The sequence below is a fragment of the Talpa occidentalis genome, unplaced genomic scaffold, assembly GCF_014898055.3.
Source record: "Talpa occidentalis isolate TD23 unplaced genomic scaffold, MPIMG_talOcc4v2.1 talOcc4.13, whole genome shotgun sequence".
In the NCBI taxonomy this organism is placed as follows: Eukaryota; Metazoa; Chordata; class Mammalia; order Eulipotyphla; family Talpidae; genus Talpa; species Talpa occidentalis.
Window position 1 is genome coordinate 14,821,671 of NW_023601322.1, and position 144,179 is coordinate 14,965,849.

The 144,179-nt window shown below is 37.5% G+C and overlaps 3 protein-coding genes across 10 annotated transcripts; 1 reads left to right on the forward strand and 2 right to left on the reverse strand.

The window, feature by feature from the left end:
• Positions 1-41,607: 41,607 nt before the first annotated feature.
• On the reverse strand, positions 41,608-72,972 carry CUNH18orf54 (chromosome unknown C18orf54 homolog). Of its 5 annotated transcripts, none has more exons than XM_037508486.2 (9): positions 72,841-72,972; positions 71,790-71,882; positions 69,970-70,295; positions 68,178-68,960; positions 67,715-67,865; positions 66,123-66,225; positions 62,537-62,668; positions 60,623-60,693; positions 41,608-41,688 (listed from the first exon to the last, which is right to left on the reverse strand). In XM_037508486.2, the coding sequence occupies exons 3-9, from the start codon at positions 70,250-70,252 to the stop codon at positions 41,646-41,648; spliced, it is 1,566 nt and encodes a 521-aa protein (XP_037364383.1). In that variant the 5' UTR covers positions 70,253-70,295; positions 71,790-71,882; positions 72,841-72,972; the 3' UTR covers positions 41,608-41,645. The 5 variants fall into 5 exon arrangements, with proteins under 5 accessions (XP_037364383.1, XP_054550012.1, XP_054550013.1 ...); XM_054694037.1 differs by lacking the exon at positions 41,608-41,688 and adding an exon at positions 51,816-56,638; XM_054694038.1 differs by lacking the exons at positions 41,608-41,688; positions 72,841-72,972 and adding exons at positions 51,816-56,638; positions 72,405-72,542.
• A 46-nt stretch (positions 72,973-73,018) lies between these two features.
• STARD6 (StAR related lipid transfer domain containing 6) lies at positions 73,019-90,362 on the forward strand. Of its 3 annotated transcripts, none has more exons than XM_037508489.2 (9): positions 73,019-73,041; positions 73,601-73,761; positions 74,485-74,564; positions 75,868-75,961; positions 76,158-76,207; positions 78,956-79,082; positions 84,360-84,477; positions 85,387-85,480; positions 89,843-90,362. In XM_037508489.2, exons 4-9 carry the CDS (start codon positions 75,872-75,874, stop codon positions 90,039-90,041), a joined length of 678 nt encoding a protein of 225 aa, XP_037364386.1. In that variant the 5' UTR covers positions 73,019-73,041; positions 73,601-73,761; positions 74,485-74,564; positions 75,868-75,871; the 3' UTR covers positions 90,042-90,362. The 3 variants fall into 3 exon arrangements, with proteins under 3 accessions (XP_037364386.1, XP_037364385.1, XP_037364387.1); XM_037508488.2 differs by lacking the exon at positions 73,019-73,041 and adding an exon at positions 73,107-73,360; XM_037508490.2 differs by lacking the exon at positions 73,019-73,041 and adding an exon at positions 73,107-73,360 and having other exon boundaries at positions 76,164-76,207.
• An 8,607-nt stretch (positions 90,363-98,969) lies between these two features.
• POLI (DNA polymerase iota) lies at positions 98,970-120,723 on the reverse strand. 2 transcript variants are annotated; one of them, XM_037508492.1, is made up of 10 exons: positions 120,681-120,723; positions 119,096-119,221; positions 116,688-116,852; positions 114,243-114,395; positions 111,921-112,157; positions 110,225-110,403; positions 109,214-109,305; positions 104,586-104,716; positions 102,643-102,848; positions 98,970-100,067 (listed from the first exon to the last, which is right to left on the reverse strand). In XM_037508492.1, the coding sequence occupies exons 2-10, from the start codon at positions 119,130-119,132 to the stop codon at positions 99,246-99,248; spliced, it is 2,022 nt and encodes a 673-aa protein (XP_037364389.1). In that variant the 5' UTR covers positions 119,133-119,221; positions 120,681-120,723; the 3' UTR covers positions 98,970-99,245. The 2 variants fall into 2 exon arrangements, with proteins under 2 accessions (XP_037364389.1, XP_037364388.1); XM_037508491.1 differs by lacking the exon at positions 120,681-120,723 and adding an exon at positions 120,202-120,243.
• Positions 120,724-144,179: the final 23,456 nt, after the last annotated feature.

A 144,179-nucleotide genomic window follows, 5' to 3' on the forward strand; every position in this document is an offset into this window, starting at 1 on the left:
GTCTTCACTCTATCTGGGCTCTCTGGCGTTCTTTCTGCTGCTTTTCCGCTTCGGCTTCTACTGCTGCTACTGCTGCTGCTGCTGGCTGGGGCTGCTCCTGGCGTCCCCGTGACGCCGCCCTTAAAAGCACAGTCTTAGCTCAGCTGAATCCCATCTACCTATGCCCACACCCTACTCCAGGTGCCCGCCATCAGGCATGCATTCAGGACAAGGATCCATCATCTATCCTGATGACGGAAGGGCAGAAAAGCCTGATATTTTCTTTACCCTACAAGGTATTAAAAGTGTGTGCTGGCTTGTACAAAAGAGGTTGGTTAAGTTATTGGGGTCAGACAGAACTAGTCCAAAACTCAGTCCCCCCCCTCAATGAGACATGACAAGAGTGATGGGCTCTCCCTTTCTCGATTCAGTGTTTTGTCCTGCAAAGTGGGTAGAACAGTGTCCACAGCATGGGATGGCTCTGGGGATCAATTACAGAAAATTCTCCCCAGGTGTAGCTTACTGCTAGCCATGGTGTCATTGCTTTCTCTTTGTCAGTGGCAAACAATATGACTTCAAGGTCACTTCCGTAGCCAAACAGACGTTTCCCCCGCTCCATCTCGCTCTTTCTGCATGCTCATGCCCCTCCTCACCAGGAATATAGTGCACACTCAATAAATATGTGCTAAATAGAGAGAGGAAGAGACCAAGGAAAAAAGGAAGGAAGGAGAAAGATGATAAAATTGGGGTTTTTACCTATTTAGGTAACTACTACAGACTAGGAATTTTTACATCCAAACTTCTCAAATTCTGTGAAAGTCTGTCTTGTTTTTAAAGGAGCCATAATTTCTCTGCCTAAAGTTGTGACCTAGTATTGTAAATTTTTTTTCAGTATCACAAATAGGTGTGTTGGTGATTTAATATAATTACCATTAGGTGTTCCCTGATTTCTTCCTCGTTCTTCCTTGCTCTAAATGTTTGAAGGTGTGTAAGCTTAATGAACAGATAAAAACACCCAACCATCACAACTGTAAAATTTTACTACTGTTACTCATGTAATAGCTTTACTGCAGTTCTCTTTATTTTTCTAAAATGATTTATAGTTATGTGTTAATTTGTTTTAAAAAATAGGAATAAGTTAAGAACACAACCCTCTACCCAGGGACCTAACATTTTTTATTCAACATATTTGTTAACACACAAATTATTTATTTTTAAGCACAGAGGTATTTTGCCTGAAATATAATATCTGGACATGCAAATACCTAAGTTAAAACTTTAAAATTGGAAGGATGTTTTAGTGAAAAAAAAATTATCTGAAATTTAAATGTCTCGGTAAAAACTATTCACAATATGCACCAAATTCAAGTGAGTTGTGTAAAATAAATCTGACATATGTTGTTTTTCTACTCTGTCTTTTCAACACTCATTTTGTTGTTTCTTTTTTCTTTTCTTTTTTTTTTTCTTCTTCTAACTGTCACTTATATGTGAGTGTGACTAAAGATTCCAAACTATCACTCTGGAGAATCTTTAGCAAAAAGAAAGTACTAGTCTTCCTAGGATATTGTCTTCATGACTGCTCCAACAATGAACAGACTACCATAGATATTCTCACTTTAAATGAAATAAAACAATGCTTCTCCAAAATGTCAGTGAAAGTCTGGATATTTTGCACTGTACAGTTACAAATTTCATTGCTAGCAAAGGTTAAGTAATCACCTTTTGGCAGCAACATGGAATCCCAGTGAAGGACAAGGCTCTGCATTCAGGCTCCGAGGTTGAGGGTTGGCTCAAAGATTGTACTTAATTTCTCTGTGCCTCAATTTCCTCTATAAAACAGGAATACTGGAGATAATAATGGCACCAACCTCACAAGACTATTATGAGGAAAAAACAGGTTAACATTTGTAAAGCATGGGGACACTGAACACTTACTATCATTTCTTCTTAAAACACGTATTATGTAGACAAGCCACTCCCAAGCAACGAAAAGGTAAGGGAGGACATGTACTAATCTGGGATTATTTGTAGGCATGGGGGTTCTTCCCAAGAGAAGTTTTTCTGTATTCTTTGATTAGGATGAGAATTGTTTGCTGCAATGTATATAAAATTCCAGAGAAAAAATGAAAGATACATCTAGGGTCTTTTTGTTAGACAGTTAAAGACAATGGATAGGGCCTCCCTGGTGGCGCAGCGGTTGAGCACTGGGCTGTGAAGCTGCGCGCAGCCTCTGCAGCACCGGTTCGATCCCCGGCTGCTCCCCGGCCACCAGAGGAGGGTCCCACATGGCGCACAGACCTCTCCTGCCGCCCGCTGCTCCCCTCAGCAGTGTACTTCGGTCCTTCTGCCTGCTCTGCTCCCGGCTCTGGCTCTGGTGAATTCTCTCACCCTCCCGCGCTTCTGACTGTACCCAGTGCTTGTATAAATAAATAAATAAATCTTACAGAAGAAAATAAATAAATAAAGACAATGGATAGTAGGTTTTTATTCAATTTAATGTCATAAATTTTAAATAATATGCCCAGCTCTTTACATTCTGCCCTAATAAGCATTTCCTTAAAAGTTTTCTTTTGCAAGTGTCCTCTATTTCAAATTTGTTAGTTTTGTCTTCGTCTATACTAAAATCTGGACTTCGTGACCTCAGATCAAGTTGACTCTTTCCTTCAGACCCAAGCACCATATTTCAGGCTATTGAAAATCTTTGTTGACTGATAGCTAATAAGCTCTTCAACTTGTATAGTACTTTACAATTTACAAAGCATTCTATCTATATCATTGCATTTTGTTTTCATACACACACTCAAAAATTTATCAACATTTTCCAATTTAGGAAACTGGGGTTGAGAAAATTTAAGTAATTCTCCAAAAGTCATAAAAGCCTGTATTTTTTTAAAAAATTTTAAGATTTATTTGTTTATGCATACAAGAGCTGGGGTGCAGACCAGATATGTGGGGGAGTGAGAGGATTCATCAGAGACAGAGTGGTGAACAGAACAGGCAGACTGACTGAAATACACTGCTGAGGGGAGCAGCGGGCGAGTCAGGAGAGGTCTGCTGCGCTATGCGGGTAGCTCCCTGGCCAGGGATTGAACTCAGCGGCTACAGATACCTTCATAGTGCTGTGCCTTAACCCCTTGCACCACCAGAGAGACCCAAAGCCAGTGAGTATTAAAAGCCAAACTTTTAGAGTGTCTGTCCTCAATGCAAGTCCCTTGTTCTTCATACTGCACATTCCCTACAACTGGTTCCCCACTCTTAACTCTAGCTCTCAGCTATGTCAAACCACTTGGTTTATGCATCAGAAGTAAAACAATTTACCAAGGCACAGATTCAAAATCCAGGTTCCTGACTCCTAGTCCAGTGCTCTTTCCACAGATAACAAAGTGCGTTAGTGGGATATGGAAGGGAAAGAACAACTGGGAAGTCAAGTCAGTAATGACCCCTCTTCACTTACTCCCAAAATGTTGCCCCAAATTATTTATAACCCCCCTCCAAATTCATAAACTGTGTAAAAGAAAGTCTGACTAGGGTTTTTGAAACTTGAGGTTTTATAGAAAAACAAACCCTATATATTTCCTTATACTTTTTCCTCCTCTTCTCTCTCTCTCTCTCTCTTTTTTAAAAGATTTATTTATATTTTTTTACAAGAGCTGGGGTATAGGCCAGGGGCATGGGAGGGTGAGAGGATTCACCAGAGACAGAGTGGGGAGCAGAACAGGCAGAGACTGAAAGCGCTGCTGAGGGGAGCAGTGGGCAAGACAGGAGAGGTCTGCCGCATCATGTGGGAATCTCCCTGGCTGGCTGGGAATTGAACCTGTGCTGCAGAGGCTGTGGACAGCTTCACAGTGCTGCACTCAACCTGCTGTACCACAGGGGAGGCCCTCCTCTTCTCTCTTAATACAAGAAGTTTACAGAAGTTTCTGCTTTTATTGAGGCCTGCTCAAACATTTGCATTTGGTGTGAAGGATCAATATTTTCCCCTCAAATCAATTAGCCATGAACTAATTCTAGTGTTGCAGATAGGAATTTCAGTTCCCAAGCTCAGGTGTTCAAGACATCTTGCTGCTTCACTGCTTTTTAATCAACATAATATGGCACCAAGCCTGCATTTTCATCCCAATCATTATAAGCACCCCTTCCATTCCCAGCTTGTATCAGAATGAATGGGGATCACATGCAGTGTAGAAAAGGCAGGAAAAGCCTTCAGTGAGCATCTTCACCAAGTCCAGAAGTCCTGGCCTTCTTGCCGTGAATGGGCACTGGGGATCATCTCCTGGACTGGAAATCCTCAAGTCCAAAGTGTCTTCTCTAATTGCCATTTTTTTGTGGGGTCTACCACACCTCAGTCATTACCCAGAAGCAATATTATTATCCTTACTCCCAGGAGACTTCAATCCTCTTTCTCCTTTGGGGGAATCTGACTCCTTGCTTTCTCCAGACTCTCAAAGGTCTTATCTATTTCCCTTTCCTTGATCGGACATCCCATTAGTTCTTAAACCATTAAATCTTTTCTAAGGAAGGAAAGAAATAAGATAGGAAGGAAAGGAAGTACTGCTTCTCCTTTCCATCCAAAAATTGGAACATCAACCAAATAATAAGCTATATTCTTGAGAAGGAAGAAAAGTAACAGGAGAAAACAATGCAATGGTATTTCAGAAATATATCCCACCACACCACTTTAGCTCCTGGGTATTTGACATAATTAGAGCATTGACACTAAACTATTTTACACAAAACAAGATTTAACAAGACTGAATCCTTGAAAGTACAGAGGTGAGCACAGTTGAAAGCACGCATGAAGAAGCATTACGCAAATACAAAGGGCTCCCCTTCCATCAGGCCCTTTAGACATGAAGCAACACTACTGGATAAATTTAATCTCCCTTCTGGGAGTGAAGCAGGTGAGACGTGATGAAGGCTAGGGCCTTGCTTAACAAGACTAGAAATCCCTGACACACCCACTCCCTTCTTTCTCCCAGAGCCCCTCCTAATCCCTTTCACACCTTCAAGCCTATCCACCTTTTCCTGAGCTCGCCAAAAGGAAAATAGAAACAATATTTGGAGAATAAGTAATATATCTTTCCCTTTTTCAAAAATAGTTGTCCTTTAGTTAAAGGAATATTTGATGAACACCCATAAAATAATATTCTGGGTGGGGGTGGAAGGGTAGGGTTTAAGATCTAAAAAAAGACAAAGAATGACATTATCAAAGTCTACACTCCACACTCCTAGACATCAGCCTAACAGAGCTAACTGCTCCAGCCTCATTTTTCTAAGTGAAAGGAAAAAAATAAAAGAACTCTAAGGTATCGGCCAAAATACTGTATCACAGGATTACAAGCTTAAGAAACACTTAAAATAAAAGTGAAGAAACTTCAAGGCCCTTTTCAAAGACACAAAATCATCAGATTGTTTTAAGCTCTTTGAAGTAAAAAATGCCTCTCTCCAATATCCCCAACCTCTCCTATGTTAACTCATTATCGTTAGGATTCAAGACTTCTTTAGAATATCCTGGCTATTTTATAAATTAACATTTTTAACACTAAACACTTAATTTTCACCTGACATATGGGCTGGACTTTGGATTTATCTACAATTCTTCTACACGGGAGATTTGCTTAGTTGCCTTACATTTATTTATTAATCAATCCTGTATTTTTGTCAGTATTAAAATTATTTTCATACCTTAAGTTTTAACTCAAAATTATTTATTTTGTTGTTGCCTCAAGTGTTCCATCATTGTAAACAGGAGGTTATAAAAGACAGATATTAATAATTTTTCAAACAGCAATAAATAAAAACCTACAAAACAGAGACTGTTATCAACAACATTTACAAAACAAAAACTGAGGTTCAGTGGTCTTAAGTAATTGCTCACAGAGAATGGTTTGAACCCTTAACTACAGGGCTCCACAGCCCCTCTAGGGACCAACAGAAAAAAAAAAAACAAAAAAACTAGAGAACGACCAAACTCAATGTTTGTGTTACACTTAAGTGAAAAGGGAATGGTCCATTAAAACAGATTCTTTTTTTTTTTTTAAAGAGATTTATTTTTATTTATTTATACAAGCACTGGGTACAGTCAGAAGCGTGGGAGAGCGAGAGCATTCACCAGAGCCAGAGCGGGGAGCAGAGCAGGCAGAAGGACCGAAGTACACTGCTGAGGGCAGCAGCGGGCGGCAGGAGAGGTCTGTGCGCCATGTGGGACCCTCCTCTGGTGGCCGGGGAGCAGCCAGGGATCGAACTGACACTGCAGACGCTGCGGGCAGCTTCGCAACCCAGCGCTCAACCGCTGCGCCACCGGGGAGGCCCTAAAACAGATTCTTATATGGCAGAAATGTACTATGAGCCAAACACAGTCATTTAATATTATTCTATCTGAACATTCATCATATCTTACCTATTATTGAAGAGCAAGTAGTTGTAGAAAAACATAAAAACGCAAAAATATTTTTGGTGTGATAAGTGAATCAATTCTTCTTTGTCTCCTGCATCTTACTCATTTCCTGCCTGGCCCAATCACCTTTCATCCATCCCACAATGCAATTATGTCTAGTTTCATTGTGGATCCTGATGACTTGGAATCTCAACTTTATCTCTAATTCTACCCAATCCTCAATGCTGCTCACCGCTTGGTTTATCAGTCAAGCACAATCATTTTTAAATAAGTCATCTCTATGAAAAGAGTAGATTTCTAATAGGGGCTGCACTTGAAAATCATCTATTAAATCCTGAGAACCTAGCCATGTAAAAGAGCAATTAACTTAGAAGCTCTGAGAGTGAGACTCAGTCACTGGCACTTTTAAACATTCACCCACCAGGGCCTCCCCGGTGGCGCAGCGGTTGAGCGCTGGGTTGCGAAGCTGCCCGCAGCCTCTGCAGCGCCGGTTCGATTCCCGGCTGCTCCCCGGCCACCAGAGGAGGGTCCCACATGGCGCGCAGACCTCTCCTGCCGCCCGCTGCTCCCCTCAGCAGTGTGCTTCGCTCCTTCTGCCTGCTCTGCTCCCCGCTCTGGCCCTGGTGAATTCTCTCACCCTCCTGCGCTTCTGACTGTACCTAGTGCATGTATAAACAAAAACAAACGAACAAATAAATAAATAAATAAATAAAACATGCCTCTATAAAAAAAAAAAAAATTCACCCACCAATTTTGGTTTTTTTTTTTTTTTTTTTTTTTTTTTTTTCACAAGTTTGAGAACCGTCCTGTGGAGACTCAGAACCTGCTGCCAGGGTCTGGGCAAGGTTAGCAGTCCCTTCTATATTGCTTCTGAAAAGAATATAGCCTGTATATAAGGCAAAAAAATCACTTTGAGTATAATTGTAACATCTTCCATTATGTCGGCTCAACTTGTAATTTTAATAACATAAAAAATCTTTTAGACCCAAATTATCCATAAGTTCTGAACATTTTGTTATAGTTAAATGTCTCATTTGCAAAGGAAGATGCAAGAGAGAAGAGGAAGGAAAGAGAAACAAAGCTATTCACCTTACTGGCTGTCACTTAGTGCTATATACTATTTGTCTTAGATATTCATGTTCTGCTTCTGGGGGGGGGGGCTTGGAGGAAAAGAGCTTTTGGAAAAGAACTAAGTTAAGTTTTTACCTAAAAGTAGCTAACAAAAAGGATGTGAAGCTCCTTAGTTACAGCAGAGCTGAGGCTCAAAAGCAGCAAAGCCAGAAAGAAGCAAGTTCAAGATCTCATCAACGAAAACTACTCATCAAAGAAAAGCAGATAAACTATCATCACAGGAGGATGCACAAGCTCAGAGAATTCCCATATTATGAAACATTTAACCTATATATAAAATGTTATATGTATATATAACATACAACCGATACATACATATAGAAACACAACTCTACCACACCCACACAAACCCTAGGGTTTACTGAGAAAAGAAGCAAATACATATCATATTTGTTTTCTTATGATCTTCATAGATCAGTCTGAAGAAACAGAATACACTTTGGGTAAAACATTTATCTAATGCAAAGGGAGAAAGGAGTTATCTCAAACCATCTTCGAGTCGCTGAAAAGCAGTCTTAAAGGCAGACGGTCCTGATGTCTGACAAGAGCAACGAGTCTCCCATGAGCAAAGGCTGAAGCTGCTCTGTGTGGTCTTCTCAGTGCTGTGGGCTGGGTGCCTTTGTAGATGTGGCTCTTTATTTTTTTTTAAGATTTATTTATCTTTATACAAGAGCTGGAGTATAGGCCAGAGGCATGGCAGGCTGAGAGGATTCACCAGCGACAGAATGGGGAGCAGAACAGGCAGACCGACGAAATGCACTGCTGAGGGGAGCAGCGGGCGTCACAGGAGAGGTCTGCTGCACCATGTGGGATTCTCGCCAGCTGGCCAGGATCGAACCCACACGCAGAGGCTGCGGACAGCTTCACAGCCCAGCGATCAACCATTGAGCCACCGGGGAAGCCCAGATGTGGCTCTTTAAAAGATTTTCTCTTCATTAATTTGGGTGTAGACTGCATCCTATCTAAGAATAAATTTTGTCCCCATAAATAGAAAATGATTGTGTGTCTATAAGAGTGCATACAAGTATTAGTTACCCAAATGGTCTGCCAAATAATGAAGAAACATAACTTCACCTCAACAACTTCACCTATGGTTTTCTGTTCATGTCCTAGTGGGTGGCACTAGATAGAACAAATCTGAACTATCCAAAGCTACAGCTGCAGGTCATTGTGTCTAAGGATAGTGCTAGAGGTGAGATCCCAAAAGTGGGAACTACTTCTGTGGAGGCAGAGCACAGCTCCCCTTAAAAGGATTCAGATAAAGCCATATGTATCAACTAGTTTCAAAGTTTTCTCCTTTTTGTAATGCTCTCTGCTAATGATCCCTCAATAGTCATTCCCCTACTTCATAGTTACAGAACCTTGAGTGTAAGATAGCTACTTGGCCACCCAGAATATAGATGCCATTCCCCAGTCTCCCTTACTGCTAGGAAGGGCCATGTGAGTATGTTTTGCACAAAAGGAAAATTGTGAGAGTGATGTGTGCAACTTCTAGGCCATCCCTAGAAAAGGTTCCACGGGGATACGGGTGTGTGGTCTACCACCTGAGACCATTCAGTTGCCTCACATGGCAAAACAACAAAACAGATCTGAGCCCCTGACCCTGTCATGAAAGAGAGCCACCAGAACTTGGACTTTTGTGTGTCAGAGAAACAAACTACCTTTGTAGTTAAACCATTATTAATGTTGGCTCTCTGTTTCCACAAGTAAAGCTTCATCCAAACTAACACAACCTCTAGTTTATACTTAGGTCACGTTTCATGTTGATAATATAGTAACAAATTAAGTAACAACAGTAAGGTGTACTGTGGCCTTTACCTCACCATTCTGCTGAAGCCAGAAATAAGGTGGCAGCATCATATGGTGGATGGATGATATGATGGATGATATGATGTAACTGCTGTTACAGTAGCCAGTGTGACCATCCATGGAATAAGCAAATGAGTTAAGTGAAGATAAAAAGGCAGAAATGTGCCAGAGAAGTAGTTCAGAGGAATGTGATATATAAACCCGCCTTTCCTTAAATATATTAAAGTAAAGAAAGTCTTGAAAAGATTGACACTTGGGCTATATCTAGATTTGCACAAACTGGGATGAGAGCAAATGGATGAGCACATAAGCTTTCATGACAGGGAGACGCGAGCTCAAGTATTCTGAGTAGCGGGAGGACCTTAGACAAGTGATTTGACCTCCCTTAGTCTGAGTTTCTTCATCTGGATATGCAGTTAGTAATTGCTACTTCACAGAGCTATATTGTACGGCTTAAATTAAATGATGGCTTTTATACTTGGCACACAATAAGTCTCAAGAAATAAGCTTAAAAATGAAAAGCAAAACCTCCTCAGTACAGCCCGGAAAAATCATTACCTTTCCTCAAGAAAAAGACTTATTCATTTCTGCTTTGGATCACAACATAGTTCTGCTGCTAACGGGCCCTTCCGTGAAAGTCTAAACAAAATCCTGCTCCCTTGTAAGAGCTTAGGTGACCATCTCTTCCATCCCTGAACTCTATATATTCACTGTCTCATTGCCACTTAATCCCACACTGGTTTTTATTGTAAGTTAAGACTTTCATGTATATTTGATCTGTCTTCCATTAGGCTCTAAATTTCAGAGTCTATTCTATTCCTTCAGTTCACACATCTTATTTAGCCCAACATGGTATGCTCCTAAAATACTCATTAAAGGGATAAATGATACCCTTCAAACAAATGTGCATGTTTAGTTTACAGAGAGCCAAGTAGAATAAATGTCATTCTATTCATATACTGAGTAACCAAATGGCAGAATACCTTAAACTTTAAAAATCAAATTAATGGAATTTTGACATTTGCAATCATGCACGAAGCCAATACCATGTACTTTAAATTTTTCCCTGACAGGAACAGTTCGCTTCCTAACAGCAGGTAAGTTCTAGCTGCAAACTCAGCTCCCTGCACAGCTGTTTCCCCTGCCATTTCAAAGCCTGTACTGATGCGATATTTTGAACTCTAATCAAGTAATATTCATTAATTTATTTCTCAAACATTTATGTGCTCAGTAACATTTGGGGCATCAAAAGTAAATAATTCAAGAGATTTCCAATCTCGTAGTTTCTTACTTACCTACTTCTTGATGAGCTTTAATATCTGTGCTTTATATCCAAATTCAGAGAAGGACAAGACACATCTGAATCCTCTGTAGGTCTAACTCCATGAGAAACTGTTCTCTGCACAGGAAATGCCTGGAATTAGTGTTTACAGGGCATAAGTCAACCTGTGTAAATCACTTAGAATAGCCCCTAGCAACACAGTAAATACCTGACAAGTGTTAGCTGGCAGTAGTCATATTATTAGCAGCATTTAGAATTTAAATCACAATACTCAGTGTAATATCCAAAATAATCCAACCCCAACTATGAGTACAGATAACAACTGGAGCCTAGAAAGGAGAGGTGGTAAACAGCACAACGGGAGGAGTTTGCAGCAGCTGTCCACTGGAAACTTTTTAGGTACCCTTTCAAAACCCAGAATTAATTAGAAATACAAAAATTAAAGTGTAATGAATTTTCTATATATATTTGTGATATTATCTATCCATCACTTTTTTTTTTACTTTTATTGAAAAAGAGCCAAAAAGGGAGGCTAGAATGTTCCCAAATGATATTTTTAAAGAAAGATATATGGAGCCCTATACATTTATGAAGCATTAGAAGTGTAAAAACAAAAAATATATATTTAGGTTCTATAGCTCAAAAGCTTGGAGATTTTTAAAGGATACACAAATGGTGAAGATGGAAAAGTGCACGTTTAGTGTATTTTATGACAAAAAAATTTAAGATAAACAAGACAATGCAAATTATTTGCAAAAATTACAACAAGCATGCCAATACCTATATATTTTTGAAAATTCAATGTAAATGAAAGTATCAGTAGTCAATTATAGGAAGAACTGATTTTTTTAGGCAAAATGGGATTAGGAAAATTGTCTTGTTTATAAGCTTGAAAGGAAAAAAAATTACGGGTACAAACACATTCAAGATTTCCTTGGCTTTCAAAAGAACCCCTACCCTAGCTATACAGCTAACTGGAAGCTTCTGTTTGAGGAAAAGATGTGTATATGAGGAACTGAGTAGAGCTGAGTATGAAGAGATATAAAATATGAAGTAATAAGACAAAAATATCAACTATCCAAAGAAGCATCTATTTAATAGTGAGACGAGTGGTGTAGATATTAACTTGACATTAGGAGGATCAATGTTAGTGGTAAGGGCCTGGGAAGATCTGAAAGACATAGGCTGTGAGCTATGTCCTTTAGGAGCATAAACAGGCAGGAATAAATGATGGTTTTGAATCTCAGGGAAAGGAGATCGAAGATGCAAGATTCTGCAGGACAATGAGCAAGCAGAGAATTAATGAATAAAATCTCATATTGACGTGGCTGAATTTACCTATGCATTTTCCCCTTGAGGTTCTTTCTAGGAGTTGTAATATGTCCATGTGGTTCCTGGAGAGACTGAGATTTCCATTTTGACTCAGACCCCACAACCAACCCAAAGAACAAAAGTCAAGAGAGAAAAGCAAGATCATAAAGGGAGAACCTTTACGTATGGTAAATTTACTTCCATTCACCGCTTCAATCATTAGTGTATTCATTTATGTAACTTTAAACATAATTAAAAATTACATTACTACAATAACTTCAGCAGCATGATACATTTAAACAACAAAGTAAAGTTGGTGATAAAGAAAAGAGGTGCTTTCTCCTGTTTAGATAATTTGTGACTAAGCTGTGGCTCCAGTATCATTGTCTCCTGTCTGATGAAGCCTTCCCAGTTCATCCAGGTAGCAAGTTTCCAGAGTCCTCCTTGGTCAACCCTCTATAAAAACCTATTGGACTCTTGTTCATCTCTTTACTTTCTGTACCCCAATCTAAGCTATGAGCTCCTCAAGGGCTGTGATGTTTTAAAGCTCAGGGTCTAGAGTCAGATTACTCAAGTAAGAATCCTATCACTACTATTCACTAGCAGTGTGACCTCAGGCAAATTACCGAACCTCTCTGGACCTCAATTTCTGATATCTCAATGGAGGTTGGGAGCCTATGTATTAACACATAAAAAGCACTTGGAATAGTCAGGGTCTGCCCACAACATTTAAAATGTTTGCTATTTGTCTGGCATTTTGTGTGTGCACAAGAAGTACTCGTAGAATGATGGACAAAATGAGTAAATGAATTCTTTGGAAGGAAAAACTTGTGATCTTTGCTTCTCTCCCAGAATCTAGCACAGTGATGTGATTAACAGATTTGTATTTAAAGAAAGGCTGCAAGGCAAAGAGTCTACATAAAAGGAGGAAACCAAGTCATTGCATAGCAATCCAAATACCCAGGAAAGGCCTTTTTGTCAAGAGATTTTATCTTCAAATCGTTCTATTTAGGCATTTCTTTAGTTATCTACTTAATCCACCAAACATAAGACACTTGTGAGACCTCTCTTAACATTACCCCCTACAAAAACAAGGTGGACATGGAAGGGAATATGAAGGAATTCATCTCCCACTCCTTAAATACTGATTTCCTACAACATGTGCAATGCTGTCACATAGTATCCTAAAGCTTTAGAATTATTTAATAACAGCTCACAGATGCATTAGAAGTTTGGAGCTAATAATCACTGCCTTGTGCAACACACCCAAGATTCAGCAATTATCAGGTGTAAACCTGTCCAGAATTTTATAGGTACAGTATAGGTGGTGTGGTTAATTCCACTAGGATTAACTCCAGTGTTACCTAAAAATAACTATTTCTTATAAGAGTGCATTGGTTTTCTTTCAGAAAAGCTGCATCTCACCTAAACATAATAACGTACTGAAAATAAGTTCCATAAGCAAAGATTTCACAGACTGAAATTCTGAAACTAATTTTACTAGAGTAAAAGTTGAAATAAGTGAAAAAAGTAAAGTAAAAGTTGAAAAACTTTTACTAGAGTAAAAGTTGAAAAAAATCAGGATTTTTAGTCTCACTCCCTTGCAAGTCATAAAACCAGGGACAGTCACTTAGTATGCCTAAAATAGAAAAATACTGCCTTCCTTGCCCACACTGGGAGATCACTGTCACCATTTATTCATTCAACAAGCATTTACTGGTTACCTAGTATGCCCAGGCTGAAAGTAAAGACTGGGGTAAAAAGATACATTTCATGCAGTCCCCCAAAGAAATATGCTAATAAAAACTGCAAAAAGATTATAAAATGGATGGCATTACTACAGATGTAAACATTTCTAATTTAAGAATAATAAAAATAAAAAGGTCTTTCAGCAGTTGTTCATGGGTTATTTCATAGCTAACTCTATAGAGAGATGTTCAGCTTCATCTCAGTTTCTTCTGTATTTTGATTTAACTTTTCCAAAAAGGCCTGCCCTGGTCATCCTAAATAAGATAACCTTCCCCTCAGTATATTTGTTAAAATTTATTTTATTTATTTATGCATACAAGACCTGGGGTGTAGGCCAAAGGTGCTAGGATTCACCAGAGAGAGGTGAGAGGAGTCACCAGACAGAGTGGAGAACAGAACAGGTGGATTGACTGAAATATGTTACTGAGGGAGAAGCAGGCGATACAGGAGAGGTCTGCTGTGCCATGTGAGTATTCCTGGCCGGGGATCAAACTCGTGCTGCAGTGGCTGCAGATAGCTTCATAGTGCTGAGACTTAACCCCTTGCACCACCAGGGAGGCCCCCCTCAGTATATTTTTAACCATGGTTATTTGTTTCCTTCATAGTAAATATTTGTAATTACAAATTGTTTGTTTACTTGTATATTGTTAACTTATGCCTCCAAATATACATTCCACAAAGTCAGAATTTGGTTCTTTTTCTCACCAGTACCTAATACAGTGCCTGAAGCATATATTAGGTGCTTAGTAAATACTTGTTACATAAAAATGAATGGGAAAAAAACATGTCATAAAAAGCTAGCTCAACTGAAAAGAATCAGTTATGATAACTTAAAAGTAATGAGACTGAAAATGAGTCAATGCATTTAATGCAATTTCCCAAAGAAATATGTTAATATAAATTGCAAAAAAGGTTATAAAATAAAGATGAATCCAGTACAGAAAGCCAGCTACAAAGCAACTCAGCCAGAAGCTCAATAAATTAAAACTCAATGGAAAAGCAGGTCTGCATCCACATGAAGGGACAGGAAACGCTCTTTTCTGAGAAAGGAGGCCTTAACAGAAGTCCTTATTCATCTACCAAAACAGATGTCATTAGAAACCCTGACAGTGGAGAATGGTGGACTCCCCATGAAACTTCCCTGGTACAGGACAAGGAGATGAAGGTAAAGCAAATAGCAGCAATTCTTTGACACCTTATCATATAAATGGCAATTTTACTATTCCCAGCAATGAAATACCTTCCCTGTTCACTGTCTAGGACAAGAAATGTCCTGGTCTGAAGAGGAAGGTATTTCTTTGGAGACTCCATTTGGCTCCAGAAGATCATGTCTGGGCACCTTCAGGTCCCAGGCAGGGCCCCTAGAAGAACCCCCTTATATCCTTATGGAGGTTGGGGTAAGAGCTTCTCTCCAGCCCAGACCAGGGCATCCCTGAGCTTGTCCTTGCTCACCAGAGCATAGAGGGAAACACCAAGAAATAGTCCATGGAGTCCCCAAACAATGTAAGTGTAAGAAGTACCCCAAGACCTTTAGGTATTTCTCTCAGTTAAAAGCTCTTCTGACGTGGTAAATAGGGAACCTTCTTACACTGCTGGTGGGAATGCAAATTGGTCCAGCCACTATGGAAATCTGTGTGGAGATTCCTCAAAATACTAAAAATGGAACTCCTATATGACCCAGCAAGTCCACTCCTAGAAACCTACCCGAAGGACATGAAAACACTAATCCAAAAGGAAACCTACACTCCAATGTTTACTGCAGCACTATTTACAATAGCTAAGATATGGAAACAACCCAAAAGCCTCAAAACATATGAATGAATCAAGATGATGTGGTGTGTTTGCAATGAAATACTATTCAACAATCAAAAAAGATAAACTAGTGCCATTTGAAGTAACATGGATGGGGCTGGAAGGGATTATGCAAAGCAAAATAAGTCAGGAGAAAAAAAATAAATGTCAGATGGTTTTACTTATATGTGGAATATACAGAAGCCAAACAAAGTGTCAGGAATAAAAAAAAAAGACAAACGGCAAGCTGACCATAGACCTGAGGCATACAGCGGGCATGGGGAGGGCAAGGGGCCAAGAAAGGGAAGAGCACAAGGGATTGTGGTGATGGATCATGGATGCCAACATAGTGAGAACTACAGAGAGGACACCAGAGGGGAGAAATCAAATACTATCCAAAAATGAGCAAAGATGTAAGAAAATAAAAAAAAATTTTAAATAAATAAAAGCCTGTCTAAGAAGACACAATAATGGCAGGACATTTATATGTGCTGAGCATCACAACAGCTTCTTCAGGGATCACAGGTACACTTTCATTAGAAGATTCACAAAGAGAAGCATTTTGTGTGCAGGTCACTTAAAAAGTGTTTCAGCCACAAAGTAACTTGCAGGCTCACGAGAAAATCCATAGATGCCCCATGAGCATTGGTCTGCTAGGGACACTCCTGCCAGTCATCCACCTAGCACCACCCCTGAGGACGCACCAGAAAGTCACCTACTAAAGTGTTCCTTCCATGCAGAGCTTTGTGGTTACAGCCCCAAGTGCATGTATATTAATAAGCATGTGAGTATGGATAGTTCCATGGTAGTTCTATGTAGAAAACATATTTTATCATTTCCTAGTTATAGTTCTCATTTACTATATTACTCCACTAAAATAAAAGTTTAGGGAGGGGAAAATTCTCAGCTTCCCCAATTCTCTAATGTGATTTAGGTGCCAAGAAAAATGACTAACAAATTTCAAAAGACCAAAAAATAGTTACTGAATAAATGAAAAAAATTAATTATAAAATGGATGGCATAGTTCCATTAATTATAGATGAATCAATGAAGATATTAGATTCAAAACTTTGGTTCGTGCTGGTCTGCATTCACTGCTTACTGCTTATTTAGAGATATAAGAAAACATACATTAATATTAGTATTTTGTTCAGTTCTTATAAAAAGGGTTTCACATCATTAATTTTCATGCATCATTAATTTTGTTTTACAAGTATGTAAAACTGAGGCTCAAAGCAGACACCAGTTCAGGTGGTGATAGATCTTATTTTCAACTTTTTACCACTTCATCCCTACAGACTGATGATGAAGAGCTCAGGAGTAACTGAAGAGAGAACACAGGAGAAGAGAAATAAAGTACAATAAAGACTTTTTTACTTTCTCTGCTCTTTTCCTTGGTTTGTCTCTGTATTTAAAAGGCACAAAGACCAAACTAAAAAAGATAGTGACACTTCATTCACAGAAATAGGTACTGGGCTTCAATACAGCTTCACAATCAGGTTTTCATGCATGTATATTAAACCCTCCTTTGGAGAACAGGGTTTTGACCCAGAAGTCTTCAGGAAATGAATTTGTTGCAGAATTTCTAGTAGAGCCACAGCTATTCCCTTTGGTAAAACAGAAACTTCCCACAGGCAGTTTACAAAAACTTCTCCGGTGGTGTATGAGCGCCATCTGACGTCCAGAGACAGGGTGGCTTCAGTCTCAGACCACTGCTTTTTAGGCTCTACAGCCGAACCACAAAATGTCATCAAAATACAGTCACCCACTCACATTTCATGGATTTCCTAGTAATAATGCAAAGTCAATAATATTCATTATAAATGCTAAAAACCTCCACATAAATTTGATGTTTGGTATTTTCTTTATACCAAATTCATTTTATACCTGGGGTCTGAAACTCTCAAGGCATAGCTTTTATATATACATATTTATTATACATATATGTGTGTAAGAATTCGGAACTGGGATACGATTACATAAATGACTGCAGAGAAAGAATTATATAAAACTCAACATGATAAAAAGCCTCAAAAAACAGGGGATAGATGGAATATTCATCAAAATAAAAGGCCATATATGACAAATCCATAGTCAACATCATACTAAATGGCAAAAAAAAAAAAAAAACAAACCTGAAAGCTATTCCTCTAAGATCTGATACAAATAACGATGTCCACTTTCACACACTACTACTCAACATAGTATTGGAAGTCCTAGTCAGAGAAATCAGGCAAAAGAAAGATATAAAAGGAATACAAATTAGGAGAGAAGAAGTAAAACTATCACTCTTCACAGGTGATATGATAATATATATGGAAAACTCTAAGACTACACTAAAAAAATAATTGAAATAATAAATCAACTCAATAAAGTGGCAGGGTACAAAATCAACCTGTAAAAATCAATTGTATTTCCATGTGCAAACAGTCAGAAGAGAATCAAGAAAATTCCATTCATGATTGCAACAAACAGAATTAAATATTTAGGGGAAAATTTTACTTGCTTTGGTAAAAGACTTATACAAGGAAAACTAATGCATTGTTTAAAAAGAAGAAACCAAAAAAATAAAGACATTCTCTGCTCATGGTTTGGAAGAACAAGCACTGCTAAAATGGCCACCCAACCCAAAACAATAGAGATTCAATGCAATCCACATCAAGGCTGCAATGGCATTCTTCAAAGCTCTCACCCTTCCAGGGGAGCTGCTCCAGGTAGGTAGCAGTGACCTTCTGAATGTACTCTGTGGCACTTGTTCTCTTAATAATGCTCTCATCCTTGAGCTGCCTCCATCGTGGTAGCTTTCCATCTTCATTTTAGCTTCATATATACTTCCCCTCCCATCCAAACTGCTCCCCCCACCCCAGGAAAAACCCTTTTTATAGCAGCAAGGGAGAGTCTCAGGGTCTTTAAACAAAAGGAACTGAGTAGCATATTCATACATTTAAATGTCTCCAAATTTCAAATCTGTATATTCAACTGACCAACAATTTCATTTAGAGATCCACACACTTTGAACTCAGCATGTCCTATATTTTCTAAGTACTCTTCCTATCTACACTATATCCATTTATAATACCCACATTACCCAATCTTCCCAATAATCTCATGAGAGTATTACTATTAACATCAATATTTTAGGACAATAAAACTGAATTTAGAGGGGCTATGAATGCTCCAAAGTACCACAACTGGTAAAACACAAAGCCAGGGTTTAGCCCTGGTTCTATCCAACTCCAATGGTCATACAATATGACTCCCCTGAACTTAGGGAATCTTATCTTAATCTCTGCACACCATGGAACAGTATCTGACAAAAGAAGATCTACGATAACTGTTTGATCCTTAGATTACTTAACATCAAGACTAAAAACATACATGGACCCTACTCTCAAAGAGTTACTGTCTTATTTACAGAAAATAATACTAGCAAAATTCAGAAAAGGCTAACTCTGTCACCACTATTTTTTAACATTATTCTGAAAGTGCTAAGCAAAGAAATACTATGCAATAACAAAATACAGGGAGAAGATATTGTAAAGGAGTAAAATTAACACGATTTGCAAAGATATGCTTTGTATAGCTATAAAACTCAACTTTAAACATTTTTCAGAGTTAAGCAATGGAGTCAGTTATAAAATTAATATATCAAAGCCAGTACGTTTTCTTAAATATAAAAAATAATCACTTACAAAATATAATGAAAAATCCCATTTTGGGATAAAATACGCAAGCATCAATTTACCAAGCAATGGAAGAAAGCTACATGAGAAAAACTATAAAATGCTTCTGAAAAATATAAAATATGACTTTAAAAATGATTCAAGACATTGTTTCTAGATCATACAGGGCATAGTTTTTAAATGTCAAGTTTTTAAAATGTAGATTTAATACTATCCCAAACAAAAACCCAACATTTATTTTTAAAATATGGAAAAAATAGTACCAAGTTATCTAGAAGAATAAAAATACAAGAATAGCTAAGAACTATAAGGAAAAAAGAGTAATAAATTGAGATCTGTCCTTCCTGATACATATATCTGAGCAAGTCTTCTACACAAAGGACAGACAATTTTAAAGAACATAATGAGAACCCAGAGTCAGAACCAAGACAATTTGGAATAAAAGTGACATTTCCAATCTGAGAAAAAATGAACTATTCAGAAATGCAAACTTTTGGATAAATAAAATGAGATTCTCTACTTCATATATCAGTTTACTTTTTGCTACATAACAAGGCAAGCTCCTAACTTTTGGGATTCAAAAAAACCCATCACTATGTACTTTTTTTAAGAACTAGCAATTTGGGCTGGATTTAGCAGAGTAGCTTTTCTGGTCTTGGCTGGGTTTATGGTGGCCTAGCAGGGTTCCAAGAGAGAGAGCAAGCAGAAGCACGAAGAGTCCCTTGAAGTCTAGTCGTGAAATGGCACATTGTCACAACCTCTCCATTCTACTGGTCAAAGGAAGCGGAAAGGCCATTCAGACTCAGCAGCACTATCACATCAGCAAGAAGGTCCCATAACAGGAAGGGTGGAAAATCCTTGCCAGGAGCAACCTCTGAGTCAGTAGGTGGTACTAACAGCCAATTCAATGACACAGGATGGAGCTTTCCAGATGCAATCTCCTGGAGGGGAGGGGAGGAGATAATGGTGGAGCTGGGGCTTTGACAGTTAAACCACTGGGGCTTTAGGCAGATAAAAAGCCTAAGGTCTGATGTTGTTGGGGCTTTTGAGAGTTAGACAGGTGGTGAGGAAGGCTCTACATTAAGAAGATGCCATGGGCCTCCCTGGTGGTGCAATGGGTTAAGCACCGCACTATGAAGCAATCCGCAGCCTCTGCAGCACGAGTTCAAGCCCCAGCCAGCCAGGGAGCTACCCACATGGCACAGCAGACCTCTCCTGTCTTGCCAGCTGCTCCCCTCAGCAGTGTACTTCGGTCCATCTGCCTATTCTGCTCCCCACTGTCTCTGGTGAATCCTCTCACCCCCTGCACCTCTGGCCTATACCCCCAGCTCCTGTGTGCATGAATGAATAAATCTTTAAAAAAATTTTTTTTTAAATGTTTCAACTTGAAACCTGGCTATTCCTTTTCTTTCTTTGCTTTTTAACAAATGAGGCAATTTAGTAAACAAGCATCATTTGGTCCAATGCTTCTCGTTGGCAACCACTACCTGTCCTGGGTGTCCAGTCAGGCCCGTTCTGTCCACGATGTGAGTCTGCGGTCGCCATCCGGGTCCTCGCCGCCATCTTTGTCCCCCCAGGGCTTCCAACACCCCTCAGGCCGCCTGTGGGAGCCTGGGCTGAAGTGGTGGGCTTGACGCCCTTGTCAGACGCGCCCACAGACCGTGATGATGGAGCAGCCCCAGCAACACCCTCTCGGGAGACACAGGCCCGCGGAGGCAGCAGCTCCTGTGTGGAGCCAGTTCTGACAGGGAGTGGCGCCTCGGGCCTGGCCGGCCAGACCACGTCCACCCCTCAGGGAATGTCTGCGTGGCGGGCTTTGCCGCAGGCTGCCCGGGGCTGCTGGACCTCCCGGGCTCCCGCCTCCTCAGTCGGTGCCGGTGGGTCTCCCGAGAGCTCCCCAGCTCCGCCGTCTCTGCAGTCCTGCGCCTGGTCACGGACAAGAGCAGGAGCGCGCGTGGGGTGGCAGGAGTTTTTCCATCTTCGATGGACGATTCTTAAGGGACGTTTGCTGTATTTTCAGCACCTCGAGTAAAGCCTAACATTGAATGGGCTCTGGAAAACTATGGATGAATTCACGAATGGATTCAAAAGGGTCTTCAGGGACCTCCCTGGTGGCAGAAGGGGTTAAGCACCGCACTAGGAAGCAATCCGCAGCCTCTGCAGCGCGAGTTCGATCCCCGACCAGGGAGATACCCACATGGAGCGGCAGACTCTATTGTCTCTCCTGCTGCTCCTCCTCTCAGCAGTGTGTTTCAGTCAGTCTGCCTGTTCTGTTCCCTTCTCTGTCTCTGGTGAATCTTCCCCTGCATTTCTGGCCTGTACCTCGGCTTTTGTATGCATAAATAAATAAATCTCAAAAAAAGGGGGGGCCTTCAGTGAGTGATGGCATTTTGAGTGAAAAAAAGCAGCAGCCAGACAATTTCAGTACTATTGATAACTTCCATGAACAAGTGCTGTCATTGGGGTGCTTTGGAACACAGAAGAGAATTTAGCCCCCCATGGGTGGGGGCTGTGAGGGTTGAAATATGGAATAGGCCAAGGCCAGTGGACCCAAAAAAATTTTTAAAAGTTGATTACAGAAGACGTCATCTGTACCCCTCTGGGTATGTCTGGGTTCTCAGGCTGGAGGAGTAATCAGAACAGCATCGACTGGGTTAGCAAGGGAAAAACAAACAATTTAATAACATGCATGTGGAAAAACAAACAATTTAATAACATACAATTTAATAACATAATGGAGCAGACCAGAAATATTTATCCCGCATTTTGGGACCTGGATATCAAGGACAGAGATGGAGTGATTTGACATGACTGACCAGGAGAGAGTGAATTCATCCTTTTTCTGAGAATAAAGATGGGATTCTTAGAACGTATTTACTGACCAACCTTGAACAGGATGCAACCCCCAAACTACCTTCTTCCAGGTCATAAAGGGAGATCAGTGCTTGCTTCTTGGATTAGGAAAAAGGCAGAAGTTTAGCATGTGATGATGATCTCTCCTTTGATTCAGGAAGGGAGAAGAATTTAGGCAAGGACAGAAACTTCTAGCCTTCAGGGCCATTCACTGCTCTCAATCCAAAACAATCTGCATCCTTTAAGTAATGGTGATGGATCCTCCTGGGCTCCCAGTCCTTAACTCCTTTTCTCCAAACAGGCCCAACTTAAGTACAATGAAGACAGAGATTTCCCATCTTCAGATGTTGATGTTCTTTTATGGACTCTGCAGGGTCTTCCTATATGTTACAAAGGAACAGTACTCCAGAATCAACACTCCAGTTTCTTAAAGCTATGGTTAGTGCAGAGTATAGAGGAGACACCACTTGTAACTCCTAAGTATAGCACAAAATTGCTGTGGGTTTGGGGTTTTTTTGTTTTTCTTTCTTTCCTTTTTAGACTTTAAAAGCAACAATACTATACTGCTGAATAATTTTCAGCCATTGATAAATTACTGTCTTTGGGAATCAAGTTATATAGTAACAGTAACTATTTTCCTTTTCTAAGACAGTTGGGTAATAAAAAGCAGCCTGATTACTCTTCAATAGGAAAGGATTAGAATGTGAACAAAGAAGGTTTTTATAACCACCTTCCACTATTTAGAGGCAATAAGGAATATTCAGTGGTTATTTACCTAACCTGCAGTTCTTCTATTCAAACTAATTCATTCCATTCAGTTATTCAAAGCTGCTGTTAAAAGGAAAGTTCTTTTAAAAGAGTTTTTGACATTTAAGAACATTTTATGTACAATTCATACCATTTCAAATGAATCAAATGTGCCTGTATTATGGATTTTGTGTATAAAATTGTTTTTAAGGAGGTGAATCTGTTTTAAAGGAGGTGTTTTTCAGTCAAATGTCTGGGTTTTACCTGAATGATGCCAAGTAATCAGTCTGATTGCGCAATTCACTCTTAAACCTATTGATTTGGTAATAAATAGGGTAAATATACCCAGAAGACTAAAAGCACTTGAGTGCTAATGGACAAAGTTACCCTAGAGAGTCAAATGGTATGAAAACTAGAAATCAGCACCCCAAGGAGAGAAAAAGGGCTGAGTTAGCACACGCAAGTAAAGGTTAAGAAGATAATCCCATCATAAAATAATACCAACAATACATCCATTGACATGTCTTCATTAGATTATTTTTAAGATTTTTATTTGTTTAAAATATATCCATAGAAGACAGAATTTGTGTGTGTTCTGACTGCTCCACTATCTGGCTGTTTACCCCTCTCTCCCTCTCCTAGGGCCTCCCTGTTCCCTGAGATACAACAATATTGAAATTAGGTGAATTAATATCCCTACAATGGTGTTTAACTGTTCAAGTGAGAGAAAGACATAGATTTCTCTCAGAATCAAAAGCTAGAAATGATTAAGCTTCATGTGATAGTCATGTCAAAAGCCAAGATAGGCTTAAAGTTAGGCCTCTTGTAACAAAGAATTAGCCAAGTTGTTAATGCAAAAGAAAAGTTCTTGAAGGAAATAAAAAGTATGACTCCAGTTAACACATGTAAGTGAAACACTCATTGCTGATATGAAAAAGTACTAATGGTTTGGAGAGATCAGACCATTCACAACATTCCCTGAAACCTAATGTGCAAGAAGCTACCTCAAATTATCCAGAGACTGTAGCTAGGATCATTGATGAAGGTGGCTACGGTGAACAACAGATTTTTCAGTGTGGACAAAACAGCTTTATATTAGAAGATCCCATCCAGGTCTCTCAGAGCAGAGGGAAGTCAGTACTTGGCTGCCCAGACCACTGATGAAAATGCACAGGAGGGTGAGGATTTCATGCCTGCTAATACAATATCCATTCTGCAGCCCATGGATCAAGGAATAATTTTGACTATCAAATCTTTTATTTAGGAAATATATTTAGTAAGACTATATCTGCCACAGATAACGATTCCTCTGATTAAATCTGGGAAAAATCCTTTGAAAACCTTCTGGAAATGAGTCACCAGTCCATTAAGAATATTCATAATTTATGAGAGGAAGTCAAAAGATCAACATTGACAGAAAGTTGGAAAAAGTTGATTCCAACTCTTATATTTGACTTAAGCATTTCAATGGTTTAGTAGAGGAATTAGCTGCAGATGTGGTGGAAATAGAAGAGAACTAGAACAAGGAACACAGTCTGAAGATGTGACTGAATGCTGCAGCTTCATAAAACTTAACAGCAGAGGAGTGGCTTCTTATGCGTGAGCAAAGAAAGTTTCTTGAGATGCAATCTATTGAAGATGCTATGAGCAAAATGACAGAGGATTTAGTGTTACATAAACTCAGTCACTAAAGCAGCAACAGGGTTTGAGAGTATTGCCTCTAGTTTTTTTTTGTTTTTTGTTTTTTGTTTTAAAGATTTATTTATTTGTTTATACATGCACTGGGAACAGTCAGAAGCGCGGGAGGGTGAGAGAATTCACCAGAGCCAGAGCAGGGAGCAGAGCAGGCAGAAGGACCGAAGTGCACTGCTGAGGGGAGCAGGGGGCGGCAGGAGAGGTCTGCGCGCCATGTGGGACCCTCCTCTGGTGGCCGGGGAGCAGCCGGGGATCGAACTGGTGCTGCAGAGGCTGCGGGCAGCTTCGCAATCCAGCGCTCAACCGCTGCGCCACGGGGAGGCCCCTTGACTCTAGTTTTTAAAGTTCTTCCAACTCTGGATAAAATGTTATCAAACAGCATCACATGCTACAGAGAAATCTTTCATGAAAGGTAGATTCTATCAATGTGGCAAACATTATTTTCTTAATTTAAGAAATTGCCATGGCCACCCCAGGCTTCAGCAGCCACCACCCTCACCAGTCAGCAGCAATCAACATCAAAGCAAGACCCTCCACCAGCAAAAATATTGGGGGATGAGTATGTCCCGAGCGAACTCTACCCACCAATGTTTTATGGATTCCATCCCCACCTCCATGGCAAAGTGATCCCAGGCTCCAAGGATTACAACTCACATCATGGCAGGAATCTACCATGACTTGACTTCCTGAACGGGGGATTGCTGGGATCTAGGAATCTAAGGGTGGAGTTGAGCAGCCAGGTTTGGTATAAAGCTGAAGACATATGGGCCTGGAGGGGGCTTCGTTTTTGCCTTCCTTCAGAGTGTTCTTGGGGTCCCAGCTCTAACAGTGTTACAAGTAGGATACATTCACCAGTTAATTAATTCTCTCTCTCTCCCTCTCTCCCTTTCTCCTTGGGTTGCCCCTCTTTTTATTTCCCTTTGTAAATAAACTGTTTATTAACCTTTCCTATTTCTTAATAAGTTGGGTCTCATTCTAAGTTTCTTTTGAAGTATGCAGGTGAGGACTCAAGGCCAAGCCGATTCCTTCTGGGATTGTCCTGTAACAAAAAGATTATGACTTGTTGAAGGCTCAGATGATGGTTAGCATATTTTAGCAATGAAATATTTTATTTTTTTGCAAGTAAAATGTTTCTTTTATTTTTATCTTTTTCATTTTTATTTTTTTAATATATTTTTTTTTATTTTTATATTCCCCATACAATTGCGACCCCCTTATTTTGACCCCAATCCCTCCCCTCTCCGCTTCCCACCCCCCATAGAGTGTCTCTGCTTCATAGTTGTTTGTTGGTTTTGATTTTCCCTTTCTTATAGTTATTCTTTTTCCTGGTCCCTTATTTAAGTTTTCTAGATTCCTGCTATGAGTGAGACCATCCAGTATTTTTCTTTTTCTTTCTGGCTTATTTCGCTTAGCATGATCCCTTCCAGCGCCATCCATGTTGCTGCAAATTGCATGTGTTTATCTTTTTTGAATGCTGAGTAATATTCCATGGTATATATGTACCACATCTTCTTGATCCAGTCATCTATTTTTGGGCATTTGGGTTGTTTCCAAAGCTTAGCTATTTTAAACAGTGCTGCTATAAACATAGGGGCGCGGGTGCTCTTTGGAATTGCTGTTTCTGTGTCCTTTGGGTAAATACCTAGGAGTGGAATTGCTGGATCATATGGAAGCTCTATGTTTAGTAGGTCCAGAAATCTCCACACAGCTCTCCACAGTGGTTGGACCAGTTTGCACTCCCACCAACAGTGCAGAAGAGTTCCTTTTTCTCCACACCCTCGCCAACATTTGTTGTTGCTAGTTTTTTTAATATGTGCCATTCTCACTGGTGTCAGATGGTATCTCATGGTAGTTTTGATTTGCATTTCCCTGATTACAAGTGATGTTGAGCATTTTTTCATATGCCTGTTGGCCATTTGCATTTCCTCTTCAGAGAAGTTTCTTTTTAGCTCTTCTGCCCATTTTTTGACTGGATTATTTTCTTTGTTTTTGTTGAGTCTCATTAGCTCTTTGTAGATTTTTGTGATTAGTCCTTTATCTAGTAATGAAATATTTTAAATTAAGATACAAACCTTATTCTTAGATATAATGCTATTGCATACTTAAAAAGCTTCAGTACTTTGTGAACAGAACTTTAATATGCACTAGGAAACCTGAATATTCATGTGACTCACTTTATTGTGATTATCACTTTATTGTGGTAGTGTCACTAAGGTGTGCTTGAATCTTTAGGTGATGACATATTATATGTCAAGGATGCATAAAGGGAATACAATAATGTTTCAAATACTTTAAACCATAAAAACAAATTTTAGGGGCCTCCTTGGTGGCGCAAGTGGTTAGGACGCAACCTGTGAAGCTGTCTGTAGCCTCTGCAGTGCGAGTTCAATCCGCAGCCAGCCAGGCAGCAACCTACATGGCTCAGAAGACCTCTCCTGACTCGCCCGCTGCTCCCCTCAGCAGTGTACTTCGGTCAATCTGCCTGCTGTGTTCCCCAGTATGTCTCTGGTGAATCCTCTCATCCCCCACACTTCTGGCCTGTACCCCAGCTCTTGTATGCATAAATAAAAGAATCTCTTAAAAAAACACAAATTTTATTCAAAATTACAATGACAAAGTAATGTAAAAGATGCATAAAATATTAATTAAAAGGCCAGATAGTAATCTGATACAATACTTCCTGATACAAGAAAATGTATTGTGAATTGGTTATTGTATACTTAAAAATCTGTCTACACACATTGTCATTTACCTTTTATGACTGTTTCCCCTCTACATGGACCTCCTTCCATATGCCATTTGCCTTGTGCTGTTCCCTGCATTTTCTCAGACCCATGCCTCCTCCTGGAGATGACCCTTCCCCTATATAAAGCCTCTTCAAAACAATACCACCACTACAGAACTACTGTTCCCACCAGGTCTAATCTTGACTGGTTCTACTGGAAAAGGGCATGAAGGTATACACACAGTTAGGTGGTTCAAAAAGATAACAGGCCTTTTATAATATGATTGCATACCTTAAGTAGGTAAACATGATCCATTCCTGATTCTTATTATGTTCTGTACTTGTAGTCAACAGAGCAAGATAAAGAGCTAGACATAAATATGGGAGGGGTGGGATGAGACAGAGATTGTGGCTCAGAACAAGCATCCTAAGACATCTGAAATTCAATTGAGTATCCAGGAAGCAGTGAAAGGGGGTGGTGGTCAAAGGAATTAAAACCAGCTATATTGACTTAAGAACTGTATGTAGGATAGGCCAGAACTGGTGGTGACAGCCGAGCATGAAGCAGGAGCACCAAATGACTGTTATGAATGAAAATCAAATGAAAATCAAGCACAGATTCTATCTGAACAAATTATTTTCTACTTAAGAACAATGACCTCCACCTTAGAGGCCTCCCTGATTAGCTTCCCACTGATAAAAATATATCCTGGAATCATATACATAGCCAACATTTTCAGTAGAGTAAGCTATGTATTTCTCAAATGCAGGGATGACTACTCTTCATATGCAGAGTTGATGATGTGACCAATGAAATACAAACACATTCAAAGATGGTATTCAAGTCATAATTAGTTTACCATTAACTACTTTCTCAGCTAATATATAAATATAGGAATAACTCACATGAGTCCTTGAAAATTTTGACCTTTAAAAAGTATCTGCATGGCAACAAGAGGGTTGAGAGTCACCAGGGTCTATACTAAATTCCCCAATCAGGGTCAGATGTACCTGGGTTCACTTGCTGATCTCTTTACTCCCCTTCACAGTGATGAACAGCAAAATACACACACGTGGAACTGTTTTACTGATGTGCATGTGAATGAATTTATATTTGGAGTAATACATTTGAAGTAGTGAGGGGCATAAGCAAATATATACACGTACTAAAATTCATACAAAAATAGACTAATTTATCAAAGATAGATCTCCAAAGATCTCCCAATCTACAGAGTATCCTGAAATGTTCCTGTTACAGAGCAACCCCGATATAAAGCAGGTTGCCCTGTGGGTCCTCACCCGCGTGCTTAAAAGGGACTTATTAACACTCAACTGCAGGTACACACAAAAGGTTAATAAAAGGCTTATTTACAAGGGAAGGGGAAATGAGGGAACATACAACTCAGGGAGAAGAGAGGGAGATAAAGTCTTAAATGCGTCCTACCCGTTCCGACCTGGTATCCCAATGGCACGCTGAGAGCTGGTGGAGAGCCAAGAGCCAGAGCCGGGAAGCCAAGAGAGAGTGACCCAAGGCCCAGGTGTCTGATTTTATACCAAACCTGGCAGCTTAACTCCACCCTCAGGTCCCAGCAACCCTCCTTTTGGTGGTGATGGGATTTGTAGTTCCCGGTGTCTTGATGGCTTTGGTCTGGAGTCGGGGTGGAGTCCACAAATCCTGTATGGAATTAGCTCAGGACATCCCTTCCCCCTAACATTCCCTTAACAAGAGTTCATGCCTATAATTATTATCCGTTAGAAGAGCCCACTCTTTGGGGCTTTGCACCTGCTTTTCCTTCTCACCCTATAAAGAGTTCCAGGTTCACTAGCCAAGCAGTCCTTCTTTAAAGACAACATCAAAAGGAGAAGGAAAATAGATGTGAACTCATTGGCAGTTCTAAGGCAGGTTGATTGCCTGGTCCTCCTCGAATTTGGGGATCTTCATAAAGTCACTTTGCTTCTTGGAGAAAAGCTGGGCCAGGATGTGGTCTGCTGTAGCCTGGAGATAATCGTCCATGTCAAGGGTTTGCAGCTGACAGTGGAAACCAAAAGAAGATGTGTCAGCACCAAACTACTCAGGTTCCTACAAACACCTCATAGTCACCAAAAACATTTGTGAGACGGCAGCATACGAGGCTGTGTAACTGTGCAACTGTGGATTCCTACAGAGGGCCCCGGTGTGCCAGTATTCTCTTGCCTGAGGGGGTTGGGGGAGAGCTTCCCTTTACAACTCTGAGAATCAGGTAAGTACGACTGAAGACTAGAGGTGCTGGGGTATCTGAAGCTTTTTTTAGAGGGACCTCCATCCTTCTAGATGGTTGTTCTCTTTAAGGAGGGAACAGGACCCCCATGAATTGGGACTAGTAAGAAAGAGCTTCTAAGAGCACCGTGTCTGGAGGGACATGACAGGCAACACTCACTGCCACTGACCTTGAGCTCCACAGCCAGACACTGGCCTCTCTCTCTGGGTGAGTAATCTCTGCCTCTCTGGCCTCCCTGTCCAGTCAGCTGGTTCAACTCTGCCTTGTCCCCTATCTCTGTCTTGTTTCTTTTCACTTTAAAAAAGCTATTTCTACTCTCTTGCTAAAATACTTATGGTCTTTAATTTTTTGCTCATTTTTAATAGTTTTCAAATGTCATTTTTATCCTTTCATATTTTAACTTATTGGCCCTCTGTGTCACATTAAATCTTCTTTTTTTTATCTCCCATGTTTATTTTAACTCTTAACTTTTTACCTTTGGAATATTTTCACATTTACATGAAATTATTGTTTTCTATCCTTATTCTCAACTTTTCAAACTCTAACTTGCTACATATAACAAGTCTCTTTGTCTTTCTATTTTACTTTAATTTGTTATTATAACAGTTATGAAAAAAGTCACCAAGGAGGGAGCAGTAGCAGTAAGACCCACACCAAAAGTGGGGGACACTGGATCCCCCCCTTCCCCACAACTAACTTTCAACTCCACTTCTTCCTCACAGCATCCTCCACAAGCCTCATCTCCAGAAACGTTTGGAGACCAAGGAATCAGATGCTGGTAATTTTCCCATCTCCTCTTAAAAGATGTGTCATCATGGGGCATGCTAGCACCCCTGGCAGGAAGCCTGTGGGTTCTGCCAAGTTCCAACTTTGTTCTTGCCTGGAGATTTTGCTGGGTCTCCTTGTTGGAAGAACGAAGAGCAGAGAAATGTCTGCATGTTCCTGGACTTCCCTCCCACAAGGGTGCACAGTCAGAGTGTTTGTAATACCTACCTAGTCTCAGAAGGGAACCTAGTCCTCAGGATTTAAAAATATATATAAATCCTAATAGTTCTGCTGTTCTTCAAACCCAATTATTCCTTCTGATTAAGGAATCCTGGAGTGTGTTTTTAGAGCAAATAATTCTTCTTAATATATGTTTTATAATGTAGATCATCATATATTAGATTTGTTTAGATGAAAAATGAAGGAATACTATTCACTACCCCTACAGTTTCTTTCCATTTACAGATCCTAGCCCCCATCTGTGCCAAGTCAACTCAGGAAGAATAGACTGGGCATGCTCACTTCAGCAGGTGAAGCTTCAGAGAGCATATTCTGTTTCTTTTCACCATAAAGTGTACAAAGACCTGCCTCAACATGGGGGACCTATCTAATTCTGGAGATAGAGATTGGGATACCCTCCTCTGCATAGACATTAGTCACATCCTTTAGTATCTGCTTTATTAGTAATAAAAATGATTTAATGGATCTCTATGTACTCTTCTTTGGTCTTTTCTCTTGGTTCAAAACTTGGGGAAGGGTCTCCCTGGTGGCTCAAGGGGTTGTCTCAGCACTGTGAAGCTGCAGCCACTACAGCATGAGGGTTCCATCCCCACACAGCCAGGGAGCTACCCACATGGTGCAGCAGACCTCTCCTGTCTCACCCCTCAGCAGTGTATTTCAGTCTGCCTGTTCTGCTCCCCGCTCTGTCTCTGGTGAATCCTCTCACCCTCCCCGCACCTCTGGCCTGTACCTCAGTTCTTGTATGTATAAATAAATAAATCTTTTTTTAAAAGGAAAGAAAGAACTTGGGGAATTAAAAGGGAATGTGATAAATTAGTTTCCTTTATAAGCAAATGAAAAGATTATTTATTCTCCCCCTCACACATTGACATAGTTCATTCATTTATTCATTCAACAAACATTTACTGGGTCCCCTATGGTGCAGACATAATGCTCGGCTGAGTATCCTGCGCATGACTGGCACTCTACAATCTCTGGTAAGCTGGCTTATTCTCACCTGACTTCCAGTGCTGAAAGCAAGAACGAAAAGCAAATCCTCATCACACGTGCTCTTGATATAATGCTGGGTTCCAGTGGGGAAGAATACTACATCGCCAATGTGAATGTTAAACTCTATAGTACCCTGAGTAGTGGTGATGCCCACCTAAGGAAAGGAAAGAAGAAAAAAAAAAAAAAACACTGTGTTGTAGTTGGCCGGATGAAAGCAGATCTTCATTTAAGGGTAATTATCAATTGTGAAGAACAGATGAGTAAGAGCACACAGTTATGTGTGCAGGGACTTAGAACAGCTAATGAAAGACGGAGGCCATTTTTCATATAAAATCTCCTTAGTCTGAGACATAGCCCTTCCAGAATCAAAAGCGATCCTCTTTAAGCAAATGTTCCATAAAATTCATGAGCTTAATACTGCAGAACATCATGCAAAAAAAGTCTCAATCACCTACTGAAGATTGTAAATTACATTCCTTAATTAGGCAGAAGATGAACAGTTCAGTCTTTTACTACCCTCATGCCCCGCTTTCCACTTGGCTGGGAAAATTCTGCCTGGGAGCAGTCTCCGAACAGTGTTCCTTAGGAGAGTAAGAGATGAAATGTGCACACAAATGCACAGAAAAACTCCAAAAATAAAATCTGATCCTTGAAATATAACTTGTGAAAGATTACTATGCCCTTTACTAATTTATTAAAGCCTCCTAAAAACATAAAACTCTAAAAACATAAAACTTTTGCTACAAAGCCACTTAAGAAATGAATTTCAGTTTGTTTTGATTCTTTCTGTCAAGACTGGAACAGGCAGAGAATAGAGAAGCCCATTTTACCTGTGTACCCCATCATAGATTTTCCCCAGGAAACCCTACAAAAGTCCAGAAGAACTACAGCCAAATCACTATGTCAGCAAGATATTCAGTTTGCTTTCCCTATGGTAACCATATAAATGATCATCTAAGATTCTCTAAGGCATCTAAGAGGTACTGGTAACAATTTCACCAAGAGGGCGAGTATACCTAAAGATGATCCTGGATAAATGGGGACATGTGGTCCCTTGTCCAGCCAGTCACTGAGCTACACTGTTGAGTGCTTTCACATTCTCCAAAGGACAGCACATTAAACCTTTGCATTATCTGCTAATACAAAATTCTGAAACTTAAGCAGGTGTTCTAGACCCTCCACTATAAATGATAACCTCTTTATCGCTTATGAAATGCTCTTAGCCCTTCCCCAGGCTAGGCTCAAACTTGGCTGCTATCCGGTAGGGCCTGCATGATATCCTCTGTGGAAACTGTGCCCCAGAAAGCCGTTAGCACCATGTCTTTTTATAGTACTAACACCTGAACCAAAACAAAGAAATAGCCCTCATTTGCTTCTTTTCTACATTAAAAAAAAGTTCAAGAATCGTTATTCATAAAGAAATTACCTTTCCACATCCGCTTATGACATATCCCATTTCATTTGCATTAAAATGAAAATGTGGCTGTCGGAATCCATTGTTATAAATTCTGAGTGTACTCAAAGTGAGAGCATTTGGATGCTTGAAAAAGAAAAAGGAAAAGGAAATAAAAATTTTTAGCTAAATCCTACTCAGTGATCTATGTAGTAATAATTATAACTAATATTTATGCAGCCCTCTCTGAGAACATGCAATCTTTTATGTCCTTTACATTTATCATTTCACTAGTTCCTTATAACACTCTTATAAGGTTGGTGATATTCTCCCCATTTTACAGGTGATGAAAATAAAATCTAGGTTGGTTGAGTAGTTTACCTCAAGTTACATGGCTAAAAAGTAGCAGAATTGAGATTTGAATCAGGGAATTTAATGCCATTTATGTGATCTTAGACATTATGCAATACAGGCAGTGAGCATTTAAACGTGTCTAAAATCTCAAAAACATTGGTCTTTTCCTTAATGTAACCATCCCTATCAAGGAGTCGCCAAATCCACATTCAGGCCTTCATTAACATTGATCATATTGACCAATAATTGACTGGGTTTTTAAGTTTCCTTTTGTTTAAAAACTGAACACAATCTAAATTTCTTTTTTCATCTTAGTGATTTTCTAAACATTTTCTCAAACAAAAGTTTAAAAAAAAAAGCTGAAAACAACCAAAAAAAGAAAAAAGAAAAAAAGAGAGAATAAATTTTTCTTTTTCACTTACCTGACTCAGGAATTCACTAAAAATTTTTTCAGTGCTATTTAGTTCACTTTCATTTTTCCAATATTGTGCCTGTTGTATTATTCCTCCTGGAAATCGATATTCTTTTGAACCTGAATCAGACAAAGTTTTAAAAATAAATAAGATATAATATTTCAAAATGGCACTACAAAGAAGAGCCAAATGTAGTGCCAGTATAATACACGGCACTTCTAGAGTCACAGAAAATGTCTATGGTGAGAACTGAATACAGATCCCATATTCCCCTCAAGATATTGACAGGATATAGTCATGTACCATCCTACCTTCCAAATTCTTCTATGATTTCTCACACAGTTAGAAGAATAAGACTCCTTTACACAGACTTCAACTCAGAAGACCTGACCAGAAAACTTGAGAGTCATCCTCAACACCCCTCAGGTCAGTCAACAATCAAGTCCTAATGACTCCAAAGGCAGTCCTACTTCTTTAAATTCTCTCTGCTCTGTGACACTTCCTTCCTCTCACAATCATCAGAGTGTAGACACTCATCCCCTACTTGAGGGTCTGCAAGACCTCCCTCACTTGTCTCCCTGTCTGTCTCGGACCCATTCCTATCCGTTCTCCACAATTCAGCCAAACCGGTCATTGCTTTAAATAACAAAACACGTTGTGTCCCTCCTCTATTCAAAACCCCTTAAGTGCTGCTCCTTTCCATCAGGATATATACAGACTTGTGAGTATGGCTTCTAAACCCTGCATGATTGGGCCCCCTCCTTTTTCATCAGCCTCTTTTCCCACAGTACACCCGCACCTTCCCAACACGTACCCCTCATACTTGGAAATCTTTTGCTGCATTCTCTTTTGCCTCTAGGCATTTTCTCACATTTCTTACTTGTGTTGAGAAATATGTTTTTTCAAACTTCTCTTTACTGTGATGTTGTATTAAAAAACCATGTTACATCTCAATCTAATATATCTATAAATTTATATATATATTCACTTAACTAATAAGGTTTCACAAAATAACATAACCATACCTTTAAGGTCAAAAAAGTATTTCCAGACAAGGTTGTCTGGTGACTGTACATAACTAGCATTCATAACTAGTTCTGCCAAGTTGGGAGGAAGGCTGATATCCTGTTCTTCTTCTTGCTTCCGGAAACTTCTAATGAAATTAATTCCACCCTCAGGCTGAAACACATAAGAAACCACCTATAATATCTGTGAAACATTCTCCAAGGTTTTAGTATCTGCAATAGTTTGGTAACATAAAGGTGGGTAGCTGAGGATAGAGTAGCATTGGTACCAGTGTGGTTTTCGGTGGGCTGTCAAAAGAGCTGACTTTATTAGTCTAAGACTTATAACAATTTTTTTAAATCCCTATATTTTGATTTTAAATATTCTGACATTTTATGGCCAATAGAAATGGCTACAAAATAGACACTGATCCCCAGATTTACCAGTACTTTCCCTAATGACTCATTGCTTCTACTTCTCCTTCTAGCATTAATTAGACGAGATATGCTACACACACAAAAAAATCTCAAAATCTTAATTAGGCTGATTTATAAACTTATTATGGAATCCCTTCCAGTTTCCAATCCTGGGTCATTACCAAGTCTTCTGACCACTCATGTGCATTGTCATTGTCTATCTCTGACCCTCTACACCCAGCATCATCAGCAATCCCTCTGGTGATCATAAAAATTCTCGAGAGTTCAAAAGCAGCTACTCTTGAGGAAAATTGTAGGGCCCTCTGCTTTTGATTAAGAAAACACAACTACATTATCTGTAGCAAACTTTTCCCTATGAATTTGTTAGTTCAGAGATGTAAATAATAGAAATTTTTATTAACTACATCATAATCTTTCTGCCAATTCATTATGCTTTTCCTTAGTAGTCCTTCATAAAGGAAAATAAGGAGCAGTTCAATTTCAACCAATTTCAAGCATTTGCATTTCATGTCTTTGGTAGGAACACAGGGTATGTTCTTGAGTTCATTATACATGAACTCAACATAATATAGGAACATGTTACCATTTTGACTGTTGCCCTAGTAATATGAATACTCAGGATCCCTTTGGGCCTACATAAGACATACTCTTACAGGGGATCTGCTTTCAGCAGTGTTTACAGACCTTAAGTGACCTGGAAGCAATGTCCTCAGGTGTAGAAAAAAATACATCATCAACATCTAGCGTCTGAAGTTCATCATGTGTGGAAAAGAAGAGCAGGAAAAAGCAGTCTTCATTCCCCACATTCTTTATCCAGTGCAATGTATTTCTAGGGAAGAAGATCACTTGTCCAGCTGTAACATTGTATGTGGTAGCTACACCATCTTCGTCAATCACTCCCACCCATGCTGTCCCCTGAAACATAAACAGAAAAGCACACCCATGTCACTGTAGAGCAGTGTCTCCAACATTTCCATTATCTCCCCACCCTATGAAATGTTGATACTGGAGATGTACTCTCCATACTCTATGTACGTACTGCTCATGTACTATACACATATCTACGCTTGAATCATAAAGAGTAAAATTTGTAGACCCCGCAAGAACCATTTTTTGCCTTTGGAGGCAAAATTACTCCTATTACCTCCACTGGTAATATAGAGTTCTGCATTTTTGTCTTATAATTGAAAAGCAGGCACATATGTGTGTTCATAAGTGGCCACACAGACACAGGTGACTATGCACGCAATGTCTATGTGTGTATATATACAGATGTGTATGTATTTTCCAGATAAGAAATGGTTTGCATACGATTTTAATAATAATGTTAATATGCCTAGTGCTTTTACCCTGTGCTCAGATATTCTTCTAAGCATTTTATGATTTAGCTCAATTATTCCTCACAATAAACTTCTGAAGCAAGTACTGTTCTTTTCATCAAATTATAGGTGAGAAAACTGAATGCTCATTAATGGCAAATGGAGGATCTGGACTTGAGCAGCCCAACTCCAAAGTCTACCCCTTTTTTTAAATGAGGGTCAGATCCCTATGGTGAGATCTATCCTCTGAACAAATTTTTAAGAGTACAGTACAGTATGTTGTTGAGTATAGGCACACTATGGTATAGCTGACCTCTAAGACTTAATTATCCAGTCAAATTACCTAGTCAAAATTAGTCAAATTATGTAGAAGCAGAGAGAAAGAATGGTTGTTTCCAGGGACTGGGAGGAAGTTCAGTATTTTTAACCCACACTGTAACATATTTGAATCTGTTTATATAGAATTGTATTATTTCTTTCATTCCCTAGTCTGTTCCTCAGTATTACCCTGTGAATAGGTAGAGAAGACACCAATCTTTGTTTTACCAGCAACTTTGAGTTACACAGCAGAGCATCTGCAGGGGGCGGGTGGGGGGGGGTGCAGCAAATGAAGTCTTTGTTGTGTCTACACAGACCCATACAACTTGAATCTAGAAGGATATTAAAGATGCAGGGGAGGGCCTCCCTGGTGGTACAAGGGGTTAAGCACAGCACTATGAAGCTGTCCGCAGCCTCTGCAGCATGAGTTCAATCCCTGGCCATCCAGGGAGCTACCCACATGGCACAGCAGACCTTTCTTGTCTCACCCACTGCTCCCCTCAGCAGTGTATTTCAGTCAGTCTGCCTGTTCTGTTCCCCACTCTATCTCTGGTGAATCCTCTCACACACCACCCCTCACCCCCTGCACCTCTGGCCCATACCCCAGTTCCTGTATGCATAAATAAATAAATCTTTTTAAAAATGATGCAGGGGAAATGCAAACCTCTAAAGAACATTCTTGAAACCCATATGCAGGGAACCACAGAAATGTGTATCTGCTCACATCAGGGTGCCATCTACTCCAGCCACAGAGCAGAGTGGCCAAGGGACACTCACTGAGGGGCCACACATGCAGGTCCCCCTGGCTGCCCTGCTTCTCGAAGAGCCTCTTTGCCCAAGGCCTCCATGAAGATACTGCAAAAGTAATGTCCATGTCCTTCACGTCCGACTGTGACCATGAATGATCCTAAAATGTTCCTGGAATCTAGGGACTGCCCAAGTCTTGATTTAGAAGCTTAGGTTATAAACTCTCTCTGGACTTCTAGAAGAGCTTCCCCAGGTGGAACTGGATGCCAATGCCTGTTATCCAGTGGAACATGCTACAGAATAATTTCCCTCACCTGAAATTCCCTTCCCCACCCCACCCCCCACAGAAGTACCCCTTAAGCAAAGTCCACTTAACTGCCTTTCCTCCTCTTATCACTGCCATTATTTACCCAGGGCCATGAGAACTGATTTTCGAGAGCGTATCCTCTTTTATATATGTTGTATATGCAAAAAAAGAGAAATCAGAAAACATGGACTTTGTGCCAGTGCAGCTGTCCTTTATCTTTAGGAAGATCACTTAATCTTTCTGAGTTTTTTTTCCTTCCTGAGAAATAAAGTTTTGGTCTTATCATAGATGAAACTCTAATCTCCCCTGTTATAAATTCTAAAATTGAAAGAACTGTTCAAGTACTACAAAAGAGTTTTATGAACAGTAATATACAAATGTGACATAAAATTGGCTCATCTATTTGCAAGATCACCAGGTTATGACCAAATTTTGAGGGCCCAGTCACTCCTGCTTGCTCGATGTCTGGAATACAGAAGGCAACTAATAAATTCTTTTCAGAACGAATGAATTATTTGAAATTCAAATAAGTACTCTCATTTCACCTCCATCTCTCTTTCAGTCTCATTTGATTTCCAGAAAGTTCTGATGGGTGTGACCCACAAAGGAGCATCCGATTATCTTAACCTTAGGGACTCAAGCTGAAAATCAACAAACTAGTTGCTGCTTTTTTTTTATCTTAGAGGAAAGCTGCCACCTGTTAGATCATTAGATCAGAGCTACTGGTTTTAGTTTGGCTCAAGGGATGAAACAGTGATCTTATTTTAGCAATAGTGTATGAAAAATGATTTCACACTGAAGAAAGAAGTTCAAAGTGAGGCCAAGAATAATGAAAACAAACAGATTAATGCTTTAAGACACTGCTAGCTGATCTAATTGAATACAAAACCAAAGTCTTGGATGTTCTGTATCACTCAGTACGTTTTGCAATAACTAAAATAACAGCCTAAAGACACACAGTATAAATGTTTAAGTGCAGAATGCAGGCAGACTGGTTATACCTGTGCTAGATAGCCGTGTTCATTAGCATTGAAGTGCCAGTGAGGGGCCCTGAGGCCCTTGCTTTTTATTCTCAGGGTCCCCAGAGTCAATTGTGCTCTCAAACTGTTCAAGCTGGTGCCAAAGGCCTCCTCTTCTGCATTATGATAGTCCTTGACATTGCTCCTGTACCGAGCCCACTGGATTGCACCACCAGGAAACTCAAACACCTGAAAAGCCAAAAAGCAAGCAACCATCAGCATGGAGGTCACCCCCACCGTGGTCCAAAGAGTGAGGAAAGCCAAATGGAAAAGGCCGGCGTGTTGAGTTGAATACTGGAGCCCCCAAAAAGAAAGAGGAAGCAAAGTCTACAAGACTCCAGGTATAACAACAGTGGTAGCTACGGTGCTATCAGTAAAGTGCCCATTAAACATCAAAAATTAAAACAAAAAAACCTGACACCTATCTGGGCAAAAGAACAGAGGGATTTCCTTGTGCCCCTCTGCAATTCTCCCCTCCAGCCAGACATAGAACTATCTACTAATGAAAATTGCTGCCTTAGGCCAAAAGCAACCCAACTTCCCCTGCCTTTCCCTCTCACATCCCTTCCTCCAGATGGGCCACAGCTGCCTCCTTCCAATGCAGAGAGAACAAAGCTTAATAAACATGCAATGGAAACTTTGTTTCACTGAAGTTTAGAATAAATGATTCTTTTTCCTAGTTTGTGTGTCATACCTTGGATTTAGGTAAATGATTAAGAAACTTGAATTTTGGATCCACATCTTTCTGGACCATAGGAGTCTCTGCTTGCAGGGACTGCGCTTCAGGTGGTAAATAGAACCGAGAGTTGCTTATGTAAACCAAGCAGTTCGTCAGGACTCCTATAGCAGTGGTGATGGTACAAGCCAAGAGACACACAAGGAAGATGTTCATCAATGACCATGGCCTCTTCTTTTCCTAAGAGAAACGATGAAGCTATTATTCTCTACTCTTGATGCATTAGAAATATTGCCTCTGGGCCTCCCCGGTGGTGCAGCGGTTGAGCGCTGGGCTGCGAAGCTGCCCACAGCCTCTGCAGCGCCGGTTAGATCCCCGGCTGCCAGCGAGGGTCCCACATGGTGTGACAGACCTCTCCTGCCGCCCGCTGCTCCCCTCAGCAGTGTACTTTGTCAGTCTGCCTGTTCTGTTCCCCGCTCTGGCTCTGGTGAATTCTCTCACCCTCCTGTGCTTCTGACTGTACCCAGTGCTTGTATAAATAAATAAATCTTAAAAATAAATTAATTAATTAAATAAAAGCAACGTTAAAAAAAAAAAGAAATATTGCCTCTTTTCTCAATTTGGTTTATTTTCTCTTTTGCTTAAAAAATGCATTGTGGGATAAATAGACTCGCAGTAAAATAAAACATATTCAAATATAAGTATAAACATCCCCCCCAAGTATCTGCTGACACCCAACTAAACAAGGATAAAAATAAACATATAGGAGCTGGGGTACAGAATAAGTAACCAGAAAATTAAGTAACCAGTAAGGTTTGTACAGAAGATTCATTCCAATTCAAACAATTAGCCCGTATTCACCAGTTTATTCACCTGAAACTTAAGGAGGTTATGAAGAGTAGTTTTTGAGAAACTCTTCGTTACAAAATGTGCACATGCTTTTACAAGTTCAGACACATGCATGGAGTAATGCATCAGTAAGAAGTGGCCTGAGAGGTCTCTCTCTCTCGTTCCCTGCCCTCCTTCATTTCATCAGTTTCATTAAACTCCCCTCCTTCCATGCATTACCCACATGAGCTAATAATCCGTCTTCCAAATCTAAGCACAATATTTCCATATATTTCCATGCTACTATTTTCTGGTTTCATATCACAAATTCTAGGAAAAGCAAAGTGACTCCAGTTTGTGTGGACACCACCTTAAGTCCATGACTGATATTTGTCCTAGTCTGGGAAGAAAATCAAACTCCCCATCATTTTTTGCATCTAGTTTAACCTGCACCTGTGACGCATTCCCAGACTTAATCATCTTAGTAGGACCAAGATGCACATGTCACATCCACTGGACACTTGGCGTCAGTAGTTTTACAAGCTTTTACTCTTTTGTTAAAAAATAAGCCTCCATGGTATATAAGAAAACCGCTGTCTCGGTGGGAGGCGTGCATCACATCTCAATTATACAGCAGCTCTGGCTCCCAGGACCCCTATATGTAAGCTGTGCTTAACCAGCTTTAAGTGTGATTAATAGACAAGCCTGCTTCTTGGATTCAGATTATCTTGTCAATTAGGGGGTACCTATTCATTCCAGCAGGTGCACGCAAATATATGTTAAAAACAACAGCATTATTTCTGTGAGTTACAGTGCACATAACTGAAAGCTGCCAAGAGAATACACACACTGACCTTTGGGAAGACCAGTTTACCCTCATTCCTCTGACTGCTTACAGGTCATTTATAAGCATTGATGTCAAAATCTCCCATCCCACTGTCCTCTGAGTTTTTGGCCCTTCTCTCTGAGCAGGCATATCTCTAATCACTAACAACTCTAATATACACATTTTAGTACTTTAGCATTCTTAAATGGTACATTTTCTATAGCAAAAGCATTTATCAACATTTTCAGTTTACCGATGTAGAGGGATTAGAATAACAATAAATAATGCATTGATCTGAAGAACAACAATTACAGAGAGTTTGCATCAAGGAGTTAAAGGAGGTATGAGTTGAGAGTTCATGAGAAACAAGGCAAATCAGGAAATAGCAAGAGCAGAGGATGCTGCCTTTCTGAAGAGGGTCACTCAAGGCGAGCTGTCTATAGATTTTTTCCCCTAAATTCTGCATAAAGGATTTGTGATGTAATTCCCATCTCAAGGTGCTCAAACTCGAGATGTAAACCCCCATCTTACCGTCCCAGAGGTGGTGTTCATCTTCCCCACAGATGACAAAGCCTTCCCCGTGGCATCTTCATGCATTTCAAATGCTAAGTTGTCCATTGGCAAAAAGGACAAGCAATTTACTAAGAAAGAAAAGGGTAAGAAGAGCTTATGGCTTTACAAAGTGGAGCTCCCTAAGGAGGAGAGAATGATAACTCTGAAGTAAGGCAGCTCTTATATATATAGCTAAAAGTTAAGGAAATGAAGGACCGACGCTATCTCTTGAACCATTATCTTGGTTTACAAAAAAAATCCCTAGGAAGAATTGCCAAAGTAGAGACCAATAAAGCAACAACTCAACTATTTGCTCATTGATGATGCACAAACTGATAAAAACAAGAACAGTTAACATTTCCTTCTTTCACTGTGTCCCAGACTCTGTGCTGTGACGTCAGTGTTGATGAATGTCATTTTGGTGATCAAAGGAAGAAAGGCAAATTAGTCTTCCCAAAGAGTAGGATATATATTCTCTTGTATGACTCAGTTATGTGGATTGTAACTTAGCATACATTTGTATGTGGCTATGGGAACCAATTAAGTTCCCCCAAACTGATAACTATAGAACCTGGTGGATCTTTGTGCTTTATACCTATTAGGTGATTTAATTCTCATCCTATCCATTACCATGTTTACTCTTATTTTGCAAATCTAGACTGCCCCAAATCACACAGCAAGTTTTAGTGTTAGAGCAAAACACACTTTATCAAAATATTCTTCCATGACATTGGTTCAATTGTATGGGGAATATAAACAAAATGAAAATGCATACATTGTACAATGATGAAAAATGATGTAAGAATTATATAAAATAAAATATTAAAAAAAAAGTTTAATTGTGGGTGCTTTCGTTTACTTTGGTCTTTTTTTTTACCCAAATTAGTCCTGCTGCTAATTTTCCTATGTGGCTTATTGAATAATATTGTTACCTAAAAGTTAAATTTTCATTTAAAATTATTTTGCATCATCTTTCTGAGCGATGAGTGGTGGCCTCAGTAATCCAGAAATGACTATTATAACCCACAAAGCAGTCAACAATCCTTCTTCCTTCCTATATTCCTTCACTGTAGATAGATCCTTTGCTATACAGCACTCCAAAGATCAAGAGAGCCAAAGATTAGGAGATCTTTGAGTAGATCATAATCTTGTAGGAGGAACCCAAAAGCAAGCCAATGATAACTAAAAAATATGTGGTTATGGGGTTCCTCGGTGGCGCAGGGGTTGAAGTCTCAGCACATCAAGCTATGGCCAGCCACTTCAGCATGAGTTTGATCCCCAGCCAGGGAGTTGACTCCAGCCAGGGAACTACCCACATGGCACAGCAAACTTCTTCTGTCTTACCTGCTGCTCTACTCAGCAGTGTATTTCATTAGGTCCACCTGTTCTGCTCCCCACTCTGTCTCTGGTGAATCATCTCACCTCTGAACTACACCCCAGTTCTTGTATGCATAAATAAATAAAAATAAATCTTTTTTAAAATATGCAGTTATAACAGAAATACATACAAAATCCTATGAGGATAGAGAGGAGAGTATTTTAGGAAGAAAAGGCAAGGCTTCCCTGAAACCATTATTTTTTTGTTCAGCCTTTGAGTGCTTAACAGACTCAGTGTAGATGCACTTAGTCAGTTACATTCCTTTTTATATTTCTGGGTGTCTGTAAGCAGCTCTGGGCCCTTTCTGGGTCAGACAGCTCAGGCTCTGACAAGGCTGCTGGTTAGATTAAGCTCAGGAGATGGAAAGTAGATTGTGTGGTTTTTCCTAGTAGATGTCATCAAAGCGAAGATGCACATCTATGCATCATACTGATCTAGCCTCCCCCCACAATGGCTGGGAATTTAAGTGTATGACATAAATTTTGAGATGACAAAATATTTTTAAAAAATTATCTGTGGGGACAATACGGAGATTTTCTCATCTAGGGTACCATAAAACATATTCTTCCAGTTTATTTTTCCTTGTGTGTTTGTTGGCTGGAATTAATTCTATGTTTTAGCTAAGCTAGGACTTTAAGAGGTTCTTAAAGAAGGGCTAGGAGCATACTCATAATAAATTTGGCAAGTACCAATAGCTTGTGATTGTAATATCTAGGATCAACTGAAGGATCAACTGAATGTATATATTAAGATATAACTCTTCATTAGGTGAAGTGAGTTTATTTTTCTGGAACACAGCCAATTACAAAAGAATATTGGTTTCCTTAGAAAAATTGAGCTGAAGCATCAACTGAATATATATATATAAAGATATATAACTCTTCATTTAGTGATATGAGTTCATTTTTCTGGAACACAGCCAGTTACAAAAGAATATTGTTTTCCTTAGAAAAACTGCGCTGAAGGATCAGCTAAAGGAAATATATATGTGTATATATATATATGTATATATGTATATATATATATATATATATAAAGATATATAACTCTTCATTAAGTGATGTGAGTTTATTTTTCTGGAACACAGCCAGTTACAAAAGAATATTGTTTTCCTTAGAAAAATTGAGCTAACTAGAGCCTTCCTTTATGCTATGCTGGTATTGGGGGAAAGACATGCTTCCATAAATTCAAGGAAGAAAATTTCCCCAGCATTCCCCTTCTCTAAGTTATATGTCTTCTATAATCATTCAGGAGTAAAAAACTGATAAGACAAAGTTAGCAATTCCTTCTCATTATTTCCTTTGAAACATCTGCCAGTAACGTGATTGTTCAATGCTCTCATTATGCAAATATTTCTTATCTATTACTCAACTTTCAGATGACCGTAAAAAACAGAGATAGGAGAATGACTATATACCAGGCTCTGGAGTGAGTTACCAAAATCATAAAAGACAGAGACCCTTACCTAAAATAGTCTACAGTGTAACAATTCATTCCAACTATGAGCAGATAAACAAAGAAAATTAAACAGGAAAAATATATTTTATGGTACCCTGATAACAAGATGAGGAGAAAAACTGTAACACTATAGGTGTGATGTGGATGAAGGATTCTAAAATAAGTGTCAGAGAACACTGGGAAGGAGCCCAGAACTTGTGAAGTTATGAACATAGTAATGCCCTGGTCGTTCAGCTCTAAATAGTAATATGATCTTGGACTAGTTCTTTAAATTTACTAAGTCATTCTCCTGACATACATAAAATTAAGGTTAGATTAAATAACTTGAAGACCATCTAGTTCTATCCACTTGAATTGGGGATAAAATTATTTGAGAAATGACATTAAACTGCTAGCTTGCCAATACTCCCATTTTTTCAAGATTCCATTAACATAATAATTCAAGATATTCAATAGTCCAGCTATTTGTTGCCTAAAACTAGAGCTTCATGGGTAATTTATATTGCCAAGCCAAACAGCATATTAGAGAAGAGTAACCTCAGGTCCCTGTGTAACCACATAAACAATAAAATTAGCTGAGACCAGAAAACATATTTATTCTACAAATATTGATTGAATGTCTGCTGTGTGCCAGGCACTGTCCTAAGCACTGTGCTCCATAAGGAAACAAAATAGACAAAAATTCCCTGCCTGAGTGCAGTTTAAATTGTAGATTCAGATACACAGACAAATAAAACGTGGTGACTTACAGACCATTCTAGAACATGGTAAGTGTTACAGGAAAAACAAAACAAAGCCAGGGGAGGTAGGAGTGTGTGGTGTGGGAGGGAGCAACCTTATTAGGGTGACTAGGATAGTGCTTCTGTGGAGTTCAGTCAAATTGCCTATTGTGCCAAAAAGGATTAGTTTTCAAGAATGTCAAAACAAAGAGGTTTTCACAGGTTGCCCAAATCAGACTGATAATCTGAGCTTCAAATAAGAGTTTCATTGTGGTAAATTGGAATATACTAAACCCGCGAAAGATTCTATGCTCATAATGATAACCAAAGGATGAAAAGCAATATAAAGTATTGATAAAGGTAGTTGTAACACAAAAGATAAATATTATCAAATATGCTCTACATTTTAACAGAAGAGTATTAATATATAGAAATTTTGTTTATTCTATTAATGATATGTTTGTAAGTGACATGTATTTATATTATACATATTGGAAATATATAAAAGACATCATCATAAAAGCAGGGAAGGAACTAGTAAGTGCAACTAATAGTGGGGAACGCATATAGTGCGCCCCAACCAGGAAGGACTGAGAAGCACCAAAGGTCACATTGGAAGCAATTACAACCTGTGACACATGCAATTACCAAGTCAAAGAAGGGTTCACCTGTGTGTTCCAAAGTGATATGCCGGAGTCCAGCTCCTGTGCACAGGGTTAGAGAGGAATCCGATTGAAGCGTGAAAACAAAGAAATGACAGGCACAATATAGAGTTCGAGAGAAGTGGGGCCCAGGGGACACAAGGCCTCTCATTTGTGCTCAAGCATCCCAAGTGTTGATGCAACTCATTTTTATTGATACAAGTAGCCCCACCACCACCCCCGCCCACCTCAGGTTAGTTACTAGACAATGAAGTATTTTCTTAGCATTTGGCCTTGTCTGGGCACACATTTGCCACCAAGATTTTGTGCCATCAGGTCATTTTGTTGTTGCTGTTGTTGTTTTAATTTAGTTTGTCCCCTAGACATAGCTTCACAGACACCAGAAGGAACACAGGCCTGTCCTCCAACCCGAGCGAATCAGTTTTTTAGCCATGACCTTGATTGTTTTTTGTCTCAGCACTGCATGCCTTAGGGGTCTCCCACAGTGATAGATTAGCGAAATTCTTTAATGAAAGGCTACAATTTAATACCAACACACCAGGTCAATAAAATATGACCATGCTGGTCAACGGAAATGCAAATATTAAATCACTTTTGGGACAAACACCAAATTTCAAAAGTTAAAATCTGTATGAAAGGTAAATATGTAAGTCTCGTGATATAACAGGTAAAACTCCTAACGTAACTGTTAAAGAAAATGGGGGGGGGAGAACTCAAGTTAATGTTCCTTTAATCAGGTCCAATATCTCAACCAATAATTAACTGTACTCAATTATTTCATGTGATAAAATTAAGAAAACCCTGGGCAATAATAAAAATGTTATAATAACCCTAGGAAGCTATCAAAAAACATATATAACAATAACCCTTGGGAAATACAGGCTCTAACATAGAAATAATGAATTAAAGCCATGGTGTTGATGTTTTAGGTTTAGTCATAGTTCTAGAAATTTTTGTCAGTCATTATATTCATGCATATTTTATCTGTTTTTTAATAAGGCCAAGCTAATCCACTAGTTTGAAACTGCAGTTTAAATAACTTCAAGGAATTTTATCAGTTAATTTATAATCATTGTTTAAAAGTTTGGGATAGTTAGGCTTTAAAATTTTATGTTTACTAATTGACCATTCGTTGTTGATGCTGTTTGTTTCCATGTTCAGAAGTCTCTAGGAAAAAGGATCTATCAAATATTTTCTGCCAAGCTCCTGGTAAATATGTGTAAGTTTTAAACATCATGTGTTTCACAAGATTTGCAAATTTGTACGACTCAACTTTTTTTTTTGCATCACTCATTTTTATTAGTAAGTTGTTAACACCTTCTTAGCATATTCCCCTTCATGAACCGATCAATTTTTCTTAGCTTCTTTGATATATTTCTCCTTAAGTTGCAACATGCAGACTCTTCACAGGGGCCAGTTCTTTTATTACTCTAAACTTGGCATAAAAAGCAATATAGTAGTATCAGTAATATCTTTTGGGCTCATCAAGAGTCATGAGAATTCATTGAGATAATTTGCACTGATTTTTAATTGACTTGATATTTCTTCCATATCATCAACTATTCTCTGCAAAAGGCTAACAATCTTAAACTTAAGTTTTTTTCCTATGGACACATTCCTACAGTGCTACAGTTAATCACAAGTTAATTAACCCACTATTTGCAAACAGCTTTTCTTATTTGGCTAATAAATAACCCATTCAAATTTACTGTGGTTTCAGGCTGTTTTATTTTTATGAAGAAATTCTGCTGTGATGATTTACAGTTTCTTTCTAAATTAATTGTGGCTTTTCTGAGTTGGAAATATTGTGATCAGTGCTTAGTGTAACAGTGTTAGATTGCATTCTTTTATTTTTGTCATGAAATATTAGCCATCTTATCAATTGTATTCAATCATCTTTTAAAAGTAAAAATTCTTAGTTTGTGGACTATCCAGAAACCAGCAGCAGGTCAGACTTGACCTGTAGGTCATAGTTTATCACATTTCTCCAGATCATTCTCTCCACCCCCAAACTTACAACCCAAGATCATTCAGGAAAGTGTACATTGAGAATCAGTTAATCACCATTTGTTGTCTTCTCTTCCAGGTAGGGTGGATCCTGCTTTATTAAAAGGATTACTATATTTACTAGACTATTTATAATCTAGTTCCAGCAGAATCAGAGGTTGCTTTTAGTTACGTCAATAATTCTTGAGATACCTCTTAGTCTATATATGCACCTCTTATTTCAACTCCATCAACATTAAGAGCACGCCTATTTTGGCCCCTTATGAGGGCAGAATGTTTGGACAAGATCCTCTTCAAATTAGTAAGCTAAAGCCCTAGTTTGTCCTCCTTGACAAGTGAGGCCTTCCAATAACCACAGAGGCTCATGCTACACAGTTGATGCTGAGAGTTTGAACATTTTCATTTTATGCTGACATGAGATCATAGGGAATGTTACAAAAAAATATGTGCTTATGACATCTAAAAATTTCTAGAACCTATAACTGTACAAAAGGAACTTTAGCTCTGTTTTACAATTCAGGATCCTACAGAGATGACTCAAAAGGGCAACCCTTTTTCTGTCCCCACTGGGCATTAGAGAGCCCCCAATATTGCACTCATCTGGCAGATCCTCCACTCTACTCCTCATCCATTCTCCATTCTTTACCTTTCATGTTTGGGGGCTCTCCTTTGTGGCAACAGCTAAGTAGACATGACACAGTAGCTGGGTTCCTGATATTGACATCCCACTGTATGCATTAAATATGACATGGAGACTTAAATTGTGGGTATTTACCAGCTCCTGTCTTTGTAGGCATGGTCACTAGGAAGAAATCTGAGGGTCCTGCTAATCCATGAAAAAAATCATCTAAAGAGGATGTTAGTTCAAAACACTGATGTCAGTTTGCGTTTCACCTTTTGTTGCTTTTTCTGCCTTTCCTTTTCCCTTGCCTTACATCTTCTCTTTTCTCTGACATAAATAATAAGAGAAGTTGAGGATGTTGTAGCTTTCCAGATAAACTTGTTAGTCTATCGGATAAACTTGCTTTAATCATATATGAAGGAAGGGGCAGCAATGAGTAGTTGTAATGAGGGTACTTCTCTTGAAACTTCTATCTCACCAGGTCAAGACTATGCTTTTCTGAAGACCTCACATACTCTTTCAAGAGCTACACCTTTATAATTGCAAAAGCACGGGCCAAGGCTCAAACTCTCTCAGGGAGGGTGACAAGGAAAAGCCCCAACATGTGCTAGTGCGTTAGAGGTCTCACAGGGACTGTGGGGCTGAAGCGTGCTCAAGGGAGAGAATTAAGGTCTCAAGTACAATGTCTTAAGTCTAAACAGTATATACCTGGTTTACAGAATGGAAAAAAAGATGTTTCTCCAATCTCAAAAGTTATACCTTGATGTGCAAAGGGAGATGAAGAAAAAGGATGAGCATTTCTTAACATATTCCAACAGTCTTCAAGAGCTGTAACTGGAGAATGAATGCCAGGGACTGAGCTCAAAACCAAGATTAAAAGGTGTGGACTAATCCTGCAGTTTCTTAATCTTGTAACTGTCATAACAGACAGTGCCCTCTTGTGGGAAAAATTTTATAAACAGTCCTTACTAACGCTGACTTGTAACTCCACAAAATATTCAGAGGCAGCTAAGTGGCACAAATTATAATCAGTTGAAATTTTGAATACAAGAATTAATGTAGGGCCTCCCTGATGGCGCAAGGGGTTAAGCATCACACTATAAAGCAATCTGCAGCCTCTGTAGCATGAGTTCGATCCCGGCCAGCCAGGGAGCAACCCACATGGTGCAGCAGACCTCTCCTGACTCACCTGCTGCTCTCCTCAGCAGTGTATTTCAGTCAGTCTGCATGTTCTGTTTCCCACTCTGTCTCTGGTGAATCCTCTCACCCTCCCGTGCATCTGGCCTGTACCCTGATTCTTGTATAAATAAATATTTAAATATATATATGTACTGATATAATTGTATTGACCAGTAATATCTAACTCTGGGTACTTATTGTGAGGAACTGTGCTAAATAAATACTTTAACTTACTTAGTCATTACGACTATGTGAGACAGTTATTATTACCTGTTTATAAATGGAAACTTAAAAGATTCAATTTCCCAGAGTACCCCCAACTAACAGGGGAAGATGGTATTTAAATGTTAGACTCTCTTAAGAAACCTGATTTAAAAAACCACACACATAAAGAACAAGAATAGCAAAAATTTGGGAAATATTTCCTACACTTTGCTCTTTTTTAAGACTATTGATTCTGCTTTAACTTTTTTTTTTTTTTAAATTTAATTTATGCACACAAAAGCTGGGATACAGACCAGAGATAGAGACAGAGTAGGGAGCAAAACAGGCAGACTAACTGAAATACACTGCTGAGGGGAGCAGCGGGCGAGACAGGAGAGGTCTGCTTAGCCATGTGGGTTCCTCCTTGGCCGACCAGGATCAAACCCGTGCTGCGAAGGCTAGGACTGCTTCATAGTGCGGTGCTTAACCCCTTGCACCACCAGGGAGGCCCCTCTGCTTTAACTTCTAATAAAATGTTACCACATAGCTGGTTTTAAACTGTTAGGAAGAGGAGCCACTGGAAATTTTGATAAGAGATGCAACATCATCAGTTATGCTTTTAAAAGACAATTCTTGCTAGTGTGGACAGAATGGGGAGGCACAAGGGTAGAAGCCAGCCTAGATCTTATTCTTATGTACTTCTCCCAACCAGATTTATTAACCAAGCATAATTTATCTCATTTAATCATCGAAACAGTACTGCAATGTAGCTGTGGTACAGCTAATAAACCAGTGGTACAGCTAATAAATGTTGGGATCAAAATCCAAATCTGATAGTGAAGCACAGGTTTCTTCTTAGTACAAAAGACAACATACTGAGTCAATAAATTATCAGACTTTTCTACTAGTCTATGCACGTATTACCCTCTGCCCGGCATGCTCTTCCAGCCAATCTCTTTGTTGGCAAACTAAATCAACTCAAGTATTCCCAGTGAACAGCTGCAGTTTTCCAGCACCTTGAAGGGCGGCTCCCTACTTGCCTTAAGTGACTAAGACCAACTCTGGTGTGAGCAAACCAGTAATCATCCCTGATTTTTCCCAGGCCACTTTACTGCTCCGTTTTTTGTCCTTGATAGCGGTTGCTCCATCTTCATTTCCCTGAAAACAATACTTACTGGTTGCAAAGTAACTGTGTCCACTTAGATTATTTCTAATATTCAGTTCCTTATGATAATCATTCCCTCTTATATCTCATCAGCTCTCCCAGCCCTACATGACTCAGTCCTCCACACACCTCCATGCACATCTCACTCAGTAACAGGAGCCAAATAAATGGCAGTTGATGGAATATTTGTAAAAGAATCAAAGGCAGACTGCCGTTGTACTCCAAGTATCTTGGGTGTCTGGACAACATTTTTAAAAAAATGAGGTGATTGATATGTTAACTAGATGGGGGGGAAATCCCTTCACAATGTGCATATATATCAAATCATCATGATGTACACTTGAAATATTTTACAATTTTGCCAATTATATCTCATTAAAAGGGGAAAAAAAGCTACAAGTGGCAGTGAGAAAAAATTAAGTAGATGGATTGTAATCATCTCATTATATATCAAATCATTGTTAATGCATCTAAAATTACTATGTCACTTGTCAATTTTTTTTTTTCTGTTAAGCAGAGTTCTGGATTATTTGTAAAATACAGATATTTAAAGAAACTAGACAACAATCAGAAAAGTGAACAATAATGAAGAAACTCTATCCAAAGAAATCACTTAGAAACTAGAAACAGTCGGAAAGGCAAGAAAGCATTACTTTTGTTAGTTTTAGTATTAGGAAGTTTGACATATACATGTGAATCAAAGGCAACATTTTACGAAAACAATATATGAAAGATAGAAAAAAGCAAATTATGGTTTAACTAAAGTAAAAATATACTACAAAACAGTGTTCTAACTGCAGGGAACTCCTGCAGGTAACATTCAGATATGATGAAAAATAAAGGATGCACTCTATTCTATCTCTGATATTCTGACTGAACCATTCATGTACAATTCTTAAAATAGTACCAGGTTAATAGTTCAGACTATGTTCTGTAGCAAACTTATCAAATTCACTAGATTTTAAAAGATATTGGCACTAGTATTTTTGCTATTTTACTTTATGCCCAGCTTTTAAACAGGTTATAAAATTGCAAAACAGGTAACCAAGTGAGGCATTTTGCATTTCCCTTGTTCTCTTCCAAAGAACCTGATCAGTTTCTGTGCCAGTTAATTTATGGTCTCTCAGTTCCAGATTCATCCAGAAGAGGCTCTCCTGCTGCTGTCTGGCAGCTACACCATTAATGAAAAATGTGGGGAAGAAAACACTCAATGGGGTCCTGCCCCAGTCACAATGCCGGAATGTGTGGTTCTCTGCTGAAAACTCACAAACCTGGCCAAGTTGGTGATCATACTACAACCTTCCGCATGACAACCAGGTATTCAGCCAGCACTGGTGCTTGCCACGCCCTCTGTATGCTGACATACCCAGTGACCAGCTGCAGGTTCCCAGAACCTTATACGTGGCTCCCCGTTTGCCTAGTGACTAAAGACCAAGTCTGGTCTCAGTACACCAGTAAACATCTCTGCTACTCAGTATGCTATACAGTATCCAGTATCCGTCACCCCTACATTTCAGTAAGACCTGAACTATGCCCTCTTCCAAGATTGTTTCTCATTGAGTACTGTCCCCCTCAACTCTTGGGTACCAATTTTTTTCTTATACTGTATTCCTTTTATCATAAACTTTTTACATTAAACTTCCCTTATTTAAAAATCAGTGTTTATTTCTACATTGGACCCATTATTGATACATTTCCCCATCAAGTCAGGCTCAAAGAAGCAACACAATGAAAACCAGCCTAAAAATTGTCCTTGACTTAGTCCCAGATGGATAAAGTATTTCACATATCTGATGAGGTGCAAAAGAGATAAAACAGTTTTGAAGGATCAAAAGATGAGGCTGACAGCTAAGTCATCCAAAATACTTACACAAATGTTGATTTTATTTGATATACAGCAGCAACATCAAAAAATAATTTACTTCAAAGTATTTGGATAAAAATAATCCAATATAATTTACTTCATTAAAAAAATAATTTGCATACCATGTTTTTATCTCTCCTATTTTGAGCTTATAATCTTTATAAAGAATCATTGATCAACACTTTTAAGACCACTGCAAAAGTTAACATATTCCTAACTATACATTATGTAAGAGACACTATGCGTATGGAGATAAGTTATCTAACATTTTTTGCGACACCACCTTCCCTAGGGATACAACATCACAGAGGCACTATCCAAAATGCTCACACAAGAAATCATGGCTACAGAAGTGATGGGGAAAAGAAAGAGAGAAGCCAACCTACCAGAGTTTGGGAAGAATGTTACCATGTTTAGAAACAAAAATACAGGACCCAGAAGTTTTTAAAAAATGTCAAAGTACATTTTAATTAATCAGAATTAAAGAAAACTGTTAAAAAGTTTGAGAAACTATATCCACAAAGTTGAGACTATACATAGAAAGTTTTTAGGAGAATCTAAGTAAAGCTGTTTAGCTACTGCAAATCTGCTGAAATAAATCAGTAAGATTACAACAGTGTCTTGCAGACAGTCCAGTGTAATATTTAAAAGTAAGGAGTAAATATTTTAAGTATTAGGCAAATGGACTGGTCTTGGTTCAGGTATTAAAGAATGGATAGCTATTGTTTCATTTGCTACATTGTAATAAAAGTTGCTACATTGTTACACAGTCACATCTCACCTAGGATAAGCACAATGTGAAAAACTGGGAGGGTAAAAGATTATGGAGTGTTCTTTGTTTTTTTTTTTTTTTTTTTTTTGGTCCAAAAAAGGAAAATAGTCTTAGTGACAGATGAGTGTACAAGAAGAAAGGAAGCAAGGAATTAAGGAATACTTTCAAATATCACAGGAAAAATATCCAACACTGTAACCTGCTGTGTGTGTTCAGGTAAGGTCAAGTTTGCCCCAACATATGAGGCACAACCCAACACAACATACAACCATTCATGAAACTTCCAGTCAATACATGGAACAGAAAGCTACATAAATATCTTTCACATTTAAAGAAACTTAAGTTGTTCAGGAATTAACAATTTTATTGGCCTTTTGCTTCTTACATCTCATTGCACCTTCTGACAAGTTTTCTTCTACCAAGTAAGTTTCCAGACATAATGAAAGGTGAGACAGGAAAAATGAAATGAAATTTCAATTCAAAACATGGGGAGGGGGAAGGTGGAAGGAATCTTTTCATGATTTATATTCAGGTAACATTTTGGTTTAACAATATATAATTGAACAAAATATCATCCCAAATACTAAGGCAAAATACCCCAAAATCCCACATTCATAAATTTCACCCATAATACTAGAGACATATAGTCCAAACAAAACCAAGAAGACAAAATTCTTCAATTTGGTCAGAAATCTCCATGATGCCAAAATACTATCATAGAAAAAACTGAGAGGTCTTGTTGACAATAAAGAAACTATAGTTGTTTTGAATCTTTCACATTCATCAAACTTTTATGCCTTGATTTCAAATAAATTTTGGGATTGGAATTTGTTAAATTTTTCCATGCTCAAACATCTTAAATAATTTTAACATTTTTCAACATAGCTAAACGAGAGAAAAAGGTTGATAGTTTTCTACTCACAATATAATTTTTAAAATTGAATTGTTCTCATCTGCTTTAAATAACTCTGCAATCTCAAAACTGTTGTCTCCCTTTTTCCCTCAAAATAGTGAAATACTAAACATGTTAATTGAATTGATTACTTAGAGAATGTCACATTTAGATTTTTCTTAGCTACTTTTATCTTTAACCTTTAACAAAGTTAGAGATAATCATTTTGATAAAATTAATTTCCTTTTTAATAGAAGACTAGACTCCCATATTTAACACAAAAGAAAACATACCCTTTGGTGAGTATAATCAAATTTCTTGAAATATTAGTACAAAATTTTAGAACAGAGATCTTAGAGTTAGTATTTGAGATATGTTGTTGCAAATGGGAGCACTAACCAAATCGGTGTTATTCAGTCATTATAGCATAATCATTCTAGAGGTGCCTTTCAAGTATATTAAATATCAATGTCTGATACAAACATAATGGACAAGAAGCCTATTAACTGATGCCTTTATCATCTTGACTCATTTAAAATGTATCTAATAATGGATTTCACCAAGCTTGGAACATGGTTGACACAGATCCACCTGTTCATCTACTTAAAAATCTGCCTTTTTAATAGCTAGCCATACTTCAATCATCAAAGCAATGCCTTGTTTGATTATTCGAACTATTTTATATGAAGCAAAAAATTATCAGTGCCAGAAACACATAGAAAAAAACAAACTTATTGGCAAGTATCTCTCAAACTGGGTGAAAAGAACAGTATGGTGACTTTGACTAACTCATCAAGGAATAATACAGGGCTCACACTACAATCTCTGATACGCCAGTTATATAACAGGGTAGTACAGAGATTTAAACAAGGGGGGAGAACAAACTCTATAAGCCAATTAAAACATTCTTGCTTCACAATAAAGTTATATAGCAGAGATGCTATCATTAGGGCAACATGTGATTTTGTAGCATTTGTAACATACCTTGATACTCCCTAATCAAGTTTTTAAAATTATGCTTCACAGTCTTGTTTTATGACTTAATTCTTTTGATGAGAAAATCAATCTTGCTTATTAGAAGTTCATGTGGATAAAGCGGCAAAATTACAGAGCTCTGCTCAGTTTCAGCTACAGACAAACTTTAAAGACTGCAGACTGCTTTAAAGAAAGTTCACCTCTTACAAAATAACTTTTTTAGAGTTGCTTTCCTGATATTTTATATTCCTTTTCTTTAAGTTTAGTTATCAGATTTCATAAATCAATTGGCCACTGACCTCAGTTTTTACTAGCTTGAGTTAACTGCAAAACTAAAAGCTAGGAAATTTTTTAAAGTCTCAAATATCTCCTCTAAAAATATTTTGTAGTATTAAGAATTATCAAAATATCTTACACACAAAGTGTTAAATAAGGTTGTCACAGATTTCACAAAATGAAACTTCCTTTCACCATTGCATCATCCTGCTATTGTTACTTGCAAATACAACATATCCTAAATATGTGATTTATGAAAGCTTAAAAGTAACAAACTTCCATAATATTAATAAGATACACCATAACAGTTTTGATATTCCTTTAAATTTCTTAACAGTATATAACAGTATCCATTTAACTTTAAAAACAGGAAAAAACCAGATAGAATTTATTGATCCAAAACCAGAAAATAAAATGATACTGACGAAGGGTAATGAGTCCATGTAAGGTTCGAGAATAGAAATCAATCACTGAATATTAGACATTTCTGGGCCAAAAGTCCAAAGTCAGACTACAGGACATAGAGTTGATCATTCCTGTTCACATTTTGGTATTTTGGCACAAGACGACAGGTCACAAAATCTATGCACATTTTCAAGTTTGGCTCACATATACATACATATATATATATATATATATACACATACACACGCACACACACATATAGATAAAATACTTGCTCAAATCGTAGACTGCAGAATGTATGGATCATAATTGTCAGTTAAAGCAATAGGAAAAATACATTTTTGTTCTATGTTGACTATTTATTGGTTAGACAGTTTTATTTTCCTCTTCACAGTTTCGGTGACTGTCTCCCACTGGTATCATCAACCAGGTCTCTCAGACGAGATAAATGGTGCAATGCCCTTCATTAAAAAGTATAAAACACATTATAAACCAATATTAAGGATTGAACAGGCAATGCAGACAGTAAGAAATGGAGATTTACATTGTTTATTAACTTCAAAATTAGTATGATAAATGAAACGATACAATAAGTATAACCGAGGGTTAAAATAATTCATCAAAAATGTATAAATGCCTAATTAAAATTCTTTATATATCAATTTTTTTTTTAAATATAAGTAGCCTAGTAAGAAATATCAGTAGGTATAAACTGTACCACATTTTCCATGTAATTTTCACAACAGCTTTATGAAATGACAACCTTTTCTTGGTTACTGTGTATATCATGCAGGAAAGTACATAATTCAATTTTAACATGTGTATTTCAAGATAGCTAAATTTAAAAAAATAGCACTGAAGGATCAATTATAGTTCTGAAGAAAACCCATTTTATTGAGGAAGGGAACAATCAGTAACAATCAGCAACAATTATGTCAAATAATGTAGTATAGTAACAACCTGGTTTTTCTCTAAAATAAAGCGAAGCCTATCAGCCAAGATCAGATCTTGATGAGAAAACTCAATCACCCTTGGAGCAAACCAGGAAAACAGAGGCCTTTAACTTCCCAGTCTTCCTCTAAAATTACTCTTCCAAATTTTCTTCTCCCCTTATCCTTCAAATCCTTAAGGACCACTCAGAAAATGTCAGTTAGTCAACCATATTTCAGATCTCTAATAAGAGAACTAAGAAAAACAATTATAATGTGCAGTTATCTCTATTTGTAAGGGAGCTATATATTGTTATATAATTATATAATACAAATATATTGTTTTACTTTAAACAATGTTAGTAATTTCTATTTGTAAGAGGAGTTGAAAGAGTTCTACAGTCTCTAACATAGGTTTAAGAAATGTTAAATAAATATTGGATAATATTAAATAAAAAATCTCCTATTTTATCCAGAATAAGGGGATGGGAGAAAACTAGTAGTGCTAATTACTACATTTTATCTGTTTCCCTGCACTTTACTTCTTGAACACTTTACTCAAATGTAATAAAAATCTGGATTATGTCACCCTTTAGACAACTTAATTGAATTTTTTAGATTCTCATCTTCAGTAACTAAAGGATAACTCACCCAAAGTTACTGAACAATCAGAGGTAAAATTAACTAGACTCTATCATTTCTACATTCTATTGTAAATCTCTATCTAAAGAATTGTCTTCTTCCTAGAGATACATTTATGAGAAAGAAGATATTCTGTAAATACATTTGGGATTTAATTTTCTTTTTCTCTTCAGGCTTATTTTTAACTACTGTGATTCAAAAGAAAGAAAAAGTTAAATGGCTAGAATCCTAATTATTCACAACTTTGAGGGCCATAGATCCCTTGGAGTCAGAATCTCTAAAATTAGATGGTTAAAAAAAAAAAAAATACACATTTTTGTTTTCACCAAATGGTATCAAAAATTAGCATTTTCTTCCATTAGGAAAATAAGCAACAGACCAAAATTTGTGACCTTATAAGCCAAAAAAACCGGCTTTTCTTAACCACATAATAGTCACTGTAAATATCCCAAAGTATCTTTTATACTCACCACCACTTCAAAATTATGCAGTCACATAATAATCCCAAAATTATGTTATTAAAGTCACTGCTAGAAAAATATGTAATCTAAGTTTTTCTGACTATAGTTTTACAGTCCAAAAGATTGTAAGACATAAATGGCCAACTATTAGACAACTTTAAGCCTAGTTATCCACTGAATAGTTTAGTCTCACTAGTAAGCCAGACATCAATGCTTTTCAATATTCCCTTTCTCCAACTGTTTGTTGATTAAATATGAAAGTAAATAAAAGGTCACACTGAGGTTTAATGCTTTCATTAAAGCTATGCGAAAGGACTTCATATTAACATACTTTTAGAAAATGAATTTTAACCTAACTGCACGTTAAATATATTCTTTTAAACAATAAGCACATATTCCTATTTAGATATTTTACTATTTTTATGGCCATAATTCAATATAACAGATTTCCTTCTACTCCTGTGTAATTTATGCCTTGAGGAAACAATTTCAGGGAGAAAGGCAAGAAAGGTAGATGGGTGAAGTATATGAAAGAATAAAAAGGCTAAGTAGAAATGTGTCATATTCAGTCCCCTTTCCTCAGCTAACAATCACCTGGCAGCTCCTTTCCTTTAACCTTTATTTGCCCTAAGAATAAAACAATCAATCCACTTAGAGGTTTTCAAAAGTAATTACTATTTCATAGATACCTGTAGGGAGACATGGACGATACAATTATATGAAATTATTCTTGATTCTCTTTAAAAAAGTGAGAAAGCATGCTAATAGGGAAAAATTTAAGGGTGATATTACAACAATGAGTAGTCAATCATCTTAGAACTGAAATAAAAGAAACTTTTTTTTAATGATAATGTAGCTATTGATGAACAGTAAGAGTTAATACAAATCAACAAAGCATCAATCTTGCTCTCTGAAAATGGCATTCTATATGTAAACAAGATTACTGATGGTCAGGTCGAAAAATGTTAACAATATTATTAAATAATCCCAGCAAATAGTAAAAGCACCTTCAATCCGTATCAATTATAGTGATCATTTAATTACTTAAGGCACACCACCTATTTTCACTAAGAAAAATTTCTTCCAGGGTATGTACTTTAACTCAGAAAATACATTTAAGTTTGTGACACAAGTTCACTATCAGTGTTTAAGAGACATGGTAAGCTTGATGTCATCCATTTGAAAGTTTAAAGCAGAAAAAGATCTTTATCCTAGGTAACTGAGGCCCTGCATCTAGTCTGCATGGATACTACCCCACTAACATTAATTAGAAGTGTGTTAGATTCAGAGAACCTGTAGAGTCAGATCTCTGGTTTGAACCCCAGGACTACATCTTGCTAGCTATGCAATAACTGTGTAAGTTACTTTATTTGATCTTTATTGCTTGATCTGCATTATTAGGATAATAATAGTATTCATTTAGGGTTATGAAGATCACATGCACTGAGAACAGTAACACTGGGTAAATGCTCAATTACTATTAATGATTATTGTTATTCACTAAATCCTACTAGGTATATATATATTATATATATATATATATATATATATATATATAAAACACTATAACCAAGTACTCTGGTAAGCTAGAGAGAGGCATTATTTTTAAGCTGAAGATTATAAATTAAGTAGAGTTTGGGGGGAAAAAAAATCACACATACATAGTTTCTAAACTATAAAAACAAAAAGATATAATAGCAACCTTAACAAATTCTGGAGGAACTCCCCCTTAAAGCTAAGTGACTCATTGTTATAAGAGTAAAAATTTTTAGTCTTAATACTTCCTAAGTTCAGGATTCCATCTTCTGAAAGCACTTCATGTACACACACAATCTCTTAAATACTCTTCTATCAATGTTGTGACTAAAGGAAAGACTTGTATGCTTCCCACTTTATTTAAGGTAATATAACTAAGAAAAAGGATTAACACCCTTAGGATAGTCAGACCTATTCTTATAATCAGGATTCTATAGTCTGTAGAGATATCAAATAATGATACATTTCTGATTATTATATTTTTTCTAGAGAAAATATATGAAAACACATTTCATGAACATGTTGTTCTTACAGAATATCCACACCAAAAATATCTCTAATTGCTGCTATTACTCAGAAATGAAAAGACAATCTCACTAGACCATTCTCATATATCATACTTTAGTTGTCTCAGGTATTCTTGTAAGAGCCCAAGAACATTTTATTTTTCTTTTTTTTTTTCCCAAGAACATTTTAAATAGGCAATACAATAGGCTCAAAAGAAAGCCTCAGAATTAAATTAATATGCTCAAAGAAGCAGTATATCTGTTCTTAGAACTACTTAATTCTACCCTGTAACATTCTGATTTCAATCAAGGAATGACTAAAATGGATTAGTAACCATAACATATTTATAAATTTAGTGGACAATACTTACTTTTGAAGTGACCTAGTAATAGGAACCATGCTTTCCTTCAATTGTAATTTAGAGAAATCATCTTCTGAAACCTATTATTAAAAACACCAAATGTAACAAAATATTGAAGTTATGTAACTGAAAACTTAAATGCTATTTAATATGTAATTAATAAGAACATTTAAAAATACTGTTTTCATTTCCAAGAAAACAATTTAGCCAATACATTTTAGTAAAGCATTAAATATTTTATTTTTTCTTTATTTTAAATATTTTTCAATCCATCTTTCAATAAGCTTTTAAACTTATGTCCAATAAAAATCAAGTCTGGATTGAAATTACAAATTTACTAAACAGGGTCACACCTCAATGTTGTTTGAAGGGGAGGGAAAAGAAGAGTGGGTCACAATCTATTGTTAACGGTACGATCATTAGAATATAGTAAGAAAAATTATGAAATATAATTTAAATAATTAGGCTGTGAGAGCTCTCAAGAGCTGATCCATTTATTTGAAATGAAAATTAAATTTCATAAAGTTTCACTGCTTCACAAAGCTCCACAAAACAATTACTATTTCCTAGGTACTAAATTTTTGCCAGACACCAAGCACTACATTAAGTACTTCACATGTTATGTCTCAATTTATCTTCTGAACAACCTCATTTTACCGAAGAGGAAACAAACTAAAAAGGTTAAATGATTTACTCGTACAAACACTGCAATTGCTAGTAAGTAGCAGTATTAGAACTGAAAATCAGACTTGGAAGAATATGTGTGTAAACACTACATTATTATGAAAAAAAATTCAACCTCCACAGAATAGCATCCCAAAGTAGAAAAAGATTTTCAGATTCCTAGGAAATATACAAAAATACAACAGTTTTAGAATAAAACTTTAAGGGGTGGTGGAGTTGTAAGGAATAGTATTAAGGATTGACTGGATAATAGCGGATATTAGACCATTAAGTGGTGGAATATATATACTTGTTGAAATGTGAAGCTATACTTCTAAAACTTATACAGTTGTAAACCAATGTTACTTTAGTTAAAAAATAAATAAAAATAAAACTTTACATAACTATATTCAGTAGAGACAATAAATAAAACAACAAAATTAAATTTCAGATGGTAGTTACAGAGAGAAATCTAATGGCAAAAAGGTCTTCCAGGCCTTCCCAAATATAAATGTAGCAAGTTGTGGACGATACAGAATAATTTTGTAGGACATTAAAAAACAACTCTTACCACCCTTTCATACTATAGTTGTACCATCGTATCTCAAGATTTATTTATAACCATAAACAGAACAGTAATACCCATTCAGAGATATACAACTGCAGAAATTTAATGATATTAAATTTGAATAAATTACTTTCTAAAAATAGGCCTCTTCCAGGGATGGTGTCTAGAGGCATTCAGAATGGTTCAGTGGCTGATACACCATCATAGGCTACCCTACAAATACAGTCACTAACACAACTAGTCTTTCCCAAATCCCTGGTAAACAACAGAATTGTTTCCCTTTAACCAAGAAAGTTGGGACAGCAGCAAATCTACGTGTGGAATGCACATGGGATGTGACCAGGCTGGCTTCAAGGAGCTCGTGCTGTTGAGACCTACAGTTTCTAGGAGGCAATCTAAAACGTATCAGCAGGGCTTAAGGTGGTTCCATGTGTGCTAAGTGTGTCCAGCACAGGATCAAGCAGACTTTTCTTATTGAGAAGCAGAAAATTGTTGTGAAAGTGTTAAAGACACAAGCAGAGTCAGAAAGCTAAATAAAAAATGAAACTTTTATGAGTAATAAAATAATAGTACAACTCTACAACATGTGTTATGTGACATCTTACTAACATAAAACTAAAAGCCAATCTGAAAAAATAACTGGGAAGAAATCTTTTCACAGACCTCAATTCATAAATCAAGTTTCTGCTTACTTGCTTAATGTCATCTTTTGGATCTGTGGTTTTATTCTGATTAAAACTTTCTTGTACAGCTTGAAGATTAAATAACATTTGCTTCAAGGCTTCAACAGGACCATGATGTTTCCCACCAGAAAGTGTACAGCTCTAAGATTAAAACAAATGAGTGATTAAACCTGGAGGGGAGTATATTTTGTATACTTTTTCCACAACATAAATTAATACAAAAATCCAAACAATGCATGCCACAGTATTTCAAGAAAAAAAAATTGTAATTTGCGACTTTCCCATATCTAGCCCCCAGATGGAGCTAATCACTAACACTTTGACATATCCTTTCCAGTACCTGCTCTTTTAAAATAAATATTATGCTTACATTTGCAAGGAACCCATTTAGTACATTTAAAATCATAGATTAGAACTGAGAAGTCCTCAGCACGTAAGTAAATATGCTCTTTTCAGGTATATAAATAAAGCTGATTATAGAATTTCAAATATTCTCTGCATACTTTTATTTTTTTTTTCATACCAACCACCTTCTCTGACCATGAAGGCATCAAACTAGAAATAAACCATAAAAAGAAGGCAAGGACACCTCCCACCTCACGGAGATTGAAACCCACACTGCCGGAAGCTCACTGGACTAATGAGGAAATCAAAGAAGAAATTAAAAAAATACTTTGAGTTGTATGACAAGGAGGACACCAATTTCCTAAATGTATGGGATGCAGCAAAAGCAGTAATAGGAGGAAAATACACAGCAAAACAGGCTCATATCAAGAAACAAGAAAGAACTCAAAGAAACAACCTAATCTCACATCTCAAGGAACTAGAAAAAGAACAACAAAAAACTGCATACTTTTAAATGTCACACAGAGAATACCAGTTTTTTAGCTCTTCATGAACACTATGTACTTATTACCACTAATCTAACCTGTGTCAAAAGAAGGAAACGGCACTTGGCCACATAAGGTGGTTAAGATTCTTTTAAGAGAATCAACAAAGAATATTTTAAATTTTCTTTTAAAAGATTTACCAACCGTTATTTTTACATATTTCAAATGAGTTGCTAGTGTCCTGATAAATAGCCACAAAGGAGCAATAATGCCTCTCAAGATGTCTGTAATTTAACAACAGTTCAGCATAGGCAAAATATATGTATTATTTACATTTCAAGTCTAGAGGAAATTGTTGACTAACATTAAAATATTAGAAGCTGACTCACTCGTGAACAGATTCAAAGTTAAGCATAATAGCTAAAGATTTTAAAGACACTCCACAGTTTAGAGAACAAGTTAACAGGAATGTAAAATGGTGTACCTGATGTAAAAATAGCATATTTATTACAAAAAGCCCAAACTGACTTAGATACATATCAATAATACCAATTTATCATGAACCCTCTGACAGATGCAGAGAATCATTTTCATTACATTGTTTTCAAAAAAGCATAACCTCATTCTAATGGGAAAACTTCAGACAAACCCAAATTGGGAAACAATCTACAAATTGACCAGCACTCTTCCAAAGTGTCAAGGTAATGACAAGGAAGAATGAGAAGATGTCAGATTCAAACAGATTAAGGAGCACTGACAATGAAATGCTGGATCCTGGAATAATACAGTAGACAAACTGGTGAAATCAGAAAAAGGTCTGTAATTAATAGAACATGCCATTGTTAACTGCCTGTCTGATCATTATAAAACGATTATGTGAAATATTAACATTAGGGAAGCAAAAAGAAGGGTGACAGGAACAATCTGTATTAATTTTGAAAATTTCTGTATATCTAAAATTATTTTCAGAAAATAAAAACATATGAATGGGCAGAGAAAAGGGTCAAACTGGTTTTTAATATTCACCCATCTCAAATTTTAAGAATTTCTGAGAATTTCTTCCTCTAAGTAACTGGTACCACCCAATCTGGGATTCATTCTCTGCATCCTCTTTAACTACATCTTATCAGATGTACCTTCAAAATGCATCTCAAGTCTAACAATTTCTGATCACCTCCAATATACCCACAATAATCCAAGCCTCCATAATTCCTATCATAAAACATTATAAAAGCCTCCTGAGATTCTTGCTCCTTTTCCAACTCCTCTTAAGTCTATGTTCCATATAGCTGACATTTTATATTTTAAAATGCAGATCTGATCATCTCATTCTTACACTCAAAACCCTCCAGTAACTTCTATCTCACTTAAATAAAACAGATTTTACATGCCATGGTTTATAAGACCCTATATGATCTGGCTCCTGGTTACCTCTCTAATTTTAACTGTTACTATGCCTTCCCAAGTTCATTCTGATTGAGCTACAATGAACAGACATTGATAGTCCCCAACCATGCCAAACCTATTTCTATCTTAGGGTTTCTGCCCTATTACCTCTACATCTAAATTTATTCCCCTATTGGGTACCTGGCTTATTCACTTACTCTAGGTTTCTGCTCAAATACTTCATTAGAAAGTCCCTTCTTGACCACTCTATCAAATTGTACCCTCACTTCTCTATCCCAATTTTTCTTCACTATACATACAGTAACCACATAGTTATCATGTCATATTTTTACTTAGTTTATCTCTCCAACCAGAATAAAAAGTCCAAAGACACAAGGGTTTCCTCTTATAGTAAAAACACAGTTCCTAGAAAAGTTTAGTACTCTGTACTACCTTATATACAGCTATAAGGTCAGACATATTCTGACAGCCTCTACTTTCTCTAATAGAGAAAGACACACAAAAGGAAAAGATTAAATTTTTCAGTTAATTTTTGTTTGAGTGCTCAACCTCTCAAATCATCCAGATGTTAAGATCCCCAAACAATTATTTCAATATTTGATGGTCATGGTTTATATTCCAAAAAAAATTATATCTCATTTCTCGTGTGCATAAATATACATTTATGCTTTATTTGGGGATTACCTACAAAATGCACATATGCTGATTTTATAAAATTGGTTAGGGCCTCCCTGGTGGCGCAGCAGTTGAGCACTGGGGTTGCGAAGCTGCCCGCAGCCTCTGCAGCGCTGGTTCAATCCCCGGCCACCAGGCGAGGGTCCCACAATGGTGTGCACACCTCTCCTGCCGCATGCTGCTCCCCTCAGCAGTGTACTTCGGTCCTTCTGCCTGTTGTGCTCCCCACTCTGGCTCTGGTGAATTCTCTCACCCTCCCACGCTTCTGACTGTACCCAGTGCTTATATAAATAAATAAAAATAAATAAATAAAATTGGTTAACTTCCTATTTTAAATTACAAGATTATAACTGTATCTTAATTAGAAACACAACTCTCAATAATCAATCGCCCAATGGGAAAATATAATTTACTCTATGATAACGTTTTGTCTTGCAGAAAAAAAAATAAAACATTGTAAAGACAACTTAGGCTTTCATTGTAAAATTCAATCCCAGATCTCTTCACTCTAGAAATCTAAAATAATATTATCAGTCATTCTAGGAATGATGGCTTTATGGATATGTATCGGAGAAGAGGATGTCAGGGTCTTTCTTTATAATTTCTAAATAATTTAGAAATTAATATCTATATATTAATCATAAGTCACCTTTAATAAGTTAAAAGAATTTAATTTCACCCACCTGATTATCATTATTTAAAAAGTCTTCAAGGAACCCTTTAGAACACTTTGTCCCTGAAGTTGGTTGGGGGCTATCATCAGAATTAACAGGAACAGGAGATTTGCTAAATAGAATTTAAGGATAAGAGATAGAAATTAAGTTCTTAGTATTCAAAAATTAGTACATAGTTGAACAGTTATCATTTAAAAACAAATGGTCACCAAGAAATAACTATTTGGAAACGATTTGTATTGCTATCGCTTGGTAATTTCCTCATCCCCCGAAATGGGTACCAGAATCTAACTCCTTGTTTTTCTTTTAAAACTTTAAGGAAAAACTATAACGGAACTGGACACTGGTCTTCAACCAAACAAAGACATTTTCAACTATAGGCAATGTTCTAAAACTCATTTGTTTCAAATAGCACTACATTTTTTCAATTAGCCACTATTGGTTAATGATAATATTCAAAATCCCCACAAATTATGAATGTATTCAAAATTACTACTCTTAATTTAAACATATGATATTATTTACTCACCTGCTTTAGTTTCAATTGATAGCAAAGTATTAACTGCTACACTATTTTACAAACCAATTGAAGAAAATAAGAAATTAAGAAAAAAGAATTAAGTGAGCTGATTATCAACCCATTTTTAAAAGATCATTGAACCAACAATTGAATAATAAAGCTAAATGGGGAAAAACCACTTACTGTTTATAAGAGAACTCACCGTAAGTCAGCAACTGTCATGATTATTTTCTAATTAACTGAATCCTTGCCAACAATGCCCAAGTATTTTGTATAAGTTATTTGTACAAAGTCTCTCTCAGCAAGGAAGTGACACTGTAGGGATTCCAAATTGGAATAGTGTCTACATTCCAAACAATAAGACATGCAACTAAGAAGTAATCAGAAATGATTCAGGAATTTAATAGATTCTGACAATTACAGAATGAAAGTTTAGACAACTGAAGATAATAAATTATCAGAATCTAAGGCAGCATGATATAGAATTACCAAGAATGCATTTTCTACATTTCTGATGAGTCCAGATGTAGTAATTGCACTAAAAATAAAAGCTTTCCTATGTAAGCTCCCAATTCTTACTACATACTCACATTCACAGGTATCTAGGCAAACACTTCAAGTGATGCTGAGATGCTAGATCATAGAAAAGTTAAGCACAAAAATGAAAACAATCTCAGAAACTACAAAAATTTATGCAATAGACCACACAAGAAAAATGCACCATCATTTAAGCAAAAAAAAGGCTAAGAAAAATTAAAATGTAAATGAAAAAAAAAATATAGAAAAAGAAGAGACAGGGAAGCTTAAAAAGAAACAAGAATTTCATACCATTTCTCATTCTGCAAAATAGCTGCTTTCAGTTCTAATTCAAACTAAACATACACCAATATTTCAATAGTGCAACAAAAAGAACACATCACACCATCTTGTGGCAACAAATGAAAAATACAACTTAAAGCACACAGCACAGCTATGCTCTACTGAAGGACCATGTTATTTATCACTAAATTATTTAAAAGAGCATATATTCACGTGATATTTTTCATGTGGAAAACTAAACAGTTTTTGCATTGTAACTTACAAAGTAACAGGAATATTTTCCCATGATCTTTCTGCTTCAAGTTTATCTAATGAGCAAGGACTGTCATCCTTTTTCATAGACTTTGGTAATTCTTCAGAACAAGGTTCTAGATTTCTCTTGGCCTTCAGAATAAGCAATTCAATTTTGTCACCTAATTTAAAAGATTACATTAATTCTTTCAAGGAGAAAAATTAAAGCAAAGTACAGCAAAATCACAAAAGCAACATGAATTCAGATACTTTGGAATATACACTTATCTATGACATTAAATTATGTTAAAATGTGTTTCATAGGAAGAAAGACATTTTCTTGACACAAAAATGCTACATAAATGAAGACCATAACAGTTCAAAAAACATGGATCACCTGATCATCACATCAGGAATACAACACAAAATCTTCTAGAGGTTATCAAACATACAAGCACTGTCTTTGGTTCTTAAAAACAAAACAAAACAATTACCACTGAATGGCTTTTTGGAATGTCCTGGAAGAAGCAGACTCTCACATTGACACTGGCTATGATCACAATCACATGTATATTCATTAACTAATCCTTTATCATCATTCAAGGAATTTGAAATGTTTGAAGGTTCAAAAGAATATTCAAAACAATCTAATTTATTCATAAGCCGAGAAGTTCTTTGTGCCTGGTAACTATGTCTAGGGGAACAATGATCTTCTTTAAATATTTTATAAATTCTTTTACTACTTGTATCAGGTAGCAAATCTTGATTGTGGAGCCAGACTGGGTATTTGAAATCAGGTATACTAGTTATCCCTGAAACATTGAGTTCAGATTTCTGGCTAGTGAACCATCTTGGGTAATTTTGTTCAAGATTGTGTTCTGAATTGCCCTTGAAAGATGGTTTCTTCAAAAAAGATGGTTCAGGAATGCATTTATTAGTCTTTTTCACAAGTTTTGGGTTTCTCAGCCTACCACACTGCTTTCCAGTCATATTTGTATATATAACAGGAGTAACTAAATTATCATTGCCCATGAGAGGGGAGAGCTCTTCAAAAGTTTCATTCTTTTTAGTGTTTGATGAATTCAGTCTTCCAGTGCCTTTCTTGATTTTCTTACTAGTTCGGTGACCTGGTCCAAGGTAAGTGAAAGAAAATGATCCATCTGCTGGAAGTTTTAATAGATCATCAGTTGTTAGGCTAATAGAATCTATGTCGTTAACAGTCTGTCTTCTATAAGATAAGGAAAAGGAGTTCTTTTTGTGATCAATAGTTTCAAAAGCTGAAAAACAAAGTAATTTTTATTTTTCTTTAGCACATAAAAATATTTCATCATATTCAATAGCAAGTGAGAATTAAGAATTTAAGAATCATTTTTACCACTCTATCCTCACTAAAGCTCTGATTAAAGTATTAAAAGTATAGGTTGATGACACAGGATGTGCTTTTTCCCCCCCTCATATCTTTTTAATTTCAACACCTTTTTTTCCAACCTCCTGAATTTTCCCATGTGCATTAATTTACTGTTTGTCACCTTTTTTCATCTTACACATACCCAAAGTACTAATACACTCACATTAATATCAATGACCCAATACTGGCTTCAGCAAGAGGGAGGAAATGATATTAAACTAGATGGAAAAAGTATTTGTGTCCTTACCTACTAACCCTGCAATAGCATTAACAATGAGAGAACAGCTACTCTAATTCTCCTCTTCTGGAGTATACTGCCCACATCTCTCTAAGAGTTGAATGCAATTTTTCTTCCATTCTATAGTCATTCCCTAAGTGTTCGGTAAAATATAAACTAGGTTATCAACATTTGCATTTTCTAAATTTGTCTTCATGGAAGCCTTATCAAGAAAAATTCAACATTTTGTGACATATAACAGAGATCTGGAAGACTAATGTAGTCCGAACCTAGCAACTGGGATGATCAATTATAAACTTACAAAGGTTGAGTTTAAATTAAAAAATTTCATTAATGAAAACTAGAACTCCTAAGTCAATGTTTTTTCCATTATGCTACAATAAAATGGCTGAAAAGTTTAGAAACAGCTACCCACTATTATTAAATACATTCATCACCTTCTCCTCCAAGGTCAAAAGATGATCTTAGTTGAAAATTACCAAGAATTATAGAATATTTAAGAAATGATCCAGATCTCAATATTATAAGTTATTTTACCCTCAAAACAACATCAAAAAAGTCTAGCTTTCCAAGGCTACAACATATCTCTCAAAAGCTTTAAATCACCTCACAAAAAAGAAAACAAAGAATAAAAGCATACCATTGTTTGGTTTATAAATATGGTTGGAGAATTCTGGCATAGTAGTAGAACATTTATCAATGTTAATCTTTCCAGTGCTTGTACCAGGACACACTTGGCTTAGATCATAATCATCTATATAGGCCTGCAGAGCCTGAGAAGCAGAGCTATACAATTTGTTCTTATACTGAAAGGAAGCATCAGACTTAGAGGAAGTACTATCACTCAGGCTGCAGCTTGACAACAGAGAAGACACTGAAGATTCCCGAGAGCAAACTCTGTATTTTGTATTTGATTTTGCCATGGCATCTTCAAAACAGATTATTTCTATTCATTTCTCTTAAAAACTGTAATACAAAAACAAAAGGTTCCAATTAAAGGAATAAGTCTTATGTAGAGGAATTACTAATTATGTAAACTTATGTTTTCTTTAAAGAATAAAATTCGTTATCTAGAAATACTCCTTTTTAGAAAATGTTTATTATAGATTTTCTGTTATTTTAATTATTGTGAATTTCTTCATCAATAATTAAAAAACATTTATTGAGCACCTACTATGTGTCTGGAATGATGTATTTAAAATTAGCTGAGAATATGTATGAAAAATACCAAATGACAAGTACTCACTTTTTTAAAAAAAAGTCCTATTACTGATGTAGTATTTTCTTATGGTGATAGAGACTATGACATCACAATACCTAACATTTCCCTAAACAGAATATTTTTCAATTCATAAGTCCACCATCATGTACTGCAGATAGTGGCCATCTGCAAAAAAACTTAAAGGCATCAAATAAGATAACATAAACAAGAAAGAATAAGGAAGAATTTCCACTTTCAATTTTGTAGATGTCAGTATGTAATGTTAGCCAACATCTTCCCTCCAAAAAAAAGGTTCACGAACAAAATAATTTACAATACTTACCCATAAAGAGCTAAACTACAAATCCTAGTATAAAATGAGCTAATAAAATGTTGTTTTCCTAAAATAACATTGTTAATTATCATACTTCTGTCCTTAATTTTGGTCTACGCTATATTCAATTCTTGTGTTAAACACCCAGCCCACCTCTTTCAAAAAAGACAAATAATTTGAAAATCATCTTACTGTTTTTCCATGATCAAATTTAAGGGAATTCCTGTCTACTTTTACATAGTAATAACAGGATCTATATTGAAAACCTAAGGTACTACTTTAGTACAGGAATGCCATTCTTTTAAAATTAATTGGAAGTGTTCTAAGTTACCACAACTTTTAATATAATCTTAATAGCTGTCAAATTTCACTTTAAAATACTGAAAGTTTTCAATTTAAAGGCAAGGTCATTCTGACTCACCCTTAGAGCTTGTCAACCACCTTTGCAAGAGAGCTGACAGCAGTCAATGGAAGCAGCAGCACAACAGTAAGATAATATTTAGCCTCTTTGAACACTGTGATTTTCCTGTATCGCTAAAGAATGGCTAGACAAAGTCAGCTTTGCCCTTTCTTCACCCTCTCAATAATGACACTTAAAGCAAATTATTGCTTAAACTTCACTAAACATTTTCATCCTTATTCAAACACAATATAGGTCCACCAATTTTATTTTACAAAATTGTAAAAGCAAAAACAAAGCCCTAAAAGGGAAAGGTGTCAGTTCTCAGTAAATGTGTAACATTTTCATCAGGCAAAACAAAACCCACAATTCCGTTATTAAGGAACATTTTCAAAAGCATATAAAAGTCAAATGCACAATTTAATCAACCCCCTATAAAATACAACCATTACGTGCTTCAAACACTTACCACCCGGTCCACAGATTTTGCCCACCCACTTCAACCACCACATCCACAGAGCTTACCATTTCCTCCATAAATACTGTCATTCTTATCTTCAAAAGGAAATCCATCCTTCCAAATAGAATGTTAAACCGATGGCCAGAAACTTCAACTCCCTTGATTCAAAATAAAGTGTTCAGCGTTAAGTAACCAACGAGACTAAAACACAGGACAGTGAGAACAAATCTTAGAAATAATAGCTCATTATATAAAAGCTCAATAACAGAACATTTGTTTATTCTTTTTTTTTGGTCTTTCTCATTTTGATTTATTTCCCTTAACATAATCCCCTCTTGTTTCATCCATGCTGTTGAAAATGGCCACAGTTCATCTTTTTTTTTTTCAATTTTTAAAGTGAAATGCTATTCTTATCTCTTCAGATTAGGCAATACATTATAACCATATCACATTACAGATAAGATACTTTCTTTAAAGTATCCTACTTTTTTCTTAAAGCCCTTTTGGGAATAATGATTGCATTGAATCTGCAGATCATATTAGGCAGAAAAGACTTTTTTTAATTTAGTTTACATATTTTTACATCATTTTTCATTTTTGCACAATGCATGCATTTTCATCGTGTTTGCAGTCCCCATACAATTCCTACCCCCCTTATTTTGACCCTACTCCCTTCTCACCTCCACCCCCATAGTGTGTCTCTGGTTTATAATTGCTTGTTGACTCTGACTTTATTATAATTGGTCTTTTTCCTGGTCCCTTATAAAAGAAAAATACCTCATGGTCTCACTCATAGCAGGAATTTAAAACATTTGTTTATTCTATCAAAAAAAAAAAAATGCATTAGGCAGCCCCGCGAGCGCCAGTGTGGGCGAAGGGCGCCCCTTCAAGGGGACGACCCCGAAGCCCAAGGGGACCACTCGAGGCCCCGAGCCCCACGTCCAAGGTCCCCCGTCCGGCTCCGCCCCGTCCCCCAACAGCGCCCCCTCCCCACAAGGCTCCCCACCTCCCACGGATCCCCTGATCTCGCGACCCCTCAGGAAACGACACCCCCTGTTCGGGCTGTCAAAAGACGAACGCCCCACGAGAACACACCCCCTTTTCGGTCGAACTCACCGACGAAGGCCCAAAAGGAGATAAAAACACACACTTCAGGTCTCCCCCGCAAGCCCAGGCCCGTTACCGGACGGGACGCGCGACAAAGCATCCCCGACGCGGACGCGACCCCGCCAGCGGCCCCGGCGGCGCCCTCCGCCGTCACAGCGCAGCGCGACGCCCGCGCTCGCTTTCAAACAGCAAAACATGGCGCCGGCCGCGGTGCGCATGCGTAGTGTCGCGCGCGCGGGGGGTGCGAGCGGGGCAGAGGGGCGGGGCCTGGGGAGGGGAAGGGCGGGGCGTTAGACCGCAACCCCTGCTGGGAAGTGTAGTTTCTCCCTCCTCCTCTTCGGAGGGAAGGGCGTTCACTGCACCGGGTCACCGAGGCCAGTCTGCGCAGAGGACACGCTGAACTGCGTTTGGCTGGCTGGTCACACATCTGGGGGCTGTGTGAGAAGATCGAGTGGGGAAGGGGATTTGGGGTGCTGGAGACTGCCCTTTAGGTCACCGAGAGCCAGCCCTACGGCCGCATTCCGTCCAAGTGAGCTGGGCACCCCGACTGTGAGAGCACCCCGACTGTGAGAGCACCCTCTCGCAGGATGAGACACCTCTCCACTAGGGACGCAGCTCCCCTGACTTCTTCCCTCTAGCTGCCCCAGCACTGACCCCCCACAGCCCCCACTTCCAACCAGCCCCTCGCACGCAGACCAGTTGTGGGGTTGGAAAAAGGAGTTTGGCCAGGGATGGGGGTTAACACACTCCATGGGACTTCGATTCCCAGGTAAGAATGGCAGTGACCCAGCACGGCTTGGGGACCCAGTTAGGGGGCCCAGAAAGAGGGAGATTTATTCAAACAAATGTAAAGACCCCGTAACAACATGTGTGAACCTGACTGCAAGGCTGGGACAAGATATGAGGTGCAAAGAATCCAGTTTCAATCAAGTAAGTGGTGTATAAAAAAAAAAAGATTCCATCTCTATATTGGTTTATATTTATTTTCCACTGACCGTGTGGGTGAAGATATCTTATTAGACCATTATGGCTTCTGAATGTGTTCAAGCTCATCTGAAGTTAACGTCACCAAGTAATACTAGTATAGTCTTACTGTTTACTCTTTCTTCTTTTCAACTTCTGTAGCCTGCTGAATGAACTTAATCTTCCCTTTTTAGGAAATGAAGAAATCCAGAAGTTATAAAATTTAGTTGAGTGGTCAAACATATGTATATTGTGGCAGTAAGTGTTAGTGATTTGAAAATGAGTAAGACCAAGTTCCTACAGGAGTTTACACTTCATAGGTATGTTCTATGATATGATAGGGAGTGAAGATCTATGTTACATATGCTAGAACAAGCCCCAGTCAGAGAACAACCAAGGAAGAGTTAATGTCATGAACTCAGATTTTTTTTTAAATCCTCATTCCACCTACATGTCTTTTTGTCTTGTCCTTCTTTAAAATAATTTTTTGAAAATTCTTTTCATAAAGAGTATCTTTGACATTTCTCATATTGCCTTTTTCTTCCTTCTTGGGACATATATAGCAAATGTTCCCTAATATGAACACCAAGTATAAATACAGGACACTGATAAAATAGAAAGGAAATTTTCAAATGCATTGACCTATTTCATGGATCAAAATAATTCTACTTCCACTTTGTTCCTTCACAGGTTGAGATGGCCGTCTCCAGGAGGATTTGGAGAAGAATCCCAGTAGTAATTAAAATTCTCAACTAGCTCTATTAGGAAAGGTAAAGAAACCAAAAATCGAGAAGAAAGAGGCAATTATAATGGTTTACTAAAGCTTTTCAAATCTAGATGTTAGGTAGGTGCTGTGCTTACCTGAAAACTAAACAAAAAATATACATCTGTGATATAACTTGAAGAGCTTCAGATGAGAGCGAAGGGAGACATGTCTGCAACAGTTATTGAGGCTGCTCTTTAGAGAGATTTTTAAAAGGTAGATCTGAATTTGTCCATTTTAAGAAATTAACCTTGATCCCTAAAGGGGACTACAAACTATTTTGATTGCTTTTACATTTTAACTAAATTAATCCTTATAATGACCCCAAGAGATGGGATTATTATTCCCATTCTACAGATGTGAAAATTGAAGTTCACAGTTAAGCAGTTTAGCCAAAATAATATAGCTAGTGCAATCAGAGTTCAGGAGATGAATCAGGCTCTGTGTCGTCAACATTATTTTCACCATACCAACAAGTATCCCCTAACTGAAAACTGGAGGGTGGTCAAAAGGACCAATGAAACTCCAGCTTCTTGAACTCATCATTCACAGAATAAACAGTATCTTACTGAACTGTTTTTACCACACCTCCCACAGTACCTAACTCCTATAATGTTCAGTAAGTGCGTTTAAAGTCAATGAATTTGAACTTGATTCTCTCTAAAGAGGTGACATTTAAGCAGACACTGATAAAGACATTTATATTGTAAAAGAATGTTATAAGCAAAGGGAACAGCAAGTATAAGACCCTGAGGTAGTCAATTGCTTGGTTGTATTTGAGGAATAGCCACGCAGCCAATACAATCGGGAGAGAAGATAAATAGGAGTTATCTTTGAGAGTAGTGAAGGGTCAGCTCACTGGGTGCCACTGCTTCTCACTTTATAAAGTTTTATTCCAAAAGCACAGTATTAACAGATTGCTTTACAAGACAAAGGATTCGTGATAAAGCTGTTAGATATAGTGATTTATTGAATGAGTAGTATGTGTCAGATGTTATCCCAGCTTTGTATCATGAGCAAATGGGGAAACAAATATTATTTAACATGGTTAAAACAATTAGTGACAGAGAAAGGACCTGACCCAGGTCTCACTACCTCCAAAACCAACTCTTTGTACTCTACCACATTTTCGCATTTGAAAGACTATGAGTAAGGAGGAAGAGATTCGTGCATTTATGCTTCAACAAGTAGTTATTGTTCATTGTTATGTGACAGGCACTGTAGAAATAGTATTAAAACATAATACCACATTTTAAAAAACATTTTGCGTCATGGCATTTTTACCATCATTTGTTTTTAAAACTTTGCAGGTAGATGGACTATAAGGCCATTGCCCAACAAACTGTCCAAGAACTTATAGGTTACAATCAAGACACATCAGGCTGGAAAGTGGTTAAAACTGCAGTAAGAAAACAAGTTATATGTGTTTCAAGAGTTTGTTTTTTTAATGAGAAAGAATTCACTGTAAAGACATTTAAATTTTTTTTCTTTTATCAAACAAAAATATGTATGATCTTACTTTTGTTTTATTTTTTTGGTTTCTGCTTTTCATTTTTTTCTGACAGCTAATTTTTTTGTGGATTTTTTATTCCCCTTTGAGAAAAAGATCACTGTGTACAGCAAGCCTTCCAAAATATTCCCTGGAAATCTGTGAGTGTAATTTCTTATTTTCAATCATTTTTTTAAATTCAGTGGTATTGATATATCTAGACTTCAGTGCTGCTTCATTAGCTAAAATAAATGATTTGATAGTTATCAGGAAATAAAAATTAATTCATTGTAGACAGTAGTTTGAAATGTAATATTAAAATAATAGAGCAGGGCCTCCCCTGGTGGCTCAGCGGTTGAGCACTGGGCTGCAAAGCTGCCCGCAGCCTCTGCAGTGCCCGTTCAACCCTGGCCACCGGCGAGGGTCCTACATGGTGCACAGACCTCTCCTGCTGTGCCTGCTGCTCCCCTCAGCAGTGTATTTCTTCGTCAGCCTGCCTGTTCTGTTCCCCGCTCTGGCTCTAGTGAATTCTCTCAGCCTCCCATGCTTCTGGCTGTACCCAGTGCTTGTATAAATAAATAAATAAATCTTTTTAAAAAATAAATAAATAAAATAAAATAATAGAGCATTGTGTATCATGTAATCATTTTCAAACCTGAAGAGAGTCAGAAAAAAATCCCTTCAATTGAATACTTCACTAAAATAGGAAATTTCCACTTCAAGGAATAATTGCTATGAAAGTAGATTGGTATTTTCATGTTAACAGTAGTATTTTGTGGTCTTTTAAACACTTCACCTTTCCATTAAATGAATCACTACAAAGTTTGTTTTCCCAATTTGCTTCTCTTGCTGATAGATGTAATTTTTTTTCTATAAGCAGCATTTATGGATACATTTGAAGAGCCCATTATTTCAAATATAAGCATAGTAAGGGAAATTGTGCTGATTTTAAACTTTTTTTTTAGAGTTCATTTATTCCTCCTGATAACCAGATTAATACCAAATCATCATACTATTGAGAAAGCCATTTTTTTTTTCTTTTTCTTTTTTTTTTTTTTTGGAGTGTATTCCTTTCAACAGCTTCACTTTGTGCTTCTTTCTCCTTTCATCATCTAAAATTTACCTATCTTGTATTTCAAATTTTTCAAGTTTTTTACTAAAGGATAAACTGGTATACTTCCTCCTATTCATTTTAATAATTACAGAAGAAAATTCCTACCTTTGTTATCCAAATAATTAGTGATTCTAACAGTGGCATTTTCAAAAACAGAATGAAAAAGGAGAGGTGTGTATAAGCAGCAGAGTTAACCTTGGGATATTGTAGCATTTGGTGCCTTACCGATCAGACCAGTATAGACAGTAATGTTGGAAGTTATTCATTCACTTTACAAATATTTCCTGAGTATTTATGTACAGGATGCTAACACAGTGCCTAGTGCCATTTAAGAACCATCTCAATTAGGTTGTTTTGTTTTGTTTTGTTTTTAAATTTTTTTTTAAAGATTTATTTATTTATTTATTTATTTATACACGCAATGGGTACAATCAGAAGCATGGGAGAGTGAGAGAATTCACCAGAGCCAGAGCGGGGAACAGAACAGGCAGACCAACGAAATACACCGCTGAGGGGAGCAACGGGCGGGGCAGGAGAGGTCTGCACACCATGTGGGACCCTCGCCGGTGGCCGGGCACCGAACCGGTGCTGCAAAGGCTGTGGGCAGCTTCGCAGCCCAGCGCTCAAACACTGCACCACCAGGGGAAGCCCTCAATTAGGTTGTTTTAAAGCTTTCTTGAAATTTATTATCAGAGTCTAGTTCCCCTTTGTTGGAGACAAACTATGGCCTAAGACCAAATCTGTTCTGTTTGCTTCTGTACAACCTGCAAGCTAAGTAAGAATGATTTTTTACATTTTTAAATGGATGAAACAGCGTAAAAATGAGACTATTTCCTAATGTGAAACATAAGTAAAATATAAGTCAGTCTCTATGAATAAAGTGTAGTATAACAAAGATATGTCCATTCATTATATATTGTCTATGGCTGGTTGGTTACTATACTAGTAAATTTGAATAGTAAATTTGAATAGTTGCAATAGCGACCGTGTGGACCACAAAACCTAAATTATTTACCATGAGTCCCCCTACTGAAAAATTTGCTAACCTCTGCTTGAGATCACACTATATCCTTAAATTAAGAATTGAGGGCCTCCCCGGTGGCGCAGCGGTTGAGCTCTGGGTTGCGAAGCTGCCCGCAGCCTCAGCGGCACCGGTTCAATCCCCGGCTGCTCCCCGGCCACCGGAGGAGGGTCCCACATGGTGTGCAGACCTCTCCTGCCACCCGCTGCTCCCCTCAGCAGTGTACTTTGGTCCTTCTGCCTGCTCTGTTCTCCGCTCTGGCTCTGGTGAATTCTCTCACCCTCCCGTGCTTCTGACTGTACCCAGTGCATGTATAAACAAAACAAACAAACAAACAAATAAATAAATAAACATGCCTCTATTAAAAAAAAAAAATTAAAAAAAAAAAAAAGAATTGAGCCACAAGATATTGTATAACCATACAACTTTCTCATCAGTTACTATTGGCTTATAAATGTAACAGGTATATGTTTATGAGAAAGATTTTAGAATAATCCTAACTGAAAGTAGTCCCTTTAAAAAGATGAGTATAAAAACGTTATAAACAATAATTATTGAAAAAAATGAAATTTTAAAATAATTCATATTTATTATTACAACACATATTTAATAAACCTGGCTACTCCCAATTGAATATCAGTATGTTAAATTGCTGAAATTACTTTCATGTTTTCTTCATTGTTATTTGCTAAATTAGTCTATATTTTAATGGCATTATATTTTCAAGTTAGACTAAACCTGCTAAATGTTGAATTTTCTCATTGTTAACCATAGATACCGTGTTGAAGGAATAATTCCAGAATCAACTTCTAAACTATCTGATTTCCTCTACAAGCCTGAAAACAGAGTTACATGGGATAAATCACTGAAAGTGTGCGATATGATGCACAAGGTTGATAAGGTAATTTGTAGTTTAATATTAGACTTTCACTACATTGCTATATTATTAGGTTTTTATCTCAGTGATATGAGTTCAATAAACCTTAGACACCTTATGTTTTATAAATTCAAGTTGAACTGAAATCTTTATAAAAGGTTTAAAGCTTCCTTCTCTGTTAATAAGAGTTTAATTCTAATTAGCTTTGTAAATACGTGCCACATTCTGAATCTGGTCAATTCCCCTGTACATGTGTGAGATATCTAAACTTAATTATTGCCCTTTTTCCATTACGTGGAAAAAAAGATTGAGCATATTTGTTTAATGGCAATTTAGTGTATTATTCTTGATTTATTAGATAGTAGGAACAGTGCAGTAGGGACTTAGGAACAAACTATGTAATTTTTTTTTTCAAGAGTAAGGACAAAGCTGGCAGTAATGTCATCTGGACCTTTGCAGTTTTAGAAACACTTCAAATATACCATCTCAATTAAATAGAGAATGAAAATAAAGAGAAAAGAAAAACATAACTAAGCAGAGGAAAATGTTAAAGCCATCAAGATTAGAGAAAGACAGAATGTGAGAGGCAAGTAGAGGGGGAGAGAAGAAAAGTATGAGATGAAGATAGACTCTTCCTCAGGAGGAGGAAAAATATGAATGAAATGACAGAAGAATGACACCTGGTAACATGAGGTAGAAATAAGGAAGAAGCCAGAAGTAGGACAAAGGTTCTGAATTTCATTGCAACACAATAGTCTCTTATTTGCTTAGACCACCATCAAAATAACCGTCTAAATTATTTACTATTTGAAATTCGTTCTTCACGTCTGTTGTTGTTTGTAGTTTTTCCCTCTTACAGATATGTTAATGGGAGAATCCGGACTTTGTTCTCCAACTCCTCCTCATACAGATATTTATGTTCTTTTGACTGATTAATTCATTCTACAAATAACTTCTTGAGCAACTCTTGTGAACTACATACTGTTTCAAGCACCGGGCATACATCAGTGGACAAGACAGGAAATGGCCCTGGTTTCACTGCACTTATAACTCTAGTCAGGACAGACATAATAAACAAGCAAACGATTTTTTTAAAACAAAATAATATCAGATAATCATAAGTATTATGAAGGCTAGCATTAATAATAATAATGCAAGTATTATGAATAATAGTATAGAGGGTGGGGCTCTGTACCTCACTGAACGGATCATTTTGACCTGCTTAGGATTTAGAACTGTAGGTAACAAAATGGTAGCCGAACAGGCTGCTTAGGAGTAGCAGACCCACGGGTGGGGGGGGGTGGGGGGTGGGGGGATGGGGTGGGGGGTGGGGGGGCGAGGGGAGAGTGGAATGAAAGCTGAAATAGGCCCTGTTTTTGTCATGGTGATTTGATAACCTGCCATAGAAATGGTAATTTGATTTTCCCCTTGGTTGAACACCACCTAGGAAGTCAGCCCTCTGTCTGGGGAATCAAACTGTTCAGCAGCCATGAGGAAAATGAGAAATAAATAAATAAATAAATAATTGCACTGACATGAAATCCAAAAATAATAGTATAGGCAATGACCAGGTGACGCTAATTTGTAGTTAATCAGGGAAGGCCTCTCTGAGACATGTGGGTGGAAGGCTGAGTATCAAAGTAGAGGTGATAGAGGTAGTGTTATAGGACAGGGAGAGGGGCAGCCCAAACCCCGCAAACCTGTCTATTTTAAATGGGTTTTGTCATCCGCCGCATCAACACAAAACATAGGAGACTTTAATGGGAAGGAACTTTAATAAAACTAGGAAACAATACAGGAAAAGCAAAGGATATAGTTTCTAAATCAAGCACCCAAAGTGACCCGTCCCCTCGTGGGTAAAAGTCCATCCATATGGGATTGGCCCAGAGCAAGGCCCCAAAACCTGCCACAAGTCCAAAGCATCTTTTAGTGGGGACCTACAGAAAAGGGTCAGAAACAACCAGACAAGCCCGGAAGGAAAAGAGTAAAATTAACATTAAGATAAAAGCTGTCATTGTCACCTCCCCTTGGGTCTCACCCACATCTGTGTCACCCAGTCCACGACCAAAAGGCAAGCGCAGTTTCTTCACGTGTCTCTAGGCTCCACACGCCTCCTCCAGGTCTCCTGGCTCCATCCTGCTTCCTTCCTCAGTCTCTTCTGCTGTTTTCTCTCTTTTTTTTTAAATGTTTTTTTTTTTAATAGAGGCATGTTTTATTTATTTGTTTGTTTGTTTTGTTTATACATGCACTGGGTACAGTCAGAAGCGCGGGAGGGTGAGAGAATTCACCAGAGCCAGAGCGGGGAGCAGAGCAGGCAGAAGGACCGAAGTACACTGCTGAGGGGAGCAGCAGGCGGCAGGAGAGGTCTGCGCGCCATGTGGGACCCTCCTCTGGTGGCCGGGGAGCAGCCGGGGATCGAACCGGCGCTGCAGAGGCTGCGGGCAGCTTCGCAACCCAGCGCTCAACCACTGTGCCACCGGGAAGGCCCTGTTTTTTCTCTTTTTGCTCAGCTCCACCCTCCCTTGGGTGGGGCAGGGAACCTCCTCCTTTCCTGGGGACCACCCTGTTACAATCCCCCTGTTACAGTAGCACTTGGGGGGGAGAGTGTAGCTGACAGAGATGAAAGTTGATGCAAAGCCCCTGAGGTTAGAGAGAGGCTTAAATTTAATGAACAGGAAATCAAAGTCCCATTGGTCATAGGGAGAAATTTTATTTTAAGTTCACCAAGAAGCCATTGGAGTCTTTTAAGCAGGAAAGTGACTGATTTGACTTGAGATAGTCGCTGAAAGGGGAAGGGGATATAAAGAGGCAGAGTGAAATCAGCAAGACCAGGCTGTCATGAGGATAAGGCCTAGGGTGGTAGTGGTGAAGAGGGGTAGAAATCAAAGAATTCAGGGACACATGTTAGAGATGCAGTGGGTGGAGTTAGAGAGAGGAATCAAAGATGAATCTTCTAAAGCTGAACTGTGGCAAAATTTGTACAACTAACTAAATAAGTTTGCTTTAAATAAATTTACTAAGTAATTTAGCAAACTTGTTGAACTGTATGTTTAAAAGGACTAGATTTAATGTACACTTAAAAGGACAGAATCATACTTAACCTTTTTAAAAACCATGTCCTAGGTATTTGACTGATAATTACTCTATGAGAAAGAGGTGGTAAATGTGAATGTTAGAGTAAATCAAGCTTTTATGGTTTTCATAAACAATCGCTTTTATAAAATTCCAGATCCCTGGGCCTTTGTTCTTTGAGTCCCCAAGGCTCATCCACTCATCAAAAAAAAAACAAATGTCTCTTGTGGATAGCATGGATATCTGCTACCACCTTATCATTTATCTCAAACTCTGTAGGTTAGTTTTACCTCCTTTTATTAATCTGATCTTGAATTCTGGGAGGGGAGAGATATTTTAGGTCCTGCCGTCCTCACCCACATAAAACACATGTCCATGACTCTCTTCTGATTTAAACATTCTATGGGAGGAACATGCACCATCACACATGAAAATTCAAACATCACACTGAGTTCCAACAAAGAGTTCCACTAGCACTTCAGATAGTTCTGCTCCTGCTTCAAACCAACTCTAATAACAGAAAGGATACTAGGTTTAGCATCCAAAAAAAACCTTAAAAAACAGATTCAGAGAAATAATGTGACTTGCCCAAGATTCCCACTGCCCATATGTGATAAAAACAGGACTGATACCTGATTTCTTCATTCCAAATTTCATTCACCTTTTAGTAAACCACAGTTATCTCTGAAGAGTATTACACTATAAGGAGAATTCTCTTACCATCCTATGAGTGCTTATTATATTCATCTCCAGGAGCTGGTTTTAATTGACTCGCATGGAGCCTGTTGGTGAGGGAGGGATTACTGTGGTAAGGTTATGGAGGTGGTCAAACACTTGACATCCCACACTATACAAGTGAGACCATCAACGGTTTATCAGTTATTACTCACAGCCGCAGTTCAACAAAAGACCACAACCACAACTGAAATAAAGAAGTTTATGACTCACAGATTCTGGAAGAAGTAAGCAACGTGCTTTGAAGGGCCGCATGGGAAGGTCAAGGCAAAGTGCAGAGAGAGGCATGACCCAAGACACATGCTTTTATTATTGTCCCTGGGTGAAGAATCGTAGGGCAAGGCTGGAGTTGCCAATTCAAATCAAAACCAGCAGGCTTTTGGTAAGCTCCTTTCAGGGGTACACAGGAGAAGGCCTTGGGCAGCAAGAGAGACTACTGATCACAAGGACACTTGGGAAAGTATATCTGGAATTCACATTTACTGTGATTCTTTAGGCTGTTTTCTAAGCATGCAAATCCATGAGGGGTTAGTGTTTAGTTTAAGGACCCTCACTAGTTGCTTGGCCAAACAAAATAGATTCCAAGGTGGCAATAGCATGGAGTAGCTTAGCTAAATTCTCAACAAGGACATGCCATGCAGGGCAAATGGGAGTTGTACTCAGAAACAGTGAGTGACCAGAGGCTGTGCAGAGCAGGCTGTGGCGCACAAGAGGTTAAGTGACCTCTGAGTCCTGTAAAAGGAAACTAAAAGGAGCTACCCAGGGACTAGCAAGAACTGTGCCTGGTGCTGTTGGTAAGAAGGGTCTTTTGGCTAAGGAACAGAGTAGGGGGAGGCACTCGCAATTAGGACATTCAGGACCCTCCCGATTTACCAGATGTCAAAGCAGCACCTACCATTGGTGTGGAACTTTAGGCCTTACACCACAGGGTGCTAACCTAGTATATTTTCAGAATATGTTTCTTAGCTGATACAGAATAGTAGAAATTGTGCTGTACTAGGGATCAAGAAAGTTTGCTTCTTTTTCTGCACTGATCTCTAGTAATGCACATGATTTAATCTGTTCGGTTTCGACTTCTCCATCTAAAGTTACCAAGAGGAGATAATCTCAAGATTTCTTTCTGAATTTTCTGCAATTATATGAAGTCCATATCAGATATATGACTGGCAAATATTTCCTACTGTTCCCAAAGTTGCCTTTTCATTTTGTTAAAAGTTTTTTGTTGAAGCTTTTTAGTTTGACATAGTCCCACTTGTTTTTTTTTTTTTTTTTGGGGGGGGTGGTTTTGTGCTTGGGTTGCCTTCCACCTGTAATTATGGGTCTAATGTTTCTTTAATACTTAAAATGTACGTTGTTTTGATGTTAAGTTCTAAAATCTTCAAAGCTCTGCTTTTTCCAAAGAGTTCAATAGTATGCAATGAAATTCTTTGGGGGAGCAATACAAACAATAAATGTAAATAACTGTTTCAATCTCTCTGTTTCCATCTGTCGCAGGATACATTCATATGTCACACCATTACACAAAGTTTTGCCATGGGCTCCATTTCCCCCCGAGACTTTATCGACGTGGTATACATCAAGCACTATGAAGGAAACGTGTATGTTATCAGTTGTAAGTTGAAACATTTTGCCCATATTTGGAATTACTATGAGTCGTAATATTTTTCTTTTAATTGATAGTTTGGAAGAAACTATATTGTTAATTAATTTTTTTCTATATTTACTTAGTAAGACCAATAAATACATGCATAAGGTAGATAAAGCCTGCTGTTTTCCCAGTTCTGGAGGTGTCATTCACATCATAGTCAGCGATTATGGCATCTCCTGGGCTTTTATGCAGAAACCCTGCAGCAATGAGTATAGAGACTTCTAAGCTAGTACTTCACAGCATCCATTTAAAAACTACCAAGAAGCAAATTTAATCTTTCCATATATACTCTTATGTTCGAATTGTATACAATGCCATATCTAGTAACTAGTAAGGCTCCTGAAGAAATTTTTACTAGATGAAAATTCTTTAAAAAAATCACTTAATAGAACTGTGTTCCTATTTCTTTGAGAAACTAGAGCTTTTGGTATATCTTGGCCCCTTCCCCCGAAATGTGTATTCTGTCAAGTGCAAATGTGCATCCATTTCCTTGTTTGCAAGTATTCACTGGCAGTTATTCACTTAAAGCATGTCAGTTCATACCACAAAGATCTTCGCACTCATGCAGCTCAAGGTACCTCAGTGTGAAGGGACTTAAGTAGGCCATTGGCAGAAAGCCTTGTTTTCTTCATAACTCAATTTAATCTCATCATTCCTAGCTTGAAAATGTTTGAGGAGACAGTAGTGCTCATATGGTATTTTGTTTTGACCTGTCTTCACACTCATAAGTGTAATCATACGTGCACTTGTGTTCATGTTAATGCTGATAATAGCTAAGTTAAATTACTTACTATTCATACATTGTTAATGCCACTGGAAATAGAATTTTTCATGTGAAATCGGTTTCATTTAATTTTTTTTTTAATTTCTTAGCTAAGAGTGTGGATTTTTCAGCATGTCCTCCATCTCCAAATTACATCCGTGGTTTTAACCATGCTTGTGGCTATATATGCTCACCTCTGAAAGAGTAAGTGTTATTTGTATTTATTTTTTTAAACAGTTTTCTAGTTCAATTTGTGATTTGTTAACAAAGGAATTCTTAGTTCATCAGTAGAAATATATGCCAGTATATTCTATTTGGGAAAAATGATTGCCCCTAAATGCAATTTTAGAACACACTTCAAAAGTATTTTTATCTTAAGTATAATTAAAATGGATAATTCTCTATCAAGTATGATTTGAAATTTTTTTTAAGATTTATTTTTTATTTATACAATATCTGGGGTATAGGCCAGCGGTGTGGAGGGTGAGAGGATTCACTAGAGACAGAGTGGGGAATAGAACAGGCAGACAAACTGAAAGTACTGCTGAGGGGAGCAGCCGGTGAGACAGGAGAGGCCTGCCCTGCCATGTGGGAATCTCCCTGGCCGGCCGGAAATCAAACCCGCGCTGCAGAGGATAACGACAGCTTCACAGCGCTGTGCTCAACCCGTTGCGCCAACAGGGAGGCCCATGATTTGAAGTTTCTGAGGCTAATCATTCACAAACATTTCCCTTCAAGTTAACTTTAACTTGATTTTTATATTTATCCTTTAGGGTCATTTCTGTGATTGATTAATGAATTTCTGTGAATTAAAAATAAATTGCCCTAGAATTATAACACACATTTATCATTAACTGCTTTACCATAACGGCTTTACCTCAAATGGTTTTTTTCCAATGGACTATCTACTGAGAGCAAATACCTGCAGAATGAGTCATTTATAGGTAAATTTGGAAAAGGGAGGAGATAGAGAAATCGGAAATGAATCACTGCTTGGGCCTCCCCTGGTGGCCCAGCGGTTGAGCGCTGGGCTGCGAAGCTGCCTGCAGCCTCTGCAGCACCGGTTCCATCCCTGGCCACTGGCAAGAGTCCCACATGGCATGACAGACCTCTCCTGCTGCCCGCTGCTCCCCTCAGCAGTGTATTTCGTCACTGCCTGTTCTGTTCCCTGCTCTGGCTCTGGTGAATTCTCTCACCCTCCTATGTTTCTGACTGTACCCGGTGCTTGTATAAACAAACAAACAAACAAACAAACAAATAAATAAATCTTTAAAAAAAAAAAAGAAATGAATCACTGCTTAAGGTAGCAAGCCCAAGAATAGTATAGTAACATAACATATATACCCTGTAAGTGCATGTATACTAATCCACTATATATCATTTCACAAATTCCTTGTTAATTTTTGCTAAGTGATTATTATATTGAGTAAAAATCATTTGCACATTTAAAAAAGGTGTAAAACTTTATATCGGTCAGATAAAAATTTCTCAGTATAAAAAAATTATATGAAGGATGCCAAAATAAAATTACATTGTTGGGCCTGTATTCCTTAATGTTTTCACTACTGAATTAAAGAACAAAAAGAAACTTACAGTGATTTACAATAATGGACAGGATGATTGAACAGATAATGTTGATAATGATGATGATGATGTATGGTCTTACCATGCACCTGTCAATTGTCCATAGATGGCCAGTACATTATTCTTCATAGCAATAGAGAGGCAAAACAAGGGGAGAGTTTTTGTTCCAAAACAATTGCTGATAAGGATCCTAGTTGGTAAGGATCTTACAGTGTGCTTCACGGGTAAAGTTCCCTTCTTGCACTTGGTCAGCTTTCCCTTTCACTGCAAAAAAAGGCGGGGGTAGGGGGACAAAAGCTCAGGTGTAGACCTCGCATCTAGTGCAAGAACTCTACCAAATGACCTGTTGGAGAAGATATAATCTCATTCATAGTCTCAGGCAAGGGTACTGACAAAAAGTGATACTTTCGTATTCTCTTCTCTCAAGCTTGCAGTCTCAAGCTAGCCATCGGAGATACTGGACTGTATAGAGAAGGGTGTCTGGACTGTATAGAGAAGTCTGGACTGTATAGAGAAGGGTGCAGGAAAATGAACACTCACACCATTGGTTGGAACAGAGGTCTTTATACCCTGCAAAAGAATTTTGTAAAACTGTATTTCGCCTTACATATGATTAAGTTGATATTAAAATATGTAGCCACTAAAATCTCAAAACCATTAACAACTTGAAACCCATCATCACATTATCAATTTCAGAATACATACAACCTTTAATAGTCAGAATTTTACATCACTCTTTTTCTCCTTAAACCCACATTTTAATTTTTCCCCAATATAATTTTATCCTAATAGAATATATTTTATACTTTGGATTCTTTTATTAATCCCCATCATATCATACTTCCGTGCAAAAATAAGTATTTTTTTAAATTTTATACTTTATTTCCCATGACCGTAAACATCTTAATAAAATATGTGTATGTATGACTTCCATTGATCAAAATAAAATAATAAATTATAAAATATGGTATATAATTATTAAATATTAAAAAACTGGTTGTTGAAACACATTATTACTATTAGCAAAACTTAGCATCATGTACCAGGCACTTTTGTAAGCAACTTACATATATTGACTCATGTTGTCCTCACAATAGCTCCATGAAGTATTACTATTCCATTTTGCAGACAAGAAAATGGAAGCCCAGAGAGGTTAAGTAACTTTCTCAAGGTTACAAATAAATACTAGTAAAACTCAACTTCAAAGCAAGGCAGACAAAGTGTCTATCAATTATAACCATTTAATATAACTATGGATTTAATTACTAATAAATTGGTAATGCATATACTATCAAGTCTACTCCTATTGTGCATTTTTATAAACATAAGCACTAAGAAACTTTTCTCACATTAGTAAGTGGGTGAAAATGGAAAAAAATATAATTCTGACACTGTCAATTCCTTTAAATTGTCCTCAATTATGCACCATAAATTACATTTTGACCCATCATTATTGACCTATCAGCTAACAACTTAAGCAGATCCTTACATTTTATTAAAGCAGAGAATTGACATGGCTTGGAAATGGATTGAATACCAAGTCATCAGTCATTCACTTTATTACTTCACTTCTAATAGATCAGATTTTCTCTTTGGCATTTCAAAGAATTTTGTATGTCAGGGTAAAGTATCAACACTATTCAGGATGGATGACAGTTGTATCTTTGTTCTATAATGTGAAAGAGATGACTGCGAACAGGTAGTGAGAAAGGAAAATCTACATCTCTATCAGAGACTAATTCTCAGATCAGTTTAAGGAATTATTTGAAAATCTATTCCTGCGAATGTTATTAATCCTCTCATACCCCTCAGAAAGTTTTCACACATTCCAGTTTGAATGTCACTAGGTTAGCATATGGAATACTTGAGTCCTCTTGGAGGGAAATTTGAAATAATATTTCAAAATGCTAAGTGCACAAAACCTTTGACCTAGAAATTTTTGTAAGTATTTATAGAAGTATAAATGGACACATTACAAGGATGTTTTATTGCAGCTTTATTTATAGTAGCAAAAAGTGAGAAACAATCTAAACTGTAGTCAATAAAGGACTGGTTAATGAGTACGAAGTATCATATGCAGCTGTGAAAAAACAATTAAGGAGATCTGTATATTTTGACAGAGTGCAAGTTATGCCATTAAACAAAAAATAAAGCTAGTTGCAAGGAAAATGTAATTTTTTATAAAAACAAAAATGTAAATGTGGGGTACATGTATTACATATATATGATTTCATGTATGATTTTTTTATATATACTTACGACAATAATCTGAAAAGAGAGTCAAATATCGTGACTATCTCTGGAGAACAGAGGAGAATAAGAGAGGAATAATGCTTTCATTTTAAATATTCTGTATTGTGGGGCCTTCCTGGTGACACAAGGGGTTAAGTACTGCACTATGAAGCAATCCGCAGCCTTGCAGCACAAGTTCGAACCCTGGCCGGACAGGGAGCAACCTACATGGCGAGGCAGACCTCTCCAGTCTTGCCCGCTGCTTCCCTCAGCAGTGTATTTCAGTCAGTCTGCCTGTTCTGCTCCTCACTCTGTCTCTGGTGAATCCTCTCACCCCCCCCACACCTCTGGCCTGTACCCCAGCTCTAGAATGCATAAATAAATAAATCTTTTAAAATAAATAAACAAACAAATAAATAATATTCTGTATTGAAATTTTCATAATAGTTCACCTTTTATAACTGAAAAGTCAATAAAATGACAAAAAAGTGCTTCTAAAACTGAAACCTTTAATATATACTCTTATTTAATATCTTTATGTAAAATGTTTATTTTTATAGTTATTTTATGTAAAATGTTATTTTTTATGTAAAATATGTGACTGCAATAACTATTTAAACTGTAAGTACTATAAAATAGTACTTTCCTTCAATAACTATTTAACCTGTAAGTACTATAAAATAGTAAACTTGTAAATTCAATAGATAAATCTATAAGTATCATATATTTTAGCTCTTCCTTTGCTTACAGGAACCCAGCATATTCCAAACTGGTGATGTTTGTCCAGACAGAAATGAAAGGAAAATTGTCCCCATCCATAGTTGATGCAACCATGCCTTCCAACTTAATAAACTTCATTCTCAGTGCAAAAGACGGAATAAAGATTCATAAAACTGCAAGACATGGATATCATCATAATGGTCACTCATCAATCTTAAAGAAGAAATGAAGCCGTTCTGCCATAAACTCATCTTTGGCATTTACTGTAGTTTGCCTCTAAATCAATATGCATAAATACTGTTAAACTATCCGAGACAGTATTCTTGTACAACTTACGGAAGGTACTTTGTGAAAATAAGAACTCATAGTTGCATAAGAGAACAACATTAAATATAGTTTTTAATCTCACTTGAGCATAATGTTAAATCACAAGCATTCTTATGCCCTTTTATCTTTTCTTTCCCATTCCCTGAAAATGCTCTGCAAGAGAATCAGAAAGAGAGCACATGCAGTCAGAGGTCAGCTTTAATTAAAGACTAAAATTATTTTAAATTCTTTTCCTGAAATTACTGCTTAAATTGATCATTGTAGGAAACATGAACATAAAATTTTAAAAAAAGTGCATTAGTATATGTGACCAGTGATATCTAGAATTTAAAACTGAATGAGTCAGGAATTAATTTCTGGTTCTGGCCAGAATGTAGCAGTCCATTCCCACTAAGTCCTTCCTCTTACAACTAATGGACCCTGCATGTAACACAGCAAACAAGCATAGGTGGAAAGACAAGAAGGCAAACTGCCCGGGGACCTTGGGACTTACGGAGAGAGACAGCAGTGAGTTCTCTGAGTTTCCTTATTGCCTCCCATAGATTCCAGACAGTTGCTACAGAAACCCCCAACCTGGAACCACCAACAGGCAGGGGGAAAAAAGGCTTCAAGGAAAAGTCTGCCATACCAGTGGCTATGAACTGAAGGGTGGCCTAACAGAACAAAAATATTTTTGACAATACCGATCCTAGCCTAGTCAAATACCAACCTAAAAACTGCACCCACATCCTCTATGGTTTCAGTGGGTGAAAGCAGAGAGGTGATTTCCTACCCACCTCATCTCTGTCCCACAAAAGCTGGTGGAAGAACTGTCTGTGTGCATTTGTGTGTGCAAACACACACCTGCGTTAAGCAGGGAGCTAATCTTCCAACTTCGACCTGGCAGAATCAGACAGCATTGTGGTTACTCATCTGGCGATGGTGGTCATGGTATACACTGCAAAGCAAGGAGCTGATCTTCCATTTTCCACCCAGCAGCAGGCAGTAGTGTTTTAGTGGCCCTAATGGATAGTGTCAGTGGGGCCCAGTAGCAAAAGGAGCTTCCACTATTAACCTGGCAGCAGCAGACTTTACAGCTAGTGTAAAGTAGGGCCAGCTTCTCTGCCCTCCCAACTCCTAATAACACCAAGGCCCAGGCGTGCTGAACTTCTATCCTCACCCAGTGTCAGTGGTTTCCCCTCTGTAGTATATTAAATGGTGGCCATCAAAATATATGTCCATGTCAAATGCCTGGAACTCTGTCCACCATTTGGACAAAGGATCTTTGCAGACACAGCTAAGGACTTCAAGGTGAGAGCATCCTGAATTATCTGATTGGGCCCTTGATTTAATCAAAGTGTCTTATAATGAGAAATGCACAGAGAGACATGTAAAGGAGAGGAGACCATGTGAAGACAGAGCAGAGAGGGGAGGTTTGTAATTACAAGCGAGGGAACACCAAAAGACCAGAAGCGGGAAGAGGCAAGGAAGGATTCTCCCCTAAAGTCTTCAGTAGAAGTATGTCCCAGCTGACACTTTGATTTCAGACTTCCGGTCTCCAGAACTGGGACAGCCCCCACTTTTCCTACAGAAGCTGGTATGAGCAGACTCAGTGGGGACCTGGGTCTCCACACCCACCTGGCATCAACAGGGTGGAACAAGGTGGTGGGACTAATTAGCACTCCACTTCCCCATCCCCTCCTCTGGTGTCATGGGGGGTCAGTAGGGAGCTGAGTTCAGCTGAGTGCACTCAAGGGCACAAGACCATGCATATTAATGCCCATTTTTGCCAGGAAGGAGCTGAACAGCCACCTCGCCATCTGTAAAGAATGTCAGCCGGTGCTCTACTTTTTGCAAGGGTGCTGATGGCAGGACCCAGTAGTAAGATGAATGTACAGACCACCCAGCCTTCCCACTACACCTTAATTAGAGGACTTACCTGCTGAAACAGAAGATTACATAGGATCTGGAGTTTGACATGTGGTCATGTCTTACTTTGATATTCTGCTAAGTGGGAGCTAAGACAATAACTTATTTTCCAATTTAGTAACTCTGTCTCCATATTTAACTTCTACTTGTAACCTCTTTTTAAAGCTTTCTTGTACTACTTAAGTGTAGCCAGCAGGTGGCGCTTTCTACACTTTGAAGATATCCTTGCACAAGGTCAAAAGTTCATTAGGTATTTTTGTAATTTACACAAATTTTTAAATGAAGTACCTCTGATTTACATTCTTGTAAATTTTTTGACAGTTTAGGATTTCGCTCCTCAGGTCTGGTCATTAGTAGCTCTCCTACCACCAAAGTATCCATAGTCCTCTACCATAGTCCATTGTGCTCTTCCCCTGCCCCTTTTCTAGTGCCTCTCTCTCTCCCCGCAAATCATATATCTTATTTTTTGTTGCGCAGCTCCCCACTTCTAGTTACAAAATTTTGTAATAGTTATCTATTACCAACAAATAGTCACATATTATTGTTGACTCAAAAAGAATCAAATCACAAGACTAAACATTTCAGTGGTGAAGTTCTAAATGGCTTTACTTGAAATAATCCCCAAGAATTGGCTAGTGATGTTGGAAGAAACTCCTAACAAGGTTTTAGAAAAGTAAGGGCAGAGCTTGAATATCTACCACAAATATCCAAAACTAGACTTGAGAAAAGGATCTTTTTCTCAGAGACACCTTATCCTTAAAGTCCTTTTGAAAATGGATATAAAATGTTCCCCAGAGTCAACTTCATGTGTCGGAACTAATCCGAGAGAAGAGCGTTAGACTGAAACTAGAATCCTTTAATGTTACTGGGAAAAGCAAGCATGTCCTCATTTGTTCAAAGCAGATAACATTTTGTATATTTTTAGCAAAACAAGCTACTTGTACCGTTAATCAATTTCACTTTGTCACCAACTTCAAATGTTAAATGTGGAAAATGTAGCAGCAATATTCACATCCTGGCAGCTTTCCCTTCCCTTGCGGCCAGCACCGTGCATCATTCATGCAAGGTAATGAGAAGCCAACACCTTTACTGCCAGCTTTAAAAAATATCATACACCAAAGGCAAAGCTCAAGGACATGATGATCCTGGGGAGCTGCAGTGCGGGAGGGAGGGTTCTGAGAAAGCACTGGGTTGACCCTCCCAGGACATGATGGATGGTCCCGCCTCATCACCTACTGTCTGTAGGACTTGGAGCAAGTCATTGAGTCTCTGCTCTTCTTAAATGAAGAATCATTAATTCTTGCCTTTATTAATTCTGTGCTTTCTGGAAATGTGTGAGGGTAAAATGAAATAACTGATGGAAACATTATATTGTAAAATCACATGTACAATAAAAAAGCAGAATGAATTCTCCTGTTAAAAAAAAAAGAATCTATGTTCATCATAGTTTTTGAATATTTGCACATTTTCAATATTCATATTGTCAATCTCTTTCCCTAACTCAATAATTTGAGAATTTTTAGTAATGGTTTTCTATATAAAAATAACAGCTTCTACAATAACCACATCTTGAGACTTACTTTGCTAACAATAATTATAAAATTATTCTTTGGCTGATGGAATTAGAAGAGAAAGCTCTAAGATCTCATCTTGTCACATCAAGAATGCTTGTTTATATTTGAGAGTATTCAGATGTTGGTAGGTCAGTGATTTACCCAAGTGTTTCTAAAAATGCTTACACAGATACACACAGACACTATCAACAGCTGGTTTACCAAAAATAAATATTCTGAAGTGTAACATTTAAGAGAAAGAAAACTCTGTTATGGTAAAATAAATAAATAAAAGTCCCATCCAAGCTACCAGAGCTTCCTATCAGATTCTTAGTCCATACTGTTTATCAAATAAAGGCAACTCAGACAGATTATGCAGTTCAAGAAAATCTTTGAAAGCTCTATCATTAATACCAGATGGCAATATGATGAATGCCAGAAATATGGGTAGAGTTAGCACTCCTTTCCATTATTTTCAAATCCCTTTTCAAAAATTATATAGAGAAAAGCAAAAATATATATTGTGGTTACAATGTACACAGGAGCAAGATGTATAGTAACAATACCACAGAGGTTAGAGAAATGTAAGTGAATGTACCCTTGCAAGGCCCTTAGACATATAGTAGTTGTTTATGGCTTGAAGGTATACTTTGATAAGTTAGACATAAAATAAATACCTAAAGAAATAACAAAATAGCAAAACAGAATTATGCAGTCACTCACTGCTTAATGACATGTCAGTCGACAATGGATCACACATATGTTGGTGGTCCCTATATACAACCAGCATGTGTAGTAAAGCTGTACCATTTAGGTTTGTGTAAGTACACACAATGGTGAAATCACCTCAAATAGATTTCTCAGAATATCTCTGGCATCATTAAGTGATAAGTAACTGTAATTTTTTTTAAAGCTTTATTTATTTATTTATACAAGCACTGGGTATAGTCAGAAGCGTGGGAGGGTGAGAGAATTCACCAGAGCCAGAGCAGGGAGCAGAGCAGGCAGAAGGACCGAAGTACACTGCTGAGGGGAGCAGTGGGCGGCAGGAGAGATCTGCGTGCCATGTGGGACCCTCACCTGGCAGCCAGGGATCAAACTGGTGCTGCAGAGGCTGTAGGCAGCTTCGCAACACAACGCTCAACCGCTGTGCCACGGGGGAGGCCCAGTAACGGTAATTATAAGCCAATAAGGGAGAAAAATATATAGGATGATTTTTAAAAACCCTCAGTCCCTAAAATGCATAAAAACAGGGAAAAAGAGAACATAGGATAAAGCAGAAAATAGGAAATAGGTAGATTCAATCTTAATCATATAAATAATGGTCTAAAAATTTCAATGAAAATGCAAAGTTATCAGATTAAATGAAAAAGTAAGACCCAGTGGGACTCCCCAGTGGCCTAAGGGTTAAGTCTCAGCACTATCATCATTACAGCCTGAGTATGATCCCCAACCAGGAAGCTACCCACATGGCACAGCACACATTTCCTGTCTCACCTGCTGCTTCCCTCAGCAGTGCATTTCAGAAAAATCTGCCTGTCCTGCTCCCCATTCTGTCTCCAGTGAATCCTCTTACTTTCTTCCCCAACTATGGTCTACAGCCCAGTTATTCTATGCAAAAAAAAAGGAAGAAAAAGCAAGACCCAACTGCTATATATTAAAAAATTTTTATGTACAGACACATAGTTTAAAAGGACTGGGGAAAGACACTGTTAACATTAATTTTTAAAAACCTATAAAGACAATCATTAGGAAAACTGATTTTCATAGCAAATAATTTATCAGGGATAAAACAATCATATAAAAATATTAAATTCATCAGAACCTCATTTTCCTGGGGCCTCCCCGGTGGCACAGCGGTTGAGTGCTGGGTTGCAAAGCTGCCCGCGGCCTCTGCAGCGCCAGTTCAATCCCCGGCTGCTCCCCGGCCATAGGAGGAGGGTCCCACATGGCGCGCAGACCTCTCCTGCCGCCCACTGCTCCCCTCAGCAGTGTACTTCAGCCTGCCTGCTCTGCTCCCCACTCTGGCTCTGGTGAATTCTCACCCTCCTGCACTTCTGACTGTACCCAGTGCATGTATAAACAAAACAAACAAACAAACAAACAAATAAATAAAAACATGCCTCTATAAAAAAAAAGATGTAAATTAAAAAAAAAAAAGAACCTCATTTTCCTGAATGCTAATGCCTATTCAAAATACTTGAATCAAAAATTGATAAAACTGCAATGAGTAAAAGAATTCTGTAACAATTTAATAAATCCTCTCTACATAGTAAAACCCCAAGAAAAACTCTGAAATCTTGATTACTTGGGGTATTTTATTTCTTTTATTTTTTATTAAGATTTTATTTATTTATATAAGCACTGGGTACAGTCAGAAGCACAGGAGGGTGAGAGAATTCACCAGAGCCAGAGTGGGGAACAGAACAGGCAGACTGACGAAATACACTGCTGAGGGGAGCAGCGGGCATGGCAGGAGAGGTCTGTGCGCCATGTGGGACCCTTGCCGGTGGCCGGGGATTGAACCGACGCTGCAGAGGCTGCAGGCAGCTTTGCAGCCCAGCGCTCAACAGCTGCACCTCCGGGGAGGCCTGGTATTTTATTTCTTGTCCTGGATAGTTAAACAATTGTTGCTTATAATGATCCATTAATATGTCCATTTCTTAACGCATTTTTCTATATTACAGATTTCACAAAAGAAAAATTTTTATTAATGAAATTCAGCTTTGATGAAAGATATAAATCTACAGATTCATAAACACCTAAATCCCAAACATCATAAAAATAAATCTGTAGCTATATAATAAAAATTGCAGATCTCCAAAGACAAAATTATTTTAAAACAGCCCAAGAGAAGTCAATTTTAAATTTATAGTTCTAAAGACATAATTTCAGAAATTAAAAGCTCTACTTAGAAGGAATGTCTGAGAAGCATGAAAGTGAGTTTAAAAAAAAATTGGGCAAACCTAATCATTGACAATATAAAACAATAATATTCAAGCTGAAAGTTAAATTAGGAATTTGTTTAGAATTAATATATTTAAACATGCTGTGTTGTTTGGAAAGAGTGTATAGATATTTACTATTTTTGTTAACAGGGCAGTCCCTTGTAACAGGAAAAGGGGAGGTTCCAGGTTCCTGGCCTCACCCGAGGTAGGGAGGAGCTAAGCAGGGAGGAGAAGAAGCTGGAGAGGAGACTAGGAAAGAAGGAAGCAGGATGAAACTGGAAGTAGACCAGGAGGAGGCACATGTTGCAGAGACATGCGACGAAAGTGCAATTGCTTCTTGGTCCTGGACTGGTTGAAACAGATGTGGGTGAGAGACCCACGGGGAGGTTAACAATGGCAGCTTTTATCTTGATTTTGATTTTTCTCTTTTCTCCCAGACTTGTCTGGCTATTTCTGACCTTTTTCTATGGGTCCCTGCCAGAAGGTGCTTTAGACTTGGGGCAGGCTTTTGGGCCTGGCTTTGGGCCAACCCTGTTTGGCTGGACATTCACCCACAAAGGGATGGATAACTTCAGGAGCTTGATTTGCAAACTATATTCTTTGTCTTTTCTGTATTGCACACTAATTGTATTAAAGTTCCTTTCCATTAAAGGTCATATATGTTTTGTCTTGATGCAGTGGATGACAGAATCTATTTAGAATGGGCAGGTTTGGGAGTTCTGGGGTGCCCCTCTCCTTGCCCTGTAACATTTTTAGATGTTAAGCATGTAGAATTTTTGAGAATAATTAAAAGTATTTATAATAGAATGCTTAAATTACAAATAAGAAAAAAATAGAAAATTCAACCAATCCAAAAAAAAGATAGTAAAGGGATATGGGTAAGAATGGAATGAAGGGCCTCCTGGTGGCACAGGCAGTTGAGTGCAGCGCTGTGAAGCTGTCCGCAGCCTCTGCAGTGCCACATGGTGAGCAGACCTCTCCTGTCTCGCCCACTGCTCCCCTCAGCAGTGTATTTTGGTTCTGTTCCCCACTCTGTCTTGGGTGAATCTTCTCACCCTCCCACACATCTGGCCTGTACCCCGGTTCTTGTATAAAAATAATAAAAATAATAAATCTTAGAAAAAAAAAGAATGGAATGAAAAAAAAAAAAACAACAAAGTACAAAATAGTGCAAATAGTGAACTGTAGTGGGATACTCTTAAGAGTTCTCCAGACAAAAAACACTAGAACCTGGAGAAAATGTTTCTTATTGGGTTGTACTATCTGAGGGAACTCTGCAGACTCCATGCCTCTACACTTACACAGGAAAAAAAAAAAAAAAAAAAGAGCTGAAACAAAAGCAGGAAAGAAACAGGAAGCAAAGCATCAGGCAAGAAGCAAGCTTGAAAGGTGGGGCTTGCCCAGGGGCAGATACTATTAGTGGTCCACAGTTAACCTCTGGAAACAACCTTAGGACAGAAGTGAGGAGACAAATGTGTTCGGTCAGGACCTCTCAAGGGGCTAAAAAGGTGTCAGTAGGTTGTTACTGACCTCTGGAAGAAAAAAAAAATTATTCGGCATCTAAGTTAAAACTGCCTACCTAGAAGAGAGGATGTTAAAGTTACTTTTAATTCACACTTGTATATTTTTATCAAATCTTTTCTTTAGATTATATTGGCAAAAATAACAAACTTGAGAACAAGACTCCTTGGAACCAGTCCTGAAAAGTGCTTGAGTGTATTCTAGAAACATCCTTATGTCTCACAAATTATAAGTTCACAATTTTATTGGCAAGCAAAAGTGAAGGCACAATGGTAGAACAAGGACACATACTAATTTATTAACTTTATACATTTGTTGTGTGTTTGACAACCCTTCTCTCCAAATAGGAAAGAAGACAGTAAATATCTAATCCATTGCTTATCCCTACAGACTAACTAAAATGAAAAGGATTTATTATCCAGCATTCTTATACATCCATCACCTTACACTTGTGATATCCATCCTTCCCTTAACCTGCCTGCATGGAGAGTTCCTTCTCTACAACATATATTCTCCCCACCCAGTCCCTGCCATATCATTCACTCATTCATTATTTATTGAGTGCCCTCTAGACATGACATTGTGGTAGGTTCTAGGTGCACTAAGAAGCATTAATTGAATAAACACTGCTTTGGTATTTTAAACAGTCTACTTACTAAATGATATGTAGTATTGGGCTGTCAAACTTAAATCAAAGATATGTACATGTTTAGTAGGCTAACTGGCAGAATTTCTTATCTGGCTGTTTCCTAACAGGATGAATTTCTTGAACAATTCCTTATTTCACAGAAAACTATTGTTCTTTGCTACAGCATAGCAGTGATTCCGCTATTTTTATATGTAAATATGTGTATCACCCCGACCTCCCTACACAAAACTTATGGAAAAATGTACTAATGCTGACCATGATATTCTTTTTATTGAAAAGCTATATAAAACAGTTTTAGAAATAATTGGACGATAATATTTTACATTATTTCTTCTGTAATGTGTATTTTTATGCTTCCTGTCAGAATTTACTTCCTGTAACTATTCTTGTTTTATCTGCAACATTTTATGTTAAATTTCTACATTATTGAATAATTAGTGTTTAACTTAAAAGAGCTTAATAAACTGCTAATCTGAGAACAACAGTCATCTTTCCCTTGCTTTTTATAGACCTTTTCCTGAACATACTTATTTATGTACGATGTGGAAATCTGATCCTGTTCTCTTCCAATCAGCCAAGAGTTCCTTTTGTACCTCTTCTGGGAGTTCATAAAAAACCTCAGGATCAACATCAGAAGGAAAAGTAATTTTCTCATCAGTTGAATCTTGTTCTCTAATTTCTGTAAGTCTTTCATGATGAGGGACTGTTGCTAATGGTTCCTTATGGCTATCTGCATTGCGATTTTTGGAGAAAAGTTGCTCACACTGCATATTTGGAAAAGAATGGATAATAGAGACTGCAGGGTTGGTATTTGAAAAGTGGAATCCTTGAGATTCTTTAGGTCCTTGACTCATTCCTTCATCTTTTAATCTACTGTCTAAGTAATGTGAATAATCCTTCTGGTGTGATAGGTAAGAAGAACTACTGCTATTTAAACCCGATGTTCCTGGTTCACAGGGAGATACAGAGGATGTCTGTTTGCTACTGGATAAATGATCTCTAGGATTTATGGGGCTATCTTGCTTTTGTTTTGTAGAAAAGAAAGATAATACTCCTCTGGAGGCATGCAATGGGCAGCTTAAACTTCCTTTCCTTTGAACTTGTTCTTTAGATTTTCCAGAAAGAATTTCTTCTTGAATATCTATTGGAAGTTGCTTAAAGACTTCTTGGTCAACACCCTCAGGAAGTGGGCAGACTGGGACTTCATTAATATCTCTTTGTTTAGAAAAATTTGTACTATCAAATGGAGATTCCCCCGTACTTATACTTTCAATTCTTCCAGTTGGTAGACAATCCCAATTTGTTTCTTTGTCTTTGAAAAAATCTTCTATGTGAGTGTCTTTCATTTTCTAGAACACAAGAATAAGAATAACTTAGATACTTGATAATTGCTTAAAAATTTATGCTGCTGAAGTGGGATTTAGCTATTATCTGACCAACATAATTTTATTCTACTCAATACTTCAAAGCTTTTGGCCAGTTCCAAATAACCAGAGATCCACTGGAATTATTCTCACTGTTGTATGGATCTTTATTCACTGTTTCAAGAAAAGGCTTCCTTCCTAGATAGCTCTGAGCCAGAAGGTAGGTATGAATTGGCAGACCTAGGAAGGATCTTAAGATTCATGTATTCAAGTTAATAATTCTGTGAATAAAAGAATGGTGGCCTATTAAAAGTCAATGATTTACAACTCAAAATGGATTAAAGAACTAGACATAAGATCTGAAACCATAAAATACATAGAAGGAAATATAGGCGAAACACTACATGATGTGCATATCAAAGACATCTTTACAGACACATCACCCAAAGCAGTGATAGTGAAGGCAAAGACAAACAGCTGGGACTACATCAAATTAAAGAGCTTCTGCACAGCAAAAGAGACAATAACAAAAACAAAGAGAAACCCCACCAACTGGGAGAACATTTTTACACCCAACACTAATGATAAAGGACTGATCACAAAAATCTACAAAGAGCTGATGAGACTCAACAACAACAAAGAAAATAATCCAGTCAAAAAATGGGCAGAAGAGCTAAAAAGAAACTTCTCTGAAGAGGAAATGCAAATGGCCAACAGGCATATGAAAAAATGTTCAACATCACTTGTCATCAGGGAAATGCAAATCAAAACTACCATGAGATACCATCTCACACCAGTGAGAATGGCACATATTAAAAAAACTAGCAACAACAAATGTTGGCGAGGTTGTGGAGAAAAAGGAACTCTCCTGCACTGTTGGTGGGAGTGCAAACTGGTCCAACCACTATGGAGAGCTGTGTGGAGATTTCTTGACCTACTAAACATAGAGCTTCCATATGATCCAGCAATTCCACTCCTAGGTATTTACCCAAAGGACACAGAAACATCAATTCCAAAGAGCACCTGCACCCCTATGTTTATAGCAGCACTATTTACAATAGCTAAGCTTTGGAAACAGCCCAAATTCCCAAAAATAGATGACTGGATCAAGATGTGGTACATATACACCATGGAATATTACTCAGCATTCAAAAAAGATAAACACATGCAATTTGCAGCAACATGGGTGGAGCTGGAAGGGATCATGCTTAGTGAAATAAGCCAGAAAGAAAAAGAAAAATACCGAATGGTCTCACTCATAGCAGGAATCTAGAAAACTTAAATAAGGGACCAGGAAAAAGAATAACTATAAGAAAGAAAATATCAAAATCAACAAACAACTATGAACCAGAGACACTCTATGGGGAGTGGGGGGTGGGGAAAGGAGGGATTGGGATCAAAATAAGGGGGTTGTAATTGTGTGGGGAATATAAAAATAAAATTTAAATAATAATAAAAAAAGTCAATGGTTTACCCAAGGGTTTTTAAAAATACAGACACACACAAAGGCACACACACATAGCATCAATAGTTGGTTTACTAAAAATTACTACTTCAAAGTGAAACATTTAACAGAAAGGAAGAATACTTTCATGGTAAAGATATAACATTCATATTTACATAAAATAAAGGTTTTTAAAAAACTTCAATTCTAACTTCCATATTTGTCTCATTAAAGTTTTTCACTTAAATTTTCCCTGTAGTTTTAAGCACCCCAAAATGTATATGCAGTCAAATATAACTCAGGAAACATTAACACAATAGTAACTTCAAAAAAATGAGATATTAGGGCCATTGTACTCTGAGTCCTCACTGTGTGACAGACAAATACAAAGAACTTTCACTTAGGATATTTAATTCTCATTCTACAGATCAATTAAAGTATAAACACCTTTTTAATTTTAGTTAATAAATGGAATAAAATAGTCACAGAAAGAGATAATTTGAAGACAGTACTAAAATATTATTCCCATACCATCTGTTCCCCTTTTAAGCTTAAATGTAAATGAATCTAACTGAAAAGCATATCAAATTTAGTAAACCTAAGTTTGCCAAATGGTCATACATAGGGGCTTAATTTTAGCCATTTGAAAATATAACTGACTTCTGTTTCTCTACCATCACACTGTTAATTTCTTTAATTGTAAAACAAGTGGTCATATTAATATTATAAAAATTTTAAATAATTTTAAAACCAAGAAAATTTAAATATGTTAACAAAGATATTGGTGGGCAGGGTGCTAGTAACTTATGTATAAATTATCAGACCCAAATATTTGATTTCCAATGTCTGGAAATATTTTCATATTATGAACTTATCATCATATTCCTCTACGCTGGTATATATAAAATGTCTTAACATTTCCAAATTAGGGAACCTCCGTGATGGTTTCTCTTTTATCCTGTAATGCTTATGTTTTCATCTTAGATCACAGTACAGTGTACATAAGGAAAGCAGCTAATATGACAGGTACAATCTACTAGTATGTCAAACAGTAGCACCCAACACAAACTTAGATTTGTAATTTAACCACGCAAATCCAATTAATAATGTACTTACAAAACTGCGCTTGCCAGAGTGTGAGGCTGTTGAAAATGATGGTGTCAAATAATAATCAATAGTCCCTTTCTTAGCAGTATTTATTGTTTTAAGGTTGCAGAAGCACACACTTAAAAGGGTAAGATGAAATGGCATCTTCACATTCACCATATTTCGAAAAAGTTTCATAAGTATATCAACCATTGGTGCCATCACATCACAATTTCCTAACAAAATGTTTAAGAAGACAACATCAAAACCATTATATCATAATTAATATTATATCATAACAGTTTAATCTAACTGGCATTAGGTAACAAATTAAGATCCTATTGTACAAAAATGAACAATAATGTAATATATATATAGTATATATAAATATTAAAAGAAAAAAAAGAAATTAAGATCCTAAATAGCTATTGGGATATCCTGATATAATATGATAAGCTGGGATATCGCAATATTGAAATTAAATGCCAAAAGAGCTAAAGTTTTCAAGAGATTTTGAGATAAGGGATTTCTAGTTATGACAGAGTAAAGAGGTGAGAACATCTCCCCATAAATTTGAATGATATTGGGGTCCCCCTGGTGGCGCAGAGGTTGAGTGGCGCTGGGTTGTGAAAATACCCGCGGCCTCCGCAGCACTGGTTTGATCCCCAGCCACCAGCGAGGGTCCCTCTGACTGTACCCAGTGCTTGTATAAATAAATAAATAAATCTTTAAAAATAAAAAAAGAAATAAAATTGAATGATATTGTCAAAAACAATTATTTTGAGAATCTGGAAATGAGTCAAAGACAAAGTGAGAAGCAATGATTTGTGAAAAGCTGGTAGAACTTAAGTAGGAAAGTGGGAGACAGCAACCGTACTGGTAGGAACTGTTGGCATTTCCCTTTACACAGCTCAGGTGGTACAGTAGTTCTAAACTCTGCGAGGCTGCTGAAAGCCAGCAAATTTACTGGCAGAGAGGAAGGGCCTGATCTGAGGCAGAGGGCAACAGTACACACTCAGCGGTGCTGCCAATAAAATGAACAAACTTGGTAGGAAACACAGGGAAATCACATCGCTCTCTAGAATGAAAATGCAGTTGAGGCTGGAGTGAGTGAAAGATCGTGGACCAACCAAAAAATTAAGTAGAGATCTGGAAAACAAATAACCAAAGAGGGACTAAATAAATTCTCCTCATGATTAGTTTTTGACAGAGATGCCATGAGATATTTCAACAGGGAGAGAAAATAGTCGTTTCAACAAATTCTGCATGATCAATTAGACACAAGCACACACAAATGTAGTAAGATTCTTACTTTATACAACAAAAAATAACTAAACATGGGATAGAAAACAAAAAGCTTAAAACTACAAAATCTCTAAGTAGTATGCAAATGTTCACCATTTTATGTAACAGTCAAACTAAGGAAGCAATCTAAATAGTCGTAAGAAAATGACATAAAATTATCATAGTTTTGTTTTCTCTAAACTTTGGAAACATCCATAACTGCTTACTTTTACTATCTACTAAAAAACTGAAGTTTTCTAGTGACAATTACTGATAGTTTAAAGATATTTAATAACTCATCAGTATCCCTGGTGGCAGAAGGGTTAAAGTCTCAGCGCTATCAAGCTATCACCAGCCACTGCGGCAGGAGTTCAATCCCCGGCTGACCAACATGGTACAGCAGACCTCTCCATTCTCACCCGCTGCTTCCCTCAGCAGTGTATTTCAGTAGATCTGCCTGTTCTGCTCCCCACTCTGTCTCTAGTGAATCCTCTCAACCCTGGCACCTCTGGCTTACAACCCAGTTCTTGCATGCATAAATAAATAAATAAATAAAAATAAATATTTAAAAAAAATAGCTCACTAACTCCCTCTGAAGACCCTCCATCTTTGGATGGTATTTCTAAGTCAAAGTTTGTTTTCATAAGAGTTCAACTTGTCAACAAAATTATAAGAAAATTAAACCATACCTGTCCCTAACTTCTGAATTATATGGGATGGAATAGGGCACTGCCGACTCTCACGGCTACAGTGTTTCTCAGATGTATATCGACGGATTGTTAATCTTATTGTATGTGGCTTCCTTCCATCTTGGCATACTCTAAAAACAGAGAATGTGGAAAGATTTTTTTTTAATAGTTTAGAAATATTAAAGGTGCCAGATTTGATAACAATTCTAAATACAGTTGGTAATAGGGCAGTAACCAATAAAAACCCTAGAATAGCCCAAATTAGTCTATATAATAAAACTCTGAAATTTTAATTTGCAAAGCTCTCAGACCTTAAGCAAATTGAGTGCTATCAAAAAAAGAACAGAAATAAGGCATAATTATAACAAGCTGTTTTATAAACCAAGTCCAAAATAAACCAAGTCCAAAATAAACCAAGTCCAAACTAAAAGCATATAAAAACAATAGCAGTAAACTTAAGAAGCTGAATTATTCACTGATAGAAGCAAATATATGAAAACTGACAGAAGATATTTTTATAAAATAAGATTACACAAAGAAAAAAACATCGTAACAGGATTACTGTGGTAAAACAACACTCCCCAAATAAATCTGAGAGAGTCGGTGCCATCACCATTACATAGTATATTAGAGCAATAACTTGAATGCTCAACTGTATAAAACTGTAAAGGATATATACACATGCACTATATACTATATTTAGAAAAATAAGCTCATGGACATGTATTGTACAAAGCAGTCCATCCAAGTGCTCTTAATTTTGGTATTAAAAACAAAAGCTATAAGAAAATTGAAAATTCACACAAAAAGAAGAAACCTATTTACTAGAGCAATTAAATGTCATTAAATAGTAACATTTTCATTTTTACATGTTTGGCAATGTATCAAAAATATCACAATGGTAAAATATAAATTTTAAATTGTTAAGTATACTCAAATTGAAAATTTTGAATTGGAAATTTTAGGTATTGATAGTGAATACTTTTTTTCTCTTAATGCCTTATCACAAAACTTTTCATTTGCTGCTTTAGTAAGATAATGAAATATCTTAAATGGTTCCTATAAACATATTTGAATAACTTTCAGCTTGGTTTATTAAGTTATGCAATTAAAAGGGTGTAACTTGGTACTTATATCTAATTAGGATATTTGGGGAAAAAAAGCTATATTCTATGAATCTTATACTACTGCTGGAAAATGGCTTAAAAATTATATTTTACACCTCTTACATACCTATATTATTAATTATATACTCTATAAGTCAAACACATATATACAATAATTTTTTGGCTAGTAAATTAGATTATTTTATACCTCAGTCACTGAAATAAGGGGCTCTTCATAAAAGAGGGATGTCAAGCAGAAATAAGGACAGTAAATGGTACTTCACAAGTTTAGAGCACACAGTCTCACTTCTGGGTCTTTCAGTAAGAGAACCCATAACACCTATACTTCCTGTGGTTTCGCTACATGCAGAACTGTTTCCAATGGTGAGGCATTTTGTAGTAGTTTTATAATAAGCTGAAGCGAACCAAATGACCCAGTTTCATCAGCACACTCGTAGGGCCAGCCTGAGTCACATCACTGGACCTGGATCACAGTCGCCCCAGCTGCATGCAGCAAACATGGGCAGCGTAGCTCTGCTCAGGGCATGAGAACCAGACTGCATGGGAATTGTAGGAAATTTCCTTCATCAGTTTTCTGATACTTAAAATTATCCCAAAGCTGTAGTCACAGCTAACTATCCTAGCATCATCACAGAAGCACACTTACCTAAATTGCTAAACACGTCATATACCATTTTGAAAAATCAAAGAAATGAAAGAAAATACTCTTCAATAGAATACTAGAATACACACAAACTCACACATATATGATGGCAAAGGAGTATCAGAAAATTAAATATCTTCTTTCATTTATGCCACACTATTCATACACTCATAATCCAAGTCGACACTATTCATGTATTTATAGATCAGCAACCCTGCACACTCCACTATCACTCTCACTGCACACACAGCCTCACATAACTGTCCCTTCATCTGACAGTATTTCTTTCACCAAGTCTGAGGCAAAGGAGATATAAGCGTTCTTCTGCTCTCACCATCGTTGCTGTCCTTAATAATTTCCTCTCTTTAACCATCACCCATGTACATAAACTTATGACTATGGCAAGCTTTAGAACTATAACTCCTCTTTACCTTTTTTTCATTAATTAAAAGCAAGTAACTATTAGATTAAAGACAAAGTCTTAAACTGACACTGGGAAAAAAATAAAACTTCTTTCTTTTCAATGAACTAAAATAGATACAGGTATACTAGAGGTATCCATAAAAAGCCTTGTGGTAGCTATCAGTAGCTTAAGATCTATGTACATGCATGTTATCAAAATTAAGACCAAAAGAAGAGATGGATTAAATTAGAAGCCTATAACATTGGCAGCTGCAAATTCTCATGTATCAATAAATCACCCTTAATAAATGGCACAGAGTGGCTGGTTAAAAGGCACAGAAACAAAACCCAACTTTCTCCTATCTGAGCTACAAAGATAGACAAAGGTTCCAAATAAATGGCTGGAAAACAGTCTAACAAGAAAAATGAGACAGGCATGGACAATCACATCGGATAAAATAGACTTCCAGCTGAAAAGGAAAACAAGAGACATGGATGGACATATACAATGATTAAAGGCTCAATAAAGATAGAAGACATGACACATCAATATATGCGCAAAGGAACATCAAAATATATAAGGCAACAATTAACAAATCTAGAAATACCAGTAGTAGGGGATTACTACCTCACACTATACATAAAAATTAAATGAAAAATAGGTTAAAGACTTGGATGTGAGACCTGAAACCATGAAATACATAGAACGAAACAGGAAAAACACTCCATGATAATGTCTTCACAGCAATATCTTTGGGAATTTGACTCCAAAGGAAGCAAAAATAAACAAGTGGGAATATGTAAAACAAAAAATGCTTCTGCGCAGTGAAACTATTCTTAAATGAAAAAACACCATGTTAAATGAAAGGTATTTACATATCATATATGTGACAAGGTGTTAATATCCAAGATATAAGAAAAGACAAAACACAATTAAGAAATAAACAGAAATGTAAACAACAACCCAAATTCCCCCAAACAGACAAATGGATCCAAAAGCTGTGGTATATATACACAGTGGAATACTCGATGGTCAAAAAAGACAAACTCATGCTATTTGCAGCAACATGGATGGAACTGGAAGTCATTATGCTAAGCAAAATAAGACTGAACAAAAAAGATAAATATTGGATGGTTTCACTTACATGTGGAATACAGCAAAACCAAACAAAAGTTCAATAAAAAGACAAAATTTTCAAGCTCACCATTGATCTGAGGCATACAGCAAGGGAGGTGGAGGGAGAGGGGTCAAAACAGGGGTGGGAAGGAAGAGCACAAGGGAATATGGTGATGGATTTTGGGTGCTATGGGGGTGGAACTATGGGGACTACATCTGAGGTGAGATGTAGTTACAATTACAATACAAAAATAAATGATGTAAGAAAATAAATCTAGACCAAAAAAATGGACAGAAGAGTTGGACACCTCTCCAAAGATGACATACAGATGGTCAACAAGCACATGAAAAACTGCTCATCATCACCTACTGGGGAAATGCAAATCAAAACCACAATGAGATACATCACCCACCTATGAGAATGGCCCTTATCAGAAAGCCCAGAAACAAATGTCGGTTAGGGTGTAGAGAAAAAGGATCCCTCACACAATGTTAGAGGGAGTGTAGACTGGTCCAGCCCCTAATGAAAACAGCCTGGGGGAATTCTTAAAATGTTAAAAATGGAGTTTTCAGGTGACCCAGCAATTCCACTCATTAGTATCTATCTGAAAAATGCAGGAATACTAATTCAAAGGGATTAATGCATTAATTTCAATACAGCATTATTTATAATAGACAAGTTAGGGAAACAACCTAAGTGCCTAGGGACAGATGAGTGAGCTAAGATGATGTGGTATATATATATACACACACACACAATGGAGCACTACTCAGCTATTAAAAAAAATAAGATGAATTCTTACCATTTGCAAGAATATGGATGGAACTGGAGGGGATTATGCTTAGCAAAACAAGTGAGAAGGAGAAAGACAAGTATTAGATGATTTCACTCATATATGGAATATAAGAGTGAACAAAACAAAGGAACAGACTAAACTTAACCAAACAAAACCTTGACATCTGACTGCAGCATTGAGAGCACCAGAGGAGGGAGTGGAGTGTGAGCATCAAGGTGGGGAAGGGAGGTCACTGGCCTAGGGTGGAGGTGTTTAGAGGTGAGTGTGGTGTGGTAACACATATCTTACAAGGTGTGACCCTAAGCCTGTAAGTCACATACAGTGTTGTAAACAAATGTTACCTCAATAAGAGATAATACAATTAAAAAAATAAAAGAGCCTCTATCACTATCTTTACAATAGTTTATAATGTAGAGAAATTTAGTGAGAAATGATCTTAACACTGTTTAGTTTCCAGCTAATCTGAAAATTGCAAGGCAAAGTGTCAAATATTCTTATGTATAAAGAACATATAGAATTATATGGCAAAATGGAAAAATCACCTGTTCAAAAGACTAGCAAGTAGTTCTTCAATCTTATTTTTAGCTTCAACCTCTGATGAACATTTTTTAAATGACTCCTCTTCACTAAAGGACTACCAAAGAAACACAAATAAGGATTATTGCAAACTCAAACTAGTGTATTCAATTTTCAATGTGTATGTCAAATAAATTTAACACATTCTTTACTAACTTACCTCAATTGCTTAGATTGAGGCATTTAGTTCACTGTTATATTAACTCTTCTAATCTGCAACTTATTGTACTCCACTAGAAAGTGCACTGGAAGTCAAGAAAATTATAAAGCTCTAACATCAACTCCAGGTTTTAGTGCATGGTTAGTGAGACACTTAATCTCTTAGGACTTGCATCTGAGTATGATTTGGGGCAAGTTATATAACCTTTCTAAAATACAGAATCCTTATCTTCAAAAAAGGGAATACAGGGAGAAGGAAAGGCGGGCAGGGGATACTATCTACCTCAAAGGTTTGTAGTGAGGAATGAATGGGCTAATAGAGATACTAAATATGTATATATAAAGCTCTTACTAAAGTGCCCCTCACATAGGGAACAAAACCAGTGCTAACTGGGTGATTATACTTTTCTCAATTTCCAAAATTGTTAAAATATGTAAGAACAAAGTGCTGAAGCTAAAATCTTTATCTAAAATAATGTGACAGGGCCTCCCCTGGTGACACAGCAGTTGAGAGATAGGCTGTGAAGCTGCCCGCAGCCTCTGCAGCACCGGTTAGATCCCCGGCCGCCAGCGAGGGTCCCATATGGCACACAGACCTCTCCTGCCATGCCCGCTGCTCCCCTCAGCGGTGTATTTTGTCAGTCTGCCTATTCTGTTCCCCGCTCTGGCTCTGGTGAATTCTCTCACCTTCCTGCGCTTCTGACTGTACCCAGTGCTTGTATAAATAAATAAATAAATCTTTTTTGAAAAATAAAAATAAAAATAAAATAAAACAATGTGACAATCAGTACTCATTTAAAATAAATATTAGCACATACCTGAGGTGGTCCTGAGGGCATCACAGAAGAGTTATCCTCTCCAAAACTGAGCTTCTGGATGCGCTGAGCAACTGAAATTCCTAATTCCTTTTCTAACGTTTTAGATGGAAAGATCTGAAGATCATGCACACTACTTATACCCAGGGCTTCAAGACGTTTAGCAGTTTTATAGCCAATACCTAAGCAAAAAGAAATGCATAGAGTATTACAAAGGCTTTTCTTCTGATAACAGAGCTAACCGAAATATTATAATGTGTTCTTAAATTTCACAATATTTTGCTACATTCCAACTTTTCTGCAAATTAGGTTATTGTCCTACTATTCAAGGCCTCTGTGTTGTATGATCCACTTTGAAAACCTAACAACCCTAGTAAAATAGCATGAATATGGAGGTAACCAGTAAATGCTGTCTTATAAACTGAGTGTTTTACTACGTTATGTAACACTATGCAAGTATTTAAGAATCATGTTTATTACTCATGTAAAGAAAGCCTGTCACTAGAAAAATTAAATTAGCATGTGCTTATTAGCTAACTTGATTCCTATATACAACACTACACATTTATCTATAAGTCATAAGTACCAAATTTTACCATCTCTAATACAAACAAGAGCTAGAAAGTAAATCAATAGAAATTCTTCTTATTACCAAAACTCCTATCACAAAGTTGTTGCACTACAATTCAGTCACACTTGATCATAGGAGAAATACTCAGGCAATTTAATGTCCTTTGATTCTCTAATTTTTGAAAAATTAATTCTGATTTCCTTGCACAATAAAAGTAGTAAAGCAAAGGCAATGCAGGTGTAGGGGGAATTACTAAATTACCTGTGGAGTGACAGGTATTTTCACATTTAACTTAAAAGTGAGGTGTCAACTTGGCAATAAAAAAGAAAATAGAAAGCCTGCAAAATAAAAAATGTAAGGACTCAAAAAGTAAGGCCAAGTAATAATGTTATGTCTTAGAATACAGTCCTTAATTTTTTTTACAACTTCGCATAGTGATTGTTCTTAGATCAGTCACAAAATCATCCAAAAATATTCAAATTACAACTGTACTCTATTAAGGAAGGAAAGGCAATGTATAACACATTTTAGAATCACAAACATGGGTTAAAAGTTATGACATCTAAAGGTTAAATTTTAGTTGTCTTGAAGTCATTTCCACAGAATTCTATTAAAACATGTTATTCTCTAGCACGGTCATAGAAATGAAGTTTAACAGATCCATTATTGATGGTCTATGAAAACTCATTTGATCTTTAAAGATAAATGATCCAAATAGGTCACTGAAGCCCTCAAGAAAATCAGTTTCCTTATCTTTAAAATAAAAGCTTGGCCCAGAAGCTTTAGAATGTCCCTTGTAGTTGTGATATTTTAAATATAATCCCAAAAGACCAACTGTCCTCTTTACTATAGTGTACTGTATGAGAGTATGAACCACGATGGGAAATAAAGGACCACGTTTCCAGCTTGTAATTTTCATGATCATAATCAAACTATAAAAAAGTAGATGAAACTGAAAAAGCTTTCATATATTTTCTAATATCAATTCCCTCCAAAAGACAGGTTTTTGTTTATTTGCTTTCACCAAAAGTCAAGTACACAGGCTCATAGAATTAATGACATGTATCTATAGTTTTTAAAATTAAATATAATAAAATCAATGTATATTTTTCTAATTACTTGTTTTACCTGGCATTTCCTTAATGTGATTCAAACTATGAATAAGATCTTGAGAACTTTCAGGTAGTAAGACTGTTTGTTGATTTGGTTTAAAGACGCCAGAGACTAATTTTGCCAATAGTTTATTAGAAGCCACTCCAGCACAGCCAGTGAGACCCAACTGATTATGCATGGCTTCCCTCATCTCTGCTGCAATCTGAGATCCAATAAGTAGTCTGATGTGCAAGATGTCACGCAGGTTTACAGCTATAAAATCAGAGAATGCTGTTAAAAGTAATCACAAAAAAATTTAATTTTCTTTTCTTTTCTACAAATGCATTTTCAAAGGGTACCGGTTTAACTGACCAACACTAACACCACCATCCTGCCACCTATTTCTCTAATCTTTTTCATTCACAATTCTGTAAACTGCCACAAGTGAATTCCAAGGACCTGTGACAGTGAATGCATACTGGGAGTGCTTAATGATTAACAGATTATGAAAACTAATCTCTCATAGAAAATTTCTACTGACATTAGTAAAACTTTTACTCATGCTCACCTGTTCATGGGAATAAAGAAAGTATTATATTAATAAGGAGCTAAGATTACAGTTTTAAAGATCTGAATCTAAACTTTACACCCTAAAAATATATGCTATTGAAAATAATTACAAATTTGTACATAATTTAAGAGATTTTTTATGAAAAGTATAGGGAAAGTATATAAAAACATTTTCTTAGGTGTGAAAATAGTATTGGGATGTCATAGGAAACAGCCTTTATCCACAAGAATATTAGGGATGCAGTGTCATGTTGTCTGCAACTTACTTTCAAGTGGCTCTGATCAGTCAACCAATCTACAAAGAGCAAAACAGAACAAATGTGGCAAACTACCAAGAAGATCATAATAAGTGTTTACTGTACCATTCAGACAACTTTTCAATAGCTCTGGGGAAAAAAATTTAATAAAAGCTTGTGGGAAAGGGGAAGAATTCATGAAGAATTGGATATTTTCTTTTTCTTTTTTTTTAAAAAGATTTATTTATTTATGCATACAAGAGCCGGGGCACAGGCCAGAGATGTGGGGCGTGAGAGGATTCACCAGAGACAGAGTGGAGAACAGAACAGGCAGACTGACTGAAATACACTGCTGAGGGGAGCAGTGGGCGAGTCAGGAGAGGTCTGCTTTGCCATGTGGGTTTCTCTCTGGCCAGCCGGGGATTGAACTTCTGCTGCAGAGGCTGCGGATTGCTTCACAGTGCGGTGCTTAACCCCCTGTACCACTAGGGAGGCCTTGAATATTTTCTTTTTAGGCAATGAAACCTAGCTCTCTATAATATTTTCCAACCAATGAAATTTGAATTTGCTTGAAAAATTATATAAAAACATATATGGAACCTTTTTCTACTTAGACCCTGCAAGTGACAAAAGAGCACAAGGTACAAAAGACATATGAGAAACTTCATGACTTCTTCTGAAGAGAAATGTAATTCTACTCTTTTTCTTCTTTAATATCAGGGAAGTGGAGCACTACCCTGGAGATCGGTCATCAACTCTCAAAAGGGGGAAAATGAGGAAGCTGAGACCAAGGAACAGCAAGAGGGTCAGGGCAACTCTTACAGAAAATCAAAGTAGCTTGTCTTCTCTGTAGTGTGGCATGGAAGTCACCAGCAGAGTCAGAAGAAGTTTCAAGAGTCTAATTAAATATTTACAGGTACTTATTGCAGCTTATTTTCAAAAGCAAATAGCCCTGGAAACACAATTATCCATTCATATCTTAATATGTGAAGGAGAGGAACCATTCTGCTTTCTTGTAAAAGAGATGGCAAAGTTACTGAAACTGATTAAACATGAGCTTGCAAACGATGGCGCTTAGGCCTGGACTTCCAGGAGGTATAAACTGGGAAATCAAAGGGTAACATGTAGGTTTTGGTGCCTCAGGACAATCAAAGGAAACAAGGAAAAGGGGCAACAGGGGCAAATGTAGCCAGTCTCAAAATTTCACTTTGAGATAGTTCTAGGAAAATCAAAGCTTATTATAAAATGCATATTATCAAGCCAACCCCTTAACTAAAGGATGACCTAAAGTAAGACGACCCTTAAAAATGGTGACACATGAACTATGTCAGAGAAATGCAAACTGCATGGAGCACTGAGCGACTTGTCATCAAAATCTCATCTTCTGCACACTTAGTACAACATAGCCACACTTATTTATAGTAATTTCAGATTACTTAAAAGTGGCCATACTGCTAACAAAAGTCAAAAGCTTTCAGAAAGACGGTCAATTCACTGAACATTAAGAAATAAATGTACTTTCAGGTGCTAAGTAAAATAAGAATTTACTTACACTGATTATTGTATACATGACCTGACACAGTCATGGCTGAAAGTTCATTGCTTTGAAACTGCTGTAGTCTCTTCTCAACCACTTCTGTCAGATCCACAAAATTTTCATCAAATCCAAGTCTCTCAACAACGGGACTGAATTCTTCCAACAACTCTAAGTTGAAATAATATTGGAGCACAAATGCAACTGAAGTTATCATGAGGACAGACGTCGCTATTTTTTGCTTAAAGATACAATATGTTGTTAAAGGTTTTGTGCATGATCACAGTCCCACAGTATCTTTAAATAAAGTCCTCAGTTAGCTGAGAAATTTTTTTTCCTGCATCATATTTTGAGTAAAGGCAATATTTCCCAACAAAGAAAGTTCAAAATGATATTCCCCGGACAGTAAGAGTAAAAACAAGCAACAAATATTCTGACTGCATTTTCCACAAGAGTTTTTAAAAGGCAAAACAAACTTTAAAAGTTCCAATTAGTACTGAGTCAAAAAGGTCACTTAATTTTCAAAATATACTATAAAGCAAAATTTTGATTAATTATTCCTCTGGCTTATTACACGAAGACAGTGATGGAATGGGACTTAGAAGATATGAATATCCAGCATCTAGCACAATATCTAGTCCTTAAATCAAGTGTTTACTAAGTGGAACTGAACTAAGATTTGAAATAAATTCAGGATTATCAATTCTCATTTTTAGGATTGAAGACTAATAATAGCTTTGAAATCACAGAGAATTTCTCTTAACCATCTATTGATACCAGCTAGATGGCAGAAAACAATTATTAACTTTTTATTAGATAATAATGTGACCTGGTGACCATCGAAAATCACTTCCAACATAGCAAGAAAAAAAAAAATAATCTTTTTTTAAAATTTAAAAAAAAAATGTATTTATTTATTTATTCATACAAGCACTGGGTACAGTCAGAAGCGCAGGAGGGTGAGAGAATTCACCAGAGCCAGAGTGGGGAACAGAACAGGCAGACTGATAAAATTCACTGCTGAGGGGAGCAGCGGGCACGGCAGGAGAGGTCTACGCACCATGTGGGACCCTCATCCCCTGGCCAGGGATTGAACCGGTGCTGCAGAGGCTGCGGGCAACTTCACAGCCCAGCGCTCAACAGCTGCACCACCAGGGGAGGCCCAACAAAAAATCTTTTCTAAGGAGAGACTGATAATGTAAAAAGATCATATAAAAAGATTATTTTGCATTTCCCTCATCAATTTCTGCAACTTTTCCCCCAATGTATATACCTGATGTATAACATGCAGAAAATAAAAGCTTATATAAGCAATGCTGTATAGGAAAAAAAAAAAAGGACAGGGTTTTAAATACTAAGAAGAAAAGCAAGTTAAATACAGAATCATGGGCAAAGGTGGAGGATCACTGACTATTGATTGGTGATATTGACTCTATTACTAGGTCACAAGGACAAATCATTTAACCCATTCCTAAAGTTTTATATAAACATGGCAGTTAAATTCAAAATTAAAAATATTGGTTTCCTTTATGGTATTATCTTCCCATTTTCTCTCTTAAATTTTATTTTACTTTTTTCCCTCATATTTATATAAACACCCATCATGACAGAGTTGAAATTCCTTCCAACTACATATTTGCTAACATCACTTGTAACACATAATCATCCTATTATACACTGTTTTTAAAAATCAGGTAGGGGCCTCCCTGGTGGCACAGGTGGTTGAGCGCAGCGCTGTGGAGCTGTCCCCAGCCTCTGCAGTGCGGGTTCGATCCCCACCGGCCTCGGAGCAACCCACATTGCGCAGCAGACCTCTCCTGTCTTGCCCACTGCTCCCCTCAGCAGTGTATTTTATCAGTCTGCCTGTTCTGTTCTCCACTCTGTCTCTGGTGAATCCTCTCACCCTCCTGCGCATCTGGCCTGTACCCCGATTCTTGTATAAGTAAAATAAATCTTTAAAAAAAAAATCATGCAGGGCCTCCCCTGGTGGCGCAGCGGTTGAGCGCTGGGCTGTGAGGCTGCCCGCAGCCTCTGCAGCGCCAGTTCGTTCCCCGGCCACCGGCAAGGGTCCCATAAAATAATAATAATAATAATAACAGTACAAAACACAACAAAGCAAAAACAGACAATTATAAACCAGATATACTGCAGGGGAGGAGGAGGGAGAGGGATCAGAGGGAGGGAGGGAGGAGCACAGGGGACTGTAGTGATGGTGCACGGGTGCCTTGGGGAAGGGACTCAACCTGAGGGGGTGGGGGGAAGCAAATATTGTCTAAAAAATTTTTAAAAATGATAAATGTTAAAGTAAAAACAAAAAGAAAAATCAGGTAGGACCTAAAATAAAAAAGTTATTAGAAAAAAGAAAGTAATTTATAGCATTTCACTTTTATTAAAAGACTGATGGACTGAATAGGCATCCTATATAAAAATTAATGTTAAAAGTATATTGCATATACTCTGTACCTGTAACCTTATATGACATCTCTCTATAACGAGTCAAGTCTTCTCCATTAACTAATACCAGCTGTGGACACTTTTCTTTTGCATCTCTGACACTCATAAGTTTCTTAACTCCAAGTTTCCTAGCTTCATAGTTGCAGGTAACAACCAAATATTTCTGCTGAACTCCTATGAAAAAATAAACACATTGAGAAAAATGAGGCACACTTTTAACATCTTTATTTATAACTTACTAGTTATGAATTATAATTGAATTATAATATACATTTTATAAAATGTATTTTTATTATATAATTATAAAATCATAATTTAAGTTTTAATACAATCTACTTTGCTAAGAATAAAAAAGCTCTATCTCATTTTAAAAGGACAGACTCCATGTATCAAAATTCTCTGAAGTGCAAAGAAAAAGTTTTCAAGCTACCTCCTACCTATGAATTATGACACCAACATATTATTTTTCCCAGTGCCATTTTTAATCTTTAGTGCTTTATCTACTTGAAGAGAAAAACTTACTATTAAACTGAATAGTAAAAATTATGACATGGTAGATATGGATCGATTATTTCATATACAAAAGACAATTTATGTATTTCTAGAGTTAAAAAAAGTTACCCTAAGTCAACATTATTGTATGAAATTCTTCAGTGATGAAGTACAAATAAAATGCTTCCAGGAATTTTTACAGACAATACAAAACCAGGTTAATATATATTGCCATATATAAATCTAGGTCGTTTTACCAAAAAAAAAAAAAAAATTTAAGCAGATGAAGAAAATTAAGTACAATTAAGTACCAGTTGTTGAGAAAAACTCCCCTTCTGAGTAACTATCCAATGAATATAAGCAACGTTCTGTTACAAGTACCAAACTATAGTAATTACTAAGATTCTCTCTAATAAATATAATTATTGAATTATTCTTCATAGTACTCTGTAGAAAAGATTTGACAGTGAGGTGGCACCAAGTTCCCTCCTTAGCAAACATGATTAAATTATGATACTGTATAGACTATAAAAATTCTAGTTTACTGGTGGCTCGATTGCTGCAATGATCCGTGTTTCTTTCTATAAGTTGATTACTTGCTGTCCACTATAAAAGTAACATTCATCTAAAACACAATCCTGTAGAAGAGAAAAAAGTTATGGCCATTCCCTAATGGAAAACAATTGTTTCTAAAATTGATACTATAAACAAGGCAAAGAAACATTATTTCACATCATTTTTTTACCTATCAAATTATACCTCAAAAGAGCATCTCTTGGTAGAACATAATACTCATCAATGAACTGCATTAAAAATAAGATTGGTAAATTCCTTAGCCAAACATATAGTCTTTTAGTGCAGAATTAACTTATGTTGACTCACTACCATATATGGCCAGCAAGTAGTCATATATTTGTTAAGTATAAATGAAAGACTACTTTCGCTTTCTCCAAGAAACAGCATTCTCCACTTCCTTTCAGTTGTGTGTCTTAATTACACAGTGCTTTTTTATTAAGTATTATCTACAGAGTATTGTTACAATGTTAAGTAAGGGAAGTCAGGAGAAAATTTAGGTCCCCTAATCTTAACACTGTTGACACTTTCTTAGCAAAGTTTAAAGATTCTATACTAACCTTAGCATAGCCAAAACTAATCATCTCTTTGTTCTTTCTTTAGTAATCAACTAGTTGAAATGAGCCGGGGTTGATCAAACCAAAGTAGGCACAAGAGGGTAGCAGCAGGTGTGCCTCATGTTTACACTAAAAAATAAATTCCTTACTGTATGCATAAAGGAAATTTTTGAAATTTTAATTATTTGGAATTCTGGAAATTATTTTTCCGATTTATGAATAACAATGTCAAAAACAAGTCAACAATGTAAAATTTCCCTTAGCCTTTTATTTAAAGATACTTGTGTTTTCACAGAAAGCTTGCTCTATACGCCTTGATATTTAAGACTGCTTAAAGTCCAATTACTTTGTCACAAGTTACACAAATCAAGAGTGAAATTCAAAACGGGAGGCTAGAGGGAAGCTTCCATTAAAATGCCTCTGAGTTAATGTTGTAATCCAGTTAACTCAATAAAAAATTAGAACTTTTTAAAAATAGAATATTTAACAGTATAGCAAAAATGTAGTAACAGAAGTTGTTGGGACAAGAGGCTTATTGAATTTCAAACACTGGGGAAAAGGATAAAATGTTCATCATGGTCTTTCTGTTCAGTTGGCTAAACTGGTGTCAAATTCACCCTTTATTAAATGAGGTTTTATGTATAATTTACAACTGTGGTGCAAAGATTGCTGTCTGTAAAGCACCTAAAGAACTAGCTTCTAAGATCTTTCTTCATTGGTTAATAAGAATACAACAAACACAAAGAGTAGCAAATTCTATTATACAGTGAAAACACTAACAACGTCCAGAATTACCTAGAGGTTTGCCCTTTAGTTCTGGATTTGTGATCATTTCTACTTGTGCATAAAAGCAATCCAGATCCACGTGCACTATGATCCTGGAGGAAGAACTTCCTGTTGGTACCACTTGATCTTGAACTGCTGTACAACAGGCAAAGAAATGCAAAAACACATTCAGGATTCAGGTTGCTTTATCACCTCTCAGCCATTGGTTGTTCCTTAAGATATGAGAAAAAATCCATCTAGTAAGGCTTCATTTATGTTTACTTCACATTTCTTCGTGCACTGCATTTTTTTTGCTTTAGAACAATGAACATGAGGAGGGAATCCATGGATGATACAAGAGCTAATCCTTTCACATGGAAAAGTAACATTTAGAGTAAATCCAAAGATGCAAAAAAGTTTAAATGCTGATTTGCCACCAACTTGAAAATTAGTGTAAGTGGCACGTGCTTAAATTTAAAAAAAAAAAAAATCTGATATAAATCTGAAAACAAATACAGGGGTCCCACTGAACTATACTTAGTTCCTGTATGACAGCACGATGATCTGATTTAGTGCTGTATATTAGTAACTAGAACAGTGTTTGGCACATAACAGACTATCAAAAAATACTCCCTTTACTCAAGTATTTCCTAGCTTTTAAAAGGTAGTTCAGAGCCTCCCTGGTGGTGCAAGGGGTTACACATCACCCTGAAGTAATCCGCAGCCCCTGCAGCACGAGTTCGATCCCCAGTCAGGGAGCTACCCACATGGCCCAGCAGACCCCTCCTGACTCGCCCGCTGCTCCCCTCAGCAGTGTATTTCAGTCAATCTGCCTGTTCTGTTCCCCACTCTGTCGCTGGTGTCCTCTCACTGCCCCCCAATCTCTGGCCTGTACCCCAGCTCTTGTATGCATAAATATTAAAAAAAAAAAAAAAGGTAGTTCTTTTGGGGAGCGGAAGGGGAGAGGGACGTTGGAGCAAAGAAAGGGTTAAGAGACAGATTCCAGCTCCTACATTAGCAAAAAACAAGGCCGACTAAATGCAAGGGAACAAAAAATGTGCAAAAAGTGGCAAAACCCGGATTTCTTAGTGGTTAATTTCTTAGTGGTGACAAGTGTGCCATATAGTGTTGCTAACCTTTGCAAATCTAGAGTTTTTCCAGAAGTCTACAAAAAGTGGGGGGGGGGAGGGTGGCCGAGGCAGGGAGTCCTGGTCCCAAAACCTCGAGTTGGGGGTGCAAGCACGGTCCAGGGGCCGGAGGCGGGTGGCGGGAGGCGGCCACTGAGACCCGCCTCGCCCCGGGCTCCGAGCGGGGCCGCGCCTTCCCGCCCGGGCGGGGCCCAGACCCAGGCCCTGCCGAGGGGGGCGCCCCGACGCCCCGCTCCTGCACCCCCAAACCGCCGGGCGCCTCTTCAGCTTTCGTCCGGCCGCCACTGACCCACCCGCGAGCGCGCCCCCTCCTGCTCCTCCCCCGAGCGCGGCGGCCCCAGGGCCGGCCCGAGCCCGGAAGCGCCAGGCGGCGCGGGCCGCGGACGCCGGGAACGGGGCGGGACGGCCGCGCCCCAACGGCCCCCGCCGCCGCGCCGGCCTCCGCCCGCCCCGCCCAGCTCATTTACACAGAGGGCGGCCGCCGGGCTCCTCAGGCGGCGGCGCGCCCGGCAGGACGCCCGCCGCCCCCGCCTCCGCCCGCTCCATGGCCCGGGCCGCGTCCTCACGCTCGTCGCAGCCGCCTTCCTCCGGCGACCCCACCCCCCGCGCCTCCATCCCCGCCGCGCGCGGCTTCCGGCCCTTCCGCCCGGCGTCCGGGAGACGGCCCGGCCTGCGCGCTCGCGCCTGCGCGCTCCGGCCGACCGGCCCCGGGCCCGCGTGTGCGCGTGGGCGCGTGTGGGGGTGTGTGTGCGCGTGCGTGTGCGCGTATGGCGGGGTTGGGGGGGGTTGTCGCGAGTTCGCGCCTGAGGGCGGTGTTGGGGCGCGGGGTGCCAGCCGTAAACGCTCTTTTTTTTTTTTCTTAAGGTCTTGGAATCTCGTCCCACACCACAAATTTCAACCTTTACATTTGCTTAGGGGCCAGTCTGTTATCCCGACCAACTGTTAGTAAAACTGTGAAGCTGTCCGCAGCCTCCGCAGCGCGGGTTCGATTCCCGGCTGGCCAGGGAGCAACCCACATGGCGCGGCAGACCTCTCCTGCCTCGCCCGCTGCTTCCCCTCAGCGGTGGATTTCTTCAGTTTGTCTGTTCTGCTCCCCACTCTGTCTCTGGTGAATCCTCTCACCCTCCCGCACCTCTGGCCTATACCCCAGCTAGTGTGTGTGTGTGTGTATATATATATATATATATAAATAATTGGTAACCCTTAGACGAAGATTTATGGTGACGGGGTAGGGGTATAAGGTAGAAATTACATCCGTAGTATGAGTAAGGTGGACGTGTAAACTGGTATGATGAACTGCTGGGGCGCCTATTTGCGTCTCATGTATTGAAATACCTTAGTTGGTTGTGTTTGGTTTGTTGTTTGATTCATAGAGACTCTGATAAATTGGACGTCAGAATTTTTAATCAACTGAACTGAAGTGGATTTTGAAACATTGGAATCAGAGAAAAATCTCCGAATTGCTATGTGACTGTGCAGGTTACATAATTGCTCTGAGCTTAAGTTTCTCCACTGTATAAAAATAAAATTGTCTTGACTGCCTTTGGAGTCAATGAGTGGATGAAAACTAACACATACTTTAATATCCCAGTGTATACAAAACGCCTGATAGAGGTGGTCAGTAAATGTTAACGCTCTTTGCCTTCAATTAAAATGCACAATGTGCCTGTGTGTGTGTGTGTATTTGCACATGCAATTTATAAAAATATAGTCACAGCTTATATATACATATATTCACACACATTGTGTTTTTTTACTTGATTCTGTTCTTATACATAGTATGTGAGAAACTTGTCAAACCCTTTAAAGGACATATTGATACATCCATAGAGGTGAAGGAATAACAGGCAGAGCTGGGGTTCAGTGGTTCGGAGATGAGGTCTTCTTTGCGTATTTTATTCTTAGATGTCTGGACCAATTCCCTACTGGACTCCAAGTTTAGGATCTAAGAAACTGATTAAGAGCTCTGCTGTTTTGTGAATGCTGTTTGAGAAATCTAGATAAAGAGCTTTTGAATTAAGTGCCTATTTGACCACTAAGTACCTCTTGGTCTGTCATTGAATCCAATTACTTGTAGACAACTAAGGTCTGTTTAATTCTAACATGTTCAAAACGATATAAACCTCTGAAATACCATGGCAGATTGAAACAGCACCTTTATAAGAGCCCTAGGCTCACTAACCCTCAAGAGCTTGAATAAAAATGAACTAGCATTGAAAAACAGCGCACATAATCTAGCCCTCTTTAGTTAATTGTTTGTCTGTCTCTGTGAATTGTCAAATTGAGAAGTACATTTTAATGGAAAGATAGACAAGTGGAACCTTAAAACTTCCAGGGGAGTAAGCAGAACTGGCTTTATGAGTGTGCAACCTATGTGGTAACACAGGACCCCACACTTAGAGGGGCCCCACACTTGGTTTAATAGCTTGAAATTCTTAACAATGTTTGAACAAGAAAACTTGCATTTCCATTTTGCACTGAACCTCACAAGTTATTTAGCTAGTGCCAGGAACAAGAAAGGGAGGATGTAGCACAGAAAATGACATACAAGACACCAGTATGCCAGGCATAGCGCTAACAATTTAATAGATATGTCATTCAATATAATAGCCCTGCAAGGTAAGGTAGTGTCATTCTCATTTTACCAAAGATGAAACAGGTTGTGAGAAACTAAGGTGCTTACTCAAGTTTATGCCTCTAATAATGGTAGATCCACGTTTTTAGAGTTTTTCCTTAGAGAAGCATTCATTAATAAAGCTTCTCCCATAGAGAAAAATCACCCCCATGGCCTATTTTCCTTGGTACTTCAAACACCAGACAAGTTGGAATAGATAGAAAAAAAATTCCTCAAATACATTAGGAGGTATAAAAATAAAATTTATGGAAGGTGATATGTGTTGCTTTGTTGTGGGATACATTAGGGAAAATGTGTGTGCGTTTGTGTGTGTGTGTGTTTTATTCCTTAAATCCCTTCCCCCAGTTTTAATTAATAGGCAGTAGGATAATTTCAGAAAATAAGTATTTTGAAGTTGGATCATAATTGTATATTTAAGTGCCAAATAAGATAAACAATTGCAAGACAGAATAAATATATTTAATTAAATAAAATTGTAGTTTAAACAATATTCATGGGTGGAGCAAAGTGTAGTTTGTAGATAAAGAAACAGGGGGCATTTAAAGCCTCAGAAGTCAAGACATTGTTAACTTACATACATTTAAAATGATAATCACAAACACCCAAGCAAGTAGAGGGTGGGAGACAGTTTACAGTGTCGGCTTCTCTCCTACTGGCTAAACTGATCACACAGGGCTCAGAGAAAAATAGCTTTAAGTTCTTCAACATGTCAAGGCATTTGTGAGTGTCTATTTTGTGTTGGTGGATGACTAGGTAGATAGAGGTGAACCATGAGATCAAAGGAACAATCTGAATCGGCAAAGACACAACAATCTTGGTTTTTTATTTCCTTAGTTTAGTGCAATGATAGTCAGTCAGGGTTCATTTTGTCCACTAGGATATATTGGCACTGTCTGGAGCCAGCTTGGAGATTTGAGCTCTGCACTCCTGACATCTAGTAGGTAGAAGGCAGAGATATTGTGGAGCACCCTACAGTGCACAGAATAACCCTGCACAAGAACGAATTATCCAGCCCAAACTGTCACTTGGGCCAAGGTTGGAGCACTCTGGCCTTGAAGTGCCAACACCATCCTGCTCCCAACTCCCTTCTCAACTTAGAGCTCCATTGTGTCTTTGCCTATAAAAGAGGGAGACAAGAATTATTCAATTGCTTGTGTACATTGTGGAAATGTACTTTCTGAGGTTAAAAGCAAGTGAAAGCACTTGGTAGAAAAGAGATTTCAGAAAAATATCCACACTTTTATGGAGCTTGTGAGTTACCCCTAGGGTGAAAGCTAATGAGTCAGAAATATTACAAGGTTTAGAAGTTAAAATGAAAAAACACAGAAAGGTTTCAGGTGATTGAAAGCACACTATAATTATGATATGATGTCGGACCAAGTGCATGTCTCCTAGAATTTACTTAGTAATTTTGATGCAAGGGTCTCAAAACCTTTGTGTTAAAACATTAATCACATAAAAACCTTTAAAGTTTTAGTCCTCATGAAGACATGAAGAAGCCTTCTTCAATCTCATATTCTCTTTCTCATCACACAGCACAAGAAAGCTGTATTTTCAAGCCTTCTCTGCGTAATCTTGAAGCATTTGCTGCATACCATGTAGCATTAGCTAACGAAGGCGGAAAAGGCTGGAGTTTTTCTAACCGTCAGCTTTTCTTTGACCTTTGTGGTTCTATAGAAGTCTGCTGAAAAGCCTGCATAGTCATTTTAGTAGTGACATTTTAAATGCTGCCTGTCAAGGCATGCTTAATGGACCTTGCTTCATGATTTTGAATAGAGAGAAGTAGGGGCCAACGTGACCACAATACAATTCATTTAGTCCCAGTTTGTAAATAGTCTGCAAACTTCAGTCACTACGAGAAAGAACTATTTTATGTCTTCTAGAAAGTGCAGGCAGATTTATATAGATCGGATATATTGTGTTAAATTTATAGGCACTTAACTTTATTTTGACTTTTTTCCTTAAAAAAAAGAGCCTCTTTTTCTGATTGCAAAAGTAATTTAGGATTATTATGGAGAATTTGGAAAACGTAGAAAAGAGATAAGAAGACAATGGAAATAACTGATAACAATCTATAATCTTGGTAGTCAGAGAGAATCATGCTTTAATTATCCTTTAATAAAGCACAACTTAAAAAGGAAAGTTTTTGTTTCATTTCATAAACAAATTTCTGTATCTGTTTCTTTACCAAACCACAAAAACCATTTTGAGATGCGTTGCCTGAATAAATGACATCGAAAAATCAGTATACACTTGTTTTTGATGTTAATTGGAAGGAAATTAATAAATATGATCTCAACATCATCCTGAAAGTGTTAGTAATTTCAATTTAATCTCCATTTTACCAGTATGAATGTAATATAAACTCATTATAAAAGAAAATAATATTTATATTGATAGGCCTTATTTCTTAAAGTTGATTCAAAGACTTCATTTCCTATTAATCCTAAAAGAACTGCTTGTGCTTCTAATACATTTTTTTCATATTATTCATTAATATATTCTAATAAAACAAGAAAGTATAAGGTATAAATTAATAACCCCAACCGTGCTTTGAAATAACCACTGTTAACAGCTAGCAACTGCTTTTGGGGTTTTTTTTTTGCATATAAGAACTGGGGTATAGGACACAGTGCAAGGGGTGAGAGGATTCACCAGAGACAGAGTGGGAAGCAGAACAGGCAGATCTCCTGAGATACACTACTGAGGGGGGACAGTGGGTGAGACAGGAGAAGGACTGCTATGCCACACGTGGGTCAGCTCCCTGGCCAAGGATGGAACTCCAGTCATAGCGGTGATATCATTAAGACTTAACCCTAGGCTACCAGGGATGCCCCAACAGTTAGTAACTGTTAACCAAATATATTAATATGCTTTGTCAGGCTGCTTCTTATACTACTGAATATAGGTTAGACATGGTGATACTCGTTTATAATTCACGAGGAGGATCACACTAAGAAGACTCTTCTGCACCTGTGCTTTTTCATACTTTATTTTCCATGTACGAAAATCTACCTCAATACACAATGGAATATTACTCAGCAATCAAAAAAGATAAACACATGCAGTTTGCAGCAACATGGATGGAGCTGGAAGGGATCATGCTTAGCGAAATAAGTCAGAAAGAAAAAGAGAAATACCAGATGGTCTCACTCATAGCAGGAATTTAGAAAACCTAAATAAGAGACCAGGAAAAAGACTAATTAATACAAAGCAAAAATCAAAATCAACAAGCAACTATAAACCAGACACACACTATTGGGGGGGTGAGGGGTGGGGAAAGGAAGGACTAGAGTCAAAATAAGGCGGGGGTGCAATTGTATGGGGAATATAACCAAAATGAAAATGCATACATTGTGCAAAGATGAAAAAAGATGTAAGAATTATATAAAATAAAATATTTAAATAAAAAAATCTACCTCATATTTTTTAGTGGAAACACTGTCTTACAAATTCAGTATTGATGGACACTTATTTCTGATTTTTTGCTGCAGTGAACACCCTTGTCCATATAACTTTATACCCTTCTTCAGGAGTTTGATCCCACTCTTTCCTAAGATAAATCTAACTGACAATTCTATTAGAATGTCCTCTTTATTTTTTAAAAATAATTTAAAAACATATGAAAGTAAGCCACGATACATATGATACATGAAGCCTGTCAGTTCTACCTCCAAACATTCTGTCAAATTCCTCTAATTCTCCCCATCTGCGCTGGTCTTCATCTGACCACACAGTCTTCCCTGGCTTAGCCTAAGGCAGTGGACTGATGGCGGCCCTTTACAACCTGTGGGCCCTAGAATGATCTTCTAATAATGTAATGTAATAACTTCATTTTCACCCTAAAATCCTTTCAGAGATTCCCTACAACTTTTAGTTCAAGGCCCTCTTTTCCGTGGCCTTCTAGACCTGGCTGGGGCAGACTTCTTTCTTACCTACTTCTCATAACAGTTTACCATTTTTCCAAGCCACACCAGGCCACTTTCTGTTCTGGGCAAAAATATTAGCGTGTAGTCAGCAAACTGGAGATCCAGGAAAGCCGAAGAAATAGTTCTTGGTCAAGCCCAAAGGTCTGAGATCCAGGAGAGCCCACAGTAAGAATTTCAGGCCTAGAATGATTCTAAAGAACCAATGTCTCATCTTTAAGACAGTCAGACAGATAGAAAACATTCTCCTTTATTCTGCCTTTTTGTTCTACTCTACTCAAGTCTTCATCCAATTGGATGAGACTTGTCCACATTGGAGAGAGCAAATATGGAGCAAATCTTCTTTACCAATTTAAATGTTAATCTGATCCAGACATATTCTGAGAGAGACACACCCAGGATAATGTTTAAATGTCTTTTCACCCTATAGCTCAGTCAAGTTGACACATGAAATTCACCATCACAGAAGAATTTCTGCTTGCATACCACTCTATCATTTGAAAGTTTTTTCACAAAACTATCTTGTTCTCATACTTCAGTTCTCAGTTTAAATGTCAACATATCTGGCTGACCTTCCAAGCCACACTCTCTCAAATGACCTCTCCCAGAATCATACTTTCTCTCATCTCATAACTGAATGTAACGTATAACACACATTCCGAGCTGTAATTAGTTACAGTTTTTTTTTTTATCTCTTTTTCCTACTAGAATATAAATTGCATTAGGCTCAGGGCCTGTCTATCCTTTGTTCCACAAAAAACACATATATAATAAATGAATAGCATTATTTCAACATTAATTAGAGATGATATTATATTTAAAAGTACTTTATGATATTATATTTAAAAGTATTTTATAGTCAAATCTTCCTTATATATTAATTCCAAATAATATTGGTAGATAAGTCCCCCTCCAAAAGGTGGACCAGACTTTGTGACTTACTTTCAAAGAATAAAGGTTGGAAAGGGAGAAATAGTACCGTGGAGAAAGCTGGCAGTTGACACCTTAACTAAATGATCCAGTGGATAGTCTATATTCCTGTTAGGACACACTCAGAAGGATCCAGCACCACTTCTGGGGGATTCTTGCCAAAATCTGTAACCTCAGTGTAACTCTGAGAAAACTCAAATTGAGAGGTGGTCTATAAATGAGTCAAGAAGTATATATCAAAAGTGTTGAAGTCATGAAAGACAACATAAGACTGAAAAACCTTCCCAGCTTGCAAAGATTAAGTAAGACTTGATGACTGAACACATGGTGGAGCCTTAGACTTGAGTCAGAGCAGAGGAGATTAGTGGAAAAACTGGTGAAATCCAAATAAAATGTCAAGTTTATAAAAATGTGTCAAAATTGGTTTCCAAGTTTGACAAAAGGAACGTGCTAAGATGTTAACCACAGGGGAAGCTGGTAAGAGCACATAGTAACTATTATCTCTGCAACTTCTCTGTAAACACGGTTTATTTTTTTTTAATTAGCTAAGCATAAAACAGAGTCTAAATATACCCTAATATTTTTCAAATCTTTGTAAATAAAAGAACAAAAACCTAAAAACAGAAAATCCTTCAGACTCACCATACCTCCCGCCTATCAAAGGTAATGATGTCAGTTGAGAGATGTGTTAATTAACTTGATTGTGGTAATCATTTCACAATTATATATACATATATGAAATCATCATCATTTTGAATATAGACAATTTTTTTTTAAGTATACATCACTAACGCTTGGGGGAATCCTCTAAAGAAATACTTATATGTTGGCTACTGATATTCAAAAAGTGCAGTGAAATTCTGCTTCTTTATGGTGATCAATTGATACATATATGGATAACTACTATTCTTTGAATTATGTCTACAAAATTTTGAAACCTTCCAGGTCTCATTTATTCATACCTGTTTCTCTCACCACACTTTAAAATCCTTAAAATATGCTAACATTGCAGGATGTTTTTAATTGAAGAACATTTTTTAACATACTGGTACCAAACAGATAATAACTGCTGTTTAAATTATCACTCCCCTTAAAGAGATTCTGTATGAAATGATTGTATCTTTTCTATAAATTTTACCTTATTTTTCTTTTGAATAAAAGCCAGAAAGACTATGATAAAATCAATAGTAATGAGTACCTAGAATCAGAATTCCTGAATCTCAAACTCATCTGAGGTGTCACAAATTAATTTCTACCAGTAGATTCCTCCACCAGTGTATGAAATAGCTACTATTTTACTTAGTTACTATTCCAAGAACATGAGTAGCTTGTTCTTTTTGTAATTCTTTGGCAATGACAAATTAACAAAAATCCACTATGGAAAATATCCTGGCTTTGGATTTGCACAGAACAACCTATACAATCAATAGCTATTTAGAACATTTTTTTAACAAATGTTGACTAGATATACTTTTCTTTAAAAAAAAAAAAAATTTATTGGGCTTCCCCAGTGGTGTAACAGGTTGAGCGCAGTGCTCTGAAGCTGTCCACAGCCTCTGCAGTGCGGGTTCCATTCCCGCTGGCCAGGGAGATAGCCACATGGTGCGGCATACCTCTCCTGCTCGCCAGCTGCTCCCCTCAGCAGTGTATTTCAGTGATTCAGCCTGTTCTACTCCCCACTCTATCTCTGGTGAATCCTCTTACCCTCTTGCGCCTCTGGCCTGTACCCCAGATCTTGTATAAATAAATGAATCTTTGAAAAAAAAATGACCCATGATGTAAGAAAATAAATTAACTAATAAAAGAAAGATTTATTTATTTATGCAGATAGGAGCTGAGGTATAAGCCAGAGGTGTCGGGGGTGAGAGGATTAATTCACCAGAGACAGAATGGGGAACAGAACAGGCAGATTGACTGAAATACACTGCTCATGGGAGCAGCGGGTGAGACAGGAGAGGTCTGGAGAGGTCTGCTACACCACGAGGGTCACCTCCTTGGCCAGGGATCGAACTCGTGATGCAGTGGCCATGGATAGCTTCATAGTGCTGGGTCTTAACCCCTTGCACCAGCAGAGAAACCCCTAGATTTACTTTTCTTTGCCTCCTTGGAGTCACAGATCAAAGTAAAGAGAGACAGAAAAACAGAGAATTGTCACAAATTGGAGTCTAAAAAAATGTAACAAGTAAATGAAAAGTAGATCCTGGATTCCATAAGGAAAAAGAAACTTGGGTCAAACTGGCAAAATTAAATAAGGGCTGTAATTTAGCCAATAGTTTTGTGCCAATATTTATCTATTTTTGATAATTTTATATAAGTTAACATTAGGGAAACTGGGTAAGGAGTAGACAACAACTTTATGCACTGTTTTGGCAACTTTTTTGTAACTTGTGTAAGTCTAAAAAAAAAAAACTTTAACTGCTTTAGAAAATTCCTCAGGAAGTTGTTACTTCAGAGAGAGACATCATAGTTCTCAGTTTTTCCCACAGACCCAATTTCCCCCCCCAGTTTTGAAACAGAGCAGTGTTACTTCAGTCAAGCAACTGACAAGTTGAATAGAGAAAAAAAAAGTATATATATATATTTTTTTTTCAGTGTACCAGAATTAAACTTTGTTCAGTCATATGTTCGTATTTAGAGAAGCCCATTGGAAGTGAGACCCACTGAAAAAAAAGATTCACATTTATCTTCATATTTATGCCAGAGTATTTGCTCATCAAATGGAATATTGAGTTAAATTTGAATAAATAAAATGTAGACCTTATATGACAGCACTGTAATCCAATGGAGGAAGTAAATATACATGAACTTTGCTCAATGGGCGGTGAAGGGGATTCACTCTGAGAATTCTTTATAAGTGGCATGATTACAAGGAGGTCCTTTTGGCAGTTCAGTAATTTATACCTTGTTGTATAATTACCATTCATTAATCGCCTACCACAGACTTGCCCATTAATTTATCTCTAGCCTAATACAAAACTCAGCAAGGAAATGCCCCTAATTTACAGTTGAGAGAAGGGAGGCTCAGAAAAGTTAGGTAACTGGACTGATCCAGGTTTCACACTCAAACTGGGCTGTCCCCAAATGTATATTTATGTTATTTGACCTACCTCACAACAAATTCAACGCTTACTGAGCTGTGTCATAGTGATATTTCAGTAAAGTCTTTTGACATGTTTGCTAATTGTAAGAGATGTGGTGTTTCATTTGAACATAGTCATGTGATTATATTTTCTTCAAGGTCTTCTATTATTAAATTATTAGGTTCCTTTAGAAATAGAATATATTAAGCTAATAAATTACACATTTTATAGGTATATTTAACTATATTAAGATCCTGGAGTACTTTTTAATAATGTATACTATTGCAGTGTACTCAGTGGGCTTTTTCTTAAGGCTAGAAAAATACATCAATGATCTAAAAGAAGTAATTCAAGGTTTACTCTTTTTACTTTTAAAAATTTATTCCCTTATTTCTTTATTTACTATTCAGAACTTACTGAAAATTTTATGGGTGATCTCCTTAGTGTAAAGATCTCTCTAAATCAGAGATAAAAAATTACACTTATTCTGATCTCATTGAGAGTTTCTACTAAAAAACTTAATTATGGGCTTGGGATATGGGAAATATTCCGTTGAGTTTTCATTCTAGAATACAGATGCTCTACAATTGGATTGGTAAATGAGGATTATTTTCTTGATAAAGAGGGAAAGAAAACTTGACTGTTGTTGCTTTCACCTTACAATTAAAAGCAACATAATTAGATACTATGCTTTAGCGCCCTGTTATAAGATACAGGTCTAAACCTATCCCTTACATCATGAAACCAACAAGTTTCATTCCATGTGTCCAGGCAGCCCTGCTCAGTGAAGTTGAAAAGCATTAAGAGGAGTTCTGAGATCCTTTTTGCCTGAGTGGAAAATATACTTTCAAAGTTCTCCAATAAACATAGAACGCCAAGTCTCCTTACTTGAGTTTTCAAAGTGACAATGTGACTTACATGATCATTGTCTCCTAAACCTTCCAGATTACAAGAATCACCTAGAAACTCGAAAATACCTGTCCTAGGTAAGTCATCTAGAAAGTCTAATTTAATTATTTGGAGTAGAATGTGAAGATCCAAATTCTAAACAATCATCACAGATGATCAGGCATATTTGCGACACAAATTTTTAAAAGCTAAAATAAAATAAAGGCTCTTTGACTCTCATGGGGTATTATTAGTATACTAGAAAGAGTAGGAACTTTGCTGTTAGACAAATGTCAGTTTTCTTCATTTACCAGTTATGTAACCTCTCTTTCAACATCTGTTTTGGAAGGTAAAGATAATATCTATCTCTCAAATTTAAAGTATTTTGAAGAACCTAGGTTCTTGTTACACAACATGTGGTCTAGGAACCAGCAAGCAGTGGTCACAGAGAACTTGTTAAAAATGCAGAATCTCAGGCCCTGCCCCAGACCTACTGAATATGGTCCTATAGGATTCATTTGCACATTAAAGTTGGCAAAGTCCTGCCCTTCAACGAGTGTTCAAGAAATGCTAGATTTCTTTCCTTCTCATTACCCTTTTTGTACCAATGATTCAATTCAGCTGGGGCTCAGTGTCTGTCACAACCATGCCTTACTGTTGGTTTACGCCCATCAGGTACACCTTCAACTCTTGCACTGTGGAAAGGAATTTATAAATAAACAAATGTATGGGCTGGAAATCAAGTTAGTGCAAACGTAACTCTGAGGTTTTTACTCCCAGGCCTTTGCTGCTCCACGCTACTGAAGATGTGAATCCCACAACATACAGTTTTTCTTCTTTTCTAAATATAATCTCAGAGTTTCTATGTGCTTACTTCAAGCTTCCTTCAGTTTAGCAATTTTGGGGGGAACAGGGAATCCCTGTAGCTAATAATTAATGTAGTCACTAAAAATTTTGGGAAGATTTCATGAAAAGGTTTTGGGGTTTCTTTTTTTTTCCTTTTTATTTCCAGAATCCTGCAGAGTCAGACAAGGAGAAGTAGGTAGAACCTGTCTTACTGCATCAAAAACGTTTCCAGTAATTGCCTGCATGAAAATGTGCAGTGCGTGTTAGTACACGACAAATGAAATGAGACTATATTTTAAATGTAGGGGGTGTACTCAGAGAACAATGAAAATGGCTAGCTACAGCAATTAATATTTCAGTTGGAATGCTTTTAGTAAAACAGCTAATAAATTAGCTTAAAGTTAAAAAATAAACAGGTGAATTCTCAGATTGATAGATATTCCAGTCACAAAAACAAAGACTTTTTCTATGTTTATGAGGTTTATGTTCTTCTATGTTTATGTTTTCTTTTTCCGGACTCTTTACAAGGTTGCACAGGGATAGATAATTTCACATACCTGCTAGTCTATAAAAAGAAAAAAAAAAAAAAGAGGCTGCTTCTCTGATTCGTGCTTCTTAAAATGTGCTTTCCCTAAGAGAATTTATTCAACTCTGGTTGTCAGTGTTTGATCACTATTAAGTTCCTTTTAAAATACTCATTTTGATTTTCCCCTTACTACAGTTGAACACCTCTTCTTGGAGCCTTCTGATTTACTATATTCTGATCTAAGTGATTAAATGAGAAGCCTCGCTTCACACTGCAGACATACCTCTCTCATTTCTATGCTTTTGCAGAAAGTGGTAATGTGTTCTCTCACCTATTGCTCCCAAGTTCTTGGGAAAAAGAAGTGTGTATTGGGTCTACCTGGTGGAGCAGGTGGTTGAGCACAGCGCTGTGAAGCTGTCAGCAGCCTCTGCAGTGCAGGTTCAATTCCCGGCTGGCCAGAGAGATACCCACATGGCATGGCAGACCTCTCCTGTCGTGCCCGCTGCTCCCCTCAGCAGTGTATTTTCAGTCAATCTGCCTGTTCTGTTCCCCACTCTGTCTCTGGTGAATCCTCTCACTCCCCACACCTCTGGCCTGTACCCCAGTTCTTGTATAAATAAATAAATCTTCAAAAAAGAAAGAAAGAGGTATGTATAGAAAGTCTGGAACACAAAGTTGGGTAGGCCTGGAATTTCACATGGCTGGTCTTTGGATTTTTTGCCCACCCTTTGCAATATTGTAGAGGACAAATTTATCTATCCTCTATTTCAACAGGCTAACTTCATCAGTGGATATAAGGCACCTTGAAATTTAGAAAGTAGAGAGGAAGAAGTGTTATTTCACTAAAATCAATGGGTCATCAAAGAATTATCTTCAAGATAAGGGCTTTTTGTACCTTAATTCACTAAACAAACTATTCTTTATGTTACAGGCCAAATTGTGTTGGGCTAAAATTCACAAGTTGAAGCCCTAACCCCCCATTACTTCAGAATGTGACTTTACAGAAGTAATCAAGGTAAAACAGAGACACTAGGGTGAATCTTAACTCAACATGACTGATATAAGAAGGAATTTGGACTCAGCTACTCATAAAGGGAAGACAATGTAAAGAGACAGAGAGAAGAGACAGACATTTATGAGCCAAGGAGAGAGGCCTAGATAGATCATTCCCTCACTGAAAGAATCAGTGCTGCTGACACTTTAGTTTTAGATTTCTAACCTCAAGAACCAGGACACAATACATTTCTGTTGTTTACGCCTCCCAGTTTGCAGGTCTTTGTTATAGCAGTCCTAGCAGACTGAAACTTTTCATGAACCACTGGGAAGAGAAAACATCCTGATGTTATATCTATCAGGATGAGGGCAGCAAAACAAGATTACTGATTTGATAATTTTTATTAATTCTAACTTTGGCTAGCTTTTAGCTTAATATTAAATATAATGGGTCCTCAAATAATGTTATTTAGATGAACGTCATTTCACTTGAAGTAAGAGTTTCCAAGAACTTATCTACAAGGGTAAAGTGGGATTTACTGCATGGACAATGTAGTTATATTGCCACAGTTCAGGAATGCTTTAACTTGTATTATTTCATTGTCATTACAAAATACCTTCTCTTTCATTAGCTCAGTTGATATTCACAGAAACCTTAGCAATTTACCCTCAAGAATGGAGTCATCGCCAAGTATAGAAATGTCTCATTACTATCTGTCATAAGCTCTGATGATCTTCCATATCCTTATGGAACTGGGTGTTTTGTTTTGTTTTGTACACTACCCTGGGGAAGTTATAGATTTGACAGTGTTAAGTTCATTTTGATGATTGTAAAGGAAAAGGCAAAGATCTTGAAGAAAGGGGTAATGATTAACCATCCACATGACCAAGTTAAAAGATGCCTGTAATGCAGGAGTGACTAAATGCAGCTCTTAGTCAACTCAGGATTGAATTAGAAGATTTGCCTTACTTAATCCAAACTTCCTAAAAGGCCACTTGCTTTTTAAACTGAATATCTGCCCAGAAGTCACCAGGTACCTGAAAAGTATAGTTTAGACTGGAATTTGTGTTATAGAAGCTGGCAAACTTTTTCTAGAAGGGTCAGAAAATAAATAATCAGCAGCTGACAGGGTTCGTTTTCTGCAGTCAGTCTCAACTATTCAGCTTTTGATATGAGTAAAAGCAAGCCTAGAGGATGATAAACAAATGAGTGTGCTGTGATCTGATCAATCTGTATTTGTGGACACAGAAATTTAAATTTCGTTTCATTTTCATGAGTCATAAAACAGTAATTTTCTGACCACTTAAAAGTAAAAATCATTCTTAATCGAGCAGGTCCTACCAAAAAACCATTTGCAGTTTGGATTTGACCTGTGCCTTCTGTTTATCCAACCTCTGATATAACACATTTCCCCTCCAAACAATGGAAGCCCATGAATTCATAACCAAAATAATTTTTTAAATGTCACCCAATTAGATGGGTTTTGAGGGAAAACTCATTTAAAGGAATGGGAGCTTTTTAATATAAGCCCCTCAAAAGGGGAAGCTGCTTTGGTCAATGAGGACACGGGTGAATGGAAGGCAGTCCAAGAAAACCACCTTCTTTACTATTTGTAGCCTGGAATACTTTTCTAAAATCCATAGGATAGTTTTAAAACCACTGTTTTTCAAAATGCAGTCCAAGATTACTACTTAGAGAACAAATGTAGACTATAATTTAGGTCCAATAACATGTTTTTGAAAATATTATATAAAGTCTCTTTCAGCTGGATGAAGAGTCCTACCCCATTGTTTAATTGCTGAGTGACTGTGCTCCTAGCATTCCCTTTCAAATTAAATTTTAATTTTGAACTAATTTTAGATCTACAGAATCATTGTAAAAATAGCAGCAGAAAGCTCTTTCATCATCAATTTTTTAACATTGTGCCATACTCACACATGCACACACAGTTTTTTCTTTTTCTGGGCTCTGTCGGGGTAGATTCCATACATCACATCCTTCACCCCTTACTATTTCAGTTTGTAGTTGCTAAATTCTCCACTCCTTTTGGCATACAACTCTGAGTCACAAAAATTCCTTTATTGTGATCTAATCGTGAAGTTTATATCCTTTCCTAGCCTTAAATCAACGTGGTCGATATTTACGGTTTTTGTATGTTACAGATTTTCAAGTATTTCTAGCCTACAAGATTCCCTGTTTCTTGTAGTTAAGTAGTGAGAGTTTCCCAATTCTTTCTCTTTCCTCACATTTTGTTCCTCTAACCCCTCTACCTTATCTCTATTTTTCTGGTAAGGAGTGACCATAACCGAATTATAACTTTGCTCCATGCTGCAACCTGAAACTTACCCACCCAGAGTTCAGCTATTATCTCTAAACCTCTTATAATTACCACTGTGTTCATATCATAATAGAGGACTGGTCATTTTATTACTTCTATTTTTAAAATTCATTTTCAATTTGAGTTTAGTGTAATTTGAGTAGCTAAAGGAAGTACCACAAGTAGAAATAATTCATGCATAGAATTAGTGATTCCAAACAGTTATGCTTCCTCATGTGAAGTTTTTGTAACCTGCATAGGAATTTGCTGATGTTAGATATGAGTTTGTGTTCCAGTTCTGCTATTTATCAGGCAAGTAATCTTTGCTGGTAAGCTAATTTCCCACAACTTTGGTTACCACATCCGAAATGACACCCAACTTATCTATCTGCCTTGTCTACTGATGGATTCTTTTGAGAATAAAGTGATAAAGAATACGTGAAATGACTTTATAAGAAATGCGAGAGTGTTTTTATTTTTTAAAGATTTATTTATTTATGCATACAAGAACTGGGGTACAGGCCAGAGGTGCGGGGGCGGGGGCATGAGAGTATTCACTAGAGACAGAGTGGGGGGCAGAACAGGCGGATTGACTGAAATACACTGCTGAGGGAAGCAGTGGGTGAGACGGGAGAGGTCTGCTGCACCATGTGGATCACCTCCCTGGCCGGGGATTGAACCAGTGCTGCAGTAGCTACAGATTGCTTCATAGTGTTGTGGCTTAACCCCTTGTGACACCAGGGAGGCCTGCCAGAGTGTTTTTAAAACAGCATATCTTCAAATACTCAGAGTTGGAAGGGACCTTAGAAATTATCCACTGTAAGTGGGTCATTTTGCAGATGAGCAAACTAAAAGCTAACAACTAAATAATTAATTCAGTCATTGAGCTGTTTGGCAGAGCCAGTTTCCTAGTTCCTAAAACCATGCTTTTTACATCTCAGCAAACTGCCTTCCTAAACAGAGGCCACCTTTCCTTTTACTCATGTTTATCTTCTCCACAGCAAAATTGGATATGAAAAATACGATCCTAAGAACCAAAAATATTTTTAAAACACTGATTGTACAGACTTTGACTAAGTATACAAGTTAAGAAAGAGCGGATAATACAAAGAAAATGTGCAAGGATTACAGGTAACTTAGAATTTTACTCGACATTATTTGAAATATTTGTTTGGAAATCATTTTTGCTCCCTGTGGTGTAGCTTTTATAAAAGTGCCAATAAGGAGGATTTATGTTAAGCTTGAGTAGATTAGTCCTTAGTTCAAGGTCAATAAATAGTTGTCAATAATCATTTTTCAACTGATTTAATTACAAAGATGCTAACACCAGTATAGCAGGTTAATAGTACAGTAGTCCTAGCTTAAGCTCAGTTCAACATTAATCTGAAAATTTAGACTTGTAATTATTGAAAGGATACTAGCATAATTTTTATATGAAGTAGGCCACAAATTAATTTGCTTATAGTGTTGAGTGTTAGAAGAATCCCCTTTTGAACATAGGGATACTGTGTCCATTCAAATAGAATCTTATTGTAGAATTTTTAAAAAGTAAGAAGCACAGACAGTCTTGAAGTTCACCACCTAAGATTTTCACACTGTTCTGATAGCAAGTTTTCACTGTGTAACCTACATAATTCATACTTTTATTCAAATAAATTACATAAGGAAATATGACTGTCAATCAGAGAAAAGACTGCAATTTACAAAGTTCAGCGCATTGTCCTAGAATATTGTATCTGAGAAGACACTCAAAATTCCTGTCAGGCTGGTCTTCTGCAACTTCATACTCAAGAGTCTTTCCACTATCCTCGGTTAAGCTTTGAAAGACCAGATTGAGGATTTTATATGTATTTTTCCATAGGTAATGAACTTAAAATAAAACTCATCTGAGTTTGTGTTTCCAGATGGTTTACTTACTAATCATGGGTATATAAACTGAAGGACAAAGTCAGTTTTACATTGTTTTATTGATCTCTGTTTTGATAAATGAGGCAACTTACAAGAAATAACAGAATTTGAAAGTCCATTTTCAAGCAAGAAGTTTAATTTTCTTTTTAATTTAATAATTTGTGCCCACAAATAAAAGCTCAATATGTTAATCCCTTATCAATGATGGAGGTGAACTTCCTAAAAAGTACTGTGCTTGGCAAATCCACTGTGGTTATGATCCTAATGACAAAAAAACATAGAGCTTGAGGAAAAAAATGCATGCCATCAATATATTACATGTGTTTTCAACTCAGTAAATAAGAGTAGAGGGCTTCTGTTATAGAAAGAAACCAGATTTGCTATTATTAATACTTTCTAGTGTATCGCCCTTTTCCTAAACCTTTATCCACTATTCAGAAAAAATTGCTGAATTAGATTGTCAAGTTAACATTAAGTTATCAGACTGTAATTCTACTTAATGCTTTCAAATCAGCCCTTCCTATCTTGAAATTCACTTTCTCTTACTACCACTTTCCTTTGTTTCTTGCAAGTCTCAGCAAATGCAAATGCAAATGCTTGTGTAATACCCAATGTTTTTTACGAGGTCACTCAATCCTTTAGTACTAGGTGAGAGAGAAGGGTAGCTGGTCTTGAAGGCATATACAGAGAGGGTGGGGCACAGCACAGAACTGGCCATGAGCCTCTACTGGTCTGTGTCCTCTGCACTGGACAATGCTTCTACAAATGGGACAGGATGTAGTCACGCCTTTGCATAAATGAATCCAGATTTTACATAAATGAATCTCAGAGTTTATAGCGTAAACCTCCAGATCCTACTAATCAGAATTTGACCCAAGGAGATAGAAGATGTTTTTATTCTTAACTTTTTCATGGTAAAGCTAGGTTTGAAGGATTAGCATTGACCTAAGCGTCCAGTGAATTGGAGATAATTCACACCCTTATTGTGAAGAGCCAGCCTGAATTTCCACTCAGTAGCAGGGTAAAAAAGCTGGTTTTAAGAAAACAGAGGCCTGTAGGGACCTGCTGGAGGTCGAACACACCTGCCACTTTACTGATTAGAAGCTGGAGCAACGAGCCCACAATGCCTGGGGGAGCCCATCCAGGAAGAATCCTTAAGGTTGAGCCACGGCACCATTAACCCCACCTTTCCTTATGATCGTCAGGCTCTCCTCCTCATTAATTAAATAAATATCTGTCCTTGCCTTGGGGAAGAGCAAAGAGGATGAAGGAAGAAAAAGAGAGAAAGAAAAAGTAAATACATTGTCCCTGGGAGAGCAGAGCAGGTGTCCTTTTCATTATTAAAACATGAATAGCAAATGTTAAACACCCCCCTTCCAATCTGTAATAGTCAGAAAATTAATAACCACTATTATTTTGGACCTATTTCCTTTTTCTCTGCATTTTGTTTTATCAAGCAGTATTGATTTCGTAGTGTAATCGCGCAGCTATGAAGTTCCAAATATCTATCTTAAATATGGTAGTGAGCAAAGACAGCCTAAATGATTTTCAATTAACTTCTCTCGTTTTAAGAAGATAAGGTTATGTCTAAGGGTAAATAAAAGGTTTTCACTAGATTTCTACTGGCAATTTATTTATTAATACAGTGAGAGAAGATCTTTCCACTTAAGTTGACATGCTCTTCCTAGAGAAATAGCCATTAAAATATCCTTCTACATTGATTGCAAGGAGTCTTTCAATATCCCCTGCACCAATTCTAGTGTCTGTGTATCCAATAGTAATATTTATAGTATTTGCATACTACTAGTATATAAAATAAAGAGGGCACTGAATTGTAACTGAACATCCTAACAGGCAAGTATGCCCTGGCAGGACCTCTAATGCACCAGGTGATCAAGTGTCTCTGAACAGATTCTTATTATACAACAGGAAAGTAGCAGGTCCCTTAAATTTGGTAGAGATTGAAGTGGTTAACTTATTTCCAGAAACAAATTGTTCCACAAGAGGAATATATATTTTTTTAAGATTGTTTTTTATTTATGCATACAAGAACTGGGGTACAGACCAAAGGTGTGGAGGAGGTGAGTGGATTCACCAGAGACAGAGTGGGGAGCAGAACAGGCAGACTGACTGAAATACACTGCTAAGCAGCAGGTGAGTCAGGGGAGGTCTGCTGCACTATGTGGGTAGCTCCCTGGCCAGGGATTGAACTCGCGTTTCAGTGGCTGCAGATAGTTTCATAGGTTGCATCTTAATCCTTGCACCACCAGGGAGGCCCAAGAGAAATATTTTTTGAATGTCAAGTCTCTCCCAGAGACACTCACCAAAAACACATTGGACAACCCAGAAAGAAAGTGGGCACTTCACACATACACAAAAAAAACAACAATCCAACAATGTTTATCATTATATAATTTATAATTATATAATATAATTTATTAAATTAAATATAATTTTATAATTAATTCATTGAATTATGTATGTATTAAATTATATAATATAATTTAAAACTACAATGGGATATCACTATACACCCATTAGAAAGACTAAACTCTAAAACCCGGCTATTCCAGTGTAGATGATAATGTAGAAAAATGGGAACTCTCATACATTGTTCAGAAGAATGCAAAATGGAGCAGTGACTTTGGAAAACAGCATGGCAATTTCTTTAAAAAGATAGACATAATGCCTGCCATATGTTATGTCACTCTCAGGTATTTACCATGGAGAAATGAAAACATATGTGCTCATAAAGATTTGTACTTTAATGATCAAATCAGGTTTATTTCTAAGTCAAAAATGGAAACAACTGAAATATGCACCAAAAGGGGCTAAACAAATTGTGATACAACCATACAGTGGAATACTACTTAGCAGTAAAAAGGAATGGATGATAGATGTTCAACACCACATGGATGAATTTTAAAATCAGTAGTTGAGGGCCTCCCCTGTGGTGCAGCGGTTGAGCGCTGGGTTGCGAAACTGCCCGCAGCCTCTGCAGCGCCGATTCCATCCCCGGCCACTGGGCAAGGGTCCCACATGGCGCGCAGACCTCTCCTGCCGTGCCCTCTGCTCCCCTCAGCAGTGTATTTCATCAGTCTGCCTGTTCCGTTCCCCGCTCTGGCTCTGGTGAATTCTCTCACCCTCCCGCGCTTCTGACTGTACCCAGTGCTTGTATAAATAAATAAGTAAATCTTTAAAAAAAATAAAATAAATTAAAAAAATAAAATCAGTAGTTGAGTGAAAAAACTCAGAAAAAGAAAGACCACACACTGGATGATGCCATTTACATAAAATTCCAGAAAACATTCATTTTTCTATAATAATGAAGCAGATGGAAGGAGGTAGAGGCAGAGAGGGACTACAAAGAAGCAAAGGAAACTTGAGACTGATGATTCATTATTTGACTGTGGTCAAATAATGTTACTGGATGAAATTGTTCTCTCTAGATGCATGTGGAAGGTACCTCAATAAGATTAAATCTCAACAGGGCCTTCCCTGGTGGCGCAGGTGATTGAGCTCCACGCTGTGAATCTGTCTGCACCGTCTGCAGCTCTGGTTCAATCCCAGCCGGCTGGGGAGGGTCCCACATGGCACAGCAGACGTCTCCTGTCTCGCCCACTGCTCCCATCAGCAGAGTATTTCGTCAGTCTGCCTGTTCTCTTCCCTGCTCTGGCTCTGGTGAATCCTCTCACCTTCCCACGCTTCTGGCCTGTACCCCTGCTCTTGTATAAATAAATAAATAAATCTTTAAAAAAAAGAAAAGATTAAACCTCAACATAACTCAATAAGACTGGGGAAAAACACCTTGAGAAACCTAACATTTAAGGATATTTAGATTTAGGTCCTTTCCTGGCCCCTTTACAGGAGAGATGTCTTTGTTCCATAGGAGACATATACCTACCTACTGTGTTTGGAAAATTGTATCATGGATTTTATGCAGCCTCCAGTTAACCAAAATTTTGCTTAGAGCTGAAATAACTGATCTTTCTGATAAAATACATATAATCATATCAAGATAGCAGGAGTTCTTTAATCAGATATATAGCTTACTCAACAATGCAAAATGGGTTAGCATATGTCTCCATATGAGAATATGTACTGGATCTTGATTGAGTACAGCAAACCCATAGCTGGAGGACATGTGGACAGTAGTCCTGTTATCAGGTTGGCTGAATATGCAAATAGTGAAATTATATAACAGCTCCATTCTTAAAGAAAGAATTCTTTTTTTTTTTTAAAGATTTATTTATTTATTTATTTATTTATTTATTTATTTATTTATTTATTTATTTATACAAGCACTGGGTACAGTCAGAAGCGCGGGAGGGTGAGAGAATTCACCAGAGCCAGAGCGGGGAGCAGAGCAGGCAGAAGGACCGAAGTACACTGCTGAGGGGAGCAGCGGGCGGCAGGAGAGGTCTGCGCGCCCTGTGGGACCCTCCTCCGGTGGCTGGGGAGTAGCTGGGGATCGAACCGGAGCTGCAGAGGCTGCAGGCAGCTTCGCAACCCAGCGTTCAACCGCTGCGCCACCGGGGAGGCCCATTAAAGAAAGAATTCTTAAAGAAAGAATTGAATTAAATTATTACTTGATTAGACTCCTGAATTTCCCAGATTTCTATTACTAGGTGTAGATCTGTCCTTTCTAATATTACCTTGTTTAAACACTTTTGTGACTTTCAAAATTTTTTAAGGCAATAGTTCTTTTATCAAGTGTAATCTCACTCAAAACACCCATCTCAATCACTACTTCTGCCATAGATAAAAGCAGAAAGTGATGACAACACATTTGTTTTATAAGGATATATTTCAAATCCTTACCCATGGGTATAATGTAATTAGAGAATAGTAACCATAGACTGGCCATGTAGGATTTTGTGGATGATTATTGCTGATTTATCAACCTCTTCATCCATTTCTATATTTTTCTTGGATTGCAGAGTTCTAGAATTTTCTGATACATATAAGTAAGCAATTTTAATTTTTTAAAATCAGTGCCCAATGAAAACTGAGTGTACGTCTCAATTTAACTGATCCAGAAATTGAGAGGATGTTAACAAATGTATGCCTTTAAGTTGAATCGCAGATAATATCTAAAAACTGATTTCATTCCTTCCCCCAAAAAATGCAAGCAAGCAACACCCAAAATTTCCAATAGGTGTTGACATTATCTAATATGACAGTATCACAACTCAGTGGGCTTTGTGTTTGTTATTGCACAACTTTTACTCCAGGGTAAGCACACGCAAAGCCTCTCCTGGTATTTCACAATGGTGTACACATGTTGTAACAGTGTTTTTACTTGTACAGTTTTATGTGTCCAGACACGTGAAAACCTAAATTAAAGTTGAAAAAAGAAAAAGCTGACTCAGATCCGAGTAACAAACTCAAATGCCAGTGGAGCAACATAAGAAGTTCAAGTATCTGATCCAGATGGCAAAGGTGAAAAGATTTTGCAGACATAATTAACACTCCTGATTAGTTGACTTTGAGTTGCTCAAAAGGGAAATTATCCTTGGTGGGCCTGAATTGTTCAGGTGAACCCTATAAATGAAGGTCTACAGATCAGTAGTAAAAGTCAGGTCCCCAAGAGTTGTAAACTGCAAGGAATAACTATGTAACACCACATAAGGTTGGAAGAAGACCTGTCTCAACTGAGTCCCTGGTGCCAGTCACCTTGAATATGTTCAAGAGCAGGGAATTTAACTAAACTGTACCCAGATTCCCAGCCCATGGAAACTCCATTAAAAATGTGTGTAGTTTTTTTTTTTTTTGAAGATTTATTTTTATTTATGCATAAGGAACTGGGATCTAGGCCAGAGGTGCGGGGGGCAGTGAGAGGATTCACCAGAGTGGGGAGCAGAACAGGCAGATCCACTGAAATACACTGCTGAGGGGAGCAGCAGGCAAGACAGG

Excerpts from the sequence above, each read along its gene's own strand:
- CUNH18orf54 (XM_054694037.1), bottom strand. The coding sequence starts at position 70,252 with ATGGCAAAATCAAATACAAAATACAGAGTTTGCTCTCGGGAATCTTCA. Across the intron at positions 66,226-67,714 it reads GAAAATATTCCTGTTACTTT|CAAATCTCCTGTTCCTGTTA; the intron begins GTAAGTTACAAT and ends AATTCTATTTAG. Across the intron at positions 62,669-66,122 it reads TTTTAAATAATGATAATCAG|AGCTGTACACTTTCTGGTGG; the intron begins GTGGGTGAAATT and ends TTTTAATCTTAG.
- STARD6 (XM_037508489.2), top strand. The coding sequence starts at position 75,872 with ATGGACTATAAGGCCATTGCCCAACAAACTGTCCAAGAACTTATAGGT. Across the intron at positions 75,962-76,157 it reads GGAAAGTGGTTAAAACTGCA|AAAAAGATCACTGTGTACAG; the intron begins GTAAGAAAACAA and ends TTCCCCTTTGAG. Across the intron at positions 79,083-84,359 it reads TGATGCACAAGGTTGATAAG|GATACATTCATATGTCACAC; the intron begins GTAATTTGTAGT and ends CATCTGTCGCAG.
- POLI (XM_037508492.1), bottom strand. The coding sequence starts at position 119,132 with ATGATCACAAATCCAGAACTAAAGGGCAAACCTCTAG. Across the intron at positions 102,849-104,585 it reads AATTCAGAAGTTAGGGACAG|GAAATTGTGATGTGATGGCA; the intron begins GTATGGTTTAAT and ends ACATTTTGTTAG. Across the intron at positions 100,068-102,642 it reads ACTCTGGCAAGCGCAGTTTT|AAAATGAAAGACACTCACAT; the intron begins GTAAGTACATTA and ends CTTGTGTTCTAG.